General features: G+C 37.5%; 2 protein-coding genes and 1 long non-coding RNA gene across 8 annotated transcripts; 2 read left to right on the top strand and 1 right to left on the bottom strand.

Annotated features, from left to right (window-relative positions):
- The first annotated feature begins 5,064 nt into the window (after positions 1-5,064).
- Positions 5,065-94,135, top strand: amot (angiomotin). 6 transcript variants are annotated; one of them, XM_032575770.1, is made up of 13 exons: positions 5,111-5,507; positions 8,144-8,204; positions 14,399-15,422; positions 18,338-18,905; positions 24,099-24,243; positions 26,545-26,637; positions 27,059-27,204; positions 35,860-36,009; positions 36,536-36,732; positions 86,323-86,451; positions 88,322-88,560; positions 89,595-89,849; positions 90,354-94,135. In XM_032575770.1, the coding sequence occupies exons 1-13, from the start codon at positions 5,427-5,429 to the stop codon at positions 90,485-90,487; spliced, it is 3,222 nt and encodes a 1,073-aa protein (XP_032431661.1). In that variant the 5' UTR covers positions 5,111-5,426; the 3' UTR covers positions 90,488-94,135. The 6 variants fall into 6 exon arrangements, with proteins under 6 accessions (XP_032431667.1, XP_032431661.1, XP_032431665.1 ...); XM_032575773.1 differs by lacking the exon at positions 5,111-5,507 and adding an exon at positions 5,937-6,003; XM_032575772.1 differs by lacking the exon at positions 5,111-5,507 and adding an exon at positions 6,970-7,109.
- On the top strand, positions 8,221-11,229 carry LOC116728042 (uncharacterized). The gene is made up of 2 exons (XR_004340931.1): positions 8,221-10,109; positions 11,096-11,229. It is a non-coding gene; the product is annotated as an uncharacterized LOC116728042 (long non-coding RNA).
- Positions 93,924-104,709, bottom strand: zpld1a (zona pellucida-like domain containing 1a). The gene is made up of 10 exons (XM_032575783.1): positions 103,015-104,709; positions 102,502-102,722; positions 102,064-102,245; positions 101,535-101,607; positions 101,145-101,242; positions 99,817-99,897; positions 99,542-99,713; positions 97,799-97,901; positions 97,143-97,172; positions 93,924-96,487 (listed from the first exon to the last, which is right to left on the bottom strand). The coding sequence occupies exons 1-10, from the start codon at positions 103,163-103,165 to the stop codon at positions 96,315-96,317; spliced, it is 1,284 nt and encodes a 427-aa protein (XP_032431674.1). The 5' UTR covers positions 103,166-104,709; the 3' UTR covers positions 93,924-96,314.
- Between the last annotated feature and the right edge of the window lie 2,203 nt (positions 104,710-106,912).

Raw genomic sequence — 106,912 nt, 5'->3', positions numbered from 1 at the left:
AATAAATAGCTCCAACACCAAGTACCCGGAACTTCTACCTTGTTTGGTGAGTACATTCTCAGACCTCTTCAGCCACTGGTACACCTTTTGAAGATGCCTTCAGCTATTTGCCTGCTCCTTTTCCATCTCAGGAAACTTGATGTGGCCATACCCTCTGTCCAATCCCATCTTCCCTAGGTGAGTCTGGAATCAAACCAGAGCAGTTCTCCTTCGAACAAAGGAATGGAATCGGGAATTGGCTAATCATCACAGATCCCCTGCCCCATATCGTCCCGGACACAGTGTTTAGCTACAGTATATACTCCTAACCCTAAACCAGGGGTGTCAAAATCTAACACACCAGCATTAAATGGCTGATTTACCTCCTCAGGATGTAGACAGTTTCTCCAGAATCCTGCTAATGACCTAATTATTTGATTCAGCAGAGGCACATCTGCTGAATCAAAAATACAGGACATTGTCCCTCAAGGCCTGGGGTTTGACACCTGTCAACACACCACACATGTTGCCCCTCACTTTATTGGTCCTTCTGTCATTGCATCCATTATCAGCCCTGCCTGTGTCTGTCTCAAGTTACTCTTGTGATAAAACCTGTTCGCTCCAGTGTAGCTCTCGCCTGTCTCAGACTCCTTGGTTTGGCTCCTCGGCATCCAGTTAAGTTTTTCCTCACCTCTTCAAGCCCCTGTGTTGGCATTTAAACATAAGGTTACACTCATCCCCTGAAAATACTAACCAGAGCCCTAATAAACCTAGTTTTGATTTTCTGCCTCAGAGTTTTGGTTTGCAGCATTTGAGTCTGGTTTAAGCAAATGACCGGGTGGAAATTGGCACTCGCCACTGGCCAAATGCAGGTAAATGTATGAAGTGGTGTGTGAATTTGAGCAACACATCAGCCATTGTGGTGGGTTAGCAATTTAAAAAAACAACAAAAAAACCTGTTCAATTTGTACTCTTGTCCAGGGGAGGACTATCCATCTGGCATGTAGACATATATGGCCTGAGGCCAGGGCCGCTTTAATAAATTGATACTGTTTTGCTACCTCATCTACAGTGAGGCTCCAGTTAAAGAGGTCACTGGAAGAAGAGCTCTCAAGGCTCACGCTATTTCATCAGAATTACAGGGCAAATTGTATGGTATCTGTAATAGCAGCAACAACATAATGTGAACAAACATATAATGGCTACGTCATAGATGTGACATTTAGCTCACTAAATTAGCTTATCAATAACAGTGACAAATTACACTGCGAAGTTACAGGAAAGAAACAGTCATAAAAAGAACAATCACCCTAACAGCACTATAAGCCACATAACTACACCATATTAAACAACACAAAACTCACATTTTCAATCTTGCATACAAAGTCCCTTGCTTGCAGAGCTGCAATAAAGAAATGAGGCTCCTCATAAGGATAGCACACGTTAAGGACCCCAATGTACAATTAGCTGTCCTAGCTGTTGGCTAACAAAATATTGTCAGTCCAACCATGCCCACCAGTGGGGATTCAGAACAGATTTCTATGTCAACAGAAACATACAAAGACGAGATTTTATTTATTTATTTTTTTGATCATGTAGAAATAACTATTTACACCGGCAAAAAGAAAAAAATAAATTGCTCATGGGGTCCCCCTAGTGGCCGCTGTAGGTGGTGCTTAATGAGCGTCTGCGTAATTCGCATCTAAACCTAAAAAGCACCAGTGGATAAGTAAGCAGCCCTGCGACAGGCTGGCCACCTGTCCAGGGTGAACCCCGCCTCTCGCCCGGAACGTTAGCTGGAGATAAGCACCATCACCTTCCGACCCCTCTAAGGCAGTGGTCCCCAAACCCCGGGCCGCGGACCGGTACCGGTCCAATTGGTGGACCAATTGGTACCGGCCGTGTAAGAAACAATTAAATATTTCCGTTTTATGTGAGTCTGGAGGAGCTTTTATTTTGAAAATCCTTTAACCGGACTCTCGGTTACATCTTGCGCACCAACATTGAGCCCACAAGCAGCAAAATGAGTAAGAAACATATCAGATGTCTTAGGAAAGTTTCTTTGCGAGGGGAAAAGGCCCAGAGAAGAGACAGGAGAATGGATTTATGCCAGTAGGTTATTCCCACATTCCAAGCCCGCTCTGCATGATATGGTGACCGGCTCGCTAATGAGGGAATGAAGCCTTCAAATTGCTTCGCCATGTAGAGACCAAGCACCCTGTGCATAAGCAACACTTCGGGTGTCATTGTCTCTCATCACTCCCAGATGGGACTGTCTGGTTGCAGAGAAATAAGCTCAGGGCTCCATTAGTCGTTATCGTGAGTTAAAATTTTCACGAAAGTAAAATGTTCGTTTTTGTGGCCATCTGTATCTTATTTTGATCACTATTTACACCGGCAAAAAGAAAAAAATAAGTTGCTCATGATACCTGATATGTAAACGTTACCATAGTGACCCGAGTAAGAGCACGTTAGGGCAGTGGTCCAGACGAGATGAGAGGAGTAGAGCTTGTGAGTTTTAGGTCTGGTTCACACGGCACGATTTAAGGATTGTCGGTCGATTTTGTGACCACACACGACACGAGCCGATAAAAGTCCAACAGGTTCGATCGGTTCGTGTGTCCAGCCATACGGCAGGAGCAACACACCACACGAACCGATTCCACTCACCAACATCCCGATTCCAGAGGAAAATCCAGTAAAACCCCCAACATACCATAGATGAATTTAAAATAATCAAACAAGGATGACGATGTAGAAGCAGCAGTGATAGTTTGTGGACTCATTTTAAGTGATAAAAGATGAAACAAAAAGAAAAGGCGTTTGATAAAAGATGGCGGGAGCAGCCGCTCTATTTGCTGCACTATGATTTGGAGGTGAGTTATGTTTTTTCGTAGTTAACATTTTTAACTGAATAAACATAACCACATATAATAAACAAATATAAAAATGACCCTTACGTATAATAAACATTTCCACATATCACCTCCGATGTCGACCGGACTCTCAGTTGCCATGTCAACTGTTTGGGATTCCCTCCGTTCATCGCGCTTTCTGATTGGCTACCTGTCACATTCAACAGGCTGCGTTCTCGCTCCCAGTCAGGGAAAAAACCCCACAGGCTGCGATAATCGGGCCAAGACAATGTTGAATATGCCCGATTTTAGTTCGGGCATATTCAACACACCACTCACTGCAGGACCTTGTAAGATTGTCGTAAAGGGAAAATCGGGGGAAAAAATTATATAGACACCCTTCTGTCAAAATTTAATCGGGGAGTGATTGATGAGTGATTAATGACCCTAATTAATTGCTTTTAATTTCCGGTCACATGACCCTCCCCCCCCCATCCGGTGAAAGGATGCCCCTCCCCCTTCCATTAAACATTCCTTTGACATCTGCCGTCAATGCGATACATTGTTTTTGGTGAACTCCTTCTGACCTCCAAGTTTTAAGAGTAATACAATTAAAGACTGTATGAAAGGAATCAGTGAAATATACTATGAAATATTTAATTTGCAGAATCCCCATAATAAAACTTCAATTGTGAATTGAATGATTACATTGCATCTAGATACAAAAGAATCAACCGTTAATTAGTAATCATACTATGGAAATGACTAACAAGATCTGATCAAACAAGAAACTTGACTACCTCAAGGGATTTCTCACATTGGAGAACGAACCGTCTGACTTTCCCAGGACCTTCTTGCTGTAAGGCAACAGCTTGAGGGAGAACTCTATAAGCCAAAATGATCAATGTGTTGATATTTTTTTTAATTATTTTGATGTGTTAACCAAAAATAAAAGGCATGTTTTAATCCTAATTTAATTTAAAAAGCCTTTGAAGTTATGGAATACAATTTAAATATATGTTTTTTCCAAAATCAATATGTTTATAGTTTCTATTATTCTGTTCTCCATTTGGAGTTCATATACATGTAGACAGCACTTAAATGTATCATCAGCCTTTCATACAGACATCTTATGCAATATAACATGTCTCTGACCATGTTTTGATAACATAAGACTTTAAGCTTTTCTTTGTTTGGGTGTAAAAATGTTAATTCACCAAAATGAGCTGAATTGTGAATTTATTGAAATTGTTATGAGAAAAATAAGTTATTAAATGAAATGTGTTCTAAAAACACTGCAAAATGCAATGGGAACTATTCCATTTTCAGTAAGATGTATGCTTTAATCTATTAATATTGAATGTGAGTAGTGTAGTTCTCAAGCAATATATTTTGCAGGATGTAGGTCATTGTAATACCTTCATTTTCATACTCTCCCCACATGCATGAAGCTGTGACAGAACTGGAGAGTTCCTGTGATTCACCTACTGCTGAAATCATATAGGTGTACAAAGGATTTTTAGCTGATGTCCTTCTTTCCAGCTTTTAGACTGGTAAGATTACTGAGTTATTTTACTCTATGATTTTCACAAAGGATTTTCATTATTGTCAGTCTGGAAATGTAAAGCATCAAATCTTGATTAGAAAATTAAACAAATTTGTAGAGTACTTGCATTAAAAAAAGGAATAAAAACACGCAACGTTTTCCTGTAATAATTATGAGTCAGAAATATGTAGCTACTGAGTGTACACACACAGTAAAGACACTGTCCTGCCCAGTTTACCTAATTTCAAAATGAAAATGAAAATGTTACATCTCATATTGAATAAAACTGTTTGCATTGAGAACGTTTTATTTGGTCACACAAATGGGAATGTGATATATTTCATGCACATCATGTCTCAGCTGTAACCAGCTGAACTAAATTGATTATTAGAGGCTATCAGGAACCCAATATCAGCAACCACATTTTACTTGACATGCGCACACAGCGACTCTCGTCTGTCCGACGGCATTTGAAAGCAGCAACAGATCGTTTTACAAAGGGTCTTTGTCATTTTTTCCTTCCTTCAATTTTAGTTCCTTCTTTCTGTTGTAAGTTCAGAGCTATGCAATGTAATGAGCAGATGGACTCTATAGACTATTATGTTCTTAGAAAAACGAAACAACTTCCGAAGCATGCCAGAGTGTGACAAATATTTAATAACCGTTTGTTCTTGAAAACTATGATTTCATTCAACATTCAAGTTCTACTTTTCTATTGGTGAAGTGTTTAATGTGATCGTTTGGAATATCATGTGTGTCCTAAAGGAAGTAAGTTGATTTGAACATAAAACGCATGGGAAACTAGAAGATGAGATGAGGGATTTCCGAGCACAAATAAAGAGAGATTAAAAAAATATTTTAAAGACGTAGGAGGTCTTTGAGGAGGGGGGAGGCTGGAAATTTCTCCTGTTGTGCAGGACAGACTGGGACGGCTTCCTGCCGCCTATTGCTCCACTTTTTTTCTACAACTTTACAAGTACAGTTTTCAGCGAGGACGAACTATTTAGTCACGAAGCAGTGACTCTGTAAACTGGGACACAGGATTAATGCTGAGTCGAGGGGAAGAACTAGAAAAAAGATGTTCGTGTAGCTTCAAGGAAAGAAGACGGAAGCAGCTTTACAAAAAGGTAAATTCAAACTGTCCACAGACCTAGTGCACTGCTTAAATAACGTGCTGCTTTCGTTGGTATGGCAACGCTTTCCTGAAAGCTTTAGGCTACTTACTTTGTAGGCATCAAAACAAACAGACAAGCAAACGAACATTAAAAAGAACCAGATGAAAACTTCCAGTTCCAGTCTAAAAACATGGTTGACTTCTCGCGAGTCATTTACTCTTCTACCCCCCTCCACCGCTACCACACACACACACACACAAACACACACACACACACACGCACAGACGAAGCTGCTGCGATTGAACTGATTTATGTTTTGTCTAAAACTTTTAAGCCCGGAAAAGCTGAAGTGTTGATTCACTATTTTCTAAAAAGCCAAACTAAGCACCCCGTCCCCGCCCCGCCCCGTCCCACCCCATTTCCTTAGGCTCCAAGGTTTCTTGGAGGAAACTGCTTGTTTCTTGGTCTGAGCTCCACGCGGCTCCACTGTGCGTCCTTTGGTAGCCTTGTAAGTATATAGGAGGTGAAAGTTGTACCAATGCTTTTTTTAAAGTCAGATTACAATCTTTTGCTTGTTCTGTAAGTAAATACCTAACCAAAGTTTAAGCAAAGAATATATTTGTTTCATTATAAAGGCAAACGTAGTTGAGAACTAATCTAACCTTCAATATCACAATTCACTGAAACATTTAAAATTAGGCCTAAATGTATCAATATGACAATATTTTTTATACAGTTAGCAGATTTGTGGTGTGTTCCATTTTCCCTTGTATTTGTTCAGCTTATCATTCTCTTCAACTTGGTTTGAAAGAGAGAACTGTCACACCCAATTTCTCTATTATTCACCTGCAAATCAGAGAACCTGCGAAATTAGAAGTTGTTTATGCAGCAATCAGGCTTACTACAATTAGAATAATAGGTTGATAACAAATTTCCTCCCAGCATTCTTTTCATTCAAAAGTCATTACTAAATGTGTCTGTTACAAGGTTTGTGACAGATTTATTGAAATACAGTCAAAGTCAGTAGTAAATAGTTCTTTAAGGTATCACGTTTTGTTTGATCTGCAGGCGTCCTGGATTCTGAGCTCTGGTTGATGAAGAGATTTTTTTCAGTGTTTAACATAATCTTTTCCAAAATTCAAATTGCTTATCTTTATGTGTACATATGGGCTGTTGACTGTCTTATTAAGTCTCTTGTGTGTTGGCAGACGGTTTTCACCCAAAGTTTTTCATAGAGTGGGAAGATTTTTTTTTTTGTAAATCAACTCAGCAAAATACTTTGTGTTAAACTATAATGTCTCATTATTATAAGGCCAAGAAAAAGCTATTTAGCAAGTCCTCATGTAGTAAGTTTCAAGCCATGAAAGAGCACTTTCATTGCTGCCAGAGTTTGATACAGAAGTATAGAGGTGTAGTCACAACTGAACAGTTGACAGACTCACCTGTCTACCACCCTGCCCCACCTGTTTTTGTGTGGGAATACTGTGTGAGCAGCACATGGAAAAACAATTGCCTCACTTGAGCTCAAAGCAGATAGTTCCCTGATTTTGGAGAGACCAAGTGAAATTTAGTGGATTCTTTCCTTTACACAGACCACTACTCCAACTGGCAAAGGTAGGATATTTTTATGTTTGATGAGTTTTACAGGAAATTAACAGAGATAAATAGGCTCTTAAAAAGATCTAGCAGCAGGCCCGAGTATATGTCTGTGTGTAAGATGGATGTATTTGGCTTCGTAGCCTATTGAGGCCTTTTGTGGCATAAATACTTAACCTTCAGAAGACTGATAGGGGACAAGGGAACCAAAGGCTGGTGCCAATTTGGTAGTTTACCTTTTTAGATTTAAGGTTATGATGTGAATTAAGTTTAGTGTTAGGCATAAATTGAGCTACTAAAATAAATGTGAAGTTTGAACTACAGTTCAGTACTTTAATGTACTTTGAAATACAAACATGTTTGTATACTGTGTGTCTGTGTTTTCTTGCTGGTGGTGATCAGAGGGCCCAGTGGCGCTGATTGTCTGGCAGCCTTGCTTTTGTCAGTGTGCCTTAGAGCAGCTGTGACTACAATGTAGCCTAACACCAGCAGGGTACCTGTATGTGTGCATAAAAGAGTGAGCGACTGATTGTCATGTAAAGAACTTTGAAGTCTGCTGGACTAGATAAAGTGCTATATTTTATGGGCCATTTTGTTTATATTGCCTGCTTGTTACCATTTCTGGTATATAATACCTTTTGAAGTCTTACATGTTTATATGGAGCCTAGTCGTAACATTGTGGCTCCCCATTTTTAGAAATAGTGGCTAGGGTTACAGGAATGGTTTGAGATAAGCTAAAGGTGACATTAGAAATATACTGGTGACAAATTTAATCTAACTGCTTAGGTTTCATCACAAATGGACTAACTAAATAAATAAATCAAAGTCCATACAAAGTCCTAGTGTGGTTAGAAATACAAACTTGTGTTTTTATTATATATACATAAAAAATCAGTGCAGTTTGATTTCCCTCACCCTCATTATCTCAGCAAATGTCTGAAAGCTGAACGTTATGAAAAAATGACCTGGTTACCGGACACTCCTCTTAAAGAAAATGATTGAAAATCCTTTTAAAACAGGCATTTTTCCTTTTTGTCTCATTTACCTACAGATGTTTCGGAAAAAAGCATCTTCATCCTTGAGAGTGACAAGGATAACGGGAAGCTCAACATGTAATAATCTTTTTCTCTTTGTAAAATGGGTGTAAAGTGTTAGACATTCAGCTTTGTCAGTAGAAGCCATTATTATTATTATTATTATTATTATTATTATTATTATTGTCAATTCTTTCATTTCTCCTTAACCGGATTCAAAACTCTAGTTGTTTTACCCAATATTTTTCTGACCATAGAAAATGTTGTGAAAGTTAAAATACATCTGGGTTGGTTTCTTCGACATTGTTGAATGTTAAATTAAAAATGCATGCTTCTGTCTTAAGGTGGATATTTCTAATTTTTTTAATCAGCTTTGGAAATGTTCAAATGGTGTATTTTGCAAGTGTGAGCTGTTTGCTTTTTCATATTCTGAAAAGCCTTTGTCACTTTATCTTTTTTAAGAACATTTTTGGTACTAGTGCCCTTTATTTGACAGTAATTTGACAGGAAGTTAGCAGAATGATAGGAAGAGGAAAGACATGCGGCAAAAGAGCTGAGGATAAGAGTCAAACAAGCATAGCTGCGTTGAGCTCATCTGCTCTAACCACTGTGCCATGTGACACCTCAACATCATCCTTACTTTAGACAGATCCAAAATACTTTTACCGCTAGTTCACACATAAACTTGATAAAAGCCCTACCACTGTCCCATTCAAAAATATTAGAAAAATTCAGGTTCAGATAAAAAGGAGGACGTTAGGCATAACATAACAGAATGCTGCATAACTTCACGAGTTTAATTTAAAGCTAATCCAGAATTACAGATTAGACTTTCCAGGCATTGGTTCTGTACTACAATATTATTATTGTTGTTATTTTACCATTTAAATTCAGCAGCGGTCAATTTAAGCTACTGTAATCAAATTGATGGAGTATGGTCTGAGAATATGAGGATAAAGTCTGTACATTAACAATGCTACTTAACCTTATTCTGATCAAGTTTTTGTTGTTGGCAAGGTGGGAGGGTATGTGAACAAAAATATGTATGTTTTCTTGTAATTTTAGCCATTTTGGGTGGCTAATAATTGTTTTTTTATAGGTACATAATAAAAGTATTGCTTGCTCTTGTTAAAAAATAAGACCATGATTTTTTTAAAAATATTGTGACTAATACAATCACATGTGCTATTCTAACACTTTTGGACATGCAGGTTTTTCATTTCAATTTCAACAACAAAAACTGGAGACATTTTTTTAACATTTTATGTGAAAAGTCATAAGCACAATTGCTGGTATGGAATAAATTTAAGCCGCCCTCTCATCTAAATTTTTTAAAGTAAAGAAATGCATAATAAGAACATTTTCCTCAGCTTTATGAAGAGGATTTACTTAGTTTAAACCTCAGACCAGTGCATGGGTAGGTATAAAGCTATTAACAAAATAATTAAGCTAAGGCATTAAACAATTAAGCTCTGCAACATGACAGTGAATCCACCACAAACTGGATGAAAATTGTGAAGTTTAAAAATTCTGGGCAGTGAAAGTTCATATTATCATCCTTTTGAGGCAGAGTTTAGTGACTTGAAATGTAATTTTTTATAACTTCCAATGATACAAAAATTAAACAAAGTATTTCTTATATAACAAAGTATTTCTTATTAAAGAATAGGGTTACATAATTTCTTTCAAGACTATTTTGTGCAATTTAATTGACAAAAAAATACTCCTGACACTATGAGAAACACTATGTTTATTTTTGTATTTACACTAATTTATTTTATGCAGATCTTCTACTTTACTGTATTCAAACTGGAAAAATCTAAGTTGCCAGGTTCCTAAAATATGTAATCTAATGTAGAAGCAGTTTTTCAAAATGAATCCACTCTCCTACTTTGGAGTTAAACTGCACGTGAATGCAATTATTCTACAGAACACTAAGAAATTCTAGAAACTTCAATGCATATGTGAAAAGAGTTGGACTAGGTTGCAAGGGCGTAGGTTTGGTCTAAGTTTTGGTGGGACCTTACAACTTACTGACCAACCCCCCTCCCCGACCATTTTTGACCACTGGGGGGTGGGGGATGGGGGGCACCACAGTGGCTTAATAACCCCCTCCCCCCAACCATAACTTGGATACAGTCATACTCAGCAGATCAGTTCAAGAACACTTTACTTTTTCCTTTTCAAAATTCAGCAAACATTACAAGTCAGATCAAAAGAAATATCCTCTGGATCTACTGATTATACAACAAACACAATTGCAGATAAGAACAAAAAATGACTTCTTGCACTTCAGGAAAAAGATCCAACACCTGGAGCCCTGAAGCTCCAGCCACCTCTCCATCGTTCTGCTCTGCCCCTTGCTCTGCTGTCTGAGCATCCTATGTGAAAAAATATTACATAATTAACAGACCTATTCTACCTCACATTCAGTGCTGACCTTACTAAACACCGGACTTTACAACAAATGCGTTGCGTGATAGATATCTAACTTATGGGTCCACTCACTGTACTTACAGCCGAGGTAGCGAAATAACTTCTGTCTGTCGTCCTTTTCTTTTTTGGTGGCGACATGGTCTCGGAGACTCATAATAAATGTCAAACTCAGAAGGAGACGCGTTCACTGTCAGCACCATGGACCAAGCTTCCGTTCCGCGTGTGGCCAGCTGGCCGCCGCCTGTTGCAGCTAATCAAAGAACGTAGATCCACGTTCTGTGAGCCAATAGCGGCATGGGTCGTCATAGTTCATAACAGCGAATTTTAAAATGAATGCTACCACTGCGTAGTATATTGAAATATTAAACTAATCAATGTAGATTTTCGTTTATTTATTTTGTTTTTGTTAAAAAATACATATGTTGTTTTTTTTTAATTAATATGGCAAAAATTGGTCGGGACTATTTTATATCCCTTGAATATTGGTCGTGACATGTCACGACCGTCCATACCCAAACCTACGCCCATGCTAGGTTGCACATACTTTTTTTTCTTTACTACCAAGACATTAAATTGTTCCTTTGTTTTTTACAAAGCTGTTATAAAGAAGGAACTAGATGAGATTATGTGATTAATTAAAAGCTTTCTGCTTCTGTTAATCGACAACCAAAACACAACTTCCTTTTCAGAGACATCTTCAAGTTCTCCAATCTACTGTGCTCTGGCCAGGTAGTTACAATACCTTTAATTGCAAGGTATTATCGCTTGGGTCAATTAGTCTCCCTCAAGTTTACATTTTTCTATCAGAAAGCTGCCTCAGCTACTGCTTTTTAATTAAAATTATTTGAACTGATGTTTGTGGTGGTAAAATATTAATTTGTGGGTGCGGGGTTCTATAAAACCAATGGCACCTTACTTTGTCTACCTCTTTTTTTGTTCTGCTGTGCCATCAAATCAGCAAGTCTTGGGGATCTGATTGAGGTCAAGGGTGAAACATATAGTCCCCTTGTTTCTCTGTCCACTTTCTTTTTTCTTCACTTGATTTTTTTTTGTTTTCTTCAAAATCAGGTTAAATAGGTCTTTCATGTTGATAAATTGGAATATTTTTAAAAGTTGGGTTATTCCAGTAAATATGTTCACATGACATGAATTTACTACGGAGAATAATATATTACAAAAACCTTTTCTGTAATAAAGGATTTTCACTTGTAGATCTAATGATGTGATAAAGAAATTAAAGTTTCTTTAATAGAGACCTCTAGCTTACTTGTGTTGTTTTCTCCTCTTCTTCCTGAAGATACAAAGATTATCTGAGAGGTTTAGTTAAGGCCAGTTTGCTGGTTAATTCCATTTGAAGCAGATATAGCTACTTTAAAAAATGTGGACAGGTGCCAACTGCAGCTGGAAAATAAAATCAGGATTTCCATAAAGATGTGAAGTGCATTCCAATTTTCTAATAGATGGCTGCACTGACTAAGGAATTGAGTACAAAGTTGAACCAACAGCAGCAGATAACATCACTTTCCAAATCATCACTGACTGTGGAAGCATCACTCTAGAACTCAAACAATGTGGATTCTGTCCCTCTACACTCTTCCTCCAGGCTCTTGAGCCAAGATTTCCAATGAAGTGCAAATTTGACCTTGACCTAAAAAGAGGAGTTTGAATCACTGAAGAACAATCCAGTTCTTTTTCTCATGGAAAACACTTTTGATGTGGTTCATGAATAGGTTAAACGAAAGGAATGTGGTAGTTGAAGTCCATATTTTGGATATATTTGTGTGTTGAGGTCTTTGAAACACTTAGTCCAGCTGAAGCCTATGCTTATTGAGTTTCTACCAATTTTTGAAGAGGCTATGGTTTACAATTCTCTTAAAGGTGCAGTAGCTTTTATAAAACATGTTTGTTTGTTTGTTTTTTGTTAAAACTATCTCCATGTCCCGAGAGCATGTTATGAGACAGATAATCTGTGAAAAGATCAATCTTCTGCGCTACTATTACTGTCTGAAGAAAAGCACCGCTCTCAACTAAAAACAACCAATCAGAGCCAGGAGGAAGGTCTTTGCGCTGCCACTCAACGTCACATATTCACTGCTAAATGTGCTAATGGCGAAGAAACGACTTACCGTTACAGGAAAACTTTACCTGCCGTCATCAGAGACCATACTAACTGGCCTACCATTCACAACATAAGGAAAAGGTTTAGCAGTAGTAAAGAGCAACATTGACAGTTTCAACAAATATGTTAAACAAATATTTTTATACAAGTTACATATGGCAGCTTTAAGGCTGCAGTTAACTGTTTTGGCTATCCACACTTTTTCCTTTCCCCTCATCCTGACTCTGGACATGTAGCTTCTTAACCAACGACCAACCTACTATTTCAGTACAGGGTATGGAGTTTTGCAATATGTGATTTACAACAGCATAGTAAACACAGCAATCATGGCAAAGCAGAACAACTATTTTGAGTTCACAAGTTTGGAGACAGAGGAAATGATAATTGACAAAAAAAGAATGGAAGGCCAGGAACTGAGCAGGGAGAGTTAATAATTCAGTATGTACTTCCTTGTGGCTTCAAACAATTGCTCCTCAAAATCTCCTCTCTTTGCAGGTTGCTCTGGGCCCTTTGGTTACCATTTGTATTTTCCTTCTCTTGAATTTGCCATCAATTTTCCTCCTAGAGCTATAGCCTGCGTGGTTGGCTACAGTTCTGTGGACCTTAAATTTCTGAACAATGTATCAGAGGAGCATCAAGATGCTGGAATATATATAATTTGGATACATATAGTCTTCACTTTTAACATGCTTACCTATCATTTTTTTTTCTGATATCTTGCGGCAACTCTACAACTCTCCTACATTTCTTGTGGCCTGTGTTCAGTGTACTTAGTACACGTCATGTAACCAAAAAGCACTTTGACAATTAGTCACTCCTTAGGCAGACTGAGTTTGGAGACACTTGCAATGTTATTTAGTGGACACACCTTTGTTTAGCATATTCATATGGTCAAATTATTAATTATTACATTTTCAAGAGATATCTATGTCCTGACCTATGTCACAAGATGACAAGTGTCTTCTCTGCCCCTAGGAGAAAAAAAAAACTAGATTATTGCTGAGTGTTCCAAAGTCCTTTTCTCAGATGCATTTATTTATTTCATTTGTTTTATTTATTAATTTATTTACTTCATTTACAGTTTAAAACCATTGCTTATATCAAATGTAAGCAAAGGTTTTCAATAAAAAGAGTAGTTGGAAGAAAAAAGTCTTGAAAGTTTTTTGCATTGCATTTTGAAGTCAGTGTTTCAGAGTTTGGAGGAGGAGTGGAGAGGAACATGCTGTTGATGTCCAGTATAAAGTTTCACTGTCAGTGATGATTTGGGGAGCCTTGTGATCTGCTGGTGTTGGTCCACTGTCCATTCTAAAGTCCATAGTTAACGCAGCCATCTAACAGGATGTTTTAAGAGACTTCATTCTGCTGACAAGCTTTATGAAGATGGTGATTTCATTTTCTAGCAGAACTTGGTACCTACTCACACAGTCAAAGGTATGAAGAGCTGGTTCAATGACCAGGTTAAGCAAGACAAAAATCATATCTCAAATGTTCAATTGAATTTTTTGTGATGTAAATGTATCCCTCTGTTTTCTGTAGGTGTTTTAATTTTTTTAATGAATTTACTGATATTTTATTGAGTAAATTACACTTTTGATAGTTTTCAAATTTTAAAAGTACCAGTATTTTTCAATAGTTTTTGTGATAGCCCCTCACGTCTCTTCTCCAGTTACCTTTCTTTTACACATTTTTCCCTCTTTACTTTTCTCTTGGAATACAGACAGGGGACGTAGTTTGTCCTTCCATGAGGTTCGTTGCCAGCGTGAGATGGAGATGAGGGCCGGAACCGAAGAGCCATCAAATAGCAGTGTATCAGGTGGTGGCAGTACAGTCCTGCAGCGGCTCCTTCAGGAGCAGATGAATCGAAACTATGTGCTGCAACAACAGCAACAGTCTGGAGGAGGGGGGATTGGAGTAGCAACAGGAGGAGGAGGTGGAGGTGGCTATTCAGTACATGGACAGGTAAGCCCCTCTGATGATCATTCTGTAAGCGCTCACATTGCAAGGCAAGAGCCCCAGGGACAGGAGCTTCAGACGGACAGTGGCCTGGAGAAGGTTGGTGTCATCAGAGTTGGTGGGCATGGTGGGGGCAGTGGAGGTGGGGGATGTGTGGGCTCTTGTGGAGAAGCATCCAGTGGCGGGGGCAGTGGAGTTGGTGGCATCACCCAAGGACAGTGCCCTAACCTAGAAGATCTCCCTACATACGAGGAAGCCAAAGTACAGTCACAGTACTTCCGCGGCCATGGTTCTCCTCCTCAGGCTCAGCAGCAGCAGAACAGCCAGGCCCAGCAGCCTTCACTGCCTGCCTCGTTAGGTGCCGCTTTCTACGTTACTGGCCTTACCAGCACCAAAGTTCGCACTGAGGGTCGCCCAACACTACAGCGTGTCAGTGGTACCGGGAAGGTGCACCAAGATGATGGACTAAAAGATCTAAAGCAAGGACACGTCAGGTCTCTCAGTGAACGACTTATGCAACTTTCTTTAGCCACCAGTGGTGTGAAAGCCCATGCTCCTGTAAGCAGCACCCCTCTTTCCCCACAACTACCCCCATCATGCCAGCCTGGAGACTACTACAAGCCACAGCATCGAGGCCCACCACCAGACTATCCTTTTAAAGGAATATGTTCTCCTGGCAGTCATCCAGAATCTGGAGGCCACTTTTATCAGGAGCCAAGAGTAAGGGATCACTCCAGGGAGGTTCCAACTGTTCGATATCAGCCCCCTCCTGAATATGGCTCTTTCAGGTAATGAACAGTGAACACACACACACACACATATACATGGCACACAAAAGATGCCTTTCCGCTGAAGAAATCAGAGCCATATCAGTCAAAAAAAACACTAAAACCTAGAAAACAATCCTGGTAGGGAGGCAGGACATTTTGAGTGAGCACTGAAAAAAAAGAGGAGCTTTATAGTGAAAGCGTACAAAGCATTTTTCACTAGTTGAAAATCCTCAACATTTTGTTGCAGTCATTTCCCAGTTTACAGTGTGTATAGAATATTTTTACATTGACAAAATCTGTCAACTCTGCTGAAAATATTGAATTACAGAAAACTCAAGCTTCACAGAGAGTAATGCTCTGATCAGTTAAAACTTGTTTTTGTATTTATAGAGGTTAAAATTATCACAATTCTCAGGACTTTTCAGGACCATTTACTGATTTTAAGTTTACAGTCTCATTCATGCAACAACTGCCACTGTGCGCATACTCCCAGTTAACAAATTATTGCTTTACAGTTGACAATAAAGAATAAAATGTGGTTCCAGTGAAAGCCATAGCTTGATTCCAATAGCATTTAATCTGAGATAAGTCAGTTAAACATGGTTTCTCAATAGTGTCTCAGAAATGACAAGGACAGATCCTGTTGGGCTGGTTTCGCAGTAGTCATTGCCATCTAGCTTGAAGCAGAGTCTAACAGTAATGAATTCCAAACTATTTTATTCATCTGGCAGGACAAGTAGAGACATGAAATGAAAGGCAGGTAGGGTTGCAATGCAAAGTCCCTTGATGCTATGTTTTTTTAATATACATTTTTGTTGATTTTTTTTGGAGTGTAGGTATTTGACAAATTAATTATTTGCCAAGTAATAAATGTTATTAATGATCCAAAATTATGCTAATGAATACAGATGTAGATGAGCTATTGTTTATTTATATTGTTGTCAGGTCAACCTCCTGGTGTGATTGAGGAGAAAAAACAGCTGAGTTGTTGTAAGTCTGATTGTTTGAATTGAAGGAGTGAAACAGTCTTTCTACCACGAAATAATATTTATATTTGGAATTCGAATGAAGTAAGCCCAGAGAATATTTCTATTGTTTCTATAAGTAAAGTTACACCCTTTTTGATACCAGAAACCTCTCTGCGAGTGAATTTTATTTTTAGTGTGTCAATAACCTGCTTCTCAGAAACTGCTCTGACGTTCCTTTTTTTTAGGTAATTATGATGCAAGAGTAGCCATGGCAGATGGAGTATATCATGCTTTATATATAAACTAAAACATTTTTCTCGTATCGCTATTTGCGAACAGTGTTATGAAATGCCTTCCCTTTAGAGATTTATTCTGCTTTGCTTTTTTGTACACAAATCGTACAGAGGATCTGGACCCTGGGATAAAGAGAAATGATTGCTCGCTGGAGGCATGGACTCTATTGAAGTTCTAAATGCTACTCTATCTCTAACCTTTACTCGTGATCTATGTAATGTGTCAGTTTGACGATATGAAGCTCACCGGAAATGATCTGTTCTGTAAACAATAATCCTCCCCCCACTGTGAAGAGAAATGCCAAACTGAACAAGGCGACTGTTAATGCCAGAAGTGTGGACATCACGAACCAAACAGCTTCGTTCACTTCTTCTGTTGCCATTGCTAAAACCATAGGCAGACTACAATTCTAAAACAGTGCAGAAAATCAACGGCATCTTTCACAACTTCTCCTTTTGGACATTACTGATTGACCTGGTTGAAATTCTGCCTGAGAAATTCACTTCAATGGGAGAAAGCCCAGACAGAGCACTGAAGGGAATTTGGAATCGAACAGAATTGTGTGGGAAGGCAATAGACAGCATAGATAAGGCCACCAAGACACCTTGAATTTGCTGTAGTTGTCATGCCTCATTAATATGTTTAATATTTGCATCTAATGCAAAATGCGTCTCCATAACACATACAGTATATACTCATGTGCTACATAAGTTCTCTGCTCTCTGAAGTCATGTAGCACACACTATGCAATGCTATCCCCATTTTTTTTCCTTTTTCTTTTTTTACTGTTTCCTTCCTGTGTAGACTGTTTTCTGCTTGCATAGAACAAATCCTGCAGCCCTGCATTCTGCAAATGTGTGTTTTCGCACCTGCAGAGAACTTCAAACCTCCTCAAATGTTATACTCAAGAGACCTGGTTTCAAGAGACTGTAAGTGTAAGAGACTGCTATCTCTGGTGATGTTTAAATGAGCAGCAAAAATGTTACTGTTTCACTGACAACAAGCTCCTTGTAAGCGAGCCCTTAATTAGTCCACTTTTTAAGGTTACAATATGTAACTTTTATTTAAAAAAATGTTTTTTTTAATATATGAAATAAAACATTTTTATTTCATATAAAAATGAAATACCATCATATGGTATGTCTCATACCATATTGTGTCATATGGTATGAGACAGATAATCTGTGAAAAAATCAAGCTCCTCTATCTCCTCCTTGAGCTACTATTGCAAACTACAGCAATGCAGGAAGAAGATCTCCAATCAAGCATCATCAATCTACCTCCTGTATGCGCTTCTCAATGTACTAATAGCAGAGAAACCATTTACCGTTACAGGAAAACTTTTTATCTGCCATTGTCGGTGGCCAGGCTAAGTAGTCTGAGCATTCACAACAGGCTCTACTGCCAGGAAGAAGCTGTAGCATAGCAGGGAGCAAGGCCTGTGTGAGTGTACAGCCTGTGTGAGCAGGCTGTACACGAGAGTGATTGTTAGTGCAAGCACCCTCATAGTTCTGACTGGTTGTTTCTGACCTTAAAGTTAACTTTTTTTGTCATGACTGTGTATTTGTAAACTTGAAATGGTCATTTTTGACCACATACAAATATTTTTTTGTATTCTGTGCAAAATTGAAGGCAGGCAGCATTATGACCTCACAACTGATCTCTCCTCAGATCCACTAAGGAGGTCTCAGTTCACTACCAGAGGCCCCTCAACCAGCACAGTCCCAGCTCCTCTGTGACCTCTGTTGGATCTTTGTCTCGTGCACAATCCTCTACTCTGAGCAGCATGCTCTCTGCCGCCTCTCACTCCTCTCATCCATCAATTCCTCACCAGCCACCTCCAAGCCAAGGAGAGCCATACCCAATTATGGGACCCCGTGTTCCACATGGTCCAGGCTCCCATCAAGTGGCAGAACCTTTCCCCCCAGGACCTGTTCATCACACAACGCAGAGGGGCCATGCTTTTCTTTCTGATTCTTATGGCTCCACTCCAAGGTTGCATCATCATCAGCAACACAATCAATGTCAACAACAGCAGCAACTCCAGGGTCCTTCCCATCCCCAGCTGTCTATGCAGGCAGGACATGTTCCCCAGCAGCAGTCCTTCATACAGCTACAGGGAGAGCCTTTTGCAATGATGGCCCGTGCCCAGCAGATGGTGGATGTGATGACTGAGGAGAACAGAATTCTAAGACAGGAGATGGAGGCTTGTCGTGAGAAGGTCACCAGGTTACACAAGGTAAGATTTTCATCAGAAGGTCTAACACATCTGATTTTAGTCATTGGTTTTTACTCCCTCTGCTGCTCTGTGTTTTTGAATTTTTTGTAGGATATCACTACCAGGCAAGAGTTTAGAGATGATTTATAAATGCCATTTTAAATAATGTTTTTTTCACCTCTAAACTATATTTATCAACAGTCCTACAGACACATTGCTTTCAGAAGAACCTATAAGCAACAGTAAGTGGTATCAAAGTAAACTGCAGTATTTCTGAACTTATCTGCAGGCACTTTCAATTGAAAGAGGTGTAATGTAGCTCCCTCAGTTGCACTGACCAACATATAGTAATAGTATGAAAGTACAAAAAGATTGGTATGTTATTCTAGTGCTAACCCAGATTTTTAGTAATGCTTAATGTCTTGAAGTTTTTATTTGAAAAAAAAAAACAAACAGGTGAAAGTAAAACCCTGAGCTTAAAACATGCATTCAAAACATTTGAACTGATTTATTGATCTAATAATTTCCCTGCTGGGATGAATAAAGTAATTCTTCTTCTTCTTCTTCTAAACTCAATCCCAGACAAAGCGATAAGGCACAAAAATACACATAAATGCAACATTACACAGATCGGTCAGTAACTAATGTCTGGTGAGGTGCACACTGACCTGACAAAGGCTAGAATGGTGGATTAGAACCCACATCTTTGCAAAGTATCTATCTATACATACAGTGTCTTGTGAAAGTATTTAGCCCCCTTGAACTCTTCAACCCTTTGCCGCTTTTCAGGCTTCAAACACAAAGATGTAAAATTTTTATTATTTTGTGAAGAATCAACAAGTAGGACACAATTGTGAGGTGGAAGGAAATTTATTGGATATTTTAAACTTTAACAAATAAAAAACTGCAAAGTGGGGTGTACAATATTATTCAGCCCCCTCGTGTTAATATGTTGTAGATTACAGCTGCAAGTTGCTTGGGGCTTGTCTCTATCAGTTTTGCACATTGAGAGACTGAAATTCTTGCCCATTCTTCTTTTCAAACCAGCTGGAGCTCAGTGAGGTTGGATGGAGAAAGCTTGTGAACAGCAGCTTTCAGCTCTTTCCACAAATTCTCGATTGGATTCAGGTCTGGACTTTGACTTGGCCATTCTAACACCTGGATATGTTTATTTGTTAACCACTCCATTGTAGATTTTGCTTTATGTTTGGGATCCTTGTCTTGTTGGAAGATAAATCTTCCTCCCAGTCTCAGGTCTTTTGCAGACTCCAACAGATTTTCTTCCAGAATGGTTCTGTATTCGGCTCCATTGATCTTCCCATCAATTTTAACCATCTTCCCTGTCCCTGCTGAAGAAAAGCAGGCCCAAACCATAATGCTGCCACCACCATGTATGACAGTGGGGATGGTGTGTTCAGGGTGATGAGCTGTGTTGCTTTTACGCCAAACGTATCGTTTTGCATGGTTGCCAAAAAGTTGGATTTTGGTTTCATCTGACCAGAGCAACTTCTTCCACGTTTGGTGTGTCTCCCCCTTTAAAGTTGTTTAAAGTTTGTGGCAAAGTTTTTATGGATATCTTTGAGAAATGGCTTTCTTCTTCCCACTCTTCCATAAAGGCCAGATTTGTGCAGTGTACCACTGATTGTTGTCCTATGGACAGACTCTCCCACCTCAGCTGTAGATCTCTGCAGTTCATCCAGAGTGATCATGGGCCTCTTGGCTGCATCTCTGATCTTTCTTCTCCTTGTTCCAGATGAAAGTTTAGAGGGACAGTCAGGTCTTGGTGGATTTGGTCCGATACTCCTTTCATTTCAATCTGATCGCTTGCTCAGTGCTCCTTGAGATGTTTAAAGCTTGGAAAACCTTTTTGTATCCAAATCCAGCTTTAAACTTCTCCACAACAGCATCTCGGACCTGCCTGGTGTTCCTTGGTCTTCATGATGCTCTCTGCACTTTAAACACAACCTGAGACTTTTTCTGACAGTTATATATATATCAGTGACGTGCAGTGAGGTTCATAGCTGGTGAGGCACTGACTTAGTCAAAATCAGATTTACAAATATAGCCCCCTGCATGTTTTTGTTCACATATGGAAATTTCAGCAAAAACACTATTCCTTTACATATCATCCTTAGCCGCGCTGCCGCGGCAGAATAATTCCGTTAACTCAGTGAAACTTGGAAATGTAGGTATTGTTAATTTAGTGCTATGCTCCACAGCAAAGTGAAAGACCGAAATACAACTCAAAACTACTTCTTTCTCGCTTTGTATCTGCCAAGCTACACGCAGACTCGTTGCCATCCTTTATGTTTCAGGATTCAACACCAAAAAACACTTAAATATTTCCAACAAGGAACAATACATTCAGTCTGTTGAAGTGGTATGGTTTAGGTTTAATATTTATTTTGCGATTATTAATAAGTGATTGCTGTGGTAGATTATAACTACTGCTGCTATTAGCTAATCTAACACAGCAGTTTGCGGGTTATGTTTCTTTTCTGCATTCTTTACACATACAAACTGTAGCTCACAAAATGAACATTTTATTAATAAACTAAACAAAAACTGTTATTGCCGTCTTACCTTTACTTATAAATGTTCATCCAAAGCCAAGTCTGTCCTCGACACAAGTTGAGAATAGATAGCAGGGAAAGCACTAATGGCTGTTTCTTATGAGGGGCCGTTTAGGACAAAATTTACGTTTTGTCTCTCACACACTACCAAAAAGTCTCGCATACTCCAAAAAAGTAGCCACGCACACTCCAAAAAATTACGTTTTGTCTCTCACACACTACCAAAAACTCACGCATACTCCAAAAAAATAGCATCGAACACTCCAAAAAATTACGTTTTGTCTCTCACACACTACCAAAAACTCACGCATACTCAAAAAAATAGCCACGCACACTCAAAAATTACTCACGCACATTCAAAAAATACTCAAATTGCGTATACACACACTACTAAAATGTCACACACACACAAACGTTAACTTTCTCGCTCACATACACTACTACCAGCTCGCGCACATACACACAAACGTTAACTTTCTCGCTCACATACACTGCTAACAGCTCGCACACACACAGACGTTTATCTCTCACATACACAAGACTAAAGTTGAACACACACACAGTACTAAGACTCGTTTTATGTATGTGTGAGAGCGAGACTTTTTATGAATGTGTGAGAGCGACACTCTTTATGAATGTGTGAGAGTTGTCACGGAAGAGGCGGGGCATAATTTTTGGATCAAACTGCGCATGCGTAGATCCTAAACTATAAGTTTCGATTGTTGACTCACTGTATGTTCTATTACTTAGTATATTTGTGCTTTTAAATATATATAGAACGTTTAACTTTCTTGTAGATTAAATGTGCTATAGAAATAAATGAATCTGATTGATTGATTAAAAATAGCAAAATTGCTGTAGTACAATCTGTCCACTGGGTGCCAGTATTACAGGAATTATTAACCGGCGCCAACTAGTGCCGAAGAAGAAAGAGTTTGCTATACCGAACATGGCTAACTCTAATTCGAAACGAGAGAGAATTGGTCAGGCAGCTGCCATTTTAAACACCATTCTATCTTCTCCGGAGGCAACCAGCACTTTGACAGGCGCATTAAACGATTCAACGACTGCCCGCAGTGCTACAATCTGGCACCCAGTGGACAGATTGTACTACAGCAATTTTGCTATTTTTAATCAATCAATCAGATTCATTTATTTCTATAGCACATTTAATCTACAAGAAAGTTAAACGTTCTATATATATTTAAAAGCACAAATATACTAAGTAATAGAACATACAGTGAGTCAACAATCGAAACTTATAGTTTAGGATCTACGCATGCGCAGTTTGATCCAAAAATTATGCCCCGCCTCTTCCGTGACAACTCTCACACATTCATAAAGAGTGTCGCTCTCACACATTCAAAAAGAGTCTCGCTCTCACACATACATAAAACGAGTCTTAGTACTGTGTGTGTGTTCAACTTTAGTCTTGTGTATGTGAGAGATAAACGTCTGTGTGTGTGCGAGCTGTTAGCAGTGTATGTGAGCGAGAAAGTTAACGTTTGTGAATGTGCGAGCTGTTAGTACAGTGTATGTGAGCGAGCTGATAGTAGTGTATGTGAGCGAGAAAGTTAACGTTTGTGTGTGTGTGTGTGACATTTTAGTAGTGTGTGTATACGCAATTTGAGTATTTTTTGAATGTGCGTGAGTAATTTTTGAGTGTGCGTGGCTATTTTTTTGAGTATGCGTGAGTTTTTGGTAGTGTGTGAGAGACAAAATGTAATTTTTTTGAGTATGCGAGAGTTTTTGGTAGTGTGTGAGAGACAAAACGTAATTTTTTTGAGTATGCGAGGCTATTTTTTTGGAGTATGCGTGAGTTTTTGGTAGTGTGTGAGGGACAAAACGTAATTTTTTGGAGTGTGCGAGGCTATTTTTTTGGAGTATGCGAGAGTTTTTGGTAGTGTGTGAGAGACAAAACGTAATTTTTTGGAGTGTGCGTGGCTACTTTTTTGGAGTATGCGAGAGTTTTTGGTAGTGTGTGAGAGACAAAACGTAATTTTTTGGAGTGTGCGTGGCTACTTTTTTGGAGTATGCGAGACTTTTTGGTAGTGTGTGAGAGACAAAACGTAAATTTTGTCCTAAACGGCCCCTCATAGTTTCTAGCAGGACATCCACAAAGCCTGTCTTTTCTTGTATACCACTCCGTTTGAGAAGAGCGATACCCTTCTTTCTCGAAGCAAACCTTTCAGCTCCAGTGTTGGTCATCCTTTAGTATTATTTCCTGCTTTGATTGAAAATCCACTTTAGAAAAATGTTTAAGTGTAGAAATGTAGTCATTGGAGTTTCTCCAATGTGGTGAAGACAAGCTATGTACATCCCTTTTCCAACACACTTGAATTAAATGAAGCGCTCCTTACCAGACCTCTGCAGAGCTAAATGACTGCTGGTGAGTGTATGTTGGAGCATAGATCTAAAAGTTGCAGGATAGTAGCTCTTGAGGACTGGACCTGGACACCTCTAGTGCAACCTATCTTTTATCAGTACATCACACTATTGAGTTGCATAAGAAGCTCAAAGGTGGTAAGGGGACTATGTTAAAAAAGAACTTGTGTCTGGCCATGAATAGCTCTAATAATTGATACTAAGTGGGTATACATCAATGAATCAGTCACTGAATGTATGCTTTGTTTTTGGGTAGTTGGAAACAGAGATACAGCTAGTGTCAGAGGCCTATGAAAACCTTGCCAAGTCTTCCTCTAAGAGAGAAGCGTTGGAGAAAACTATGAGGAGCAAGTTGGAGCTACAGGTGCGCCGACTCCATGACTTCAACAGAGACCTGCGAGGTGAGAGCTGAGAAAAGGATTAATTATTTACTATGTTGTAAAAATGCTTTTGAAAGCTAGACAGTAGTTCATTGTGAATTTTAAATGATAATATCATAATTCAGTCAAAAATAACGTAGATCTAATTATCAGACAATATTAAGCATAAACAGGTAAATATCCACATAAAGAACATTTATTGAACAAAACATGGATATGTTACAGGTGAGCTTATTGTTCATTTGTTAGCTTTGGAATTTCTTGAGTTAACTGAAGTTTTCTAATAATCCATTATTCCCACCCCACTCCATCATCCTTTTTTTTCACTCATCATCCATGAGCTCTAAAGTCTGGGTGGCTGCTTTTAACATGAGTAACTCATTTTGCAACACCACAAAATAACTTGATAAATAACTAGGAAATAGTCTAACATTTCCTAGAAGTTACTCAGCCATTGTCTACAGAATACCCACTGACCACTTAGTGAGGTTCACGTTGGTGGTTCCTAGTTAGACCCACTTCTTTTTCTTTATAACTGCCTTAATTCTTCATGACATAGTTTAAACAAAGTATTGGAAATATTCCTGAGGTTTTGGTCCATAATGACCTTACATCATTATTAAAGATATAAGGTCATTATGTCAGGTGCACATCCATAATTCAAATGTCTTGTTACATCACTTCCCAAAAGTGCTGTGTTGGATTGAGACCTGATAATTGTGGAGGACATTGGAGTACAGGTATCTTGCTGTCATTCCCTGGTAAAGCAGGTAGACTCTATTTAATCATTACTCACCAGATACTATGAGTTCCAAATTGTATCAAGCAAATATCTCTCACACCATTAAACCACGAACAACTTAAACAGTTGTTGCAAGGTAGCATCAATCCATGCTTCCATGTTTTCTACACTAAATTTTGACCCTAGCAATTAAATGTTTCAGCTGAAATTTAGATTTGTCAGAGAGGGTAACGGTTTTCTGTTTTTTTGTTATTCAGCTTTGAGGAACTGAATTGGGTGTTCTGCATAGTTACAAGCTCACTGTATATTTTCTGTTCTTTGAATAATTCATTGTAAACCTGAGAAATGGTTGTGTATAAAATTTCTAAAAGATCACAAGTTTCTGAAATAACTGGTTGTGAGTTACAGTATGTCTGTGTACATGCTGCTAATGGTGGAGAAATAACTTACTCTTCCAGGAAAATCATTCATATGCCATCATCGCTGGCGATGCCTGAGCATTCCTGGCAGACTCTGTTATCAGAAAAAAGTTGTAGTGTAACAGAGAGCAAGAATGAGAATAAGCACAACAGACACAAAAATGATTGACAGCGCTAAGAACCTCCTCCTGGCTCTGATTGGTTGTTTCTAGTTAGCACTGGGAGAAAGCAGAGGAGCTAGATTTTTTCCATAGATTATCTGAGTCATACCATACTGTCACAACAATGACAGTTTCAACACATATGTGAAAAAATATTTTTTGTAAAAGTTACATATTGCAGCTTTAAGGTTAAAAAAAGAGTGATGAGTAAGGGATTTACTTCAACATTTTTATGTTGAAGTAAATCTTAAATAGTTTTCTTTTGCAATTTAGGGTTGCATTTCCTCTTCGGCTCCCATCCAGGAACCTTTACCACAGTTGGATGAACTTTATACATTTTAAAAATATTGAAAATTATTGTCTCAGGAACATGAAGCAACTTTGAGATGAACTTGTTTCCTTTACTTTTAACATGGATATCTATCATTATGTTTCTGAACTCCTCAATCAGCTCTTGCATTTGCTTTCTCTGCTCCGTATTGGTGCGGTAACCCAATTTGTTTACTTTAGATGGTCTGAATGAAAACCTTGAATGCTCCTGTCATAATATGATTTTATATTTAGCTTAAAGCGTAGCTATAATGCAAGTGTTAGTCGTCTCTTTATGGGTACCAAGAAATTTAATTATATTATTTTAACATATCAATAAAATAATTTTTAAAAAAGTTTATTTTATAACTTTATTTTCTGTGTCTCATTCCAAAGGCATGTGGGTATACATTTAAAATAACAAATATATATATTTAAGAAATAAAGCATTGTTGTAATTCGCTGTAAGGGTAATCTAGGCGTCTTCAGACTGAAATGTAACCACAGTTTTTATCTCTCATAAAGGTTAACAAAAAATTATCTTATCCAAGCCATTGGGTGACTTTTCCCACTTTTTAGTAAGACTTGTGACAACTTAGCAAAGTGTTAAACATGACAGATTTTTAAATGATTATTAAATTATTATTTATTTATGGATGTCATGATGCATTTGTCTCATGTTATTTTAAAGAGCGCATGGAGACTGCTAATAAACAGCTCGCCTCTAAAGAGTGTGATAGCTCTGAAGACAATCGGAAAACCATCTCCCAGCTGGTTGCTCAGAGTGAGTAACAGACACACACACCCACACACACGCACGTGACTCTGCAATCCAATTGTGCATTAGCTTAGAACATTTTTGAAACAATTCTGAAATTAGATTTTGTGTATTAAAATTTGAAGGCCATACCATGATTGCTCCAACTTGTAAGTAAATGCATTTTTGATTTTAGAAGTGCCTTCCAGTATTCCTTTTACTAGAGAAAGTTCTTTAGGGGTGTTGTAGCTGAATCAGCTTTTATTGATCATTAGATTTGTTGGAACTAAATTAAGCTGACTATAGGCAAGAGCCATGAAGCCAATGAATCAGCAGAAATTCTGTTTTTAGGCAGGATTCGGTCTATATGCTTCAAAATACACAAAATGAAGGGGTGCTTTATACATACAATGACTATAAATGTTTTTATTTTCTATTATCCATTAAGAAAAAGAAATTCTGCGGGAGAAGGAAAAGCTGGAGATGGAGCTGAATGCACTGCGCTCAACTGCAGATGACCAAAGGAGACACATTGAGATCAGAGACCAAGCACTGAACAATGCCCAGGCAAAAGTTGTTAAACTGGAGGAGGAGGTGAGAAAAATATAGATTAACTTTGTGTCCTGATATATTACTAAATTCTCTCAACAGATAAAGAAGAGGAGACATTCTATTAATTGGACCAGATAACTGCAAATGTGGATCTTTGGGATTTACTTCACCCGCATTTGCTCTGTAGCAAATGCGAGTGTTCTATTACAATGTCAAACTAGAACTGCAAGCAGTTATAATGGGTTCTTCATCCAACCCATCAGGTCCTCCCCATGCACTGCCCCACCCACTTAGACATCACTTGACATGCGTTTTAATATGTGTTCCATACCCGGAATCGAACCTGCAGCTTCAGAGTCCATCACATTACTCAGCGAGCTATTTCACTGTGCTTACTCATGTTGGCTGAGAAAACAAATTCAAAATGCATTTATTGATCCCGCAATGAAATGAAGTGAAATACACAGCTCAACCCAGAATCAAACCTGCAGCCCTTTGATTCAGAGTCCATTGCATTACTCACTGAGCTATATTGTTTAATGCACTCATGTGCATAGTAAAACAGAAAGAGGAGATTCGCTGGCATTTGATTTAGCATTGAAGGCACAGGACTGCATTATTTTAAGATAAATCATACAAAAATCTTCATTGTGAATGTGTCCTGGTCAGTCCCAATAAAGTATACCTGGAATAAGCCATTAAAAGTTGACAGGAGTAAAATGCACAAATGAAGCACCCTGACTTTGATGTTGACTGGCTATACTGTTGTTGGCCCAGATAAGGTGGGTTTGGCACCATCATGTGGCCAATTAGGATGATTACACAATGTGGTCAGATCACACTCCTTTATACTTCCCCTGCTTATAACTGCTTTTCACATATAGAAATATTGAAAATGTCCCTAAAATGTACCAGTTTGAGCTAAAATCTGAAAATTACACCAAATAATGAAACTTGCTTCTCCTTTATAATATATTTTTATGCTGTTTTGTTGAAGTATGAATAGAAAAAATTTTGTTGTTTAATGTTGTTTTTTCATTTGGAAAAACAATATTAAACATTACGAGCACTTAATGCACAGGTGTCAAATTCAAGGACCGGGGGCCAAATCTGGCCCATCGTTTCTTTTTATGTGGCCCTCTAGACTCCATATTACATCTATAAATCCTTCCAGTTTCTCACAAATCCGCAAAATTCACACAAAATTAACAAATCTCCACATTTTTTTCTGATTTTACTGCAAATTTTCTCAAAATTGGTCAAAAACATCGAGTTTAAGTGACAGTTTAAGATCAGTTACAGTCGGCCTGTAACTGATAAGGCGTCGGCGAGTAATAAAACGTCACATTTAACATTATATGTGCAAATATCGTAAAAATTCCTCACAAACATTTATAAATTTAAGAACATTCTGATTTTTGATATGCCCCAATATGAAAATGAGTTTGACACCGCTGACTTGGTGTGAAAGTTTGATTCGCTGTTATTCAAACAAAGAAGCTCAGATTCTTACTAGACTTTGAAGAATGACTGAGGCTGATGTGTTCCAGTTTGTGAGCAGTTTAGTTAGGATTGAGGAAGATACAGATTTTTGTGTTGAAGTCAACCGTTAGAAAAAACAGAGTGAAGCATATGAAGATAGATCTATACATAAAGTGGATGAAATGTTCAGAACAATTCAGAGAAAGCATCCTGAAAATTTGAGCTCATTTGGATGAATGTGTAATTTGTTTTAGATTTTTTTTTAATTTTGGAGGTCAGGTGTAGTACTTTTCACGTTCTTGTTAATAATCCCCCCATACTTCAACCAACCATGACCATATTCAAAATACAAGTTAGGCCAGGGGCATGGACGTATGTGCAAAGTTTGGTGAAAATCTGATCAGCGGTTTTTGTGTATCAAATTTTTTGTACTTGGTTGTACAAAGGAAATTGTAAAATGTTTTACAGTTCCAAAATTATGGGCAATTAAAATTTGCAGCTACGTATGTAGTGATGTTTAATTAGCTGTTATATGTCGTAATCAGTGATTGCATAGTTACTTTGAAAAAGTAACTTTAATCAAATTACTGATTACTAAGTTACATTAAAAGTAACTTTTTTAGTTACTTTCAGCAACTTCTGACAACAACGCTGCGCCACCTGTGAAAATTGCATTAAGCTTTGCCAATACTTAACTGCAAGTTATTTTATAATGGTAATGTCAACAATATTTCCCCATTCATAAGGTTTACCTGAAGGGGAGATTGTTTAATGGTTACAACAGTACAAAGAAAACTTTAGTAATGTTTGCATGTTTGGTCTGGAAAACTCTAAACAGGATTTTAGAGTTCCCGCTCTCCCTGCCCCAGCGTCCAGGTTCTGTGTTACGGCCCTGCGTTTGTTGTCAGAGCGCAGCACACAGCACTCCTCCTGCGGCTCCACAACTCAGATGGCCTTCTGCACAGATTTGTGACACTTATCTAAATATCAATAGCATTTAGTTGTGAAACTTTATGGACACGTTCATTCGTGGCTGTTTTCACGTTTATTGTGTTCATATTAGTCTCGATGTTTGCAGTTTTCTGGTGTTGCAACACGAAGCTCAACATCAGTCACAGCAAATATATTAACTTGACATTAACAAAGACACAGCGAGACAGATCATCCAGGAAATGATGAACAGGGAGAGTCTGACTAAAACTAACTGGAGGTCAGACAAATTCTGGGGCTTATTATGTGTTTTTGCTTATATATCAAATAAGCAACTTCATTTTCAAAAACGAGCCAAAAATATGCAACCCGTGACTCATTAACTTTGGAAGTGACTTTAGAAAAAAACAAGCCCAAAGCTGCTTATAATAATCGAACTTGGCCACAGAAATTCAAAATAGTTCTTGTTTTTCAGCAACAAAATGTGCATCTCCTTCAATTGTATATGTTTCTGTCGCTGCTGACACTGTTGCATACAAACGGCGATCACACCCCCAGACACGTAGAGGAATTAAAATTTAAATACAAAAGAAAATAGTAATACACATTGATTTGGATAAGTAACTTTAATCAACGCGTTGGATTTCTTGTCACTGAAAAAAGTGGTCCGAAGTCAGTAACGCGTTCCTGACATCACTGGTTGAAATTGGGCAAAAAATAAAAAATTTGCCACAATGACTTTTAAAAAAAATCTTCTTTAGCTGATATTGGACCAAGTTTTATTGGGCTCAGAGTTGATCTTAGGGGGCGAGATTGGTTTTCGCTAATGCAATGTTCGTGGCTCTCTGGTGAGAAATAATCCAGACTAAAAACTTTCGCACAGTGACTCATCTGTTGGAGAATCTTTCTACGAGACTATGCCCATATCAATTTTGTTCATGGGACATGCCATTTTTGAGTTATAAGCATAAATATTGCGCCACCAACAGGTGCACATGCCTGAGTATGTGTAAATGAGTAGCGGTGTGAGTGTTGAAGCCAGATGCCAAATAAAAGTTGTAAATAAGTTCCGGGCAGGGGGTAGGCGGCAGTATCAGTTTCAGCTAGGAATAACATATTATAAGAATGGAAAAACGGAGTAAAAACAATAGGGTTCTCTGCTCTGCTGGGAGCAAGCGAACGGTCATGCCTTGCATTGGCTGTCCACTCGCAGGCTCAGAACCCTAATAAATAAGGGAAAAGGCCACAGCCCCTGCCTTATGCTTTAAAGTAGTTGGAAATAATCTGAAATAAAGCCATTTGTTCTGACTTCATCCACAGATCTTGAACTTTGATCCATCTACAAATATTTGACCCAAATCCAAATTGTTTTAATGCTGTAAACAGGTAAATCAACTCTATTCTGTTGAATGTAGGGATGCTCTGATCAGGTTTTTTGCTGCCGATTCCGGTACCTATCACCTATCACTGCCGATTGCCTGGAATGGCTGTTAATTTTTTACTTTAGGTATAAATGATGCTATGTTATCTGGCAAAATGGAAAAATTATCTGCCAATAAATTCATCTAATTTAGACATAATTACAGAGCCCTCTTGGGGACATGGAGAAAATATTTTCTTTTGCGTTACCTCGCAAAACATTTGTGTTTCTCATGATTTGGAGCTTAAGAGATGGTGAGGCAGACGCAGTGGACCCAGGTAATGGTGAATATGTTGATTTAATGATAAAGGTGTACAGAAATCCAGGCAGCACAGGTGAATTAGGAGACAAGGAACTCAACAGTGGTAGCACTGGTATAGAACTAGGCAACAAGAACAAAGACATGACACAGTATTGACAAGGATTCGACAAGGAACAAAAGACACAGGTGGATTTAAATACACAGATGGTAATCAGGGAACATGAGACACAGTTGGAAGCAATCATGGTGTAAACGGGATAACAGAGACTCAACTGAATACAAAAGCCTAAATAAACCCACAGAAAACCCAAATCCTCACAGTACCCCCCTCTCAAGGCGGCTCCAAGAGGGTTAGGGTTAGGTCCAGAAAAAAAAGTCCAAAACAAAAAACAACCCAACCAGGGTGGGCTGAGGGGCGCTGGACGGAGGGCCAGAGTCTAAACCAAAAATACCATGAAAGAAACAAAACAAACTGGGTCCAAAAACAACAAAACACGGTCAGGGCGGGGCCTACAGTGAACTGTCCAGTGGATGATATAGGAGGCAGACCCATGCTGGCCGGTCCAGAGGCCAGGAATGGCGCAAGAGGTGGACTGATGGTGGCGAGTCTCGAGGCCGGGAACGGCTCAGGAAGTGGACCCATGGTGGCGAGTCCGGAGGCCGGGAATGGCACAGGAGGCGGACCTGTTGTGGCACAGGAGGCGGACTCCTGGAGTCTGCCTCCAGGCCTCCAGGTCAGGAGTTTCGCTCCAGGTCTCCCTGGAGTGCCGACAGACTGCACAGGTTTGTGCTCAGGCAGCTCAGGAAGGCAAGGCTCAGGCAGCTCAGGGTCTTGGAGGGCACTGAGAGACTCACTGGAGGGCTCGCTGGGAGCACATTGAGACTCACTGGGAAGCACTGGGAGGAGACGAGGAGTCAGTTGGAGGAGAAGAGGAGTCACCGGGAGGGGCGGAGAACCCACTTACTGGGGCGGAAGGTGCGGCTGGTCTTTGTGACGGAGGGGAGTCTGGAGCTGTGGAGGAGGATGGAGATCAGAAGATGGGAGTATCCGGCATTGGCGGAGGTGGTTCGCCAATTATAAGAGCGAAAGCTGCTTGGCAGTGCCACTCCGCCTCCTCCAAGGATGGTCCATTAATGGTCCATCCATCCAATGGATGGACCATTAAGTCCATCCATGGGAAACGAAGTAACCAGTCCCGCAGGGCGATGACACATCTGGTGGCTACCTCTAAGCGTCTCTGGGCAGAGCAGGGATAAGCCACCATATCAGTAAAGTCTCTTACAATCCATTGAAGAGGTTTAAGTTTCTCTGGGTTCATTATATGATGTTTCCTTCTTTCTTATTTTCTTTTACTTCTTGTAGCTAACCTCACCATTTCTTTTGGTCTGGTCTTCTTATAGTGGCTGCCGTATTTTCTGCTTTAATACAAGGTTATGTAAGGTTTTTCCATGAATGTTAATATCTCGTTGTGAAAAATCTGATGTATATCTCTTTCTTTAGTATAGAAATGCACCACAAACACACGATATAAACAGAAACTTTCCGTAAGTAGGAAAGAAATAAAAATATATCCAAACTATCTTGACTATTTGCGGGGTAATGAGACAGTTTTGTATCTCTACTGTGCTGGTAGTCTGAATGGTAAAGGGCCGTTTTCATGTGCAGTTCCATCTCAACCTTACACAAACGGACATAAACATGCAGCGAATACATTGAGTTTCAATCAGTTTTTTTGCTGCAAAGAGTTAATAATCATAAACACGTTTTTACAGAGGCTTTGTTAGAGCCATTTGAATGAAATAAATAATTATTAATATGACAGGAGCACGCGGCTTTGACACTGGGGTGGTGGGTGCGTCAATGTGGGTGTGACTGTCACCAAATATGAATGGGAAGGTTACTGGCGTGCTGGCTTTGTGTGTTTGAGGACGCGGCACTTGTGCATTGTTTGTCCTGGTCAGTCTGTGTCACAGTCCTTGTAAAGTTTGATTCATGATAATCAAAATGGAATAAATTAGTGATGGTGAGATGAAGCCTCATGAGGCATTGAACCACTTGAGCCAACTGGTTCAGAAAGGGTTCATTTCTTGGAGCTTCATGTGCACACGAAACCACCTACTGGCCAGGTGTATAATCACAGCCAGCTGTATCTTAACACGTGTGATGCATTGAATTTTTGTCTATTATGGCTCTTGGGAATGACTTCACAAAAGGTGTAGGACGAAATCATTTGTCTACATAAATTATGTATACACATATGTGTATAATAAAATATTGTTTGAATGTATTCTCTGTGTGTAATTATTCCCAAAATAGTAGTGTCATGTGATATGGCATGTTGTGTAATAATGTTTTTCTGTGACTCTAGAAAAATGGCATGGGCCTAATCAGGCAGAGGACAGTGAAAGTGCTTGTGGAACTAGGGAGGAGGTAGTGAATAGGCTAATGCTTGTGTAACTTGGATGATTTCATGCATTTTTATTAAGAAACAACAATTTCTCCACAGTTTTTGGTTTCAAACGATTTCTCTTTTTTGACACTACATGGATGAGGTGTTATTATTGTACCCCAACTCCTTGGAGCACAATAAACACCTCACCTTTACAGAAAATAAGAAACAGTGAAAAATACAGTTCCTCATAAGCAAACCTAATGCATCTGCAAATGTTCAGTTCACCTTACCTTGTTAGGGCTTATCAAATCGAAATGTTCCCACATAGGGGAAATCCTCCTCTTTCTCGCCGGTTCCATCCTACTCCTATCCTGTCCTCGCGCTCCTAAATCTCCTATCTATCTATCTCTCTCCTAAACTCTCCAAACACCAAACTAACTGTCTCAAACTAAATAACCACTATTCAAACTCTGCTATCCAAACTATCAAAACTCTATCCACTCTCTCAACTGACAACTCGCCTACAACAACCCACATTTTGAATGGAGCCTGTGGGGTTTCTAAAGCTGTCAAACCCCGCGCCAATATCTGAGCCACTTCCCGAAGCAGTCACGTGGTACAGCCAGGCAGCGAGGCTTCGTACGTCATCGTTTTCGGCTCCTCCCCTAAATGAAGCAAGCTTCGATACGCGCTTTACGGAAACGTCCCCCAATAACTCGACACACGCCTCGAAGCCTCGGCACATCACGTAACATCACTAGAATAAATCGATAATTGTGACAGAACAAAGAAGTGACCCGGAGATGATTGACACACTCGTCGGACAGATGAGATTCCCTGAGTTAACCCAGTGCGGCCCTCTGTCACCATTTCCTGCACATTTAGGCTCTTTAAACATGTATATATTTGAAATATTAAATTGACATTCATGACTGTATACAAAATAGACCATCAAATATTGAACGCAAAACTTATTGAGAGGGAACACAAAAGTATTGCGAGGTAACGCAAAAGAAAAAAAATTCCCCGTGTCCCCTGGAGGATTCTGTACATAAATTTACATACTTTAATACATATAAATCTTTTGTTTGTTTGTTTGATTTACATTCTGCAGCTTTAAGCAGATGTTCGGTGTGAGAGTTCAGTCTGGTGGAGGTTGAGCGGCTCTACATCTGTAAAATATTACTACCAGTAGCTCGTAGCGGCGGTCCAAGAGCGAGCGCAGAACCAGCGTCTTACACCGCTAGCTCGTTGACTTAAATTATTTTTCAGGTTATTTGTTTAGCTTTCTGACCGTCATGCTCTTCCGGGTGAGTTTTGGTAGTTGTGTGCTGCTTTACCTGCTACCTGGCCGCTCCGGATGTCCTTTTTTCCTGCATTGAGCCTTGATGTAGTCAAACTCCGTCAAGTGTTTGTTTTTTAAATGCCACATTAGATTCGTTGTGTTGATGCATTTTGACGTGCTTCACTAATGTAATTGTCAACACGCAAATTCACTCTCAGAGCGTTATAGTTACGACAGGATTTATTGTGACTGGCCTATGAATGAACAGGGTCCTTAATCTCTTTTAAGTGGGACTGAGTTTATAGTTTGCATGAGCGTTTTTGACAGCTTTTCATTTACCAAGGATTCATTGTAAACTGACTTCAGTATAGATACGAGTTTTGAAGAAAATCTCCTGAAAAACTCTATGGGTAGTTTGGTAAACTTTATAGCTCGCTATCAAGTGGTTGGAATACTGAAACATATGACAGGCTTCAGACTTCTCTTCTCAAAAGATTTTGAAAGCCAAGTAGCATTCTCCTTCCACTTCAGACCACAACCTGGGGTCCAAACATAAAAAAAACATAAAAAATACAATGAGAGTTTGTTGAGAAAAAGTTGAATAGACATACATACTGTACTTTACAATGCTTTTGAAATGCACCATCATACATTTACACACAGTTATGATACTGAATATCTATGACGTTCAATCCTTCATTAAGTTAATTTCTACACCGTCAAATTTTCTTTTTGACACCTCTAACATGGATAAGAACATCTGGAGAAAGTCATATTTTTTACTAAGTTGTATTACTTTGTCTCACACTCTGCTGAAGAGGATGGTTGATTATAAAGCCTTTTATTTTACTGTGGCAGAGAACAAAACACTAAAAGCGTCATTGACAGTAACTTAAAAGGAATATGTGTCTATATGTATCTGCAGCTTAAAAAAAAACAAGTTTATGTGGAGAAAGTGGAAAGGATGCAACAGGCTCTGGCCCAGCTCCAGGCAGCATGTGAAAAGAGAGAACAACTAGAACACCGTCTTCGTACAAGACTGGAAAGAGAGCTGGAGTCTTTACGTCTGCAGCAGGTAACCATTTCACAATTCTGTATTGCTAAAATATCTCCACAGTTCTGTATCAACCTTGTGATATTTCACTGCTAGTTTCTAGCTAAAATTAACTATTGATTTATATGCTAAATTCAGAGCAGTTTTTTCTTTAAACCTAAATGCTCTCTCATATGCACAAGTGGAAGGGAAGGCAATGTAGCTCTCACTCTGATTACAAAACATGAAACCTGTAATCCACCACAGTGATAACAATAATGTAATTTAGTTTGCTGCGTACTGTTCTTTGAGCTATGCTTTTCAGTTGATAATGATTGCAAAGATGAAGCTGTCTTTGGATCTACTGCTGTCCAAAATACTGCTGTTCAGATTTTAACTAACAAAACCAAAACATTGATAACAATGATGGAGTATAGAGCTATTATAAGGAATACTACCTCAGACTATCGGAGATGAATGTGTGAACTTTTAGAAAATGTTTTTCTTGTGTCTTCTGCATGTTTTGTTTTTTTCCCATCAATCTTCATGTGTTAATCATGCCATTCAGCGTCAAGGAACCTCACAGAGCAGTGGCTTGGTGACATCAGAGTACAATGCCACAGCCCTGATGGAGCACCTAAGAGAGAAGGAGGAGCGCATTCTGGCTCTGGAGGCTGACATGACTAAATGGGAGCAAAAGTATTTAGAGGAAAGTGTAATGAGGCAGTTTGCCCTGGATGCTGCCGCGTCCGTTGCTATGCAGAGGTGAGATTTCTGCAGTTGAAGACAACATCAGGTTTCAGGCCTAAATTTTGTCTTGTGTATGAAAATCTGTTTTTCTTGTCTGTCTTGTTTTACAACATTATGACAACTGGTCATAATGCTTAGTTTGCACCATAAGTTGGAAACCAAGTACAGGCTGACTCTTTTCAAAGCTCGTGAAAAAACTATGTAGACAGTTCAAATTCAGATTTCCCCTCAATCTGACGGTCAGAATACTGAGTTTAAGTAACTGACAATTACAGTCATGATGAAATGACAACTTCCTCCCTGGACTTCTGTGGACATTGACAAAAGGTGAATAGAGAGCAAAAAAACTAGTGGCCTTTCTGTCAATCGGCTGAAGTTAAGCCAGCATCATTAGGCAGTTTTCCATTAGACCATCTCTAACCTGTTTGATCCCAGTCCACCCCAGCCAGAATCATTTTCCATTAGTAGATCTGACCCTGCTCTGGCTGGCTGTTTTCTGATTTTCGTACCTAGTTCAGGGGTAGTACTAGCCGCACCGAGCCAGGGATGGCACCGACGCAATTTGATTGACAGCTGGCACCATTCCCTGATTGGCTCGTGATTACCTCACAGCAAACTCCAGAACAATACTATAGTTTAGCTGTGGAGAACGGACATGCCATCTGCTATCAGAGAGCTGCTCAAGTAGCATATTATGAGTTTAATCAGGAGCATCGCCAGAAACACATGCTTTAAGTTTTGCAGGGCTGTAAGCAGCTGCACTGTAATAAATCTCTGTAAAATCTACAGCATGAAAATACATTAAAGTGGCTGGGTTTTGAAAATACAGCTCTTTATTGTGATCTGAAATGCGTATGGAAAGTATATGGGACTTGATTGGACCGCTGGATCACGTGCGGAAATTTACAGCTGTACTGTAAATTTTTAATGAACAGTTGCATTGTGGGATATTTACCAGCTGGAGGCGAACGTTCACAGGCTAGACGGCGTGGCCAACAATGACTTTCACCGGGTAAGTACTTTTAAATAAAAACATTATTTTGCAGTTTTGTGTTTGTTTGTGTAAGAAAATATATTTTATGTGGTTATATTGAGCTACTCTTGCTTGTTTGCTAAAGTTAATTTTGGTTATTTTTCAGCTAGCATTATGTGCAACACAAGTGCTTTTTAGTTCAGTTCACCTAGAACAGTGTTTGTCACCCTTTTTTGGGCCAGTGCCCCGCTATCAAAGAATTTGTAGGCTACTTTTCACCGAATATTATTTTATTATTAATATTACTATCACTATTGTTGATGTTTTGATTTTTATGGTTGTTTCTGGAGTTATCGTCCAAAATAATTTCCCAGAGAGTCAGAGTGGAAAAAAATATTCTTATGTGCAATTTTATGATGTTAGTTGTTAAATATTGCACAATATGACCAGATAAAAGATGCACAACAATACAAGTTTGAACTTTGAAGTATTTGCAAAAAGACAGTGCTCTGCAACATTAAAACATGGGTAGAACTGCACTTATGTCAATCATAACTCTTCTTATGATTGACATAAGAAGAGTCAATCTTCTTATGTTTTTGAAACACAGTGTTTCAGTGTTTCAGAAACACTGAAACTCTTCAGTGTTTCTGTCAGTTTCTGGTGGTGCAGCTACAGAGCTGCCTTCAGGAGAATGGGACATCAGAGTATCATCCATAAAATTTCACCCACATGGCATTTACTGTGTAAACCAGAGCTTTCAGTGGAAAAGTAAAAGTTCCAGAACCTTTTATTGGCATATAAATATGGGACTGAAACATGGATTATATCTTTATACTGACCTGTCTATTGATTTATAGATTAATAGTTTTACTGGACAGAAATTACAAATCCTAATGAGTCAAATTGAAAGTGTCATGGAGTCATGAACAGCCTTGTGATATTAACACTGTCATGAAAAATAATATTGAAGAAATAAATATATAAAATAAAATCTAATTAAAAACATAAATAAGCGATAAGCTCCTTATTACTGTTATGCTCTGTAAAATATATTTCTTCTTAGATGTGGTCTCAACAAACCCATGGCACTTCAGTAATGTTATTTGACCTTTATGTGGAAACAGTGTCTGTTTATTCTTGCCATATAGTCTTCTGTGTTAATTATTGCTCGAAAGGTCTTGCCATACCAGTTTATTCCCTGTATTTAATTTAGTTTCTTAGTTTATTCTTGCATTTAGTTCTTCATTCCTTTTTATTTAGTTTTCTTTGATTAGTATTATCCTGTCTTGGTTTATTGTTATGTCTTCTTTAGTTTTTTTTAGTGTTGCTAGTTTTATTTGATCGTTTTATTGACGCTCACCACCAGTAATCTAAACTCATCACGTCAATCACCTGCTCTGCCGCTTAATCATCATGTGTTTCACCTGATTTGACACTCAGATTTTTCACTGTTCACCGCCGGATTCTCTGATCATGATTCACATTTAGTTTGTTGCTCCGTTCTATGTCACGGTTCTCCTGTTTCAGGGTTTTGCGCAATGTGCGCGTCGTTATTTTTTCTTTTCTTCTTCTTCTTTTTTTACCCCCTGCGGTGCGGAGCGGTCGGGAAACGCGTATCGATGGAGAACAGCAGACTGTCGTAAGCCTTTTAGCTCAGGTATTCTGATGATTAAAATTCAAAGGTGGTGTGATACTACCGTCTCACACCGGATCACTTTCAGCACCGATGTTAACTATATGAAATGAACGGTCTCTGTGGTATCACCCATGGATGGATTTCTTTATTTAATTTAGTTCATTTTTCAGAGGGTTACACAGTGAGGGTAACGTGATTTTAGTCATCACATGTTTATAAGAGCGATATTCTGTTGTCTTCCCATGGAAGCGTGCAGCATCCAGATGGACAATAAAACACTTTTTAATATAAGTTGCTGCTTTGACATGATCACAGTACTGTCAAAACATATGTACAAAAATCCTCAATAAAACATAAAATAATTGAAAATCAGACACCAGACAAGTGAATCACAGCACCGTCATTAGCCGGCCGGGGTAACGCTGAGCTGATGCGGTGAAGCTACCAGTAGCAGGAGCGCGGAGCTGCGCCAAGAAGCTACAAACACTGAAGAGAAGAAGAGCTACCGTCCACAGTTACAGCCAACTGATTTTTTTAATTTTCTCTCGCACATAGGACTGTCGATGTTAACGCGTTAGCGCACGCGATTAACCTGAACATTTTAATGCGTTAATATTACATAACGCAGATCAATTGAACCATCTATTTTGACATCAGAGCCTCTTTCCCGCGGAGGGTTATCTAGTTCACAGCAGCACGTTACACACGGGGAGCTACGAACAGCGAAATACTTTTTCCGCGACTGCAGACAGACAGCAGCAAGAGTTGAACAGTTTCGACAATTTCTTGTGTTGGATCTTTAACCAACTTTGTGCACATCTAGTTTACTAGCCCGCAATTTCACGTGCACGAATTACACCGGTCACCGGCTGGATCAGAACAATATAGTGCCGCTTCATCACAGGAAATGAAAATAGAGAAACATTTCTAAACCAACGTTTAAAGCAAACTGACTTTCTATAAACTTTCCTGATGTAAAAACCTAGAAAACTAAGAGTCTTTAGACATGGTTGATTTGAGACAAAACATTTTTTGAGAATGTGCATGTTTGATATGGACTTCATGGTATCATAAAAGAGTGGGGCATCCAAGAACTAGAAATTAAAATAGATCTAATAAATAGTTGGCTCCTGAACAAGTTTGGTACCACTTGTATCCATGTATAGTGGAGTAAATTTCTCTTAGTTTCTATTGAGTATGGGAGACTACAAATGTACAAATGCAAGATAATTGCTTGGATTTTAAATTGTTGGCGTGCAGCAAGAGGGGTTTGCACACTGTAAAAAAAGTCAGTAAATTTACGGTAAAAAACTGTAAAAAACCAACAGTTTTTGACCGTCGTATCCAAAAACATTGCATTACCGTAGAAATTACATGGAACTACCGTAAGTCGAAACTGCAAAGAAAGTCAGTAAATTTACGGTAAAAAATTGTAAAATGCCAGCAGTTACTGACCAGAATATTCACAGCATTATACTGCCGTAGAAAATACATGGCATTATCATAACTGAATAAACATATATCCTAAATAATTGTGACAGTCACGAATGTAGAAAATACAGAAATATAGTGTAAAAATATAAGTAATTGTAAAGTTCTTAAAAAATTGTAATATTGCCAGCAGTTAATTACCCTAAACTTAACAGTAGCAATCAGCCAAAATTACAAATTTTGCTGATGTTTAGATCTACAATGTAAAAGCGTAAACAAGACTGCAAAATAATTTTTTACAAAGAACAGAATGCTGGTGTGATATTTTGGTTTCTTTTTTAATAATGCCTTTAATACACCAAACTGAAATCTCAGCAGTAGACCAGGCATCGATCTGGCGATCCACCGATTGCAAAGCAAACTCCTACAGCCAACGCCACCATCATTTATGAGAGCATTTGATCATTAACATTAAGAGAACTGTATGTTAGCCCCTCTTGCTTGAATGAAGCTGAAGTTGGTTTCCAATTGCTGCTTCCAATTTGGGAAATGGCTAAAGGGCAATTCCACCTAATTTTTCACTGCAATCAGCATCTTTAATTTACTCTAGCTAAAAAACTACAACACCTAGACTCTTCAAATCTGGACTAGATTATTCTCAACTCATATCAGAATATTTAGAACCAAGTGTGGGATTTGTAAAACCTTTATCTGATTTGTGAAACTTCAATAAAGAACAATTCTAGTGTTATCCAAAATCATACAAGTTGTAAAGTCACCCATCATTGAAGTTTCACAAATCCCACACTTGGTTTTAAATATTGTGCTATTAGTAGAGAATAGTCTAGAGCAGGGGTCCCCAAACTTTTTCCTGCGAGGGCCACATAGCTGTTCCTTTCTCTGCTCGGGGGCCGGTCTTAGTTTTTGGAGAAAGATACCTTAGAAACTTATTGTCGGCGGGGGGGGGGGGGGGGGGGGGGGCTGTTCTGTCTTTGAAACTGTCGACGGGGGGGGGGGGGGGGGGGGGGGCTGACTACGACACATTCGCGGTCGCTTTTAGATAGATTTTTACCCAGAATGGAAATGGAAAAAAACCGTGAGTGAAACGGTGACTGGGACTGACTAGTATATATTTGAGGGAAAGTTAGTTTAACATCTGCTCAAGAGCCCCCTGGTGGTTGAAGAGAAATCCACAAACCAGAAAATACAATATATGAAAAAATACACTGAATGCTCTCTGGTATGAGGAGGCGGGCCAGATCCGGCATTGCCAGACCAAATGACGCAGGCCGTAGTTTGGGGACCCCTGGTCTAGAGAGTTTTTCATTTTGTTATTGTGATAAATAGTAGGGTTTACAGTAAATGGAGACTGTTATTTGTCATGTAAACAAATAATTATCTAGTTTGCATTGCTGCTTGATCCTTCAGCATCAGCAGCAAGATTCTTTTAACTCTGTTCCTGTAGTGGTGTCCTGAACTCAACACAGTAAAGTCACTGTGCTAACTAAGGTTGCTAACTAGGGTGCTGAGAGCCCAGTAGGCCTGGTCCTTGTCAAGATGCTGCTACTGTCTTTGAAATCAAATTTCTGCTATTTTTGCACGTTCAGGAGGAGAAGGGCAACACATCACAGGTGAGTCCCTTTCACGGTTTCAACTGAAGTTAGCTAACTTTAACCAACTGACAAAGAAATGTGTAGTTTCTGAGCCATGCTGTTTATGTACATGCACTGCAGCTAGATATTTTTACTATATGGAACATTTAATCTTCACAGATGCAACACTTCCATTAATGTTTCTGTAGGAACGGCTGCATAGATTATATTTCTGGTCTACTTCAGACTACATGTGCTTAAAGTTATTGTTAATGGCAGAAGCAACTTTTTCCAAGTTTGGTTCAATAATTAATTTGAATTACTTTGAGTGTGAAATGTTCATGCATGCAAGTTAAATCTCTGAAGAACATGTTAGCTTTTGTTTCAATATTTTGGTAATACTTAGAAGTATAAAGCTTGGCATCAGAGATATTATTTAATATTTTCCTTTGACCTCTTGACTCTCACACCCAAAATACTTGCACTAAAGTCACTGGGTCCATGACAGTTGAAGGATTTGAAGATAAGAGAATTTAAATATTAATATTTTACAGCTTTTCTCAGTTTGGGTGCATCTCTCAGAACAGAATTGAAATTCTTAAAACTACCTGTTCAATCTTCAAATTACTGTGTCACTTCTGCACATCAAAACAATTAGTTTTGCAAGTTTTGCTTTTGTACATCATGTAGCTGGTTATGTACACTTCTATGCTTTTATAATTGTAATTTGCTTTTATCGTCTTGATCAAAATATGTTAACCCTCCTGTTGTCCTCGGGTCAAAATGACCCGCCACTGTGTTAAACCCCCCCCCCCCCCAAAAAATCCCCTAAATGTAATTTTTTTAACTTGAGATTTTAAGACTTTTCCTAGATTGGCCCAGACAATAGAAAAAGTTCAGTGTTGCTTTTATTCTCATTTCCATGTAAGCTGTACAAAAAAAGGTACAAAGATGGTCTTCAGGTCAAAATGACCCGTGAGGCAAATGGAGTTGAAATCAAGGTCACAGAGTTATTTACAAACCATAAAATGTTACAAAGTTTTAGTTGTGTCTCAGATCAATCAGTAGCAGAAGTGAGCAGAGAGTGGAAGGCCAATTTTCCGAGCCACAATGCCAGTCAAACTCTTTCACACCTACTCAAGACTGATGCGATTTGATGACCGTGAATCAAGACCAGCAAGACGTATGACAGACAAACTTGCAGCCATAAGAGAGGTATGGGACAAGTGGGTGGAGCGGTTGCCCTACCTCTACAATCCAGAGCCTGATGTAACAGTGGATGAGCAACTGGTTCCATTTAGAGGTAATCTGTTTTCATATTTGTAATAAAAGTGATTTTCACTATTGATTTCTTTGACTGTTTTCTGTGACACTGATACTAATCACTGATGCTAATGTCTTTTGTCCAAAGGTTGTTGTCCTTTCCGGCAGTATATGCCCAGCAAGCCAGCAAAATATGGGATCAAGTCATGGGTGGCTTCTGAATCAAGCTATGCTTGGAAAATGCAAGTCTATACTGGGAAGTCAACCAGTGGATGCCCAGAGAAGAACCAGGGGTTGCGAGTTGTGCTTGATGTGACAGAGGGACTGAGGGGTCACAATGTGACATGTGACAATTTCTTCAACTCTTATGAACTCGGACAGCAGCTCCTGAAGAGGAAGATCACCATGGTTGGTACAGTTCAAAAGAACAAGCCTGAGCTCCCACCTGCACTGCTTGGGTCAAAGGAGAGAGAGGTCTTCTCCTCAAAGTTTGCCTTCACACCCACCACCACTCTAGTTTCCTACCTCCCAAAGAAAAACAAGAATGTAGTTCTTCTGAGCACACTGCACAAAGACGGCGACATTAGTGACCGTGAGGACAGGAAGCCAATCATCATCCTGGAATAAAACCGAAACAAAGGAGGTGTGGACAACCTAGATAAGGTGATTGGAGCATATAGCTGCAGAAGAATGACTGCCCGCTGGCCCCTGGTCATCTTCCACAACATCATTGATGTGTCCTCCTACAATGCCTTTGTGATTTGGATAGAGATCAACCCAACCTGGATGTCTCATAAGCACAACAAGAAGAGGGTGTTCCTGGAGCAGCTAGGAAAGGCACTTGTAACTCCACTCATTGAAAGAAGGAAGCATGTCCCCCACACAGAAGCCTCAGCAGCAGTTGTGAAAGCTATTCAGAGTGCAGCAGCTCCTGATCAACCTGAGGATCCATCTACCACAGCCACTTCCTCAGCTAAGCCAAGTAAGAGGAAGAGATGTCAGTTCTGCCCTCAGACTGTAAAACACATACTGTGTGCTGCAGGTGTAAGAAATATATCTGCAAAGGCTGTGCACTTGCATACTGCCCTACATGTGCCAATTAGTTGAATGGGTTATGTTATTTTTCATATTTTTGTATTGTACATCCTCTTGTTCACTGGAGAAAAGTAAAAGAAAATTAGTCACTGTGATGAATAAAAATGCATTCGAAACTCATTTTGCACATTTTTTTTCTTAAGCTATAGAAATTCAAGTGGAGAGGGAAAAGTCAAGTATTCACACATTTTGTGGTGAGTGACAATATACAAGATAGAATTTGGTGTTTAAAATTCAATTAAGCTGCTTATATTGGGGGTTTATTGAAGACGGGTCATTTTGACCCGGAGGATAAAGGGTGTATACAGAAAATGAGGACAACAGGACAACAACGTGTCTGTGTTGAATTCTCAACTTCCAAAATAGCATCAGTTCATTGTGTAAGTCTTAACATGCATAAGTCTTAAAGTTGTCATAATGTGAATCATATATTAATTAATTTATATTCTATTATTTTCTAAATCTGTCCTGAATTGGTAAATTGCTCCCAAGTGAGTCCTGAGTTTCTCTAACAGGTCAGTGTATGAACCATTAGCTCAACCAACGATCAACCAGTTTTCTGAAACAGATTGGAGGTGCATCTTGTGAACCATCAGTTGGCAACATTATGCTCTATATAGTCAGAACACAACACAATGTTACATGTCTGAGAACTGATGAACAAGTATCTGGGCAGAGTGAACAGCCAGAGAGAAGAAGAGGAGTGAGGCTGAGGAGGAAATAGTTGGGAGGAAAGCAGAAGAAGAGTCAGAAGAGGCTGAGGACATCTGCCAGTTTCCATCAGTCCAACATCAGGACATGGCTGAGACCCACAACATGATGCTGATGGAGGTCCTCCCACCCTACTGTTCATTCCTTAACCCCACTGAGGAAAAAAGATTCCTCAGTGGAGTTAAGGAACAAAGTGACTATGGAAATTAAAATGTAATGTAATTTCTACAGCACTGTACAGTTTTCCTTGAGGAGATTGTCCTGTGGCTCCTTTTCTACTTTTTTTGTTCTCTGCATTTCTGTCTTTTTCTTTCTGAATCACCATGGCATGGTCCATGAATAAATTATAGCAAAAGCGTAAATCAGTGTTTCTCAATCCTGGTCTTCAGCGTCACCCTGTCCTGCAGGTTTAGGTATTTCCCTTCTGCCACACACCTGAATTGTATCTCTGGATGATTAACAAGCTTCTGCAGTACTTGATTGTCATCCAATCATTTGAATCAGCTGTTCTGGAGTAGAGGCACATCTAAAACATGCAGAGCAGGGGGGCGTTGAGGACCAGGGTTGAGAAACACTGGCGTAAATGATCCTTTTGTAGTCTCTTCTCATGACTAATCGATTTGACTGTCTTATCTGTACATAGAGAGACTATAACTTATTATTTTGAGTCACTGATATGTTAACAGACAGGATTTTAAGAGCTGAACTAAGGATTTTGAAAGCAAACAAATGCTATTTTTCCTGTTTCTACAAATTGTTTTGAGAAATGCGCTTACTGTTTTGTAAATGCCAACAATGACTCGAGAAATGCACCAAAAGTGACTGAGAAAAACTAACCTAGCATAAATTGTCTCAGCTGTATCAATTTGTTTGCCTGTATGAAAAGTGTTCACATTTACAGCTTTGTTTCTGCTAGCTTGCAGGAAATGTAACTTACATAAATGGTTGAAGACAACCTATTGGCCTTCATGAGACTCAGATAAATGGTGAGTATCTATTTCATAAATTGCCTAAAACAGTTATATTTGTTTTTAGTTTGTGTATTTTGTCTGGTTGCAGACCAGAGGATCACACCTGTTGACAACAAACAAAGGTTTAACTACTGAATTTTCAGTCAGAAATGATCACACCACCTGGTTGAAGTACCTGTGTCCATATGCAAGTCAACAAAGGTGAAACAAACATTTAAGCGAATAAGATGTTCATGTAGTGCATCTTTCTAACTTTTTCTTTTTGTTTTCCAGCAGAGAGGAAACACCCGATTGACAACATGCGAGTCTCAATTTCAACCTGTGACTGGGAAGACTACAACCATCCTGAGCAACGTCTGATCTCAGCGACTTGTGACTCTCAACCCAGAACAAGAATCCTTTTATCACCATTTTGTCTTCTACAATATGTTATCTCTTATGTGGACACATACTGTTTGTTTTGTTTTTGTTTTCCAGATCTCAGTAATACCGTGAGGAAACTGGACATAAAATAGAATCAGTTCTTTTTTTAACTTGACTTTTTAAATAGAAATTGTTTCTTTAAGTGGATTACTCGTAATCTGTATTTTTGTTTAATTAGAAATTATTTTCTTTATAACTTTCTGTATAGAAATGCTTGACAAGTTACACTTCCTTGGTTGTTGTACTATAATTTGTATGGTAAAATTCTGGTAGGAACAGAGACCAGTAATTTACCATAAGTTTTTTTTGGGGGGGAGGGTTTACAATAAAATGTCAATATATCATACAGTCTGGATGTGTTTTTCACTCATGTAGATATTATGCCTCAGTCAGCATGACCGTATTTACTACGGCAAAACCACATTTTATTTTTTTTAAAATATTTTAGGAAGTACGGTATTTTACCGTATTTTAAAAATACGGTAGAATCCTGCATTTACAACATACGGTGAAAAACTGGCAGCTGTGGTTGCCAGAATTTTACCGTATATTAAAAATACGGTAAAATCCTGCATTTACAACATACGGTGAAAAACTGGCAGCTGTGGTTGCCAGAATTTTACCGTATATTAAAAATACGGTAAAATCCTGCATTTACAACATACGGTGAAAAACTGGCAGCTGTGGTTGCCAGAATTTTACCGTATTTCAAAAATACGGTGAAATCCTGCATTTAGCAAATACGGTAAAAAACTGGCAGTTTTGGTTGCCAGACTTTTACCGTATAAAGACGGTAAACTTCTGGCAACTCAGCTGCCAGTTTTTTACCGTAAAATGAGGCCGTTTTTTTTTACAGTGCACAGCTGCATGCATATTTACATTTCAAGCATACAAAGTTAGGCATACATAGTTATTAATTGTGATTAATCAGCCAGTGCCAGATTCTGCTATGGGCAACCGCCCAGTGAGGCATCTTGTGGGAGTGACAAGACCGACCTCTCACCCCTCTCACCGCCCCAGATACTCCAATTGCCTGTGTTTCACTGTAACTTCCATCCTTCTGTCCATAGACTAATGGATGGAAGATATAGTGAGATATTGCCATCTGCAACTTTATGTCTACAAATAGAGGCACAGAAGTTACAGAAGGTGTCTCTGTCTGCAAACATAGTATATGGATAGAGACAGATGAATGTATCTGTCTATGGAAATGTCTCTGTGTACCTGAGTATTAAGTTAAAATTATAACTAGTATCAATGAACATTGTTATTTTTCAGAAAACAGTATGAAGGGCACAAGCGGGTCCAGCAGTGGCTTTTGCCACCTAGAGTGTTTTTTCATAGATGAGAACTATTTCAATAATGCCTTTACAAAACATATTTGGTAGTTCACAGGCATCTAATCTAAAAATGTAATATGTACTTAAAAAAACAAAAGAGTAATTTTGAATAGTCTCCTATCCATTTTTAGGCAATTCATAAGCCTCAACCCAGAAAGTGGAACAAAAGCTGCAAACGGAAAAGTAACATCAAAACCAACAGGACGACTTATGCTCAACACTAGGACAACAGTGAACCTGTGTGTCTCCATTCTCCTCCTTCATGAACCAGTGGAACGTTTAAAATGGTAAAATTACACATTTACACACAATCAGTTCTCTTACTCCATCTTGCTCCCTGTCTCTTTTTCTCTGCCTTTCTCTCTGTATCTGTCCTGTTCATTTCTAATAGACAGACAGGAGGACAGCAACAGTGAAGGAAGGTCAGAGAGTGTCTGTCCACTAAACCTTTCCTTTTCATCCTGTCTGTCTTTAACCGACATAAATGTAGTTTAATGTGCTGTTATCTCATGTATTAAACATGTTTTTCTTTCTTTATCTTTTAGCAACCCTTTGATGATTTCTGGAGAAGTTCAGGACTGAGACCAACTCAGAACTCATCCATGTTGGTTTTGTTTGGCTGTTCACTCAGTCTTAAACTTGCCCAAATGTTTAAGATGTACTGTTGGGGTTCCAATAAAGTTTTGAAAAATATGTAACTTCAAAATTTGACATTGCTGAATCCCTTCCTTATGGAGCCCACTAGGGGACATGAGGAAATTTTTTTCTTTTGCGTTCCCTCGCAAAACCTTTTGCGTTCCCTCGCAATACTGTATTGATCAGTTATGCAGCATAATTGAATACTGTAAGCCTTTCTTACGGTGGCCGCCGTACTTTCTGCTTTAATACAACACTGTAACAAATTACTGTATAAAAACGGCCAAAACTGAACAGTATCATACTGTTTCTATTGAAAACGGTACTGCACCGTGAAAAACAATGCATTCTGGGCAATTATTACTGTTTTTAATAAAATACTGTAATATACTGTGAGTAGCATTGCATTTTGGGAATGATGTTAGATTCAACGGCAAGGAGGCTCTCTTTAAACAGAACGCTACTGTATTTCTCAAGAAGACACGTCGTTGTGACATGTGGAAGCAACCTCTAGAATTTTCTTTACAAGGACTATCCATTTGAATCCTGCATTTTATGAGCCAATCCGGTAAGTTGGAGCATAATTTATTTGTCAGATGATGTTGTCATACAGTTGTCATTTTTAAGCAGACTGTAGCTGTTTGAAAGTTAGCTTAGTTAATCTGTCATGCTGTAATAAGGAAGCTAGCATAACATTATTTGATATATCTTGACCCTGACTCCTTAAGCATCATATGCTAATCTGAAATTACTGCATTTTCAGGCGCTTTCTTGATATCAACCCTGAAAGAGGGACCAAGGCCAGCTGTGGCAAGATTGTCTCCAAGAGGACAGGAAAAACTGTTCAAAAGAAGTCGGTCACTGTCAACCCCCGTGTTTCAACTCTGCTAAAAAACCTCATGGACTTTGAGTGGAATTTCATATAGGTTAGTGAGAACTTTCTAACCAGGCTATAGATATTGTTGCCCCTCCGCGCAAAAACAAACAAACAAACAAAAAACTATACAGGCATGAAGGCAACTTATCCCTGAACAGGGGTGTTCTTGAGAGATTTTTTTTGGTTTAAAGGTCAGCATAATCTTAGATATCTCTTTTAATTTATAGCATAAATTTTGTTAAGGCTCCCACTTTCTGTTCTTCAGATGTAATTTGTAATTTTGACTGTACAGGCACAATGTTTAACTTATCTTGGCAGTGTGTTGTCAAATATTGTTTCATTGTTTTATCATTTGAAGTGGGAGCTCTGATTTTGCCCTAAAGGAAATTCAAGTCTAAATGTTTCATTTAAATTTTTATCAAAACTAAAATTTGCAATTTTTTTTCTATGCTTTAGATTGAAAATTAAATGTTTCATTTGTTTTATGTTGCATCATATTGTTCCTCACTTCCACTAAAAGTAGTATTTTGTATTGAAAAAGTAGTGTGCTGAGTTGTACAATGCATTATTTCATAATTTCTTTCATACTTATTTTATTTCAGACTAATCAAAAGGCCACAATTCATGCTTTATTCAAAAACTCTTTAAATCAGTTATTAAGAAATTTATTTTACAAAATAGATGGTGATTTTCTTACTGTTTTTCCAGAATACGACTTACTTTGGACAGTTTACCCTCAACATTCTTGTAGAAAAGGTTTAGGTTTAAGGCACACATACGTTGTCGTTTCAAAACCTTCTTCTTTATTATGTGGCCCACTAAAAACTGTGTATGAGTCAATGTTTGAGTTGGTTCTTTTTTTTTCCCAAATAAATGTTGGTTGACATGATGGAACTTACATTTTCTAAGTGTTTTTTTTATGTTTCTATTTTGTATTGGAAATTTACAGTAGTAAGCTGTGTGTGAATTCTACAGTAATGATACCATAGAAAAACTGTAATATACTGGCAACACAGCTGCCAGTAGTCTACTGTAAATCTGATAAAAACAGCAATGTGCTGTAATCAAAAGATTTCTTTTGTGACAGTAATATACTGTAAAGTTGATTACAGTAAGGGTACTGTATAATTAACAGTAAAATGCTGGCAACCCTGCTGCCAGCATTTTACTGTAAAAATACAGGGCAATTTGTTACAGTGAAGGTTATGTGAGGTTTTTCCATGAATGTTAGTATCTCGTTGTGAAATATCTGAAGTTTTATATGTTCGTAGTCTGAATGGTTTACAGGGCTGCTTTCAATTCCATCTTAGCCTTAACAGACATAAACATGCAGTAAAAAATATCAATTTTCAGTCAGTTTTTTGCACCAAACAGTTAATAATAATAAACAAGTTTTCACTGAGGTTCTGTAAGAGCCATATGAATGAAGTAAGTAATTATTGATATGACAGAAGAACGCGACTTTGACACTTGGGTGGTGGGCGTGTCGATGTGGGCGTGACTGTCATCAAGTATGAATGATAAACGGACAGATGAGATTCCCCGAGTTAACCCAGTGCGGCCCTTTACCACCATTAGTTTGTCGTGTTTTTAATAATAAAACGTGTTTATTATTATTAAGTCTTTGGTGCAAAAAAACCTGATTGAAAATCGATTTATTCACTGCATGGTTATGTCTGTTAAGGTTGGAACTGAACATAAAAACGGCCCTTTAAACCATTCAGACTACGAACACAACAGAGACACAATCAGAACTGTCAGATGATTTATTACCCGCGATAATAACTCAGAAATAGTCCAAATAGTTTGGATGTATTTTTATTTCTTTCCTACTTACAGAAAGTTTCTGTTTATATTAAAGGTTTGTGGTACATTTTTATACTAAAGAAAGATATAAAAATTCAGATATGTCACAACAAGATATTAACATTTATGGAAAAACCTCACATAACCTTATATTAAAGCAGAAAATACGGCAGCCACTGTAAGAAAGGTGTACAGTATTCAATTATGCCTCATAACTGATCAGTACAGTATTGCGAGGGAACGCAAAAGTTTTGAGAGAGAACGCTAAAGAAATTTTTTTCCCCATGTCCCCTAGAGGGCTCCATACTTCCTCCCTTCAAAGGAAGAAAACGACATTTAGAATTTTGACTGGAAATTTTACATGAAAAGCTGGTAAAACATTGTTTTTATGACTTTGAAATGCAGTTTGCTTGGAAACTTTGACATTTGGGCACTTTTGTTTTAGTAAAGATTATTTAGTTCATTTTATTCAATGTAATATTACCATGAGGGTAAATGTATCAGTTATGTTGTTAGATCAGATTATTTTTCACTTTGGTTGCAATACTTTGATTTCTATGTAACAAGCAAATATTGCTGTTGCAAAATAGTATATTTTGTTTTGCTTCAGTTTGTCAGATTTAAATTGACAATAAAATAAAGCGATTTTAAAATATACATGTATATATTTTTTTAATTAGAAAAATAAAACATTTTTTGAAAGTTTGGTAAATTAAGTTGCAAGTTCACATTTAAACTTTTAAAAGCTAGCAAAGTATGCAGTTTCATGAACTACTGTAAAATGACAACTTTTTGTAATTCTACTACAGGACTACTGTAATTTTATTATGACAAAAATCTGATGAAATCACAGTAACCATGTTATATAATTACTGTGCTATTTAAAGAAAATACAGTTAAACAAATCAAATTACAGTAAGATAGTAATAAAAACTAGAAAATTTCGGAAGAAATTTAGCCGGGGCCTGCCAAGGCGCGCCCGTGGCTCTGGGCCCGGCGTCGTCACGCTACAAATCGGCATCGATGCTAAAGAACGCCGCAACGTAATCAGTGGCACGCGGAGAATCGCAAGAACGTTAAGTAAGGCGGACGTGCACCATTCAGTATTATAAAGTAAGTATATCAGCTAAAATCAGCAGAAACGCTAATGTTAGCGTCATTGCTTTCATCAGTATGTGGGAAATCACTAGGATATTTTCTATAATTGATTTACTCCATTCAGTATACTAAACATTGCTAAAAAGTAAAATAAATAGCTAATAGCTTATTGAAGCTAAAATGCTAACGCTAATGAACCTTGCATTGAACTGTTTAGTAACAGTTCAATGCTCATAAACTGCAGGAAGGCAGTTCATTAGCATTTACCTAATGATTGTCACAAATATAAATTTTCAATAACGCACACACACACAACATATTACAGTTTAAAAATATATATTGACCTTATGTTAAAGATTTCTACAAACGTTTTACAGGTAAAGTTTACAATGAACCAAAATTACAACATTTAAAGAATACCATAAATTTAAGAATCTAATGTCTCTGCAATAAAAAGAAATTGCTATCTTTTTTATTTTTAAACAACACCTCATATTGTTAAATAACTGATTTTATGTATTCAAGTTTTAAATATTACATTTGAGTTTGCATGGATGTAAAATTACTGCTCAGTTTAAAAATTACAGTATCTTTAAACTGAGCAGTTTAAAAATATGCTCAGTATTTTGAAACTGCTCAGCTAAACTTCGCTCTTTAGCTCGTTAGCTTGTCGATGTTTCAGTTTTATTCGCTGGGAAAATTATTCTTTGTCTGCTTTGAAGATAAGCAGACAAATAATAAAAAACAAGTTTTGATATAAACTCTCAACTTCATTCACAAAACTTTTTCGTTATTTATTACACAACGAACATGCATTTCACATAAGAACAAAACAATGAGGTGATGTTGCCTGTCCTTGAACACAACGCTGATCCCTCTTCACCCCGTCACCAACTCACACACATCCTCATTGTGTTGTGTTCTGTAAATAAACAAAACACAAGCAAAATCAATAAACTATATGCATATTCCAGTATACTGAGTTTTGGTTTTACATTCATTCTATTTAAATGTAGTTTGTTTGTGCTTACCAATGTTTTCTGGCCGGATGTCTGGCACCGTTTTCCCCTGGTCAGTTCGTCGATGTCTGGTTTTAGTTCTATTCTGTGGCAATCCGCAAAACGGCGTGTAGGTTTTCGTCAGTAATGCGCGATCTGTGCTTGGTCTTGTTTAAAGTCATTATTGAAAACATCTGTTCGCACAGATAGGTGCTTCCAAACGTGGACAAAACACGAGCTGCATGGAGTCGAAGCTGTGGCATCAAATCAGGGGGCAGTAGACGGTAAAAGTCCTCGATTGAAACATCACGGGACTTTGCTCTTTAGCTTGTTAGCTTGTCGATGTTTCAGTTTTATTCGCTGGGAAAATTAATAATCAGCTTGAGGTGACTCTGCTGCACTCTAGTGGCGAGAAGCCGTAATGTTGGTTGGTAAGAATCGGAAGGCATTATGGGATATGTAGTTTGTAGTCAATTCGTGCTCAAAACCTATTTTAAGTCAATCAATGGGGCTGTAAAACGGTGGTAGGGGGGAGAGGGCCACATAAAATGACGTAGCCGGCCACATGTGGCCCGCGGGCCTTGAGTTTGACACATGTGCAATAGAGGATCTATCTGCTGCTCATGCAAAACAGTCTATTTTAATCCCATGTGTAATGGTCATTGGGTTAAATCAGTTATATAATGCTGAAAACGCAAGTAGTTGATGTAAAAATATTCAAGGCTTTTATTTTGAAATTTTCAGTATGCTTCATTTTAAAGTTCCAAACTAATCCCATGTGTAACAGTGCTTTGGATGAAAAAGTCACATAGAGCCAAAAACAGCAATTGCCTGATGTAAAAATATTCAAGGCTTTTATTTTGAAATTATTATTATGCTCCATTTTAAAGTTCCGAACTAATCCCATGTGTAACATTGCTTTGGATGAAAAAGTCATATACGGCCAAAAAGAGCAATTACGTCATGTAAAATATTCAAGGCTTTTATTGTGAAATTTTCAGTATGCTTCATTTTAAAGTTCTGAACTAATACCACGTGTAACAGTGCTTTGGATGAAAAAGTCAAATAAAGCCAAAAAGAGCAATTACGTCATGTAAAAATATTCAAGGCTTTTATTTTGAAATTTTCAGTATGCTTCATTTCAGAGGGCCAAACTAATCCCATGTGTAACAGTGCTTTGGATGAAAAAGTCATACAAAGCCAGAAACAGCAATTACATGATTTAAAAATATTCAAGGCTTTTATTTTGAAATTTTCATTACGCTTCATTTTAAAGTTCTGAACTAATACCATGTGTAACAGTGCTTTGGATGAAAAAGTCAAATAAAGCCAAAAAGAGCAATTACATGATGTAAAAATATTCAAGGCTTTTATTTTGAAATTATTATTATGCTCCATTTTCAAAGTTCCGAACTAATCCCATGTGTAACATTGCTTTGGATGAAAAAGTCATATACGGCCAAAAAGAGCAATTACGTCATGTAAAAATATTCAAGGCTTTTATTTTGAAATTTTCAGTATGCTTAATTTTAAAGTTCCAAACTAATCCCATGTGTAACAGTGCTTTGGATGAAAAAGTCACATAGAGCCAAAAACAGCAATTGCCTGATGTAAAAATATTCAAGGCTTTTATTTTGAAATTATTATTATGCTCCATTTTAAAGTTCCGAACTAATCCCATGTGTAACATTGCTTTGGATGAAAAAGGCATATACGGCCAAAAAGAGCAATTACGTCATGTAAAATATTCAAGGCTTTTATTTTGAAATTTTCAGTATGCTTCATTTTAAAGTTCCAAACTAATCCCATGTGTAACATTGCTTTGGATGAAAAAGTCATATACGGCCAAAAAGAGCAATTACGTCATGTAAAATATTCAAGGCTTTTATTTTGAAATTTTCAGTATGCTTAATTTTAAAGTTCCAAACTAATCCCATGTGTAACAGTTACTGAGTTAAATCAGTTATATACAGCCCATAGCAGCAGGTAGTTCTAAAGGCCAGTTCTCAGTCCTGATCTGTTTCAACTGAGGATAGATAGAACTACAGCGATGCGTATTTGTAGTACAAATCAGCAGCCAATAGCCTCTTGAGTTCCGTTGCTATGGCAAATAATGGTCTCAGCAGGGTGTGAGCTCTGAGCTCTGAGCTGTCAAACACACAATTGTGTGTTTGAGCAAACACATTTTACTGAAAAGTAGCATTGGAAACAAATCCTTCCTGTTCGGGAACCGTAATACATATTCGAAAAGCGTTTGTAGCGTATGACAGTTCAATGTGTCTTCTGCGATAGTCCCGAGATTCATATCTGTACCTCACTCAGAACATTTACAGCGATGAGAGAAAGAAATGTTGTGCCCAGATCTGAAATTCTATTCAAATACATGGGAGAGAGCCTGAGACAGCCTCAGAAAATCCTGTCGCATGACTTTGCTCTGAAGCACCGTGACAGAAAACCGTACGGTCTAGATAAATTTCGAAAACATTTTACCGGAGCAGACAGGCGTATCAATGTCAGGACCGATTTTGATACTAATCGTGCGATATTTGTGGGCGTGATGGCGATTTCAAAAATGATTTGGGCTGAAAAAGTTGTCTTCATCTCTCACTCTAAGCAGCCAGAGACGCACTCTAACTTTAGGAAAAATGAGAAACTTTGGGTCGCTTAGAGGCAAATTGTGGACAAACCGTAACTGGTATCGACGAGCCGTCTTCACTTTCGAAGAGATCACAGACGTATCTACAAAATGAAATTTGAATGGCATTTCTAGGTGAATTTGTGACGACACAGAAAATCCTCAAAAATAGGGTATTTCTAGGATTTTTCCCATTGACTTACAATGGGGTTTTTTTCGTAGTTTTTTGCGAATTATGTCGCCACGTTAAGCCCAAATCCCACCAGAAGTAATAGCTGGAATGGCGTGAATTTTCTGCAGGTTTTGATACCTCATTTGTAGGTGTGCACCAAGCGGTATGAGCCGCATTAACGGTTACGGAAGAAAAATAAAGAAGAACTAGAAAATTTCGGAAGAAATTTAGCCGGGGCCTGCCAAGGCGCGCCCGTCGGGCATGGGCCCGGCGTCGTCACGCTACAAATCGGCGTCGACGCTAAAGAACGCCGCAACGTAATCAGTGGCACGCGGAGAATCGCAAGAACGTTAAGCGAGGCGGACGTGCACCATTCAGTATTATAAAGTAAGTATATCAGCTAAAATCAGCAGAAACGCTAATGTTAGCGTCATTGCTTTCATCAGTATGTGGGAAATCACTAGGATATTTTCTGTAATTGATTTACTCCATTCAGTATACTAAACATTGCTAAAAAGTAAAATAAATAGCTAATAGCTTATTGAAGCTAAAATGCTAACGCTAATGAACCTTGCATTGAACTGTTTAGTAACAGTTCAATGCTCATAAACTGCAGGAAGGCAGTTCATTAGCATTTACCTAATGATTGTCACAAATATAAATTTTCAATAACGCACACACACACAACATATTACAGTTTAAAAAAATATATTGACCTTATGTTAAAGATTTCTACAAACTTTTTACAGGTAAAGTTTACAATGAACCAAAATTACAACATTTAAAGAATACCATAAATTTAAGAATCTAATGTCTCTGCAATAAAAAGAAATTGCTATCTTTTTTATTTTTAAACAACACCTCATATTGTTAAATAACTGATTTTATGTATTCAAGTTTTAAATATTACATTTGAGTTTGCATGGATGTAAAATTACTGCTCAGTTTAAAAATTACAGTATTTTTAAACTGAGCAGTTTAAAAATATGCTCAGTATTTTTAAACTGCTCAGCTAAACTTCGCTCTTTAGCTCGTTAGCTTGTCGATGTTTCAGTTTTATTCGCTGGGAAAATTATTCTTTGTCTGCTTTGAAGATAAGCAGACAAATAATAAAAAACAAGTTTTGATATTAACTCTCAACTTCATTCACAAAACTTTTTCGTTATTTATTACGCAACGAACTGTCCTTGAACACAACGCTGATCCCTCTTCACCCTGTCACCAACTCACACACATCCTCATTGTGTTGTGTTCTGTAAATAAACAAAACACAAGCAAAATCAATAAACTATATGCATATTCCAGTATACTGAGTTTTGGTTTTACATTCATTCTATTTAAATGTAGTTTGTTCGTGCTTACCAATGTTTTCTGGCCGGATGTCTGGCACCGTTTTCCCCTGGTCAGTTCGTCGATGTCTGGTTTTAGTTCTATTCTGTGGCAATCCGCAAAACTGCGTGTAGGTTTTCGTCAGTAATGCGCGATCTGTGCTTGGCCTTGTTTAAATTCATTATTGAAAACATCTGTTCGCACAGATAGGTGCTTCCAAACGTGGACAAAACACGAGCTGCATGGAGTCGAAGCTGTGGCATCAAATCAGGGGGCAGTAGACGGTAAAAGTCCTCGATTGAAACATCACGGGACTTCGCTCTTTAGCTTGTTAGCTTGTCGATGTTTCAGTTTTATTCGCTGGGAAAATTAATAATCAGCTTGAGGTGACTCTGCTGCACTCTAGTGGCGAGAAGCCGTAATGTTGGTTGGTAAGAATCGGAAGGCATTATGGGATATGTAGTTTGTAGTCAATTCGTGCTCAAAACCTATTTTAAGTCAATCAACGGGGCTGTCAAACGGTGGTAGGGGGGAGAGGGCCACATAAAACGACGTAGCCGGCCACATGTGGCCCGCGGGCCTTGAGTTTGACACATGTGCAATAGAGGATCTATCTGCTGCTCATGCAAAACAGTCTATTTTAATCCCATGTGTAATAGTCATTGGGTTAAATCAGTTATATAATGCTGAAAACGCAAGTAGTTGATGTAAAAATATTCAAGGCTTTTATTTTGAAATTTTCAGTATGCTTAATTTCAAAGTTCCGAACGAATCCCATGTGTAACAGTGCTTTGCATGAAAAAGTCAAATAAAGCCAAAAAGAGCAATTACATGATGTAAAAATATTCAAGGCTTTTATTTTGAAATTTTCAGTATGCTTCATTTCAAAGGGCCAAACTAATACCATGTGTAACAGTGCTTTGGATGAAAAAGTCAAATAAAGCCAAAAAGAGCAATTACATGATGTAAAAATATTCAAGGCTTTTATTGTGAAATTTTCAATATGCTTAATTTTAAAGTTTAAAACTAATCCCATGTGTAACAGTTACTGAGTTAAATCAGTTATATACAGCCCATAGCAGCAATTAGTTCTAAAGGCCAGTTCAGTCCTGATCTGTTTCAACTGAGCGGTCCACTATAGATAGAACTACAGCGATGCGTATTTGTAGTCCAAACCAGCAGCCAATAGCCTCTTGAGATCCGTTGCTATGGCAAATAATGGTCTCAGCAGGGTGTGAGCTCTGAGCTCTGAGCTGTCAAACACACAATTGTGTGTTTGAGCAAACACGTTTTACTGACAAAAAGCATTGGAAACAAATCCTTCCTGTTGGGGAACCGTAATACATATTCGAAAAGCGTTTAAAGCGTATGAGAGGTCAATGTGTCTTCTGCGATAGTCCCGAGATTCATATCTGTACCTCACTCAGAGCATTTACAGCGATGAGAGAAAGAAATGTTGTGCCCAGATCTGAAATTCTATTCAAATACATGGGAGAGAGCCTCAGACAGCCTCAGAAAATCCTGTCGCATGACTTTGCTCTGAAGCACCGTGACAGAAAACCGTACGGTCTAGATAAATTTCGAAAACATTTTACCGGAGCAGACAGGCGTATCAATGTCAGGACCGATTTTGATACTAATCGTGCGATATTTGTGGGCGTGATGGCGATTTCAAAAATGATTTGGGCTGAAAAAGTTGTCTTCATCTCTCACTCTAAGCAGCCAGAGACGCACTCTAACTTTAGGAAAAATGAGAAACTTTGGGTCGCTTAGAGGCAAATTGTGGACAAACCGTAACTGGTATCGACGAGCCGTCTTCACTTTCGAAGAGATCACAGACGTATCTACAAAATGAAATTTGAATGGCATTTCTAGGTGAATTTGTGACGACACAGAAAATCCTCAAAAATAGGGTATTTCTAGGATTTTTCCCATTGACTTATAATGGGGTTTTTTTCGTAGTTTTTTGCGAATTATGTCGCCACGTTAAGCCCAAATCCCACCAAAAGTAATAGCTGGAATGGCGTGAATTTTCTGCACGTTTTGATACCTCATTTGTAGGTGTGCACCCAGCAGTATGAGCCGCATTAACGGTTACGGAAGAAAAATAAAGAATAAAGAAACACTTTCTCCGACAATAGTAATAGGTTCCTGCCATTGCTTTGCATGGCAGGCCCCAACTAGAAAATTTCGGAAGAAATTTAGCCGGGGCCTGCCAAGGCGCGGCCGTGGGGTTCGGGCCCGGCGTCGTCACGCCACAAATCGGCGTCGACGCCAAAGAACGCCGCGACGTAATCAGTGGCACGCGGAGAACCGCAAGAACGTTAAGCGAGGCGGACGTGCACCGTTCGGTACGATTTAAAATGTTGTCGAGGCTTTTATTTTGGAAGTTTTGTAAAACTTCATTTCAAAGGGCCAAACTAATCCCAAGCGTAATAGTCCTTGGGTTAAAATAGTTATATAATGCTCAAAACACAAGTAGCTGATGTAAAAATATTCAAGGCTTTTATTTTGAAATTTTCAGTATGCTTCATTTTAACGTTCCGAACTAATACCACGTGTAAGAGTGCTTTGGATGAAAAAGTCAAATAAAGCCAAAAAGAGCAATTACGTCATGTAAAAATATTCAAGGCTTTTATTTTGAAACTTTTGTTAAGCTTCATTTCAAAGGGCCAAACTAATACCATGTGTAACAGTGCTTTGGATGAAAAAGTCAAATAAAGCCAAAAAGAGCAATTATGTCATGTAAAAATATTCAAGGCTTTTATTTTGAAATATTTGTTAAGCTTCATTTTAAAGTTCCGAACTAATACCACGTGTAAGAGTGCTTTGGATGAAAAAGTCAAATAAAGCCAAAAAGAGCAATTACGTCATGTAAAAATATTCAAGGCTTTTATTTTGAAACTTTTGTTAAGCTTCATTTCAAAGGGCCAAACTAATACCATGTGTAACAGTGCTTTGGATGAAAAAGTCAAATAAAGCCAAAAAGAGCAATTATGTCATGTAAAAATATTCAAGGCTTTTATTTTGAAATTTTTGTTAAGCTTCATTTTAAAGGGCCAAACTAATACCATGTGTAACAGTGCTTTGGATGAAAAAGTCATATACGGCCAAAAAAAGCAATTACATGATGTAAAAATATTCAAGGCTTTTATTTTGAAATTTTCAGTATGCTTCATTTCAGAGGGCCAAACTAATACCACGTGTAACAGTGCTTTGGATGAAAAAGTCATATACGGCCAAAAAGAGCAATTACGTCATGTAAAATATTCAAGGCTTTTATTTTGAAATTTTCAGTATGCTTAATTTTAAAGTTCCAAACTAATCCCATGTGTAACAGTGCTTTGGATGGAAAAGTCAGATAAAGCCAAAAAGAGCAATTACGTGATGTAAAAATATTCAGGGCTTTTATTTTGAAATTATTATTATGCTCCATTTTAAAGTTCCAAACTAATCCCATGTGTAACAGTGCTTTGGATGAAAAAGTCATATACGGCCAAAAACAGCAATTACCTGATGTAAAAATATTCAAGGCTTTTATTTTGAAATTTTCAGTATGCTTCATTTTAACGTTCCGAACTAATACCACGTGTAAGAGTGCTTTGGATGAAAAAGTCAAATAAAGCCAAAAAGAGCAATTACGTCATGTAAAAATATTCAAGGCTTTTATTTTGAAACTTTTGTTAAGCTTCATTTCAAAGGGCCAAACTAATACCATGTGTAACAGTGCTTTGGATGAAAAAGTCAAATAAAGCCAAAATGAGCAATTATGTCATGTAAAAATATTCAAGGCTTTTATTTTGAAATATTTGTTAAGCTTCATTTTAAAGTTCCGAACTAATACCACGTGTAAGAGTGCTTTGGATGAAAAAGTCAAATAAAGGCAAAAAGAGCAATTACGTCATGTAAAAATATTCAAGGCTTTTATTTTGAAACTTTTGTTAAGCTTCATTTCAAAGGGCCAAACTAATACCATGTGTAACAGTGCTTTGGATGAAAAAGTCAAATAAAGCCAAAAAGAGCAATTATGTCATGTAAAAATATTCAAGGCTTTTATTTTGAAATTTTTGTTAAGCTTCATTTTAAAGGGCCAAACTAATACCATGTGTAACAGTGCTTTGGATGAAAAAGTCTTATACGGCCAAAAAAAGCAATTACATGATGTAAAAATATTCAAGGCTTTTATTTTGAAATTTTCAGTATGCTTCATTTCAGAGGGCCAAACTAATACCACGTGTAACAGTGCTTTGGATGAAAAAGTCATATACGGCCAAAAAGAGCAATTACGTCATGTAAAATATTCAAGGCTTTTATTTTGAAATTTTCAGTATGCTTAATTTTAAAGTTCCAAACTAATCCCATGTGAAACATTGCTTTGGATGAAAAAGTCACATAAAGCCAAAAACAGCAATTACCTGATGTAAAAATATTCAAGGCTTTTATTTTGAAATTATTATTATGCTCCATTTTAAAGTTCCGAACTAATCCCATGTGTAACATTGCTTTGGATGAAAAAGTCATATACGGCCAAAAAGAGCAATTACGTCATGTAAAATATTCAAGGCTTTTATTTTGAAATTTTCAGTATGCTTCATTTTAAAGTTTAAAACTAATCCCATGTGTAACAGTTACTGAGTTAAATCAGTTATATACAGCCGATAGCAGCAGGTAGTTCTAAAGGCCAGTTCTCAGTCCTGATCTGTTTCAACTGAGGGTAGATAGAACTACAGTGATGCGTATTCGTAGTCCTAACCAGCAGCCAATAGCCTCTTGAGTTCCGTTGCTATGGTAAATAATGGTCTCAGCAGGTGTGAGCTGTGAGCTCTGAGCTCTCAAACACACAAGTGTGTTTGAGCAAACACACTTTACTGAAAAAAAGCATTGGAAACAAATCCTTCTTGTTCGGGAACCGTAATACATATTGGAAAAGCGTTTTAAGCGTATGACAGTTCAATGTGTCTTCTGCGATAGTCCCGAGATTCATATCTGTACCTCACTCAGAGCATTTACAGTGATGAGAGAAAGAAATGTTGTGCCCAGATATGAACCGAGATGGGCTGTCACTCTAATTTGAAGAAAAATGAGAAACTTTGGGTCGCTTAGAGGCAAATTGTGGACAAACCGTAACTGGTATCGACGAGCCGTCTTCACTTTCGAAGAGATCACAGACGTATCTACAAAATGAAATTTGAATGGCATTTCTAGGTGAATTTGTGACGACACAGCAAATCCTCAAAAATAGGGTATTTCCAGGATTTTTCCCATTGACTTATAATGGGGTTTTTTTCGTAGTTTTTTGCGAATTATGTCGCCACGTTAAGCCCAAATCCCACCAGAAGTAATAGCTCCAATGGCGTGAATTTTCTGCACGTTTTGATACCTCATTTGTAGGTGTGCACCCAGCGGTACGAGCCGCATTAACGGTGACGGAAGAAAAATAAAGAAGATTAAAGAGACGCTTCTCTCCGACAATAGTAATAGGTTCCTGCCATTGCTTTGCATGGCAGGCCCCAACTAGAAAATTTCGGAAGAAATTTAGCCGGGGCCTGCCGAGGCGCGCCCGTCGGGCATGGGCCCGGCGTCGTCACGCCACAAATCGGCGTCGACGCCAAAGAACGCCGCAACGTAATCAGTGGCACGCGGAGAATCGCAAGAACGTTAAGCGAGGCGGACGTGCACCATTCAGTATTATAAAGTAAGTATATCAGCTAAAATCAGCAGAAACGCTAATGTTAGCGTCATTGCTTTCATCAGTATGTGGGAAATCACTAGGATATTTTCTGTAATTGATTTACTCCATTCAGTATACTAAACATTGCTAAAAAGTAAAATAAATAGCTAATAGCTTATTGAAGCTAAAATGCTAACGCTAATGAACCTTGCATTGAACTGTTTAGTAACAGTTCAATGCTCATAAACTGCAGGAAGGCAGTTCATTAGCATTTACCTAATGATTGTCACAAATATAAATTTTCAATAACGCACACACACACAACATATTACAGTTTAAAAATATATATTGACCTTATGTTAAAGATTTCTACAAACGTTTTACAGGTAAAGTTTACAATGAACCAAAATTACAACATTTAAAGAATACCATAAATTTAAGAATCTAATGTCTCTGCAATAAAAAGAAATTGCTATCTTTTTTATTTTTAAACAACACCTCATATTGTTAAATAACTGATTTTATGTATTCAAGTTTTAAATATTACATTTGAGTTTGCATGGATGTAAAATTACTGCTCAGTTTAAAAATTACAGTATCTTTAAACTGAGCAGTTTAAAAATATGCTCAGTATTTTTAAACTGCTCAGCTAAACTTCGCTCTTTAGCTCGTTAGCTTGTCGATGTTTCAGTTTTATTCGCTGGGAAAATTATTCTTTGTCTGCTTTGAAGATAAGCAGACAAATAATAAAAAACAAGTTTTGATATAAACTCTCAACTTCATTCACAAAACTTTTTCGTTATTTATTACACAACGAACATGCATTTCACATAAGAACAAAACAATGAGGTGATGTTGCCTGTCCTTGAACACAACGCTGATCCCTCTTCACCCTGTCACCAACTCACACACATCCTCATTGTGTTGTGTTCTGTAAATAAACAAAACACAAGCAAAATCAATAAACTATATGCATATTCCAGTATACTGAGTTTTGGTTTTACATTCATTCTATTTAAATGTAGTTTGTTTGTGCTTACCAATGTTTTCTGGCCGGATGTCTGGCACCGTTTTCCCCTGGTCAGTTCGTCGATGTCTGGTTTTAGTTCTGGTGCTGTGGCAATCCGCAAAACGGCGTGTAGGTTTTCGTCAGTAATGCGCGATCTGTGCTTGGTCTTGTTTAAAGTCATTATTGAAAACATCTGTTCGCACAGATAGGTGCTTCCAAACGTGGACAAAACACGAGCTGCATGGAGTCGAAGCTGTGGCATCAAATCAGGGGGCAGTAGACGGTAAAAGTCCTCGATTGAAACATCACGGAACTTCGCTCTTTAGCTTCTTAGCTTGTCGATGTTTCAGTTTTATTCGCTGGGAAAATTAATAATCAGCTTGAGGTGACTCTGCTGCACTCTAGTGGCGAGAAGCCGTAATGTTGGTTGGTAAGAATCGGAAGGCATTATGGGATATGTAGTTTGTAGTCAATTCGTGCTCAAAACCTATTTTAAGTCAATCAATGGGGCTGTAAAACGGTGGTAGGGGGGAGAGGGCCACATAAAATGACGTAGCCGGCCACATGTGGCCCGCGGGCCTTGAGTTTGACACATGTGCAATAGAGGATCTATCTGCTGCTCATGCAAAACAGTCTATTTTAATCCCATGTGTAATGGTCATTGGGTTAAATCAGTTATATAATGCTGAAAACGCAAGTAGTTGATGTAAAAATATTCAAGGCTTTTATTTTGAAATTTTTGTTAAGCTTCATTTCAAAGGGCCAAACTAATACCATGTGTAACAGTGCTTTGGATGAAAAAGTCAAATAAAGCCAAAAAGAGCAATTACATGATGTAAAAATATTCAAGGCTTTTATTTTGAAATTTTCAGTATGCTTCATTTTAAAGTTCTGAACTAATACCATGTGTAAGAGTGCTTTGGATGAAAAAGTCAAATAAAGCCAAAAAGAGCAATTACGTCATGTAAAAATTTTCAAGGCTTTTATTTTGAAATTATTATTATGCTCCATTTTAAAGTTCCGAACTAATCCCATGTGTAACAGTGCTTTGGATGAAAAAGTCATACAAAGCCAAAAACAGCAATTACATGATGTAAAAATATTCAAGGCTTTTATTTTGAAATTATTATTATGCTCCATTTTAAAGTTCCAAACTAATACCATGTGTAACAGTTCCTGAGTTAAATCAGTTATATACAGCCCATAGCAGCAAATAGTTCTAAAGGCCAGTTCAGTCCTGATCTGTTTCAACTGAGGGTTCCACTATAGATAGAACTACAATGATGCGTATCTGTAGTCCAAACCAGCAGCCAATAGCCTCTTGAGATCCGTTGCTATGGCAAATAATGGTCTCAGCAGGGTGTGAGCTCTGAGCTCTGAGCTGTCAAACACACAATTGTGTGTTTGAGCAAACACGTTTTACTGACAAAAAGCATTGGAAACAAATCCTTCCTGGTCGGGAACCGTAATACATATTCGAAAAGCGTTTTAAGCGTATGACAGTTCAATGTGTCTTCTGCGATAGTCCCGAGATTCATATCTGTACCTCACTCAGAACATTTACAGCGATGAGAGAAAGAAATGTTGTGCCCAGATCTGAAATTCTATTCAAATACATGGGAGAGAGCCTCAGACAGCCTCAGAAAATCCTGTCGCATGACTTTGCTCTGAAGCACCGTGACAGAAAACCGTACGATCTAGATAAATTTCGAAAAGATTTTACCGGAGCAGACAGGCGTATCAATGTCAGGACCGATTTTGATACTAATCGTGCGATATTTGTGGGCGTGATGGCGATTTCAAAAATGATTTGGGTTGAAAAAGTTGTCTTGATCTCTCACTCTAATCAGCGAGAAAAGCACTCTAACTTTAGAAAAAATGAGAAACTTTGGGTCGCTTAGAGGCAAATTGTGGACAAACCGTAACTGTTATCGACGAGCCGTCTTCACTTTCGAAGAGATCACAGACGTATCTACAAAATGAAATTTGAATGGCATTTCTACGTGAATTAGTGACGACACAGAAAATCCTCAAAAATAGGGTATTTCCAGGATTTTTCCCATTGACTTATAATGGGGTTTTTTTCGTAGTTTTTTGCGAATTATGTCGCCACGTTAAGCCCAAATCCCACCAAAAGTAATAGCAACAATGGCGTGAATTTTCTGCACGTTTTGATACCTCATTTGTAGGTGTGCACCCAGCGGTATGAGCCGCATTAACGGTTACGGAAGAAAAATAAAGAACTATAATAATAAAGAGACGCTTGTTGGGTGTAGAGTAATAGGTTCCTGCCATTGCTTTGCATGGCAGGCCCCAACTAGAAAATTTCGGAAGAAATTTAGCCGGGGCCTGCCAAGGCGCGCCTGTGGGGTTTGGGCCCGGCGTTGTCACGCTACAAATTGGCATCGATGCTAAAGAACGCCGCAACGTAATCAGTGGCATGTGGAGAACCGCAAGAACGTTAAGTAAGGTGGACGTGCACCATTCAGTATTATAAAGTAAGTATATCAGCTAAAATCAGCAGAAACGCTAATGTTAGCGTCATTGCTTTCATCAGTATGTGGGAAATCACTAGGATATTTTCTATAATTGATTTACTCCATTCAGTATACTAAACATTGCTAAAAAGTAAAATAAATAGCTAATAGCTTATTGAAGCTAAAATGCTAATGCTAATGAACCTTGCATTGAACTATTTAGTAACAGTTCAATGCTCATAAACTGCAGGAAGGCAGTTCATTAGCATTTACCTAATGATTGTCACAAATATAAATTTTCAATAACGCACACACACACAACATATTACAGTTTAAAAATATATATTGACCTTATGTTAAAGATTTCTACAAACTTTTTACAGGTAAAGTTTACAATGAACCAAAATTACAACATTTAAAGAATACCATAAATTTAAGAATCTAATGTCTCTGCAATAAAAAGAAATTGCTATCTTTTTTATTTTTAAACAACACCTCATATTGTTAAATAACTGATTTTATGTATTCAAGTTTTAAATATTACATTTGAGTTTGCATGGATGTAAAATTACTGCTCAGTTTAAAAATTACAGTATTTTTAAACTGAGCAGTTTAAAAATATGCTCAGTATTTTTAAACTGCTCAGCTAAACTTCGCTCTTTAGCTCGTTAGCTTGTCGATGTTTCAGTTTTATTCGCTGGGAAAATTATTCTTTGTCTGCTTTGAAGATAAGCAGACAAATAATAAAAAACAAGTTTTGATATTAACTCTCAACTTCATTCACAAAACTTTTTCGTTATTTATTACACAACGAACATGCATTTCACATAAGAACAAAACAATGAGGTGACGTTGCCTGTCCTTGAACACAACGCTGATCCCTCTTCACCCTGTCACCAACTCACACACATCCTCATTGTGTTGTGTTCTGTAAATAAACAAAACACAAGCAAAATCAATAAACTATATGCATATTCCAGTATACTGAGTTTTGGTTTTACATTCATTCTATTTAAATTTAGTTTGTTCGTGCTTACCAATGTTTTCTGGCCGGATGTCTGGCACCGTTTTCCCCTGGTCAGTTCGTCGATGTCTGGTTTTAGTTCTATTCTGTGGCAATCCGCAAAACGGCGTGTAGGTTTTCGTCAGTAATGCGCGATCTGTGCTTGGTCTTGTTTAAAGTCATTATTGAAAACATCTGTTCGCACAGATAGGTGCTTCCAAACGTGGACAAAACACGAGCTGCATGGAGTCGAAGCTGTGGCATCAAATCAGGGGGCAGTAGACGGTAAAAGTCCTCGATTGAAACATCACGGGACTTTGCTCTTTAGCTTGTTAGCTTGTCGATGTTTCAGTTTTATTCGCTGGGAAAATTAATAATCAGCTTGAGGTGACTCTGCTGCACTCTAGTGGCGAGAAGCCGTAATGTTGGTTGGTAAGAATCGGAAGGCATTATGGGATATGTAGTTTGTAGTCAATTCGTGCTCAAAACCTATTTTAAGTCAATCAATGGGGCTGTAAAACGGTGGTAGGGGGGAGAGGGCCACATAAAATGACGTAGCGGGCCACATGTGGCCCGCGGGCCTTGAGTTTGACACATGTGCAATAGAGGATCTATCTGCTGCTCATGCAAAACAGTCTATTTTAATCCCATGTGTAATAGTCATTGGGTTAAATCAGTTATATAATGCTCAAAACACAAGTAGCTGATGTAAAAATATTCAAGGCTTTTATTTTGAAATTTTCAGTATGCTTCATTTTAAAGTTCTGAACTAATACCACGTGTAAGAGTGCTTTGGATGAAAAAGTCAAATAAAGCCAAAAAGAGCAATTACGTCATGTAAAAATATTCAAGGCTTTTATTTTGAAATTTTCAGTATGCTTCATTTCAAAGGGCCAAACTAATACCATGTGTAACAGTGCTTTGGATGAAAAAGTCAAATAAAGCCAAAAAGAGCAATTACCTGATGTAAAAATATTCAAGGCTTTTATTTTGAAATTTTCATCAAGCTTAATTTTAAATTGCCACACTAATCCCATGTGTAACAATTGCTGGGTTAAATCAGTTATATACAGCTCAAAAGAGCAATTTTCTGATGTAAAAATATTCAAGGCTTTTATTTTGAAATTTTTGTTAAGCTTCATTTCAAAGGGCCAAACTAATACCATGTGTAACAGTGCTTTGGATGAAAAAGTCAAATAAAGCCAAAAAGAGCAATTACATGATGTAAAAATATTCAAGGCTTTTATTGTGAAATTTTTGTTAAGCTTCATTTTAAAGTTCAAAACTAATCCCATGTGTAACAGTTACTGAGTTAAATCAGTTATATACAGCCCATAGCAGCAAGTAGTTATAAAGGCCAGTTAAGTCCTGATCTGTTTCAACTGAGGGTTCCACTATAGATAGAACTACAATGATGCGTATTTGTAGTCCAAATCAGCAGCCAATAGCCTCTTGAGTTCCGTTGCTATGTTAAATAAGTTTCACACCAAGGTGTGAAGTGTTAGTGAAAGAGCCTGAGAGCCTCAGAAAATCCTGTCGCATGACTTTGCTCTGAAGCACCGTGACAGAAAACCGTACGGTCTAGATAAATTTCGAAAACATTTTACCGGAGCAGACAGGCGTATCAATGTCAGGACCGATTTTGATACTAATCGTGCGATATTTGTGGGCGTGATGGCGATTTCAAAAATGATTTGGGCTGAAAAAGTTGTCTTCATCTCTCACTCTAAGCAGCCAGAGACGCACTCTAACTTTAGGAAAAATGAGAAACTTTGGGTCGCTTAGAGGCAAATTGTGGACAAACCGTAACTGGTATCGACGAGCCGTCTTCACTTTCGAAGAGATCACAGACGTATCTACAAAATGAAATTTGAATGGCATTTCTAGGTGAATTTGTGACGACACAGCAAATCCTCAAAAATAGGGTATTTCTAGGATTTTTCCCATTGAGTTATAATGGGGTTTTTTTTGTAGTTTTTTGCGAATTATGTCGCCACGTTAAGCCCAAATCCCACCAGAAGTAATAGCTCCAATGGCGTGAATTTTCTGCACGTTTTGATACCTCATTTGTAGGTGTGCACCCAGCGGTATGAGCCGCATTAACGGTTACGGAAGAAAAATAAAGAATATTAAAGAGACGCTTTTCTCCGACAATAGTAATAGGTTCCTGCCATTGCTTTGCATGGCAGGCCCCAACTAGAAAATTTCGGAAGAAATTTAGCCGGGGCCTGCCAAGGCGCGCCCGTCGGGCTTGGGCCCGGCGTCGTCACGCCACAAATCGGCGTCGACGCTAAAGAACGCCGCGACGTGATCAGTGGCACGCGGAGAACCGCAAGAACGTTAAGCGAGGCGGACGTGCACCATTCGGTACGATTTAAAATTTTCTCAAGGCTTTTATTTTGGAAGTTTTGTTAAACTTCATTTTAAAGTTCCGTACTAATACCATGTGTAACAGTGCTTTGGATGAAAAAGTCATACAAAGCCAAAAACAGCAATTGCATGATGTAAAAATATTCAAGGCTTTTATTTTGAAATTTTCAGTATGCTCCATTTTAAAGTTCTGAACGAATCCCATGTGTAACAGTGCTTTGGATAAAAAAGTCACATAAAGCCAAAAAGCGCAATTACCTGATGTAAAAATATGCAAGGCTTTTATTTTGAAATTATTATTATGCTCCATTTTAAAGTTCCGAACTAATCCCATGTGTAACAGTGCTTTGGATGAAAAAGTCACATTAAGCCAAAAAGCGCAATTACCTGATGTAAAAATATTCAAGGCTTTTATTTTGAAATTATTATTATGCTCCATTTTAAAGTTCCGAACAAATCCCATGTGTAACAGTGCTTTGGATGAAAAAGTCATATACGGCCAAAAAGAGCAATTACATGACGTAAAAATATTCAAGGCTTTTATTTTGAAATTTTCAGTATGCTTCATTTCAGAGGGCCAAACTATTCCATTGTGTAACAGTGCTTTGGATAAAAAAGTCACATAAAGCCAAAAAGCGCAATTACCTGATGTAAAAATATTCAAGGCTTTTATTTTGAAATTATTATTATGCTCCATTTTAAAGTTCCGAACTAATCCCATGTGTAACATTGCTTTGGATGAAAAAGTCAAATAAAGCTCAAAAGAGCAATTACATGATGTAAAAATATTCAAGGCTTTTATTTTGAAATTTTTGTTAAGCTTCATTTTAAAGTTCAAAACTAATCCCATGTGTAACAGTGCTTTGGATGAAAACGTCATATACGGCCAAAAAAAGCAATTACATTATGTAAAAATATTCAAGGCTTTTATTTTGAAATTATTATTATGCTCCATTTTAAAGTTCCGAACTAATCCCATGTGTAACATTGCTTTGGATGAAAAAGTCATATACGGCCAATAAGAGCAATTACGTCATGTAAAATTTTCAAGGCTTTTATTTTGAAATTATTATTATGCTCCATTTTAAAGTTCCAAACTAATCCCATGTGTAACATTGCTTTGGATGAAAAAGTCATATACGGCCAAAAAGAGCAATTACGTCATGTAAAATATTCAAGGCTTTTATTTTGAAATTTTCAGTATGCTTAATTTTAAAGTTCCAAACTAATCCCATGTGTAACAGTTACTGAGTTAAATCAGTTATATACAGCCCATAGCAGCAGGTAGTTCTAAAGGCCAGTTCTCAGTCCTGATCTGTTTCAACTGAGGATAGATAGAACTACAGCGATGCGTATCTGTAGTCCAAATCAGCAGCCAATAGCCTCTTGAGTTCCGTTGCTATGGTAAATAATGGTCTCAGCAGGTGTGAGCTCTGAGCGCTGAGCTCTCAAACACACAATTGTGTGTTTGAGCAAACACATTTTACTGACAAAAAAGCATTGGAAACAAATCCTTCTTGTTCGGGAACTGTAATACATATTCGAAAAGCGTTTGCAGCGTATGACAGTTCAATGTGTCTTCTGCGATAGTCCCGAGATTCATATCTGTACCTCACTCAGAACATTTACAGCGATGAGAGAAAGAAATGTTGTGCCCAGATCTGAAATTCTATTCAAATACATGGGAGAGAGCCTCAGACAGCCTCAGAAAATCCTGTCGCATGACTTTGCTCTGAAGCACCGTGACAGAAAACCGTACGGTCTAGATAAATTTCGAAAACATTTTACCGGAGCAGACAGGCGTATCAATGTCAGGACCGATTTTGATACTAATCGTGCGATATTTGTGGGCGTGATGGCGATTTCAAAAATGATTTGGGTTGAAAAAGTTGTCTTCATCTCTCACTCTAAGCAGCCAGAAACGCACTCTAACTTGAGCAAAAATGAGAAACTTTGGGTCGCTTAGAGGCAAATTGTGGACAAACCGTAACTGGTATCGACGAGCCGTCTTCACTTTCGAAGAGATCACAGACGTATCTACAAAATGAAATTTGAATGGCATTTCTAGGTGAATTTGTGACGACACAGCAAATCCTCAAAAATAGGGTATTTCTAGGATTTTACCCATTGACTTATAATGGGCTTTTTTTCGTAGTTTTTCGCGAATTATGTCGCCACGTTAAGCCCAAATCCCACCAGAAGTAATAGCTCCAATGGCGTGAATTTTCTGCACGTTTTGATACCTCATTTGTAGGTGTGCACCCAGCGGTACGAGCCGCATTAACGGTTACGGAAGAAAAATAAAGAATTATAACTAGAAAATTTCGGAAGAAATTTAGCCGGGGCCTGCCAAGGCGCGCCCGTCGGGCATGGGCCCGGCGTCGTCACGCCACAAATCGGCGTCGACGCTAAAGAACGCCGCGACGTAATCAGTGGCACGCGGAGAATCGCAAGAACGTTAAGCGAGGCGGACGTGCACCGTTCAGTATTATAAAGTAAGTATATCAGCTAAAATCAGCAGAAACGCTAATGTTAGCGTCATTGCTTTCATCAGTATGTGGGAAATCACTAGGATATTTTCTGTAATTGATTTACTCCATTCAGTATACTAAACATTGCTAAAAAGTAAAATAAATAGCTAATAGCTTATTGAAGCTAAAATGCTAACGCTAATGAACCTTGCATTGAACTGTTTAGTAACAGTTCAATGCTCATAAACTGCAGGAAGGCAGTTCATTAGCATTTACCTAATGATTGTCACAAATATAAATTTTCAATAACGCACACACACACAACATATTACAGTTTAAAAATATATATTGACCTTATGTTAAAGATTTCTACAAACGTTTTACAGGTAAAGTTTACAATGAACCAAAATTACAACATTTAAAGAATACCATAAATTTAAGAATCTAATGTCTCTGCAATAAAAAGAAATTGCTATCTTTTTTATTTTTAAACAACACCTCATATTGTTAAATAACTGATTTTATGTATTCAAGTTTTAAATATTACATTTGAGTTTGCATGGATGTAAAATTACTGCTCAGTTTAAAAATTACAGTATTTTTAAACTGAGCAGTTTAAAAATATGCTCAGTATTTTTAAACTGCTCAGCTAAACTTTGCTGTTTAGCTCGTTAGCTTGTCGATGTTTCAGTTTTATTCGCTGGGAAAATTATTCTTTGTCTGCTTTGAAGATAAGCAGACAAATAATAAAAAACAAGTTTTGATATTAACTCTCAACTTCATTCACAAAACTTTTTCGTTATTTATTACGCAACGAACATGCATTTCACATAAGAACAAAACAATGAGGTGACGTTGCCTGTCCTTGAACACAACGCTGATCCCTCTTCACCCTGTCAATAACTCACACACATCCTCATTGTGTTGTGTTCTGTAAATAAACAAAACACAAGCAAAATCAATAAACTATATGCATATTCCAGTATACTGAGTTTTGGTTTTACATTCATTCTATTTAAATGTAGTTTGTTTGTGCTTACCAATGTTTTCTGGCCGGATGTCAGGCACCGTTTTCCCCTGGTCAGTTTGTCGATGTCTGGTTTTAGTTCTATTCTGTGGCAATCCGCAAAACGGCGTGTAGGTTTTCGTCAGTAATGCGCGATCTGTGCTTGGTCTTGTTTAAAGTCATTATTGAAAACATCTCTTCGCACAGATAGGTGCTTCCAAACGTGGACAAAACACGAGCTGCATGGAGTCGAAGCTGTGGCATCAAATCAGGGGGCAGTAGACGGTAAAAGTAAAAGTCCTCGATTGAAACATCACGGAACTTCGCTCTTTAGCTTCTTAGCTTGTCGATGTTTCAGTTTTATTCGCTGGGAAAATTAATAATCAGCTTGAGGTGACTCTGCTGCACTCTAGTGGCGAGAAGCCGTAATGTTGGTTGGTAAGAATCGGAAGGCATTATGGGATATGTAGTTTGTAGTCAATTCGTGCTCAAAACCTATTTTAAGTCAATCAATGGGGCTGTAAAACGGTGGTAGGGGGGGAGAGGGCCACATAAAATGACGTAGCGGGCCACATGTGGCCCGCGGGCCTTGAGTTTGACACATGTGCAATAGAGGATCTATCTGCTGCTCATGCAAAACAGTCTATTTTAATCCCATGTGTAATAGTCATTGGGTTAAATCAGTTATATAATGCTGAAAATGCAAGTAGTTGATGTAAAAATATTCAAGGCTTTTATTTTGAAATTTTCAGTATGCTTCATTTCAAAGGGCCAAACTAATACCATGTGTAACAGTGCTTTGGATGAAAAAGTCAAATAAAGCCAAAAAGAGCAATTACATGATGTAAAAATATTCAAGGCTTTTATTTTGAAATTTTTGTTAAGCTTCATTTCAAAGGGCCAAACTAATACCATGTGTAACAGTGCTTTGGATGAAAAAGTCAAATAAAGCCAAAAACAGCAATTACCTGATGTAAAAATATTCAAGGCTTTTATTTTGAAATTTTCATCAAGCTTAATTTTAAATTGCCACACTAATCCCATGTGTAACAATTGCTGGGTTAAATCAGTTATATACAGCTCAAAAGAGCAATTTTCTGATGTAAAAATATTCAAGGCTTTTATTGTGAAATTTTTGTTAAGCTTCATTTTAAAGTTCAAAACTAATCCCATGTGTAACAGTTACTGAGTTAAATCAGTTATATACAGCCCATAGCAGCAATTAGTTATAAAGGCCAGTTCAGTCCTGATCTGTTTCAACTGAGGATAGATAGAACTACAATGATGCGTATTTGTAGTCCAAATCAGCAGCCAATAGCCTCTTGAGATCCGTTGCTATGTTAAATAAGTTTCACACCAAGGTGTGAAGTGTCAGTGAGACAGCCTGAGAGCCTCAGAAAATCCTGTCGCATGACTTTGCTCTGAAGCACCGTGACAGAAAACCGTACGGTCTAGATAAATTTCGAAAACATTTTACCGGAGCAGACAGGCGTATCAATGTCAGGACCGATTTTGATACTAATCGTGCGATATTTGTGGCCGTGATGGCGATTTCAAAAATGATTTGGGTTGAAAAAGTTGTCTTGATCTCTCACTCTAATCAGCGAGAGAAGCCCTCTAACTTTAGGAAAAATGAGAAACTTTGGGTCGCTTAGAGGCAAATTGTGGACAAACCGTAACTGGTATCGACGAGCCGTCTTCACTTTCGAAGAGATCACAGACGTATCTACAAAATGAAATTTGAATGGCATTTCTAGGTGAATTTGTGACGACACAGAAAATCCTCAAAAATAGGGTATTTCCAGGATTTTTCCCATTGACTTATAATGGGTTTTTTTTCGCAGTTTTTTGCGAATTATGTCGCCACGTTAACCCAAAATCCCACCAAAAATAATAGCTCCAATGGCGTGAATTTTCTGCACGTTTTGATACCTCATTTGTAGGTGTGCACCCAGCGGTATGAGCCGCATTAACGGTTACGGAAGAAAAATAAAGAATAAAGAGACACCTTGTTGGGTGTAGAGTAATAGGTTCCTGCCATTGCTTTGCATGGCAGGCCCCAATAAAGAGACACCTTGTTGGGTGTAGAGTAATAGGTTCCTGCCATTGCTTTGCATGGCAGGCCCCAATAAAGAGACGCTTGTTGGGTGTAGAGTAATAGGTTCCTGCCATTGCTTTGCATGGCAGGCCCCAACTAGAAAATTTCGGAAGAAATTTAGCCGGGGCCTGCCAAGGCGCGCCCGTCGGGCTTGGGCCCGGCGTCGTCACGCCACAAATCGGCGTCGACGCTAAAGAACGCCGCGACGTAATCAGTGGCACGCGGAGAACCGCAAGAACGTTAAGCGAGGCGGACGTGCACCATTCAGTATGATTTAAAATGTTGTCAAGGCTTTTATTTTGGAAGTTTTGTTAAACTTCATTTCAAAGGGCCAAACTAATCCCATGCGTAACAGTCATTGGGTTAAAATAGTTATATAATGCTCAAAACACAAGTAGCTGATGTAAAAATATTCAAGGCTTTTATTTTGAAATGTTTGTTAAGCTTCATTTCAAAGCGCCAAACTAATCCTATGTTTATCAGTGCTTTGGATGAAAACGTCAAATAAAGCCAAAAAGAGCAGTTACGTCATGTAAAAATATTCAAGGCTTTTATTTTGAAATTTTCAGTATGCTTCATTTCAAAGGGCCAAACTAATACCATGTGTAACAGTGCTTTGGATGAAAAAGTCAAATAAAGCCAAAAAGAGCAATTACGTCATGTAAAAATATTCAAGGCTTTTATTTTGAAATTTTCAGTATGCTTCATTTCAAAGGGCCAAACTAATACCATGTGTAACAGTGCTTTGGATGAAAAAGTCAAATAAAGCCAAAAAGAGCAATTACGTCATGTAAAAATATTCAAGGCTTTTATTTTGAAATTTTCAGTATGCTTCATTTCAAAGGGCCAAACTAATACCATGTGTAACAGTGCTTTGGATGAAAAAGTCAAATAAAGCCAAAAAGAGCAATTACGTCATGTAAAAATATTCAAGGCTTTTATTTTGAAATTTTCAGTATGCTTCATTTCAAAGGGCCAAACTAATACCATGTGTAACAGTGCTTTGGATGAAAAAGTCAAATAAAGCCAAAAAGAGCAATGACCTGATGTAAAAATATTCAAGGCTTTTATTTTGAAATTTTCATCAAGCTTAATTTTAAATTGCCACACTAATCCCATGTGTAACAATTGCTGGGTTAAATCAGTTATATACAGCTCAAAAGAGCAATTTTCTGATGTAAAAATATTCAAGGCTTTTATTTTGAAATTTTTGTTAAGCTTCATTTCAAAGGGCCAAACTAATCCCATGTGTAACAGTTACTGAGTTAAATCAGTTATATACAGCCCATAGCAGCAAGTAGTTATAAAGGCCAGTTAAGTCCTGATCTGTTTCAACTGAGGGTTTCACTATAGATAGAACTACAATGATGCGTATTTGTAGTCCAAATCAGCAGCCAATAGCCTCTTGAGTTCCGTTGCTATGTTAAATAAGTTTCACACCAAGGTGTGAAGTGTTAGTGAAACAGCCTGAGAGCCTCAGAAAATCCTGTCGCATGACTTTGCTCTGAAGCACCGTGACAGAAAACCGTACGGTCTAGATAAATTTCGAAAACATTTTACCGGAGCAGACAGGCGTATCAATGTCAGGACCGATTTTGATACTAATCGTGCGATATTTGTGGGCGTGATGGCGATTTCAAAAATGATTTGGGCTGAAAAAGTTGTCTCCATCTCTCACTCTAAGCAGCCAGAGACGCACTCTAACTTTAGGAAAAATGAGAAACTTTGGGTCGCTTAGAGGCAAATTGTGGACAAACCGTAACTGGTATCGACGAGCCGTCTTCACTTTCGAAGAGATCACAGACGTATCTACAAAATGAAATTTGAATGGCATTTCTAGGTGAATTTGTGACGACACAGCAAATCCTCAAAAATAGGGTATTTCTAGGATTTTTCCCATTGACTTATAATGGGGTTTTTTTCGTAGTTTTTTGCGAATTATGTCGCCACGTTAAGCCCAAATCCCACCAGAAGTAATAGCTCCAATGGCGTGAATTTTCTGCACGTTTTGATACCTCATTTGTAGGTGTGCACCCAGCGGTATGAGCCGCATTAACGGTTACGGAAGAAAAATAAAGAATACTAGAAAATTTCGGAAGAAATTTAGCCGGGGCCTGCCGAGGCGCGCCCGTGGGGTTAGGGCCCGGCGTCGTCACGCCACAAATTGGCATCGACGCTTAAGAACGCCGCAACGTAATCAATGGCACGCGGAGAACCGCAAGAACGTTAAGTGAGGCGGACGTGCACCATTCAGTACGATTTAAAATGTTGTCAAGGCTTTTATTTTGGAAGTTTTGTTAAACTTCATTTCAAAGGGCCAAACTAATAACATGCATAATAGTCCTTGGGTTAAAATAGTTATATAATGCTCAAAACACAAGTAGCTGATGTAAAAATATTCAAGGCTTTTATTTTGAAATTTTCAGTATGCTTCATTTCAAAGTTCCGAACTAATACCATGTGTAACAGGGCTTTGGATGAAAAAGTCATATACGGCCAAAAAGAGCAATTACATGATGTAAAAATATTCAAGGCTTTTATTTTGAAATTTTCAGTATGCTTCATTTCAAAGGGCCAAACTAATACCATGTGTAACAGTGCTTTGGATGAAAAAGTCAAATAAAGCCAAAAAGAGCAACTACATGATGTAAAAATATTCAAGGCTTTTATTTTGAAATTTTCAGTATGCTTCATTTTAAAGTTCTGAACTAATACCATGTGTAAGAGTGCTTTGGATGAAAAAGTCAAATAAAGCCAAAAAGAGCAATTACGTCATGTAAAAATATTCAAGGCTTTTATTTTGAAATTTTCAGTATGCTTCATTTCAAAGGGCCAAACTAATACCATGTGTAAGAGTGCTTTGGATGAAAAAGTCAAATAAAGCCAAAAAGAGCAATTACATGATGTAAAAATATTCAAGGCTTTTATTTTGAAATTTTCAGTATGCTTCATTTCAAAGGGCCAAACTAATACCATGTGTAACAGTGCTTTGGATGAAAAAGTCAAATAAAGCCAAAAAGAGCAATTACATGATGTAAAAATATTCAAGGCTTTTATTTTGAAATTTTCAGTATGCTTCATTTCAAAGGGCCAAACTAATACCATGTGTAACAGTGCTTTGGATGAAAAAGTCAAATAAAGCCAAAAAGAGCAATTACATGATGTAAAAATATTCAAGGCTTTTATTTTGGAATTTTCAGTATGCTTCATTTCAAAGGGACAAACTAATCCCATGTGTAACAGTGCTTTGGATGAAAAAGTCATATACGGCCAAAAAGAGCAATTACCTGATGTAAAAATATTCAAGGCTTTTATTTTGAAATTATTATTATGCACCATGTTAAAGTTCCGAAGTAATCCCATGTGTAACAGTGCTTTGGATGAAAAAGTCATATACGGCCAAAAAGAGCGATTACCTGATGTAAAAATATACAAGGCTTTTATTTTGAAATTATTATTATGCTCCATTTTAAAGTTCCGAAGTAATCCCATGTGTAACAGTGCTTTGGATGAAAAAGTCATATACGGCCAAAAAGAGCAATTACATGATGTAAAAATATTCAAGGCTTTTATTTTGAAATTTTCAGTATGATTCATTTCAGAGGGCCAAACTATTCCTTTGTGTAACAGTGCTTTGGATAAAAAAGTCACATAAAGCCAAAAAGCGCAATTACCTGATGTAAAAATATTCAAGGCTTTTATTTTGAAATTATTATTATGCTCCATTTTAAAGTTCCGAAGTAATCCCATGTGTAACAGTGCTTTGGATGAAAAAGTCATATAAAGCCAAAAAGAGCAATTACGTCATGTAAAAATATTCAAGGCTTTTATTTTGAAATTTTCAGTATGCTTCATTTCAAAGGGCCAAACTAATACCATGTGTAAGAGTGCTTTGGATGAAAAAGTCAAATAAAGCCAAAAAGAGCAATTACATGATGTAAAAATATTCAAGGCTTTTATTTTGAAATTTTCAGTATGCTTCATTTCAAAGGGCCAAACTAATACCATGTGTAACAGTGCTTTGGATGAAAAAGTCAAATAAAGCCAAAAAGAGCAATTACATGATGTAAAAATATTCAAGGCTATTATTTTGAAATTTTTGTTAAGCTTCATTTCAAAGGGCCAAACTAATACCATGTGTAACAGTGCTTTGGATGAAAAAGTGAAATAAAGCCAAAAACAGCAATTACCTGATGTAAAAATATTCAAGGCTTTTATTTTGAAATTTTCATCAAGCTTAATTTTAAATTGCCACACTAATCCCATGTGTAACAATTGCTGGGTTAAATCAGTTATATAAAGCTCAAAAGAGCAATTTTCTGATGTAAAAATATTCAAGGCTTTTATTTTGAAATTTTTGTTAAGCTTCATTTCAAAGGGCCAAACTAATACCATGTGTAACAGTGCTTTGGATGAAAAAGTCAAATAAAGCCAAAAAGAGCAATTACATGATGTAAAAATATTCAAGGCTTTTATTGTGAAATTTTTGTTAAGCTTCATTTTAAAGTTCAAAACTAATCCCATGTGTAACAGTGCTTTGGATGAAAAAGTCATACAAAGCCAAAAACAGCAATTACATGATGTAAAAATATTCAAGGCTTTTATTTTGAAATTTTCAGTATGCTTCATTTCGGCTTTTATTTTGAAATTTTCAATATGCTTAATTTTAAAGTTCCAAACTAATCCCATGTGTAACAGTTACTGAGTTAAATCAGTTATATACAGCCCATAGCAGCACGTAGTTCTAAAGGCCAGTTCTCAGTCCTGATCTGTTTCAACTGAGGATAGATAGAACTACAATGATGCGTATTTGTAGTCCAAATCAGCAGCCAATAGCCTCTTGAGATCCGTTGCTATGTTAAATAAGTTTCACACCAAGGTGTGAAGTGTTAGTGAAACAGCCTGAGAGCCTCAGAAAATCCTGTCGCATGACTTTGCTCTGAAGCACCGTGACAGAAAACCGTACGGTCTAGATAAATTTCGAAAACATTTTACCGGAGCAGACAGGCGTATCAATGTGAGGACCGATTTTGATACTAATCGTGCGATATTTGTGGGCGTGATGGCGATTTCAAAAATGATTTGGGTTGAAAAAGTTGTCTTCATCTCACTCTAAGCAGCCAGAGACGCACTCTAACTTTAGGAAAAATGAGAAACTTTGGGTCGCTTAGAGAAAAATTGTGGACAAACCGTAACTGGTATCGACGAGCCGTCTTCACTTTCGAAGAGATCACAGACGTATCTACAAAAGGAAATTTGAATGGCATTTCTAGGTGAATTTGTGACGACACAGAAAATCCTCAAAAATAGGGTATTTCTAGGATTTTTCCCATTGAGTTATAATGGGGTTTTTTTCGCAGTTTTTTGCGAATTATGTCGCCACGTTAAGCCCAAATCCCACCAAAAATAATAGCTCCAATGGCGTGAATTTTCTGCACGTTTTGATACCTCATTTGTAGGTGTGCACCCAGCGGTATGAGCCGCATTAACGGTTACGGAAGAAAAATAAAGAATTATAATAATAATACTTAAAGAGACGCTTGTTGGGTGTAGAGTAATAGGTTCCTGCCATTGCTTTGCATGGCAGGCCCCAACTAGAAAATTTCGGAAGAAATTTAGCCGGGGCCTGCCAAGGCGCGCCCGTCGGGCATGGGCCCGGCGTCGTCACGCCACAAATCGGCGTCGACGCTAAAGAACGCCGCGACGTAATCAGTGGCACGCGGAGAATCGCAAGAACGTTAAGCGAGGCGGACGTGCACCGTTCAGTATTATAAAGTAAGTATATCAGCTAAAATCAGCAGAAACGCTAATGTTAGCGTCATTGCTTTCATCAGTATGTGGGAAATCACTAGGATATTTTCTGTAATTGATTTACTCCATTCAGTATACTAAACATTGCTAAAAAGTAAAATAAATAGCTAATAGCTTATTGAAGCTAAAATGCTAACGCTAATGAACCTTGCATTGAACTGTTTAGTAACAGTTCAATGCTCATAAACTGCAGGAAGGCAGTTCATTAGCATTTACCTAATGATTGTCACAAATATAAATTTTCAATAACGCACACACACACAACATATTACAGTTTAAAAATATATATTGACCTTATGTTAAAGATTTCTACAAACGTTTTACAGGTAAAGTTTACAATGAACCAAAATTACAACATTTAAAGAATACCATAAATTTAAGAATCTAATGTCTCTGCAATAAAAAGAAATTGCTATCTTTTTTATTTTTAAACAACACCTCATATTGTTAAATAACTGATTTTATGTATTCAAGTTTTAAATATTACATTTGAGTTTGCATGGATGTAAAATTACTGCTCAGTTTAAAAATTACAGTATTTTTAAACTGAGCAGTTTAAAAATATGCTCAGTATTTTTAAACTGCTCAGCTAAACTTTGCTGTTTAGCTCGTTAGCTTGTCGATGTTTCAGTTTTATTCGCTGGGAAAATTATTCTTTGTCTGCTTTGAAGATAAGCAGACAAATAATAAAAAACAAGTTTTGATATTAACTCTCAACTTCATTCACAAAACTTTTTCGTTATTTATTACGCAACGAACATGCATTTCACATAAGAACAAAACAATGAGGTGACGTTGCCTGTCCTTGAACACAACGCTGATCCCTCTTCACCCTGTCAATAACTCACACACATCCTCATTGTGTTGTGTTCTGTAAATAAACAAAACACAAGCAAAATCAATAAACTATATGCATATTCCAGTATACTGAGTTTTGGTTTTACATTCATTCTATTTAAATGTAGTTTGTTTGTGCTTACCAATGTTTTCTGGCCGGATGTCAGGCACCGTTTTCCCCTGGTCAGTTCGTCGATGTCTGGTTTTAGTTCTATTCTGTGGCAATCCGCAAAACGGCGTGTAGGTTTTCGTCAGTAATGCGCGATCTGTGCTTGGTCTTGTTTAAAGTCATTATTGAAAACATCTCTTCGCACAGATAGGTGCTTCCAAACGTGGACAAAACACGAGCTGCATGGAGTCGAAGCTGTGGCATCAAATCAGGGGGCAGTAGACGGTAAAAGTAAAAGTCCTCGATTGAAACATCACGGAACTTCGCTCTTTAGCTTCTTAGCTTGTCGATGTTTCAGTTTTATTCGCTGGGAAAATTAATAATCAGCTTGAGGTGACTCTGCTGCACTCTAGTGGCGAGAAGCCGTAATGTTGGTTGGTAAGAATCGGAAGGCATTATGGGATATGTAGTTTGTAGTCAATTCGTGCTCAAAACCTATTTTAAGTCAATCAATGGGGCTGTAAAACGGTGGTAGGGGGGAGAGGGCCACATAAAATGACGTAGCGGGCCACATGTGGCCCGCGGGCCTTGAGTTTGACACATGTGCAATAGAGGATCTATCTGCTGCTCATGCAAAACAGTCTATTTTAATCCCATGTGTAATAGTCATTGGGTTAAATCAGTTATATAATGCTGAAAATGCAAGTAGTTGATGTAAAAATATTCAAGGCTTTTATTTTGAAATTTTCAGTATGCTTCATTTCAAAGGGCCAAACTAATACCATGTGTAACAGTGCTTTGGATGAAAAAGTCAAATAAAGCCAAAAAGAGCAATTACATGATGTAAAAATATTCAAGGCTTTTATTTTGAAATTTTTGTTAAGCTTCATTTCAAAGGGCCAAACTAATACCATGTGTAACAGTGCTTTGGATGAAAAAGTCAAATAAAGCCAAAAACAGCAATTACCTGATGTAAAAATATTCAAGGCTTTTATTTTGAAATTTTCATCAAGCTTAATTTTAAATTGCCACACTAATCCCATGTGTAACAATTGCTGGGTTAAATCAGTTATATACAGCTCAAAAGAGCAATTTTCTGATGTAAAAATATTCAAGGCTTTTATTGTGAAATTTTCAATATGCTTAATTTTAAAGTTCCAAACTAATCCCATGTGTAACAGTTACTGAGTTAAATCAGTTATATACAGCCCATAGCAGCAATTAGTTATAAAGGCCAGTTCAGTCCTGATCTGTTTCAACTGAGGATAGATAGAACTACAATGATGCGTATTTGTAGTCCAAATCAGCAGCCAATAGCCTCTTGAGATCCGTTGCTATGTTAAATAAGTTTCACACCAAGGTGTGAAGTGTCAGTGAGACAGCCTGAGAGCCTCAGAAAATCCTGTCGCATGACTTTGCTCTGAAGCACCGTGACAGAAAACCGTACGGTCTAGATAAATTTCGAAAACATTTTACCGGAGCAGACAGGCGTATCAATGTCAGGACCGATTTTGATACTAATCGTGCGATATTTGTGGCCGTGATGGCGATTTCAAAAATGATTTGGGTTGAAAAAGTTGTCTTGATCTCTCACTCTAATCAGCGAGAGAAGCCCTCTAACTTTAGGAAAAATGAGAAACTTTGGGTCGCTTAGAGGCAAATTGTGGACAAACCGTAACTGGTATCGACGAGCCGTCTTCACTTTCGAAGAGATCACAGACGTATCTACAAAATGAAATTTGAATGGCATTTCTAGGTGAATTTGTGACGACACAGCAAATCCTCAAAAATAGGGTATTTCTAGGATTTTTCCCATTGAGTTATAATGGGGGTTTTTTCGTAGTTTTTTGCGAATTATGTCGCCACGTTAAGCCCAAATCCCACCAGAAGTAATAGCTCCAATGGCGTGAATTTTCTGCACGTTTTGATACCTCATTTGTAGGTGTGCACCCAGCGGTATGAGCCGCATTAACGGTTACGGAAGAAAAATAAAGAATTATAAAGAGACACTTTGTTGGGTGTAGAGTAATAGGTTCCTGCCATTGCTTTGCATGGCAGGCCCCAATAATAATACTTAAAGAGACGCTTGTTGGGTGTAGAGTAATAGGTTCCTGCCATTGCTTTGCATGGCAGGCCCCAATAAAGAAACACTTTCTCCAACAATAACAATAGGTTCCTGCCATTGCTTTGCATGGCAGGCCCCAATTACAGTAACTGGCTGGCAACCCTGCTGCCAGTAAGTTGCTGTAAATTCTACAGTGACTTTTTTTACAGTGTGGTCTCTGTGTGACCACACTCTCTGCAGTAAAGCAGAGAGAAATGGTGCAGCTCCACTAGTTTTCTGTCGGACCAACAGTTTTGCGCCGACAGTGTGGAACTCTCACGTTCTGCCCACAATAGTAAGGAACAGACCGTATAATGAATAAGCTCTTTACCATGGGCAGAACCGAACCACACATTAACTGGTTAGTGCATGACTAGCTAAGCGCCTATGGTAAATTTTTGATTGAAAATAATTTTTTTTTCCAACAAAGAACTTTGTTTGTGATAGAAAATAAGTGTTATACATCAACAAAGAAAGCAATATAAAATAAAAATCTGGTTTGTTTTCTGTATAATTTATTCTTTTAAAAATACTTTTAACAGTTCTTATTTATATTTGAAATTAAAATAATATACAAATTTAGTAAGACTTTCTCAATAATGAATCAAAAATGTGTTGTGGGTTTTCTCAACAATTTTCTCATACACTTATAAATTTAAAATTTTGATTTTCTTCCTTAAGGAACAATTTTAACTAGGAAGGTCCCAATAGTATTGTGATTTCTGGAAACAAATATTCTTACATATTCACTTACAATATTTGGAATTGTTTTTTATTTTTATTTTGTAATGTTAATTTTATCTCTTATATGTTCCCAAAAAGCCATTCATTACTGCTGACTTGGGCTAGTGTTGCTAGCAGTAATTCGCTTACATTTTTCAATAAAAAACAATAATTTGCCAATGCTTAGGAAAGTAAGCAGCATAGTTTACAATAGCTGAAATTATACACTTTTTTATTTACAAGATAACAAATGTTGAGCTGTGTACCACCAAATAGGAACATCAATAATATGAATGGCTGAAAGGCTGAATGGAAATTGTTGTGTAGGAATTCGGCAGAATCTAATAGTATAAAATGTAAGCAATTTGTCTGTCTCCTCAAAATGTCTGTTTGAGATTTACCCACCTGACGTTGTTCTCTCTGATATGCAGACTTCTGAAACCAGCACTAGATTTTTCACCAGCTTTATGTCCAGACTTTGTTTTTTATGGACACGTTCATAGAACAAGTATTTGAACATTGAATCTATGGTGTTTCATTGTGCATTAGTTTGCAAATGAAAGGAAGCTTCTCACTTACTGTATTATTGTTGTGTACATCTGTAAGTAAGAAATACAATAGACAAACTAATTAAACCAAATGATCAATCTAGTTCAGTCTACATCAGAGGTCTTCAACTCCAGTTCTCGGAGACCAGTGCACTGCAACCTTTAGATGTGTTTCTGCTTCAGCACACCCGAGTCAAAAAATTAAGCCACCACCAGGACTCTTGTTAACTTGACTACATACTGAAAGGTAATTCAGCCATTTGATTCAAATGTGTTAAAAAAGCTGCAGCACAATGTCGCTTGAGAACTTGAGATAAAGACCTCTGGTCAAGATCATCATCTTCTGCTCGTTTTTGAAAATTTGTCTCTTGTGCTGTAGGGATACGTCTGCAGCAGGGATAAACCATTCTCCGAGCAACAGCTATGATACTTCTGTTGAAGCTCGAATTCAGAAGGAAGAAGAAGAGATCCTAATGGCCAATCGTCGCTGTCTCGATATGGAAAGCAGGTTGGGTAACAAATATACTGCACATGTAAATTCATTCTGGGCTTTAAAATGTGCATAAAATAGAAGATAACTGGACTTCTCTTGTTTTTTGAAGAAATTTCATGCAGTTCATTCTGTACTGAACATAGTTGAGAGTAACAAGCTTACATCTTCGAGTCAGAACAATTTCAACTATAGGGCCATTGAAGTCACATACATGTGAGTCATTGGCCCATCAAATATTGAGTTGCATTATAAAATTAAAAGCAAATTATTTAAAATAGAAAACAAAAAGGACAACTTTGATATTATGTGGTGATCAATTCAGTTTACTTGTATATTGCCAATTCACAACAAATGTTGTCTCAAGGCACTTTCCAAAAAAAGTAATTTTAATTCAACCATACATACACACATCCCAATTGGTTCTAGTTATCAAATAGTACATTGAGCTCAGATAGTTATTCATAATATTTTACAAGGTTTCTCTTTAAGGAAACCTAGCAGATCATTGATTTGCAGCATTCACTCTGTGTAAAGCAATGCACAGAGCTAATATCCTATTCTTTAGCATATTAGCTCTGTGCAATATGCTATATGCACAGAGCATATTAGCTCTGTGCATTGCTTTACACAGAACCTGAGCTGAGCTAATTTCTCCCCCTAAAATTTGACAGCTGAACTGATGGGGTATGAAGCCAGATTAACTGGCCTGCATTGGGTTTTGCATACACCCTAAGTCAGAGTAGTCAGAAGGACAAGATTTGCTCAAGGCAAGGCAAGGCAACGTTATTTATATAGCACCTTTCAGCCAAAGACAATTCAAAGTGCTTGTACAAAGAAGTTAAAAACAACATACAACAGAATAAAAATAAACAAAATAAACATTACAAATTTGAATATAGTTAAAAAAAAATAAAATAAAATAAATAAATAAAAATAAAATATGAATTTAAGAATAGGCAGCATCAAATAAGAAGGTTTTTAACCTTGTTTTAAATAAACTCAAGTTAGGGGCAGTCTTACAGAGAGCAGGAAGCTTATTCCAGGGTGTTGGAGCATAAAAGCTAAAAGCTGCTTCACCGTGTTTAGTTCTGACTCTCGGAATAGTTAGAAGGTTTGATTCTGATGATCTTAAAGGTCTGAGTGGTATATATGGTTGAAGAAGATCAGAAATGTAGTCTGGATTTCTATTATGAAGTGCTTTGTAAACCATTAAGGAGATTTTAAATTCTATTCTTCGAGCAACAGGCAGCCAGTGAAGAGATTTTAGAACTGGACTGATATGTTGATCTCTTTTTGTTTTAGTTAGGACTCTTGCAGCAGCATTCTGGAGAAGCTGGAGCTGTCTTATTGCTTTTTCTGATAATCCAGTAAAAATTCCATTGCAGTAATCGAGTCTACTAAAAACAAAGGCATGAACTAATTTTTCAGAGTCTTGTGGGGACATGAGTCGTGTAATTTTAGCAATATTTTTTAGATGGTAGTTTGATGTTTTTATGATAGATTTGATGTGGTTATTAAAGTTCAGATCAGGATCCATGATCACCCCCAGATTCTTGGCTTCGTCAGAACATTTTAATCCAATGGACTGAAGGTGGGTGATTATATTTAATCTATGCTCTTTTGGTCCAAACACTAATATTTCAGTTTTATTTTTATTTAGTTGGAATACCATTTCTGGAAAGGAATCTGATGAAGCATTATAAAACAACCCAGATAAGGCACACTGTGAAATGGCAATTCTCCTGATTTTGAACAATCATATTGATAGTGTGGTAGAGTTCTCATTTTTTATTTATTTATTTATTTATTTTTGCCACTCTGACACTTTTTGCTGTATAGTCTCTGCATCCTAATCTAACTCAAAGTTAATTCCTCATTAATGCAGGATAAAGAATCTTCATGCCCAGATCATTGAGAAAGATGCCATGATAAAGGTTCTTCATCAGCGCTCTAAGAAGGAACCCATGAAGTCTGATGCACCGTCTGCCATGCGTCCTTCTAAATCCTTGATGTCCATCTCCAACACTGGTCCAAGTGGTTCAGGACTGCTTTCGCACAGCCTTGGGCTTAGCAGCTCACCAATCACTGAGGAGCGCAAGGATGCCAGCTGGAAGGGAAGCCTCGGTATAAACATATTGTTCTTTTTCTTCAAATTTACTACAGGTGAAACTTGAGCTCTAAATTGGAAATGAAATTCTTAACTGTTATAGCCTCATCCATTTACAAAGCACTGAGAATAAAAAGAATATAACAAGTTATTAAATGAGATTATTTAGGAGAACCTAAAATACATTTATCATTTCTGTCTCAATACTACAAATAAATTGCAAACCACTACATCACAGTAGTCATAAATACTCTAAAAAGCCATTCATATTATACAGTCAGCAGTTATGACTTGACATTTTAGGAAGGAACCTCTCTGTTGTTTTAAGTGTATTTGCATACTCCACAAGAACATAAATATGTTGTTTTTCTCAAGACCACAAAGACCAATTGTTTTTCTGGAGTAGAAACTTCATAGTGGCCTTGGGAAGTCCCCATCGGTCTCTGATAGTGCAACGATTGATTGGGAAATGTGCCTGAAACAATTTCAGAGGTTATTATATTTCTTCCACAGGTTAATATTATAATGTATTCATATATAATAGTTTTTTAAATTCTCTTTCTTGTTAGAAACTAAGGTGGCTCCATCTGTGAGCCATTAGCTCAGCTTAATGATAAAACAAAAGAGAGAGAGAGAGATACTTTCTGTTAGCAAGTTAGATGAGCAATATGCAAAACTTCACATGTCATCCTGTGTCAAGAGGGATGGATGGATGGATGGATGGATGGAATCCTGGACAGTTAAGTAACTGTTGCTCCGAGTGTACTCACCAAAAGGAAACTCCCAAACTAGGGCTGCAAGAACAGAATGTCATTTTATTGTTGAAATGTTTAAAAAGATGATTCCAATGTATTTCCTTTATGTTTCCACTCTAAAGTTGTAGACAGTCTGATTAATAACAAAATGTTTCTATGAAGAGTCATTTATTTCCAACTTACCTATGGTTCATTAGGTAAGTTGGACTAAAACAAATCAGAGGTAGAGGAGGGTGGGACTAAAATCAGTTGTTAATTCTACAAGAAGTTTTTCAGTTTTTTTTATGGTTGTGTAGGAGTCCTGCTGGGTCCAGAGTGTCGCACAGAGTCTCTGCGGACAGAATCCATCTCGTCATCCCCTTCCCCCGTACTTTCTACCACCCCGATGACTACAGGTCACTCAAAGACAGGCAGCCGGGACAGCTGCACACAGACTGACAAGGGTCAAAGCCAAGAAGCCAGCAAGCCCAGCCCTTCAGTCCTCCAGAGTATGACCCTGCCTGCCCGCCTATCAAGCCCCAGCCCAGTCTACATCCCAGATCGCTTAGCAGGTCAGCTCACATGCTAGCTTGTAGGATTATAAAATCATCAGCTCTTTCAAATTAATTTTACAATTTTTTGTAGAACTGTTTCAAACAGAGTTCTTCTCAATGAACTCATTACATAAATAAGTTTAGTTATTTAGTTTATTGTAGAATTTTGAATGGTTACTTACTGATCTTGTTCTATTCATAATGTTCAGTCAATATTTTGACATACCTTGTTGAAAGATTAGGTAATGTCAGCTTAGGTTGCTCAAAAGAAAAGCAACAATTTTTATTAGGACTGTATGTCTATGTTTTTCTGGGCACAAAGATATTATTACTTGTGTGCAATATTTAAAACTGTATGAGAGGAGCAAGTAAAGAACTGAGGCAAAATAGATGAACAATAAAAGTTGTGCATCAAACCAAAGAAAGATCAGGGTTAACTTCACTGAACAGATTTTCATTGTTCATCTTAAAACCTTTGTCTGACCTTTACATGTGTTCTTGTTTTTTGTCATCTTTGTGTAGAAGTTCCAGTGTTTCACAGCAGCACTTTTGAACGGAGGTTCCTTGTGCAGTCCCATTCACAGCAACAAGCTCTCCCTTCAGCTCCAGCAGTCCAACAAGAGGTAGACACAGACATCGTTGAGATCCTCATATGAAACCATAACTTCAAGAAAAGAAAAGTATATGTGTAAGTGATTGAATGGCAGCTTCATCACAAGAACGCTCTTAATCATCCTGCACAGTCAGAGCTACATCTTTGTCCTGAGACATTTTGATTTATCTTTTCATCCTGTATCCTTTCATTCTATAAGTTTAGCCTGACTGAAGAAAGAACAAGATTACAAGGGGTACAACTCTGCATCAGAAATGGGCCTGAAGCAATTTCAGAGGTTATTATATTTTTTCCACTGGTTTTTGTTGTAATGTATTCTTGAAAGTAGTAGGGAATTAAATATACATTTTGTCTTAAAAAATGTACATAGTTAGACAATCCTGAGCAGCAAAGTCCCCTCCAAACTCAGATTCATTTCATTTGGGATTTCTGTATCGAAGTTAAAGTGTTCTATTTGTTAAACACTTTTGTGATTAATAAGTAGTTGTTGTGTTTAATTATTAGTATAGTGACTGTATTATTAACTGTAGTACCAAATGTTTTTAGCACATCTAACAAACTTTGTAAAGTTTTCCAACAAACACCACTGGTTTTTGTTCAGCTTTCTGAAAAGATTTAAGATAGCCATGAAAGAGCATAGCTTTTTCAAGGTAAAGTAACCATTTCAAATATTAAGAGATTTATTCAGACTAATCGCATTGGACCAATTGTATATAGTGTTGTTTGCATTATTTATTGCTCAGATGACCACATCTGCTTTGTGCTTTAGTTTAAGGCATTTGGCCTTGTGTTTGTGTGTGTTTTTATGTATATCTTAGACATTAAATATCAGGACTGATATCAACTAGTGTTTAACAAACCCTTCACATACAGAGGTTTACTTTGTGTCTGTTGTTTCTAACTTAAAACCACAAATTTAAAAAGCTACAAACATGACAAATCGTAAATGACTTAGAAGTTCAGCCTTTTAACTTTCTCTAAATATTAGTATTTGTATCTAGATTACATTAAATCAGCCTAACATTTTACAATGGTCACGTACAGACAGACAGACAGACAGTATTTATTTTGTTGTATTAATTAAAAAAGAGAAGTTAATCAAAGAATTTAAGCTTATAGAATGCATAAGCTGGGAAATATAATTACATTTAAGGCTTAATTTTATTATCACATGAAATACCCTGAATAAGATAAATGTAAACTCCATTTATTAAGACCCCAGGTTGGGACTCAAACCCAGGACCTTCTAGTTGCAAGCCAACAGTTCTACCAACCACACCACTGCACAGCCCACAATTCATTTCATTTCAATTGAATTGAATTGAGTTCAGCTATATTTATATAGCACAAATTCACAATAAATGTCATCTCAAAGGCACTTTACAAAATCTCTTTTCAATTTAATCACAAATACATTCCAACTGATTCTAGTTATTAAACAGTACAGTATGCTCAAATAGTTATTCACTAAAGTTTAATAAGTTTCTATCTAATAAAACCCTGCAGATTGCATCGAGTCATTGACTTGCAGTATTAACTCTTCCTGGACCAGCATGTTGCAACAATCGCATGTACTGTGTTGATGATGTTACAACAATCCCTCGTACTGAGCATGAATGTAGCCACAGTGGAGTGGAAGAACTCCCCTTTAACAAGAAGAAACCTCCAGCAGAACTTGGCTTAGTCCAAACGACCCTCTGCCACGACCCACTGGGGGTTTGAGAAGACACAGCAGAGACACAAAAAAGAAACAGATGAGCTAATGTAGGATTGTTCTTAATTTTCATTAAAGTAACACGTTAATAGCAGGAGAGGAAGTTGATGGAAGCATTATCTCAGCTAATTCCCTCCTCCAGGAAGGTATCACAGCTGTTGCGCCTTTGGCTACAAAAACGGCCATCAGGCGATTCCAGTAACTGGTAATAAATCTTTAAATCTCTGAAGAAGAACTTTGGCCAACCCTTACTTCTTTCTATAAAGGTTTTAATTTAGTCGAGTTGTAAAATTTAGAGCAAAATTAGCCTGCTTAAAGTAATTCCAGACCACCTCAGTTGATTTCACTTCATACATACACTTCATTTTAATAACTTGATTACTTGAGTTTAAGTTCACAAACTCATGGACATTCCTCTAAAGCAGGGGTTTTCAAAGTATGAAAGTGTGAGCCCCCCTCCAAGGAGCACAATGCCTGTTGCTTTTTTAATGCTTTGTCAGTTCTGATGTAACTAGAAATGCAGCTATGTCATTCTTTATAATGTTTCCTGGTTGTTCCATATTCTCTGAATTAGTCATTAATAGCTCCAGCTGAGGTTTACTGGAGTCTCAAAGCCTTAAAAGGCATTTGTAAGATTTTCCAAACTGATATATACCAATGACTGTTTGCTATCTTTCTGGGCAAGTTAGAAAATAATATGTTGTTCTTTGAGATCCACCTGCTGCTTGTTGCCAGAAATGTTTTATTTAGCTGATTTTCTAATTCTACAGGTCTGACAAGAGTCAGGCCTTGATGTGTAATGTGGCAAAACACGTTACTATTTCAGAGTATTATTTTGATTTGAAAAGCTTTTTTGCTTAATAAATAAGCACAACTTGAATACATGTTCCTTCAGTCACTCAGTTGTAGCCTGATGTTAAAATGTTTTGCTCAAAAACATTCATTTCAATATTACTTTTACTTAACTCTTGTCATATGATCACTCTTTCATAAAGCCAGGTCTGGGTGCTGCATGACAGAGAGCTCTTATAAACAAATTATATTCTCAGCACACTACTTGTATTCATTGTAAATGTTTTCTGATTTGTGTATTTTGAGTCTTTGGGGGTGAAAATTATGTTCTTTCACATTAACTTGTATTAAATGTATTGTTTCAAAGGAGGTTAGAAAGTTACGGAAGAGGCAAGGACTGAAAATACTTTTCCATAATACAAGATAAAAATAATTTAGGAAATAATAATTTATTTGGAGCTGTTAGATTAGAAAAAAAAATTCATTTCTTTGTACTATTCATAGTGGATAGTTTAGGTTTTGTTATGGATGTTTGGCTTTGTGTTAAAATTTACATCACAAAAGTACTTTTAAATTTGCAATCAGTCATTCCTCTGTTGGCTACAAATCCAACACAGCAGCACTAAGACAACTACACTGCTACAACTTAGTGAAGATGCCACATACTAGGTCACATGTAACCAGCACATATTAGGCTAAACAATAATGTCACAAAATGTAGTTTTCAAAAAGAAAAAACGTCACATCTGGGCACAATTGTGTCAAATTCTTACAAATATTACATTTGGAATCAGTTCTTTCGGTTTTTATCAGTTTAACATAATGAAGTGGGAGCACAAATAGTTCAGTACAGCTAAATGCATTATCATCTGTTTTGTAGAAGAAGTTCCTGTGAACTGGAAGTTGATAGTTGAAATCCACTTTGACCCTTTGAAAATAGAGATGATTATCTTTCCCTATCACTATGAAAAGGTATTTGAATGTACTTTCTTCTGCAAAGGTTAGTAACAAGAGGTAAGTCAGTGTTACAACAACACTTACCTGTCACTGTTGAAGTGGAATGGACATTTTGTATGTTTTTAACCAAACCTGGGTATATTTTTAAATACGTTATGCATATGTTGTATTCTGTTTTGTACTTTATATTCCATGTCAATTGCCCTAAATAAACAGCACTTTTCTTGATTTGAGCAGTGTTTAAAAGTGGTTTGTCAAGTTGAAAAAAATAATAATCCCCACTCCCACACACACACACGTCGTTCTGTTTGAGAACAATTTTAAAGATTTAAATAAGTTTAAATTCACTTCTGCAATATGTGGCCAATGATACAAGTTTTCTGTTAATGGCTTCAGACTCAAAAATGTATCAAACACAAATTTCACTATACAATGTTATAACTTCATTTATGCTCTTATGAGGGTCACAGTGGACAGGTTGGAAATATCTAAAAAAAAAAAAAAAAGTGTTTCAGGAGACTGAGTTCTGTGATTTGTTTCTTGTCTCTCCGGTCTGTAATTCATTTAAAGCTTTTTTCTTAAGATGCGACTGCTCCTCTAAAACTACACCCCAGATTATTAAAGAAAACTGAATTTAATAGACCAGCTTTCATTTTCATCAGGTCACAGGAAATTCCTCATCAGCAATTATATGTCAGAAATCATTAGTAATTATTTTAAAAGGTACATTTGGTACATTAGTAATGCTTTCCATTCATTGTTTAGGCATTCTTGGAGTCACAAAAAATCATGCTGGACACCATGTGTGGTCAGTTTACATGTTGAACTGACCACATGTTGATCAGTTCATGATGACATGAACTGATCAACATGTCTTCTTCTGACTTTGAAGAAGATTGCATACTTCTTCAAAGTCATCCGTGAAGAAGTATGCAATCTATTGACTCCTTTCATTATTTCTATGTGAGAAATATCTCAATGCGTTATATGAATATAAGTTCTCTAAGAACTTGTAGTTAATCCAAAATGGAACACTAAGGAGGTTTTGATATTTTATTTAACTTTTTAAGATTCTGTATTTAATGACTTGGCTATGCTAAGCTGGAGTTATAGAACTTATTGTGTGTGTGGATCTGGTGTAATTAGATAAAACAACATTTCATTTCTGACTGCAAATTTGTTAACTTTTTAGCTTTGTATTGGTGGAATTCCGTCCATCCATCCATCCATCATACACACTTATCCCCAGTGGGGTTGCGAGGGGTGCTGGTGCCTATCTCCAACCACCTTGGTGGTCTTCCAGACTTCTAAAGCAAACAGATCGAACTGCATCTCCCAGCATTCATAGCACTGGACCCCTCTTTTGTTGACATCATTGAGTTGATAAAGAAATATGGCGTCACAAATTTTACATTTTTCCGCTGGGGACACAGAAACAAAAACTGCAAAGTAAAAAGAATAAAAGATGACTTGTTAAATCTTTGCCTTCTGTTTGATTCTGTTTTTCAGAATTGAATCTTTTGTTGATCCAATTCAGATATTTTTCTGATTTGAAATATAACACTTAGCAAGTTTTAGTTAGTCAGTGCAACATATGCAACATGTACAATAATGGACAGTTTGTACCTTACCAGCATGAGCAGTCAATATTTTATAAACAATTTTGAGATCGACATGCACAATTAATTGGGTACTTTTACACTTAAAAATAAAAATAGATTGGCTTATGGCTTCCACAAGGCTTAAACATTTTAAGGGAATGTAAACAGATTTTGAAAGAAATTAAGGAAAAATTAGTTTTCAAAAAATTACTCACATAAAATGTATTTTATCTCATCCTATCCACACCTTATCGTTTTGTTACATACATTTAAAATGGAACCATCATCTTTTTTTTATTATTTATATTTTTGGCCATTATTTTATTTTTAAAGTTAGGTTTAGTTAGGTTTTACACTTGCAGACCAACACCATATAAAATTGAATCTGAATTCAATTTTCTCTTTTGGATTGACATAGCCTATAAAGTCTATTTTTTATGTTGTAAATTTGCCATTATTTTTCACATGTCTGCGAATCTACAGGCTTTCATTTTCCTGTCACTTTGCTGCTGGTACACCTGAATTTCCCCACTGAGAAACAATTATTATATATGTACATAGGAGCTTGATGTTTGATAGAATATACAGTCATCCAGTGTACGAAATGATCTGCAAATCTGAGGTGGCATATTATGATATATACAAAGTTATACAGTATATCTAAATTAATGCTCGTTTTCAGGCATAACAGTTTTCTAAATTAACATTTGTATTCTTGTAAACAACTACATGAAAACGTATCTTGTCTCTTGTGTCCACTTGCTGAGTGTTGGTTTATTTCCCAACACTCAGCTGAGTTCCAGAGTTCAATTGAAGGCCGTGTTTCGGACACCAGACACAGTAGTGACAGGAGAACTCCTGCCTTTTGGGAGTAGGGAGAAGAGAAAGAAGCAAATGCTTATAACACTCAGAATGATCACTCCTGAGATGAGTATGCTGGTCACCGTGTTGATGTGAAACTCTGGAACATTCAGAAGAGCTGCAGCAGTGGAAAGAAACAAAGAAGTTGTTAACCCTTTTCATATTTCATGCACACATTCTGTACTTGCTCTTGCTAAAACAGCAGCATAGAGATTTTCTTTTATAATGCATGTGTAAAACAGCAGTAGATGATATACAAGCCATTCCCCACCCTTTTAAAACCAGTAGACAAGGGAGTCATCATCATAGTATTTTCAACTGTTGATGGCTTCCATTTTAATTCTGTTATAAAACAACCAAATAGGCCACTGGCAAGATTTTTATTTGATTTTTGAAAAAGTATAATTAGATTTCTGGAAATCAGTTCAAGGCCCCATTATGAATTGAAATGACTCTACAGTAGGGTCAAAAGAAAAATTTTCAAAATTAGAATCTGCTTTCAAATGAGACGTGTATGTAAATGAAATTGCATACATACATACATACATACATACATACATACATACATACATACATACATACATACATACATACATACATACATACATACATAAGTTATATCTTATTGTCTGCTTTGTTTCATACTGTACATCATTCTTGTAAATATTGAGTTGATTTTATTTTCTAAATGTGTCACAAAATTGTGTCTTCAAGTTAAAACCTATTAAACAGTTTATTTAAGTCAAAGCAATAACACAAATTGGAGTGCTTACCCAGGTGAGAATTATTACTTGGTGTTTGATCTGCGAATAAAAAAAAAAAGGTAATTACATTCAAGCAGTGTAGCTAAATTAACAACTCAAAACAACATTATTAGACATGTTATATACTTTTAATTGAAAACATAAACTGTCTCAGTAGTTATAATCATTGCATGAGCTCTTTGCCTCAACTGAAAAATGCTGCTTTAACATGCTTATTAACAGATTCATCCATAAAACCTAGTCATTCCAAATCAATGAGATTTCTTAATACTTTTTAGTGAAGTGGCAGCCACTTCAAACTTGCAGACTCTATTCCATAACCATGAAATTGTATTTATGTATTTTGCTTTAAATATGGTACCCCAAGATTTTCAGATGTCACCTTTTGACCACCCTTTCTAAACTTTCTGGGAGTTCCACTGGCACAAATGAGCAATGCTGTAAGAGAGGCCCAAGGCAAAAGGAAAACTACCCTCATTAGATTATCTGGAACAGACACATTTTCATTGAACTTTGTTCCAGTTAGTTGAAACCACATTAAAGAAGTGCACTGTTTAGAACAAGCCTTTGTGTTTTCATTTGAGAGCTGCTTCTTTGCAAAGAAGAGCAGGTTGATTGCTGTACACAGGTTGGGAAAATTATTGAGGATGAAGAGTAGTCTGTACCACTTCGAGTGATGATGGGCCCCGCAGTCAGAACAGCATTTCCTGGTGACTTGCTTGATTGTTTCCCCTCTGAAATAGCTCTCTTTTTCTTGCTGCCACAGATCTATGACACAAAAAATTCACTCACTGTGGTCATTAAGACAAACTTGGTATGATAAATGTTTTTAAATTCATTTATTTAATTTCCCTTTGCGATCATTAAAGTATTTTTGAATTCAAATTTAATATGATTCAGCGACCATGGTTTGATGTTGAGAAAATATGTTCTCTTTGTACATCAAAGGCAACCACTGTTTTTTTAATGTGTTTTGTGCTTGGTCCCATCAGGAGCTTCAAACAGATGGATGTTTGGAAGCTGAAACCGCAACCTTCCCCCTCAGTTCTAGGGGTGTACCGATTTATCGGCCACTCGATTTATCGGTACTGATTTTCTTAATTTTGGAAGATCGGTGATCAGCCAATTTTTACATGTGAAGCCGATCTTATCCACCGATGTTATCAACCTCGGCAAAGGTCTAAAAATCAACCACTGTGCTTTTCTTTTCTCCCGTGAGAGAAGTTTTACTGACAAACCAGCCGACCAGGTCATGTCTGCACATTTACAGTTAAAAATAGTCACCCTATTGTTGCCAACTCAGCAATTTTCTTTATATATTGAGCAACATTTCAGACAAAAAAACTGGTATCGGCCAAAATCGGAATCGGTATGTTAGGCTTTTTAAAAGATCATTAATCAGCGATAGGCCAGAAAACTGCAATCGGTGCACCCCTACTCAATTCTCTTTGTAGTTGTAATGTTAGGATGAACATAATATGCATCAATTGGCAGAATTTTGTGATTTAAAAAAATATATATATTTAAAGGTAGTGGAATTAAACATTTTTCCTACATCAGAAAATAGAAAATGTAAAATAATTTGTTGGCTTTATAGCCAGGAATCTCACTTGCATCATAAGGTAAATATAGGGCTTTCCATGATGTGTATTCATGAAATTTAAAGTTCACAGTAAGTTCTGTGTATTTCAGACTGAGTATTGGTCCTTTTGGTAACACTTTTTTTTGTGAATAAGACTGTCATGACAATGTCATAAACATGACATAACAGCTGTCATGAACATGAATAAGTCTTCATGAATATTTATAACAGTTGTCATAAAGTGTCATTTGGTAAATAATGACACTTTTAATACAAAGTTGACATTATTCAAAATGTCTTTGTCATGACAACCTGAGATTAACCAAGAAATCATGATCTGACATAAATTTGTTATAAAAATATTACTGATTAAACTTTTGCTATAATAACATCAAGCTACATAACATCAAAATTACAAGAAATAGAGGCTTCAAACACTTGTAATGAATCCATAAATATCCATAAATATGCTAATAATTTTGCTTTGGCTCAGTTTTACACGAGACCAATCAAATAGAAAGTACTGTTGAACCCTGCCACTGTGGAACTGCTTCATTCAACCTCATGTAAACTTAAATCCAGTCCTTCAACATTCTCTTAATGAGTCCTTTTGAGTAAAAGCTGTTTAGGCTAATGAATATGTAACACATCCCAACAGTGGACACTGAGGACCAGGGTTGGAGACTAAGGCTATACATCAGATGAATGTGTTGGATGCTGAGAAGATTCCCACTCATATCTTTTTCCTTTTAAAAAATCTGTAATTACACTTTGTTTAAACACTCTTCCAATGTGTTTGTGCATATGTGCTTTTTGTTTGTCTCACTGGCATGAGCATAGGACAGTCATCTGCTCGACATAGCTTGGTAACACAGTGCAGAAACACAGTGGACATCTTCTGATTCTTGTGCTTGACAAAACGGAATACTTCAAAGGCAAAGCGACCCATTTGGCTTTTCCCATTCTCAAGGACAGTGGTCTGTGGGTCCTTATCACAGCTGGCTCAGGAAACAAAACATTATAAAAGATAATTATAAAAGAGGACAAGTTAAACTTATCAACTGAACTGTATCAAAACATTTTTTTAATACTTTGAGTTACCTAAAGAAAAGGTCATAGCGAAGCTCATCATTCGGGTTCCCAGAGGGTGTAGTGTAACAGTAGTCCATTAGAACGTTCCATCTGTTTAATAGTAAAATATTATTTATTTGACTGAGAAAATTTATGCTTGTGTTAGTGAGGGATGGAAAGGAGTACTAATGAATTATTATTGATCATAAAACATAGCAATGTCACAATTTTTCAAATCATATTTGATTTTTGTTTAAATGTATGTCTTTAATACATTTATGAGATTTTATTTCTGTCATTTATTTTCATCCAACTACGAGTCCTCCTTGGAGTTTTATTTATTTATTTTTTGATTAAGTAATGGGAGGAAATACACAGAATTTTCTCATCGGTTGGTAACAGAGAAAATAAGTCACTGATTGCTGGAACAATGCTGTCTGTCAAATATACCTGTACCATAAGTCGAGCTGATCACTTGCAAACAGTCAACAAGTAGTCATGTCTAGACATTCATTTGCAAATATACTGTATTATTGTGAATGCAGACAAAACTTTTTCAAAATGTATCCAAATTACAAACTAGTTGTTTCGAAATACGGCTTACATACCATGGAAACAAGCAGCTTTACTATATATATTATTCACTATTTTTCCAGGAGTTGATAGTGGCCCCTCTGTCAGAAAAAAGGGGCTATTTCCTTTGCCCTTGATCCACATTGGTTTACATTCAGAGGAAACAAGTTAATAGAGAATGCCATACACCCTAAAAATGTCTTTAATTTGCAGTAAAATACCTGCACCTGTGGTTGCCAGAGTTTTACCATATAAACATGGCAAAATTCTAGCAACCGCAGAACCACAACCACCATTAGAGACTTTTTTTTTTCTTTTTTTTCACAGTGTAATTAAAGCTCTCCATTCAGCCCTCAGCCACCTGGATTATTTATTTGTTTATAGTATTAACATTACTGGAAAACAGCAATAATAATTCTGAATTTAAAGCAGTATGGCCCTCAGTAGTTTACTGTATCCCAATACTGGACTTCCTAAGCAATATAAGGTTGGAGAACCAGATCTCCTCCAGCCTTATACTTAAATATTGACACAACACTCCCTTCTTCTGCTCTTTTTTAACAACAGTAACACCATTGTCAAATTTGTTACAACAACAACAACTCAGCCTCCAGGGAGGAGGTCCTGCATCTGAGGTGATGGTGTGACAATAAAATCTCGTCTCTAAAATATTGTAATAAACTTTATCACATATAAATGAGACTGACTGTGCAAAAAAATCCATTAACACAAGTGGGAAATTAAAAACTAACAGTTGTTTTCATGTCAGCTTGACATGTGAGTACCTCCTGTCCAGGTTAGTGGCTTTGACAGCTGCAAACACCCGTGTCTTCAGGGTCAGTCCTGCTACAGGAATGGTCAGCTGCTGAATGTATGATGAGTCCTATAAAGAAAGAACAATCACATTCAGATCTTCTTCCTGTCATTTGTTTTGTTCAAACACACCTAACAAAAAAGTCAGCTCTATCACCTATACTTAATTGTTCAGTTTAATCTGAGAGTTGAGTTTTTGGGCAACAAGAATCAAAAATAAAATCAAGGGTAACAAACCATGCATAGATGCAGAAAAAGTTATAGGAAACCTGTGTCTTTTCATGCATCAACGTGAACTCTCACAAAAAGTTTGTGACACAAGAAAAAAGTTGACTATATTGTGAAAAACTATTTGAACTTACATTGTAAAGCAGCAGATTCAGCGTGCTGATGAATGTACCGTTGCTTTCTTTCACTGAGATTGCAGCTGATGACCTTTAGTGAAAGAAAATGAAATACTTCATCATAAAACTAGAATCATCTATAGTGATGCAAACATCATAGTTTTTCCATCTAATTGAGTTTTAGATAACTACCTTTGACATAATTTACACACGTATGGACTCAAAATTGTTTAATGGCAGGTTTCTGGCAAGTTTAGATTTAAAGTACAGTAATTCAATTATTTAATTTCTTAAAACTGCAAATAGTATTAACGTTTTGCTGTAGCTATTTTGATGCACCTCTAATTGTATTCCAATACATAGAGTCCAGTACAGTCTTAAGTACATTACGTTAAAAGTAAGTTGACTTCACGTTTGCCAATTTAATAAAAACTGATGTGAAATGTCAGATGGAATATAACATTTAATATTCTTAGAACTTCTAGCCTTCTTCTAGGAGCTCTAGAAGAAGGCTAAGACAATGTGAATAACAGATCATGAGACTTACGAGGCCAGCTGTGTGTTGTTGACCAGGTACTCCAGAGGATAACTACAACTGTATTTGTAGAGTAAACCTGGGAGATAGCTGATGATAGTAGGTGGATCTGGGGTATCAATATAACCTGATATGTTTCCAATTTGCACCAGAGAGAGATTTCCATAGGCATTGGGTCCCTGAGCTGTGGACACCTGTGTTGAGGGAAACATCATCAGGAAAAGCACATTTTTACAAAATAAATCTGTGAGCTTAACAATAATGCAGTTTCACAAAAATGCAAATTAGTTTTAATTAAATTGATAATAGACATTTTTTCCCTTTACGTGAAGGGGTGTGTAAATGTAATCAACTCTATTCTTGGGTTTTATTTTGTTTTCAGCCCTGGTTGCTTACATTCTAAATAACCTTATGTTCAAAATATAGAATGTTAAACTGTGTTCTACTTACCACCAGGGCATTTCCACATGACTCCAATGTTGCCAAGCTAATACTAAAGATCACAACAGTAGGAAATGTGTTATTATTAATAAATCCTCGACAATGTGCATCTCCATGACGACCATTTAGAGCCAAATCTGAATCAGTGTAGCCAGAGAAAAGTACTGGACAAAAGTTGACCTTAAGAGTGATAGTTTGAACCCCACAGTACACACTGATATCCCGCTCAGCTGAAAGACACACATACACACAAACACATTTTGAAAGACATCAAAAATACCTAGCATTTTATTTTGCACATTAAGTTTTTGCATATATCAAACCCACATCCAGCTTCTTCACTGCACCATTCACATTAGATTGTGAAATGTAAAAAGAAATGTATTGTTTCCTACATTCTCAAACATGTAACATAAAATAATTTCTTAAAAAATATACAATGATACAGTGATTTCCTTTAAGTAATTTGGTAATTTCTATAAAGAAAATATGAACGTCTCTCTTTTCTTTCCAGTTTCTCACCAGGGAAGCGACTATGGAAGTTGGAATCACAGTTGTATCCATTGAACTGAGCTCCCACTGAAAAGATCTGGCAAAAAATAAAAAAGATCCAAAATATATGTTCCATTTCAGTACCTGTAACACAATAAAAATCAAAGGTAAGCACAGGCATCTTTTCCTGTCAGCTCAGTCTAGCAGAGCAGGAAACAAAGAGTGCAATCAATGGGAGATTTTCATGTTAGTCAGAGTGGTAAATTACACAAATAAACCTTAACTTTCCCAAGGAGCTCAGGTCAAAGCAGTTAAATGTCTCTCCTCCAACGCTAACTTAGTCTTCACTTTTTACAGATAGCTATGGTAATTTCAAAAATTACTTAGGTACACAGCTTTCCTTGGAAAATGTCACTGCACCATAAAATCTCCAAACATCATTGCTGTTCACAAATAAGATAGATGTTAGTAAAGTCATGATAGATGCTACTCTATAGCTAATCGTTCCTCCCTGACTGTGGCGACAGTCAAAATACTTACTGTGGTTCCTGGAAGCCAGCAAGTCAGTCCTTCTCCATACGCCTGGAACAGACGAGGGAATGGTTTGCACAGCATCCCTACCTGGCAACTAGAAACAGAACCCTGCACCACAGGTGAAGAACAAACCCTACACATAAGGGCCTCATTATTTGAAGATGTCAACAAAAAACGGCTGTCCACATGGAACATGGGAAAATCCATCAAATATGAATGCGTTATACAAATCCTTTCACATCCTCAGAAATATGAGCAGGTTTTGAAGTTTCCCACTCATATCCTTTTGGCCCAATCTGACTCACAAATGTTTAGTCGCTGCAAGAGGTCTGGTGGCAGAGGTAGTTGTGTTCGGGTGCGGGGGAAAGAGGGGGCTAATTACCTTCTCATCACTCCAGTGGTCTTGGTCTGACGATTGAGAAGTTTCTTTCTGCTGGGACCAGTTGTGGAATGCAAAACCAAGCACACAGACTCTGCAAGCAACTTGTCAAGCTTTGTGTATGGTGGCTTTCAGTCAGCACAGCAGCAGGCAAACTGCTTGGTGAGGCTGTTAACTGTTGCAGAATTGCAGAACACAACCCCTAGACTTTGATTCCAACTCCTCGAATTCCCTTCACATAACAAGGGCTATTTAAAAGAGTTTCAGGGGATTAGCAGGTCTGGTTTCCATATGGAAACCAGATCTGATGTGGCAGAAAGAGGACACACAGGGTTCCAGTGAACATGGAACATGAGATGTTCCATGTTCAGATAGTGGCATAGACCCCTCATTTAAGTCTCAATGTAAAATACCATTGAGCTGGTATTTGATTTTTTTCAAATTATATTTCTAAATTCTCTTCATAAAATTTGCTTAATCTTAACATTTTTCTGTATTCTGTTATGAGAAAAAAAACATTTACTGAAGCTGCCCTTACGTTTAAGAAGATGAAAAGTATATCGCCTAATTGTTAATATCTAACTTGTGTTTCAAGTGGTGTCAAACATTTTCAAAGCTTGTATTAAAAACGGCTTAAAGGGCCAATATTAGGTAAAATTTACTTTTTTGATACCTGGAGTGTTGCTTTGATTATTTTATGCTTTTTAGAGAAATCCTGAAATCTCCCATGGTAGTCATTCGGGGGGCCTAAGTTCTTGCTCTCACTGAGCGCCACCTTTTCCACACAGCTCCTCCTTGGCGCTGCAATGTTTAAGCTTTATTAAGGAAGAATAATTTAAAATTAACTTTGGACAAAACGTTTGGCTCTCTCTTCCTTAACCTTCCGAGTCCTTAGCGGGCGGTGTGCAGCTAGAGTAAAAAACAACAACGCTACGCGTTGACGTCACAGAATCACAGAGTTTAATCCCATACAAAGCAACGCATGAATCAATCAACAAAACTGCAGAGGAACAGAGATATGCATTCTTTACCTTATAGAAACAAAGACAGACAAGACAAAGACAGACAAAAAACAAAACGAAGACGAACAAAAGCAAAGACGCGTCTTTGGAGAGAGCTGATGGAAAAAAGCAAAATAGTGGCCGCTCTCTGAATTTTTAGTGCTAACACGAAGTCTTATACTGTAAGCGTGTTTCTTCTGTTTAATATATGCAAGTAAGGCGTTCCTTTAGTTGACCAACTGGAAGCTACCTTGGGCACTCAGAGAAACTTAGGAACTCCCCCTAATTTACGGCAAAGATCAAAGGGCCATCTGGTCTCTGGCAAAACAAAAGGGCGAACCGCTCCGTCCTGACCCCCTGTGGTCCCACGGCCATCCTGGGCACAGAAAAAACCTGAGATAAAATTTCACAGATACCTGTGAAATCTAAAGTCTCTTCCCCCAAGCTCCAGTGCTTCTGCCCTGTAGGAAATGCTAATTTTATGGCTTCGTGTGGCCTGGCCGCACAGCGGGAGGCCCCATTGAGTGATCTGCATTTGGCCCCTGTTTGTCTGGTTCAAAATAAGAGTGTTGAATATACCTTTTACACATGCCGTAAGATTAACTGTATTAAGCACTGAAAATAATCATTTTTCCTCAACAGCTTTCACGTTACAGAACACCCTTCCTCTACATTTTCCCCACTCATCTCCTCCAGACTACTGCCAGAAGCAACTAGCAAACACCTGGTAGAACTGCGCATCTGCAAAGCTCATTATTATTTCTCAGTTCAATGCGCTGAAAAATACTCCAACTTTGTTGTGATGACATGCTGAAGGAGGAGTGTCAGAAAGAACTGCAGCTTTTTAAAGAGACAGAGGGCCAATTTCAAGATTGCAAAGAATTTATTACAGTATATTTAACAAAGTTCGGAGGAGACAATTTTCCTTATGGATTTTTAGTATTTGAGGTACCGAAATTATTCGAGGAATTGTTTCAGCCCTATTTTCTGGATAAAGAATCATGTACAGTGAGGCCTTAAAAATATTAGACTGGAAAAAACTACTTTATTTTCTCTGAACAGAAGATCTGGACTTTCGGCTATTGAGAACTGATTGCTTCTTGTAGGCGTGGATTGTGTTGAAAAGTTTTACATTTTACATAATCACTAATGTTTGCAGCTACGTAGCTGCCAGCTTGAAGCTGCCTGTATTGTAAACAACCGTCTTCCGCTGCAAAGAGACGAGAGCCGAGCTGAACGAGATGACTGTCAATATTTGGATGCATGGCCAACACGAACTGAACAGCTTTGTTTGCTTTCCACGCTGCCATTGCTAACACTACAGGCAGTCTACAATTCTAAAGCAGAGCATAAAATCGACTTCACCATTTACGACTTTTTCTTCTGTTCGCTGATTGGCCCTTTGTTTGGATTCATAGTGGGAATCCAAGGAAAGGGGAGAAACCCCGGACTCTGCTGTAAGCGATAATATTTTTGAGCAAAATTTCAAAGGAAGGCAATGATCTTTTTTTTTTTTGTTAATGTAGTCTATAGACATAAATTCAACATTGTAACACTCCTGGGTAGCTTACCACCAAGCTATGCTACGATTGTCACTGCTCTAGAAACAAAGATGGACAATTTGACATTGCAATTTGTTCAGCAAGCATTAATCAATGAAGAGCAAAAAAGAGTCAATGTTAATGATGTCTACAGTGCTGCTACGTCAGGTGGTTCATCAGCCATGTCAACACAAGTTCACAGAGAAATGCAGGACCATTCAAAAGTAGTGGGAGCTGAAAGACAGAGTTCATGGAGATGTTACAAGTGTGGCAAAGAAGGACACATAAAGCGTAACTGTCCAAGCTGGAAAAAACAAATCAAAAATCACAAAGCCAAGAATGCGGTATGTGAAAATGAAGAAGACCCCTCTGAGAGTGCCTTTGTTGCAGAAAATGCAAATCTAACTGAAGGACCAGCACAAGATGAGTGGTTGATTGATTCTGGAGCATCAAAACACATGACCTGTGACAAA

Source organism: Xiphophorus hellerii, chromosome 11 (genome assembly GCF_003331165.1).
Source record: "Xiphophorus hellerii strain 12219 chromosome 11, Xiphophorus_hellerii-4.1, whole genome shotgun sequence".
Classification (NCBI taxonomy): domain Eukaryota; kingdom Metazoa; phylum Chordata; class Actinopteri; order Cyprinodontiformes; family Poeciliidae; genus Xiphophorus; species Xiphophorus hellerii.
The sequence above is the reverse complement of the archived record's forward strand: the minus strand, read 5'-3'. Positions and strand labels throughout refer to the sequence as shown.

Bases quoted from the DNA above. Each gene is read 5' to 3' on its own strand.
- zpld1a (XM_032575783.1), bottom strand. From the start codon at position 103,165: ATGCCTGTGCTTACCTTTGATTTTTATTGTGTTACAGGTACTGAAATG. The intron at 102,246-102,501 runs GTAAGTAGAACA...CCCTCAACACAG, and splicing joins CATGTGGAAATGCCCTGGTG to GTGTCCACAGCTCAGGGACC. The intron at 101,243-101,534 runs GTAAGTTCAAAT...CTTTCTTTATAG, and splicing joins TGAATCTGCTGCTTTACAAT to GACTCATCATACATTCAGCA.
- amot (XM_032575770.1), top strand. From the start codon at position 5,427: ATGCTGAGTCGAGGGGAAGAACTAGAAAAAAGATGTTCGTGTAGCTTC. The intron at 26,638-27,058 runs GTGAGTAACAGA...TTATCCATTAAG, and splicing joins CTCCCAGCTGGTTGCTCAGA to AAAAAGAAATTCTGCGGGAG. The intron at 36,010-36,535 runs GTAACCATTTCA...CATGCCATTCAG, and splicing joins AGTCTTTACGTCTGCAGCAG to CGTCAAGGAACCTCACAGAG.